This window comes from Scomber japonicus, chromosome 18 (assembly GCF_027409825.1).
Source record: "Scomber japonicus isolate fScoJap1 chromosome 18, fScoJap1.pri, whole genome shotgun sequence".
NCBI classification, from domain to species: domain Eukaryota; kingdom Metazoa; phylum Chordata; class Actinopteri; order Scombriformes; family Scombridae; genus Scomber; species Scomber japonicus.
Genome location: NC_070595.1, coordinates 22472264 through 22595383, shown reverse-complemented (window position 1 = coordinate 22595383; position 123120 = coordinate 22472264). Strand labels below are relative to the sequence as shown.

The 123120-nt window shown below is 40.8% G+C and overlaps 6 protein-coding genes and 1 long non-coding RNA gene across 11 annotated transcripts; 4 read left to right on the top strand and 3 right to left on the bottom strand.

Moving 5' to 3' along the window:
- Positions 1 to 2058: 2058 nt before the first annotated feature.
- LOC128379288 (potassium channel subfamily T member 2) lies at positions 2059 to 37179 on the bottom strand. Its single transcript, XM_053338911.1, has 28 exons — positions 37091 to 37179; positions 25151 to 25230; positions 24378 to 24480; positions 23097 to 23145; positions 22152 to 22211; positions 21349 to 21423; positions 21078 to 21161; positions 20550 to 20644; positions 19670 to 19850; positions 17247 to 17411; positions 15956 to 16092; positions 15312 to 15375; positions 14171 to 14279; positions 9494 to 9602; positions 8299 to 8451; positions 7885 to 8138; positions 7146 to 7449; positions 6938 to 7043; positions 6693 to 6865; positions 6116 to 6187; positions 5801 to 5935; positions 5576 to 5687; positions 4640 to 4741; positions 4446 to 4529; positions 4228 to 4356; positions 2691 to 3036; positions 2406 to 2490; positions 2059 to 2293 (listed from the first exon to the last, which is right to left on the bottom strand). The coding sequence occupies exons 1-28, from the start codon at positions 37177 to 37179 to the stop codon at positions 2176 to 2178; spliced, it is 3573 nt and encodes a 1190-aa protein (XP_053194886.1). The 3' UTR covers positions 2059 to 2175.
- A 1806-nt stretch (positions 37180 to 38985) lies between these two features.
- qtrt1 (queuine tRNA-ribosyltransferase 1) lies at positions 38986 to 43794 on the bottom strand. Its single transcript, XM_053339211.1, has 9 exons — positions 43535 to 43794; positions 43383 to 43451; positions 42675 to 42813; positions 42368 to 42562; positions 41909 to 42047; positions 41739 to 41814; positions 41540 to 41649; positions 40633 to 40717; positions 38986 to 39627 (listed from the first exon to the last, which is right to left on the bottom strand). The coding sequence occupies exons 1-9, from the start codon at positions 43769 to 43771 to the stop codon at positions 39475 to 39477; spliced, it is 1203 nt and encodes a 400-aa protein (XP_053195186.1). The 5' UTR covers positions 43772 to 43794; the 3' UTR covers positions 38986 to 39474.
- Positions 43795 to 44046: 252 nt separating this feature from the next.
- dnm2a (dynamin 2a) lies at positions 44047 to 72429 on the top strand. Of its 5 annotated transcripts, none has more exons than XM_053339171.1 (21): positions 44047 to 44469; positions 50845 to 50918; positions 51138 to 51287; positions 52900 to 53103; positions 53424 to 53522; positions 53658 to 53818; positions 53917 to 54059; positions 55308 to 55443; positions 55570 to 55637; positions 57083 to 57221; positions 58532 to 58618; positions 60724 to 60794; positions 62010 to 62061; positions 63153 to 63164; positions 65455 to 65565; positions 67336 to 67445; positions 67589 to 67700; positions 67848 to 68012; positions 68842 to 69065; positions 69374 to 69637; positions 69926 to 72429. In XM_053339171.1, the coding sequence occupies exons 1-21, from the start codon at positions 44309 to 44311 to the stop codon at positions 69996 to 69998; spliced, it is 2616 nt and encodes an 871-aa protein (XP_053195146.1). In that variant the 5' UTR covers positions 44047 to 44308; the 3' UTR covers positions 69999 to 72429. The 5 variants fall into 5 exon arrangements, with proteins under 5 accessions (XP_053195146.1, XP_053195143.1, XP_053195144.1 ...); XM_053339168.1 differs by lacking the exons at positions 57083 to 57221; positions 63153 to 63164 and adding exons at positions 56262 to 56400; positions 63380 to 63412; XM_053339169.1 differs by lacking the exon at positions 57083 to 57221 and adding an exon at positions 56262 to 56400.
- A 736-nt stretch (positions 72430 to 73165) lies between these two features.
- LOC128379558 (transmembrane emp24 domain-containing protein 1-like) lies at positions 73166 to 77384 on the bottom strand. Its single transcript, XM_053339233.1, has 4 exons — positions 76974 to 77384; positions 75163 to 75260; positions 74669 to 74855; positions 73166 to 74517 (listed from the first exon to the last, which is right to left on the bottom strand). Exons 1-4 carry the CDS (start codon positions 77166 to 77168, stop codon positions 74299 to 74301), a joined length of 699 nt encoding a protein of 232 aa, XP_053195208.1. The 5' UTR covers positions 77169 to 77384; the 3' UTR covers positions 73166 to 74298.
- A 3005-nt stretch (positions 77385 to 80389) lies between these two features.
- On the top strand, positions 80390 to 83180 carry tnfsf14 (TNF superfamily member 14). The gene is made up of 4 exons (XM_053339236.1): positions 80390 to 80648; positions 82009 to 82045; positions 82149 to 82220; positions 82403 to 83180. The coding sequence occupies exons 1-4, from the start codon at positions 80457 to 80459 to the stop codon at positions 82789 to 82791; spliced, it is 690 nt and encodes a 229-aa protein (XP_053195211.1). The 5' UTR covers positions 80390 to 80456; the 3' UTR covers positions 82792 to 83180.
- Positions 83181 to 95118: 11938 nt separating this feature from the next.
- Positions 95119 to 112083, top strand: ppap2d (phosphatidic acid phosphatase type 2D). The gene is made up of 6 exons (XM_053339226.1): positions 95119 to 96046; positions 107623 to 107780; positions 107948 to 108234; positions 108370 to 108427; positions 110124 to 110300; positions 110525 to 112083. Exons 1-6 carry the CDS (start codon positions 95839 to 95841, stop codon positions 110627 to 110629), a joined length of 993 nt encoding a protein of 330 aa, XP_053195201.1. The 5' UTR covers positions 95119 to 95838; the 3' UTR covers positions 110630 to 112083.
- Positions 112084 to 122013: 9930 nt separating this feature from the next.
- Positions 122014 to 122590, top strand: LOC128379571 (uncharacterized). Its single transcript, XR_008323403.1, has 3 exons — positions 122014 to 122119; positions 122303 to 122418; positions 122576 to 122590. It is a non-coding gene; the product is annotated as an uncharacterized LOC128379571 (long non-coding RNA).
- Positions 122591 to 123120: the final 530 nt, after the last annotated feature.

Sequence of the window (123120 nt, the reverse complement as noted above, 5' to 3'; positions counted from 1 at the left end):
TTAATGTGAGTCACTGTGACACAGTGTTAATGCGCCAAAGCTAAATCACCTCAGGAATGTAAGCTCAGTAAACCACACAAAGACATACTGTGTCAGACAATTAAAGGACCAGGCTGTAAGATTCCAGGGCTTTAGCGGTAGAAACAGAATATGATATTCATAAGTATGTTTTCATAAGTGTATAATCACCTGAAAATAAGAATTGTTGTGTTTTTGTTATCTTAGAAAGAGCCTTTAATATCTACAGAGGGAACATGTCCTTTTCTATAGAGCCTACCATGTTGCATTGTCATGTTTCAACAGTAGCCCAGAACAGACAAACCAAACACTGGCTCTAGAGAGGACCTTCCACACTTTTCTTGAGTTTTGTAGTCCCTGTAGGTTCTTCTACATGCTTGGAAGAGGGCAGGAAGGGGAGGGGTATTAATTTGGTTGAAATTATATACTGATGACTGCTTTGATGCCACATTGTTTCACATCTGTTCATCTAATGAGTGAAGTTGTCTGAGGATATTGTGCTTGAGGCTGCACATACTGACACCAAACCAGCAATAAAGCAATGACAAACTGTATTGACTGACTTTAATATGTACATATATTCATCTGTTATAATGGCAGCTACAGCAGTGGTGATGGCAGGGATGACAGTTAGCATTCCCACCACATGGCCACACCATTTCTGTGTGAAATGGCACAATCAGAATTTCTGACAAAAGATTTACAGAAGCTTGCAAATCCTTGGTTAACAGCATAAATGTCCACCCCAACAAGTAATTTACTATAATATATAAAGATTCAAATCACATGTTTCTTTAATCAACTGAAACATTATGAAATACAACACAGTATGCTGATAAACTACTGGCAGATTTTTTCACTTGTTTTCCGAAAAATAACATTTTCTTGTAACTGAAACCAAATTATATTGCAGATTTTAATTCTAGATGAGCAAACTAACTACTTGTTAAAGTGGATATTTATTGCAGTGCGCAATAAATACAGCAAATATGTACTTGTAAAGCTTATACTGTATGGCTTCAACACAGAGTTGAGCCTACACCTCTCTGACACTGTCTCAAAAATTATAAGCTTCACAAAGGTAGTATTTATTGCAGGGCTATTGTACTGGATGGCATTATATTACGGTGCATGTTCCTGTTATTCTGTCCATCCCCTGCATCTCTAACATGCATGTCAGCCAAAGCAAGCTGGTAGCGTAACAGCTCACACTGACAGAAGCCAAGTGAGTGGGATTTTAAGAAAAACAAAACAAGAACAGGCTTGTTTCCAGAGTACTCACACAGCTGAAGACAAGAACATACTTCATTGTGAACACTGACAACAGCAGTGCGACCGAATGCCCTGGACTGATGATGCGTGCTTGCTGTCTATCTATGTCCATTATTGAGACTGGTGCTCTTTGGATTCCTCCGCTGCTGGTGAACGTAAAATGAATGTGTGCATTTGAGAGTGTCAGCAACAGGTAAAAAGTTTCAAAAAGACTTCATGAAGAGGAAAAAAAAAATTCACAGGGTGTGTACACTGTAGTGTCAGTTTCAAATACGTTAAACAACATTAAGTGTGATGAAACACACCTACGACACAGAGAAGGACACAAAAATACATCCCTTGACTTTCATTTGGCAGCTGACTCCTTTGGCTGTCCAGATAAAATTGGCAGTGTCTTGCGCTCGATCCATAAGCATACATACACATTCATTCAAACACTTGCACACGCACACACACACACACACACACACACACACACACACACACACACACACACACACACACACACACACACACACACACACACACACACACACACACACATATACACCCCGCACATACATGATGCAGTACAGAACATGCACATACATGGATATAAATACATACAGTTTTTCATTAAATGCACTTCTGTGTCCCCAGCTCTCTGCTTTGAAAATAGGAAGGTGCATAAATAAAACATTCCCATCGTTATAGAAAAGGTCCATGCACGTCTGGTGCCGCTGAGTTCACCGAGATTGAGTGTGGAGAAAATAGGAGGGCCAATCTGGCTGCATCGCTCTCTATCTCACCATTTCTTAATGTCTTGAGTGTGTTGTTATTGTTTCTCTCCTTTCTGGCAGTGTTTTGACAGTATTTTTGTCTTTTCTTGTTTTGTTTGTTTGTCTCTCACAGGTGGGTGCTGTCTTGCGTGTCGAACCTGTGGCTCTCTGCGAGCCCAGCGCTGCACTTCCTGCCGCTCCCTTGATTGGGTACCAGAGAGAGGGGGTCTGGTCTGATCAGGTACCTACAGATGGGGAACAGACAGGACGTAAAAGAGCATCCTGTACTATGTGTAGCTTTCATGCTGTGTTCACATTTTGAGTGTGTTAACAGTTTTATTGACACCATGCACTCACACAACATCGTGCAGCTCCAGTCTGGTGTCTGGAGAAGGGTTGATGAGGATGTAAGAGAGTCTGTTCCCTTGGTCTGTCATCCCATCTGACACAGGAAGAAAGAAGTGAGTAAGGCAGGAAATAAAATAGGCACAGGATATACAGCAGGCTGTGCTACATCCGCACACACAGAGGCTATGTTACAGTGAGTCACAATACAGGAAGATACATCTAGATAAAAATGGACGCAAGTGGAATGCATAATAAACAACACATCTGCACTTGAAATCAGGAGCAGGCACTTACTGAATCCAGTGGGTGAAAGGCCCAAATGTTTCATCCTCGTTCGCACCAGGGCGTTGAGTTCCTGCCTCTCCGAGCGCCTGAACAGGGTCAGTCTCTGCTGGCTGATCCTCTCTGCCGCGCTGCCCGCAGCCCCCTTAGCCCCGCTGGAGCTCCGACCTCCTTTTCTGCTCAGCCGCCGTGCCCACTGCATGCTCTTCCTCCTGAGCAACGGGTGGTCAGAGGAGTGGGAGGAGGTTGAGATGGGCTCAGAGGAGGTGGAGTTGCGGTGAGTGCCACTCCTTGACAACAGGGGCTCTCTGGGTTCTCTGGTGTCCTCGTAGTCTTCCACTGTGATGGAAACCTGGGACTGACACACAAACATAACCACACATTCACCTATACAAAGCTCTGATTTCCTTATGCAGTGTAGTCACTCTTTTATCACACAGATTTCATTCAATCTTACCAGCACTGTCACTGATTTCATAGATTGAAAAGGAATTAATACTTTGTAGTAGAAACTTTATTGAGTAGTAGAAACTTTCTTTCTTACCATGGTAGACATGAATAATGAACAAGCTACACTACTTGCCTATAATAAATTGACAACATTCTCAAGTATCTTTTGTGTTCCCAATATAACCACCATGCCCACAGTTTTTCTTTAAAAATTTAGTATCAGCTCCATTTCAGTTTCTGCACAATGTTTAATAGATTTCTTTCAGACTATGCAGGTTTGTTTTTGTCTGGAGCTCTCCTATCTCATCTGAAGACCCCTTGGCTTTACTTTCCTTGTTACTGTGTTTTCTGTTTACAGGGACACACCTGAGCCCAGTGTGCCCCACGTGTAAAGCCAGAGAAGCTGCCAGTTTGGCCTCTCTCTTCTCTCCCACACACTCCTGCATTGCTTTTTGTTGTTTGTTCCACCATATCAACACCCACACACCACACACTCAGTCATCAACTCCCTAAATGACTGATGTTAAAGACTATTTTTGTTTGTTTTGAGTGCTTTGTTTTACATAAATTTACTTTTCTAATGTTAGATGGCCATGTGTTTTTGCCATAGTGTGTTCATAACTCAGCATCCATTCGCTGCCTCTATCCTAACAAACCTTGAGAAGAAATATTCACATTTTTGTATCTCAGAGAACTGGACAAAACACAAGGACTCTTTATATTTCTGAGAAACATTAACAGCAAGGTATAAGGAGTAAGGAAGTGAGAGTTTTTCCCAATAAAAAAAATCTAGAAAGAGTTTCTCTCTGCATTACATTTCATAGTCATTGAAATATGGTGAGCACATTGATGCTGGGGAATTTACTGACCTCCATGCCCTTTCCTATCTTTATATTTTCATCCCTAACACAGGTCAACAGATCAAAATGATTGGTGTGTTGTTTGTTCTTCCAACTCTTTTATAATGTCATGTAATGAACATTGTGGCCTCTAGGGGCCGCTAGTATGTCTTTAGAGTTGGAGCCTTGTTAACTCAAGTGACATTAACTGGTGATATTTAGTTCACATAACTCAAAACTACACAGCAGTAGCAGCAGACCTCAGAGACTGGAAGCTTGTGGGCTTCAGTTCGGTAGATGCCTATGGGAATGTCTCCTGTGGAGGAGCACAGTTTCTGGTAGAGCCTGCCGTAGGTTCGGATCCACAAGTCATCCTCTGTGATTCTCATCTAGGAAACAAACAATATGATAATCAGCCTCGGAGGCACTTCACAGAGCTGACAGGCTGAATTCAAGCTGTTTGTGTTCGGCAACTTACAGCACAGAGGAAACCTGAGCCGGGCATGGAGTCTAAACCCAGCAGCAGCCTGGTGATGGAGATCATGTAGTCCTTCACAAATGACTGGCAGGACAAGAAAGCAAACAAGTCAACAGATATAAATCATACTTGGCATTTTGCCCCATTGAGGAACAGAATTTTTGTTGTTCAGTGAGTGTGTCTGATTCAGCTACCTGGTAGAGGAGTGTGTCCAGCATGCTGACACTAAACACCTTCCCTGCAGCGAAGGGCAGGCGGAACATAAATACCAAGTTGGACCCCTTCTCCCTTTCCTTCTGCAGATAACACACATACGCACACACACAAACACAGAATTTTTCTGATTACACTGATCCTCAAAGAGATGAGATGTTTTAGAGAAAAATAATAGTGACGTAACTTTTCACATCCAGACAAGCATCATTATCTGACTTGCACTGATAAATAATACATATGATTTGCTTTATTTTTCCCCCCTAAAAGCTTATTTCTTTACAAAGTCCAGGGATCAAGCCTTTCCAAGCATGCACTTGACTGAAGGCAATGTAACACTCAAGGCTGAAAACATTGATACTCAAACTAACCAATTCTAGCCATTCTAGCAATTCCCACTGCACCTGACTCACATGTTTTTGTAATGTGGGATTAAACAAGAAAAACCCAAGGAAACACATAAAAACACAAAGCCAAAACAATGAAAAGATTATCAACATATTATCGACATTTTACTTCCTGCCATGAAGCAGCACTGTCATGATTGAAAATCATTTTATTGTGTTTGTCAAGCAGTGACTAATTTTCTGATTCACTGATAAATTGTATTTACGCACAGAGAACAATACTAACAGCAACAGATATTTGAACAAGACGAGTATTGATGAGGTGAATAAAAATACAAAAGAACAAAAACAACAAGGCTATATTCAGACACAATTGTCACTGTGACAAAAGACCTCTGCAGCTTATCATTTAAAAAAAGGCAACATGAGCAGTTTTTCAATGAGTGTATTTCTGAAACAACTGAAAAATTCTAACACTGCAAAGCAATCTTTCATCATGCCCTATAAAGTATGTTTTAAGGGAAATGAAAGAGAAACAAAAAAGGAGGTTTGAAGCTATGAAGCCTTTACCTTTTCCAATTTGGACAGGGCCAGAGAGTAGTGGTCTTTGACTTTGAACTGCATGAAGCGCATGTTGGCTGGGTGTGTGAGCTCAGTGATGATACTAAGAGCTGGGAACAGTCTGTGGAGAAGGAGCATATAGAGAGACAGTTAGAGAATAAGAGAGGTAGAAAACCCCCCCCCTAATTTTAAGGTAGAGTGTGAGATTATAGAGCAAATTTGGGCAAAGCAGACCTGAAGAGGGTCTGGACATTGACAATGGTCTTTGCATCAGCCATGTAGTCCTCCTCTGCAATCATGGAGCTCTCCTTGTCAACCACCACCATTGTGTCAGCAAAAGTCACTCCACATCGCAGCAAACTGTCCAGACTATAGAGAGAGAGTAAGAGAGAAAGATGGATGAGACGGATAAAATCATTGATGAAAGGCAGATTAAATTAAAGAGCAATCTAATTTATGCGAGAAGAGAATAAAGTTTAAAGAAATATGAAAAAAGGAAAAACAGGAAGACAAGTAATGAAGTCTGCGTGGAGCTTTGAACTGTCTTACTTGTCGATGGAGCCCACTGTGTAGAACACCATAGGGAACCAACAGATTGCCTCCAGGAAGTCTGCTTCAGGTCTGAACCAATAAAAATACAAATTATCCCCCCCCATTAGAAATTCATACATGACATGATAAAGAGCTAACATCCCCACAGAGACAGACCCACACCCCTCACTCAGTCTGACAAATATAACAGAGCCTGACTGCCTGCAGAGAAAGCTGAAAATAACAGCACTACACTGCAGTGACTCAGCATTTTATTGTCTTTTTTTATTGGATTCCACTCTCATTTGGCCGACTGCACTTGTGTACCAGCCACAAAACACGACAGGATTGTTGAGCGCATTGTCCTGAAAGCATTCAGCATTTCACAAATCATGTTTACTGTGACCTTAAATAGCTCGGTTTTCTCCTCCACTGGCTATTTAAAGAGGAACCCATTTTACCATCCTGCACAACCTTGATTTGTAGTGCAGCTGTCACACTTGCAGCAACAATTCTGGGGAACACTAACATGTAACCTTTTCAATTTGAAGCATAGCCACTGCATCACACCAAATAAAGAAGATGTTCTCCTCACATGCTCTCCAGCAGCAGAACAATGGGGTTGAGCTCTTTCCTGGGTCGGTAGTAGGCCCGTAGAGGCACAATGAAGTTGTATAGACCGTTCCCTGCGCTCTCCGCTGACACAATGATCAGTTTGTTTTTGAAGCCATAGGAGCGAGCATCCTCAAAAGGGATATGGTGACAAGCCTAAAAGAGGGGCAGAAAAGACATTGAGAATTTGGAAATAAAAAAGACAGCAAAGTAATTTCAATCCCATACCTTATCCATGCGCAGGCAGCAGAAAGGCATCTTTTCCTGAAGAAGGTGGCACAGCGCTGGAGAGCTGCCAATGTATGGAGAGTTCAGTGGGTACCCCTTCACCCACCTGCAGCATAAGCTCACAGTTATTCATGAACAAGTTTACATTTCAGCATTTGAATATAAATTCAACCTCATCTTCACTGCTTACTCGCAATGTCGCCCCCACCAGTGGGCGCTCTCATCTTTATCACTGTCCTCCTTGCCTTCCTCTCCTCCCTCATCCTCTGACTGGTCTCCCAGCAGGTCAAAGGTGGGGTTGACGCCATCTACCAACTCTAAGACAGGGGCGATGCTGTGCCGCCTCTCCTCAGTGGATTCTCCCATGGCAGGTAAGGCCAAAGTGTTAGCGCCTCCCATCTCTGCCCTGGAGCTGCTACGGCTTCCTCTTCCGCTGCCCAACCCCGCACTCCCCTGGTCCTGGCCTTCTGGGCTGCTGTCACTGGAGTCCTGCAGGTCAATGGCCACTGTGCCTGAAACACATACAGCTTCAGTCATGATGAAGAAAGAGATCAAGCTAAAGGTTCAACAATACATAATAATGTATTTACACAGATCTGTGAGAATATATTCTTTAGTGAGACCAGTGCAAAACAGTGAGCTGAACAGTTTCATTGTTGTCCACTAGGTGGTGCATTTGTAAAACTGCAGTATATGACATTTTTCTGTTCATTTGGCAGTTGCTCTTATCAAGAGTGACTTATAATCAGATACATGTTAATTCCTTTACAAAGCTATGAATATTTTTAAACATCCACATAGGTCTCACATATGAGAACTGCATAATTCTGTGCTGCTGTCTCAGGCGTTTAATGACAGGTTTGCATGTTTGACTAATATTGAAACTGAAAACAGAAGGTCAGTGTGTAAATGTTACAAAGTCTTTGTGTCGTGCCCATTTGACTGACCCATGCTGGCGATGATACTGTGCACTGGCAGGCGGGTGAGTCCATGGTAGATGGTTTGGTGGACTCCCCTGGTATTTCCTCCCATGCCGCCCCATGATGGCTCCCGCTGGCCCCTCACAAATGCTGAGTTCTCCTCTTTGGAGATATTGATGTAAAAGCATATGTCAGAGGCTCCCATGATGTGGCAGGGACCAGGGTTTAACAGGATGTTGGTGGTGTCCAGTCTGCGTACTCCAATCAAACACACTCCATACCTGTATCCGCAGAGACAAGGTCAGATGTGAATGGTAAATGGTCTGCATTTGTATGGTCCTTTCCAACCATTCAAAATACTTTTTACACTACACAATTACTCTGAACTGTGCAGATTGGTGTATGTTCTCGTTTCTTGGCTTTTCCTAAGGTATCACTTACTTTTTGTGAGCATGAAAGGAGGCAAAGGTGAAACTCTTGCCCTGGTATTCCCCAAAGAATTTACTTTCCTCCAGGCGGATGTGATGCACCTCATTGGCTGAGCAGCGACGGTAGGTTCGGTGCCATTGGTCCGCTGAGCAGGCACCGCCTTCCCTGAGACAGAAAAAGAGGATTGATTGGCTATGTGGGGAAAGACTGACCTTTAAAACATGTAACACAAAGCTTCCAGCTCAGCATCAGGGCCACATCAGACAATTTTCCATTCAAGATTGGATAGATAACATCATACATCTCTGTCAGAGGTACTGGTCAATACTTCAATCAGCACACTGATGTAAGCAAGGACAAGCAGCCTGTCTGAACAATAAGCCTCAGATGTACACATTCATACAGTTAAGTGGACACGTTTTCTCTGAGGGATATGGCTTTAGTCATGGTGGCTAAAGAGGTGATAACAGAAAGCAAGGGTGTGGATGCAGTGTGAATGTGGGTGGCCTGCGACAAAGGCTGCCTTATAAAATGTAAACAAGTGTTATTGTACAGCGAATTTGCAGTTTGCAGGAACTAAGTGCAAAGCAGGGGTAGAGCTGGACATATTCTAGTAATGTGTCATTGTTACAGCCAATAAACCAAATAATGTATACTTATAAATCATCCTGCTCTCTAATTCTCTCTAATAGCCTCAAGCTTGTCGAATTATTATTTTATTTACATATAAATAATACAATTCTCACATATAATCAAAAGTGTATTTTGTGTGTTTCTCTTGTTCATAATTGAGACAATAGGTAATTTTAACTTTTAGTAAAAGAGAATATTATCGACTTAGATTAGGTTGCTGTCATTATTTGTTTTGTGCAGTCAGCGACCTGAGGAAGCTGAATATTGAGCACAAATGTTCTACAGCATTCTTGGATGTGAATGTAGATAAGACGCATCCTACCTGTTAAGGGCCTGAAAGGCTCCTACACGCTGCTTGAAGGCCTCCTGGGGCGCAGTTCTGAAAAAACCCCAAAGATGACTGACAGTGAGGAGACAGGATGTAGCTTGCTTCTAGCATTCTCTGTCTGTATGTTTCGCCTCAGAGAAAGCATTTACTTTATCTGCTGTGTCTTTGACGGCCAATAATGTCGGACTGCACTGTGCAGAATTAAACAGGAAGACGGACAGAGGGAAATAAATGGAGTGAACTTACTGTCCTCTGGAGGAGTGGATCAATAGAGTGATGAGTGTTGAGGTACCAGGGCACACACAGTTTAAAGCCAGCATGGCATACTTAAACTCTTCCTCACATACCACATGATCTGCAGACAAAAGAAACGAGAGAGACAAGGTGACAAAAGTTTCAACCATGAACAAAACTATAGAGCCATGAATACACAGTGGTTTGGGGAAAGACTCTCCTGTCCTTGGTCAGTGTAGGCAAAGTGAGTGAATAAATAAAGGGTCAATTAAACCAGACATAAAGAAGACTGCAGACTCTCAAGAGTCTACAGCATGTCCACAATGACAATGCAAACAATGTTCATGTTTATGTTCAGCAGGTATACAGGTTTACCATGTTCACCCTGTTGTCTTAGTTCGTTAGCATGCAAACATTTGCTTATTTGCACTAAACACAAACTATTTTGTATAGCGCCTTTCACAAAACCCAAGGTTGCTTCATAATAACAAGAAAGACAGACAGCAACAGTACAGTACAGACAAAAACACACATTTAGCCGACAAAAGCCTGCAGGAACAAGTGCCTTTTCAACTTTGATTTAAAGGAGTCCAGAGTTGGTGCTTGGTGAATGTCCTGAGGGAGCGAGTTCCAAAGGGTAGGAGCTGCCTCACTAAAAGCCTGGCTACCAAAGGTTCGCCTCCTGGTGCGGGGAATGGACAGGAGGCCCAAGTGGGCAGAACGCAGGTCCAGTGAAGGGTGGTGAACATGGAGGAGGTCCGTTAAGTACTGGGGTGCAATGGTATGTTATGGTATTATTAGGTCATTTTAGGTAAAGTGGGTAAACAATAGAATGGTTTGTGCAAAGTCATTTTTGGTGAGGCACTACGAAACAGAAAGCCATCCTGACTCTTGGCAGGTTGGAGATAAGCCTCTGTAGATCGAGAAGAGAAAGGTGGATGTGTGAAAGATAGACCATTGTGTGCAAAAGCCCTACAATGTCATAAAAACAGGAAATGTTTGTGTTTTGGCTGATGATGTCTGATATGCGTATAAATATGAGATGTATGGATGGATTTCATGGGTTTTTTGTCAGGGCCAAACTGGTGACAGACAGGCCGACATTGCCATCCAGCTAATATCACAAATTATCTCTCTTACCCACATTGATATTTAGCCATTAGCCATGCAGATTCTTATCCACAGAGGTTTACAGAACTAAACATCTGAAGTGCATACTATTACACTTCACAACATAATTTTAATTGTAGTACTCAGTGAGATTACTCTATGGATTACAGTTTGATCAAACAAACACTTTAGAAAATGTCAAGAAATTGTGAAGAATTTCAATCACATAGTCCCAGTTCCCAAATTATGTTTTCAAATTACTCTTTTGGTTCAACCGACAATCCAAAACTGAAAGAATTTCCTATTATACTTATACAAAAAAGGGAAAGTATCAGATTTCAGAAGCATGTGTTTGGCATTTCCACTTAGTATATGACAGTAATGATCCAAATTGTTGTAGTTCAATTATGATGATGATGATGATGATGATGATGATGACCAACTATGGCAACAATATGCCAATTACTCTGTAATGTAGAACTACTTTCTTACAAAGAAACATTTGCAATGAAAACAGTTTAACAGTGTACCCTGCAGCTCTTGTAAAACACATAATGTATTATGCATTTCAATTATCAAACTATGTTAAAACGACTCAATACTTCCCACTGAAAAACACAAGCACACATGCAATCAAATCTGTTATTACTTCATGTTGGAAAACGTCTAAAAGTCAGTTGATGATGGTCTAACAAAGCTGACAACTATGTCAAGAATCTTCCATTTTCCTCTTGTCCCCTTTTTGCTCCGATGGGAGCAATTTTATGTGTTAAGTTTTTGGTCCTGATGGGAAGACGTAGCCTTTGACTTTCACCTTGACTCACATCATTGAACATTTAACAAAGCCCTGCCTGTGAGTCAACCAAACCAACAACTGAACAAACACAGAAGGCAGCACTCCCATTTACCTGTTACCACACAACCTTCCCTTTGAAAAGAAATAACCAGTAGAGCGATTAATGTTTGTATTAAGCCCCATCAGTGAATAAGACCAAGGGAACATTAATTTCCCCTGCTGTGTAATTCTTGATTGCATTGTCTTCCATGATGAATACCCAGGTGTATTAGGGCTGCCTTGTTTACCAACAATGCTGAGCTAGATCAGCTGCCAGTCTACATAATAGGAGACCAGCTGAGATGTAAATGCAGTTTTTTAATTTTACAAGTGTGTGCCTGAAGCTGAGGAGTAGACGTGACAATTAAAATTGCGGATTGTGGATCTTCTTTTGAAGTACCAATGTTCCTTTTGGCTGAGAACAGTATATCATAATGCAGCACATACACACACACACACACACACACACACACACACACACACACACACACACATACACACACACACACAAGCCTCTTCTGATTCGGTCTGTGAATTTCTTTCAAAGTGGATGCCTGTATAGAGGAATGAGCAACAGAAGCCTGCAGTGGAAAAGACAAAAACATTGATGTTGTATCTATGGAGCAAGAGCGTTCATTATACACACACATTCCTCCTCTGTATGTGTGTCTGTTTCACTCTCCAACACACTAACACACCAACCAAACTGACTCTTTTTCCCCCCAATATCCAATTTCCAATGTCCTACTAACACCTTTCTTCACTATTGTGATCCCTTCACTTTCCATTTTCTTCCCTGCTTACAATACACTGCTGCCCTCTGTCCAACTATCTATCCTTCAGGTGCCTGGACTCAGACCAACAGAGAAACCAATTACTAAACTTGACACATTGTCCACACTCTCTCTCTCTCTCTCTCTCTCTCTCTCTCTCTCTCTCTCTCTCTGTCTGTCTCTCTCTCTCTCTCGCTTGCCTCTTGCTTAGTAGATCTGGGTTTTTCCCCTCTCTCTCCAGGCTGGCTGTTTTTTCCCATCACAGACTAGTATTAAAGGTGCAATCCTATGTGTGTGCAGATGGAGCTATTTGCACCCTTGGCAAGAATATGTTTGCATCGTGCCCACAGGTCCACCAGTTGAGATAATTAAAACAGTAGGCTGTCATTGTTTGTATGAGTGAGCTGCTCAGGAGGGCGACTGGTTATTGTTGTTCAAAACATAAACTCGGGAGATAATCAATCGACCCTCTGTACCCAATTCAGTTTGGTTACTCAAAGGCTTCAGGTTATCCTGCCCTGCTGGTGCATCATACCGACAGATCTCTCTTAATGAACATTGAGCTGTTATTAAGCTTTTCCTGTGGATCAAATTGAATCTTGTATCTTGCTCATTAATGCCTCCCACACCAGCACTTAGTGAGTATATTCCAAGTGGTGTCAAAACATGGCATCTGCACTTACAATAAGGCTCATGTGTCGTGTGCTAATTGTTCCCTGAGTCTCCCTGTGATGATTCCAGGATTAGAGAGACATTGAACTCAGGTGATTATGTCGTTAATGCTACGTCATAAAATTACTTTGTCCAAACTTTTGCATGTTTAATGGGTATACTTTCCTTTTCATTAGTACTACAGTGTATTCCTGATTTAGAACTTAAAGGCATGGCTACAGGATAATTCAAAAACAATATAAATATTTCAAAATTGATAAGAAAAATATTTAAACACACAATGTCAATGTAAGATGACACATCAAAGCATTTTACATACTTGTCTCAGCTGCTTAAATCCCAGCACAAGAGCAGGAGATTCAGGCCAAAACTATGCTTCAGAGTGTGTGATTGTGGGTGTAGAGGAGTATAATATATCTTTGTGTCTGACAATTTCTTTCCCATTAATAACAAAGGCTTCAGTCTGGCTGTGGGGGTGAGTTGTTTAAACAGCACCTCAGGGCCAAAGGAGGATTGCCTTTGGGGAAAACTCATCTGCCAGGTTAACACTGCAGCAGAACTCATCAAAAAGAAGGGGAATTTTCTTTTGCAAACGTTGAAAAGTAAAACGTTAATCATTTATAGAGACAGCTGGGATGAAGGCGGCAAGCTAGAACCGAGTTTGATGTTCTCCAGGGCTGTAGGCAGAGAGACGTGTGAGAGAGAGGACAGGGTGAGAGAGAGAGAGTTTGCCTCCTATTCTTTCGCTCTGCCTCACTCAGAGATGATTGACTGCCATCTTCTGTTGAACAGAAGAAGAGACACTCTCTAAAAGGCAATACAAAAAATCACAGCCAAGCTGAGACAATCTGTCCAGCACTATTTCATAGCTGGGACGATGGAGGGCTCTGCTCCTGCACAGGCATGCTGATAGAAAAGGCTCCCAAATCAGGCAGATGAACTGAGGCAGAAAATGAACACGACAGCTGATTACATACAACAGAAATCAAGTGCAGGCAGGACATCTCAATTACCCATGCCATCCCATATCAGTTACCATGTCACCACAATGGAAACCTTGCAAATGCACAATAAAATGCTTACAGTACATTACAGCTGCAAACTGATGTAAAGTCACGTCCAAGTTGGGCCAGGAAGATGATGTGATCAAATAACAGTAATTGCATCCAAACAAGACAAACACACCACCCCCGCCCACCCCCTACCCACACCCACACCCACACACACATACACACGCATACACACACACACACAAAGCTTTATTTGACACCTCAGTTGGATTTCACACACCCTGCCCACCTGCAAATTTGACGTGGAACTTGTTCTCTGGCTTGAGAATCTGGACATACAGGGGGCAATTTGGAGCGAAGTCTTTCACTGCCCAGGCTCGGAGGATGGTCTGATGATCCTGAGAAAATTGGACACGGAGACAGGGAATGAAATAGATGAAGCAAAAACAAAGTAGGGGAGAGAGGATAAGTATGACAAGGAGGGAAAGAGAGGTGGAAACCTATTATTAGCAGTGTCAGATTGGAGCTCCTCTCTAATAATCCTCATAAACCACTCAGTGTGCAGAGCAACTGAATAGTCCCCACAACAACTCACAGTAATGGGATTCTGACATCTTTCAGCGGAGAAGTCCAAACGAAAAACAAAAACAAAACAAAAACACAAGTGAGGCCTTGGACAGGAAGCTGAGTAAAACTGACCCTAATATAGCCAAAGATAAACAAGCTGGCTCATGTTTAGTCTAAAAATCTCAGTTTTAGTAGCTCCAACACACCTGCAGTACAGGTGATTCGGTGGAGTGAATGCATTTTCCTTGAAGTCAGCTCCATATTTTAACATGTAAAGTTGGTTTGGTGTTTCCAGCACATACAACTACACAAAGAAAGCAATTTTAATTAGATTCGCATCAATTTTGACTGACATGGGTTCAGGTTAGTTCTGGTTTACTGACATGACAAGTCAAAGAAGTTGTCAGTAATTATCAAATCATCATGGCATGCACTGCTACTCCCAACCCATTAATTTCAGTGGTTTGCTTTGTTTTTCACATATGCTTGCACCTGTTTCCATTAGTGTCACTTTCAGCAGTTTTTTTTCCTATGCAATAATATTGAATTGTAAAAAATATAAAAAAATGACTATATCTAAAAACAACGAGCACAAAAACTGAGCTTTACACATCTTTATGAGGCAGTTTTCTGAAAAAATAAGCTGTTTGCTCCATATCTAAAAGGGCTGAGTCAAGAGCAGCTGGACTTGTTGACTCGCTCTTGACTCAGCCCTGTTAGATATACCAATTACTGTACTTTTTTGTGTATCCATTTTTAGAAAAAACTCAAATTGAAGACTTATTATAAAGCAAGAGGGCTTAACATGGATATTTTGCAGTGTGAGGAGCCATGGTGATACGGGGAAGCAGCGGGGAACGTACGGCGGCAATGCGGTCCACTTCAAACCGGTTACTGAGGATAAAGCAGGCCTCAGCATCGTCCATCCTGCAGGCAGTTAGTAGAGCGTGTGATCACGGGAGTGAGAGACAGGGAGAACCAGGGAAGCGATTAAGAGAAAAGACATGGGAAAGAGCGTGTTGTCATGTTATTGAGGGAGAGGACAAAAGAGAAAAAAGCAGGACAATAGAACAACAAACGAATCAATGTGTCTTTCAAGCCCACGCCATTTATGGATGAGATAGTAGGAGGCCAGGAGACAGGGAGATTAAACATACAGGCTTTCTCTCTTCTTTTTTTCCATTGTGACAAAGCCAGCCTAAGGTGCTGCAGCTGTATTATTAGAAGCCAGGGGGTAAACAATAAGCAATATGACTCAAACTACAATTACAGCTAGTATTTCCAGGCATTAGGTGCCTTAGGTATTAATTATGAACTCCAGCTTCTACGTGTGAGGGCCTCTCATTTCAAGGTGTCTGAACTCAGGTCTGATCTGGGCTCTTTTAGTGATTCTACCGGATTAGTAGAGATAGACACAAAGATCTATAAAACAGAATAATGCATTTATAAAAAAATATTTCAAAGCTAGACTTGTGCGTTGTTATGATTGTTGGTCACAGCGACTCACTTTGCCCTCATCAGGTCTTGGTCTTTGAGGGCAGACCCCTGCAGGTAGATGACTCTCTGGGCCCACAAAGGGACATGAAGGACTCTCCTAACCTGGACATCCATTTCTGCTGGGCACAAGATCACCACGTAGTAGTCCTACACACACACACATACACACATACACACACACACACACACACACACAATTTGTATAAAACAGAAAAGAAATTAGTGACAAATCTGCTGGAACAGTTTAATCAGACAGCATGCTTTGATTGCAGAGAGACCTTATATGGAGTCCACATGGTCATCTCCATGACCACTGAGCAAACTGATGATGATGACAGATGAAGCAAGCAAATGCATTTTATTGTAAGATTTGTATCATAATTATTATCATTACTAGTATTATTAATTATTATTATTATTATTAGTAGTAGTAGTAGTAATAGTAGTATTAGAAATACAGGCCCTAGGAAAATTTAGTTTCATAATGCTGGCAGGGACCATTATCTTGTGAGGCAGCTGCACCTGTGAGATCACAACATCATAAGATCACGCGTAAATCCATCTTATCAGACTTTAAGTTATGCACAGTGTCCTACAAGGACGCATGATCTCACAAATCCAGCTGCCAGCTGCCTTGCAAGGTAAGATGCTGATAAATAGACGGTTCATCCAATCACCTGTTAAGTATTTCTTGAAAGTGCCTGTCCTTTTCCAGAAGGGTTTCCAAAGACAACTTCTCAGATGGGGACTAAGCAATGTTGTAAAATGTAGATATGTGTTTATTTTAATGAATGAATACCACATTTCCAAGTAAATTGAGAGAGAATCTTTCACTGTTGTCATTTAGACTAGGACTACACGTAATTGAGTAGTAATAATCTAAATTTATAAAATATTAAAAGGGAAACAGTAAATCAAAGGGAATTAGACTCATAGCATGTTTCACTGCTCATCTAAAAGTTTCATCATTGGGTTGTTTAACTTCAAATATTACCTGGTCCTAGTTCTCCCTAAAACCCTACTCACTGACCTTGTACACTACCGCTTAGAACTAGTGAGGCCCAATCACAATGATTTCCACACACAGTATTAATGAGACATGCACACATGGATGGGCCCTCACACAAACATACACATCTGCTTCCATGTGAATGAGACAGCAGTTTGATCCATGCTATTGCTGAATTAATCCTCTGCCTTAACCTCAGCTGCTCAGGCTCCTGGAGAGGATTACAGACAACAGTCAGACACACAGAGACCACCAAAAGTCTCTTGTCCTACTTAAAGCCATTTGGAGAGACCTGTAGTCGGGGATGAGCGAAGAACTCATTGAGGAAGTCCATGAGGAGGTCGATCTTGAGACAGCTGACACATAGCACCACGTGTTTCTCCGTCTGCGCCCTGTAGCGGCTGTAGTTCCCCCCGGACTTCTGACGCTCCATCCACAGAAAGGCCAGCTGCTCAAACTGCATTCAGGATGACATCAATCACATTCAACAGATGGAAACTGGATTAAGTTAGCTAAATTACAGGGAGGAGCCAGGTGGTATAAGAAAAGAAAAAGGATGCCTTATACCACATAATGTTTCCGTTTGATTAGGGAAAGTGTTTTCTGGGAATTAAGACAAGTGGAAATTTGGTTGAGGACGTTGGCTGAATGGAACATGATAGCAGAGATTAATGGAAATAACAGTAAGCTTGGGCAAATTGATTTATTAATGTGTTTGAGAGGAACAAGTGCATAGATGGATGGTGGGAAGTCTCATAATTGTACTGGTGAGGAGATGCAATAAAGAGTCCCAGAATTCAATAAACACTTTGTATTTGTTTACTGATTTTTAGCACAATTTACTGTTGCAAAGAGTTGCTTGTTGAAAGAGGAAAAGTTTCCCTAAACTCTGCATGAATAAAAAAATATCCCTAGTTACAGTTATAACTTTAGTTTTTGGCAGAGGAGACTCACACATTTGACCCTGAATGCCCTTTGTACACCTGCCACCTCATTCACCCCAAAGGTACACATTTATCTTCATTGAATCTTTTTCTGCTTTCTTTTAGGGGTTTTGGCTGGTCCAGCAAGAACCATCATGATGCAACTTTGTTTCACCTCGTGTTCTTTGGAAGAATAGCTCCTCCAAAATCCAAACTATCCTTATTAATACAAAGTGGTGCGACACACACATTTATCTCATTTCCATTTAATTTGTTTCCAAGATTCTTCTTGATTTAAGGGACCTGAAGTCGATACTAAACTGGTGACGAGTTGATGTATTGAACCCCTCTGCCAGACGTAATGGAGTTCCTCAGCTCTAGAGTAGCAACGATCGCAACAAAGGTTTGACAGTGTTTCTAAATGTGCTCCTCAGCCATGTCAACACAATTCAATAGACATAGTTCATTGTGCGCAGTTTTACTCTGGGAAGTAATCATTTTGTCGCAGATAAATCTGATTGATTTTTTGCTGAGATAATGTCAGCGCCTTAAAGATGGAAAACATCATCAGGCCATGTGTATCCGTGTGACAACAGTGTTTTATTCAGCCATCATTTTTGTGCAGCCAGCCTGACTGGTGAAACTGATTTATAAATGTAAGAATACTATCAATTATATAAAAGGTACATATCCTGTAGTGCGTTGTGCATAGATAAAGGAAAACAGGAAAGTAGAGCAGTACAAAAAAGACAGCAGCTGAATCCTGATGTGCTCTGTGGCTCCCCTGTGCAGCCTGGAGACCATGGTCATGGCAGGACTCAGGTTATGGTAGGGCTCAGAGTCAGACAGACACACGGGGTGGGGGGTTAGGGCTAGGAGGGGGCAGTTTCTAAATGTCAAGGGGTATTTATGGATGAAAGATGGTGAGAGGGAGTAGGGAGGATGACATGGCATCCATGCTATCAAACATGTATCATGAAAAAAGAAATCCAGTTTACAACAAAACAAGAATGTGAGTAAACCAAATCATCTGTGAAGTGTTCATGATTGTTAATGATTGTTATGTGTGTGATTTCCTGCCCAGAGAGGCCCTCTCATACAGGTATAGTATATTCCTCCTATTAGCACTTTTACATCTTTAAGGAGACACAAAGGTACCTCAGGGATACACAAATGGGCCAAACCATTACAAAGTGCTGCTGATACATTTGTCAAGGTGTTTTTATCATTCCCAGTGCATACAACACAAACAGTGCTGTATGTGTGTGCAGATGCTTCCTCTAGTTTTCTGTCATGACGTCCCTCTGTGGAGCAGCTTAATAACAGAAGAGAGATTTGGGGATTTGAGTAAAGATAGTGTTATAAATCTACGTAGGACGCAATGAGTCATCACATTCTTGAGTGAGGGGGAATATATAAGAGAAAACTTCATTGTAATGAGCTTACCAAGGAAAACAAACTGTCTTCTGCGTGCTGAAAATCCATTCTATTTTTTAATTTTAGGTGAGATTTAAAATTTTTATCTATGGCATCTGTGCCTGGTGTTAATGAGAAAGTCCCAGCTGCAGCCTGGCTGCTCCCAAAGAAAAAATAAAATATAAGATGAGTGAAATGGGTTTTTTAACCTTCAAAAGCTTGTTGGATTACTTTTTAAAAACTCACTTTTAAAGCTTTCCGTTGGTATGGTGATGTGTTTGTTACACTGCATTACATTCACTATTGTTCACATTCTTTTTGTTATCTACTTTGAAATGTGCAGCACAATTAAAAGGTTATCACCATTAGTTCTCACCTGGATGGGAAGCACGATGAGTGCCACAAAGATCATGATGACCACCAGGAGCTGTGAAGGCCAGATCTGGGGCGTTACATCTCCAAAGCCCACCGTGGAGAAGGTGACCACACAGAAGTAGAGCGAGTCGAACAAGGTCAGGTTGTTGCCCGCTCGTTCAAGGTGTTGGATACCACAGATGCTGGCAAAGTAGCAAAGATACAGTACAAAAAAGGAGTGAGCGTCACTGCGACTACATATGCTGGGTGAAGGATAGGTGCCTGTGGGGGCCATTACATGTTGAGAGCTGTCTTTCATGCCTATCAGGGACTGTGTGACTCTATGCAGTGATGGGGGTGGATGCATGCTGGAGCACCTATTTGGAACATTGTGCATTTCTGTAAGTAAGTGTGTGAGTGCAAGCTATGCGTATTATCGTGATCTTTAAGGAACAGATGAGTCAACAGGGAAAATGTCAACACTGAAATGGCCAGAGAGCTTAATTCATGCTCTGTGTAGGATCTTCTGAATTAGCTGAGGCTTTCACACCAAACATGCAGCGAGTTGACACATCCTCTGTTGCACTGAAGCAATTGCCAGTTGTCATTTCAGAGCACTATCTCACTCTCACAGTTACCAATTCAATTCCTGCTTACAGTCTTTCTCTATCTTAAATGAAAGAGCACCATTTTAATGTTTCTTTTTTTCTGGAGTTGTCACATTATTACTTTGTGTCTCTTGGCTATTTCACCTCTTTCCGCTCCTTTCCTCACCCTATACAAAGCTGTGAAACCCTTCACTTCCTGCTACAGCTTGATCTGATACCTCTCATTTCTCTCTCCCCTTCCCTTGTTTCCCCCATCCCCCCTCTCAGTTTAGTTTCAGCAGAGTGGGTACCCACCACGTAAACATGAGACAGACCAGTGTGCTGATGAGTATCACCACCTGGTTAAACATGGCTGAGTGAGTTCGCTGGATCGCCCTGTGGAGATCATTCTGTAGACAGAGTGAAAGATGCCGGTAAATGCATGAAAGCGACAACAACCCTGCTGTTGTTATTAAAGTATAAAATTTGGATCAAAAGTAGTGATGGATAGACAAAAAGACAACAAAAACACTAGATTAAATATAAAAATGTAGTGAAAAAGAAGATGAATAGTGTAATGGAATGACCATATGGAGCAGAAGGGGAGACAGGTATAGGTAGGGGTATTATAAATGTGAGACAAACTTCAATGGGTGGGTATCATAAGACATCTGAAGTTAAAATATTCTGACTGATTTACCTTCATGACACAATGTTTAAGATAAAGCTGGTGAGGTGAAACAGCAGAGACAAAGATGAGCAATTGCATGCCAACAGGATAACATAAAAGAGGTGTTGAAATGAAAGTAATGGAAAAATTGGATGGGGAGATGCTTCGCTCACTATCATGTTCTCCAAAGCGTGCTTGGCCAGCCAGCAGTTCAGAAATACAGGGATGAAGAGATTTCTGAAGGAGGGCAGAATCACCTGTCAAACAGAGAAAGCAGCTGTGTGAGCATATGCCTGCCAGCCTTTCTGCATTAGTAACAGGTATCAAACATGTGATGTGTGCTCCACGGTGGGGGATGGGACACACATCATGGCCAAAACAAACGGCTGCCTGACAGAGTCCCACTGCTGTCAGTACTCAGTAACGCAATATCCTTCCACTCACAGTGATCATGAAGGGAACGGCGCTGATCATCTCCAGAATGAAGGGGACACGTAATACTTGCTCCCAAACGTTGCCCTGGAAACACAAACCACACACAGGGGTCAGGAAATTCCATTGTCATGGCGACCTCGGGGGATTACCGCATAACAGGCCCAATTGTAGAGAGTGGAAGGGGACAAATTGACCAGCTTTTGCACCATAGAATAGATTGGGATGTATAAGGGTTATACAACTCCCTTGTGCCCTTTGAGAGACAAGCAGCATCACTCATTTTCCACTAAGCTCTGCCATTCAGTTAAGGTGTCAACCATGGCTGTTTTTATGTGTCGGCCGCCTGCATATGGCTGACCTGAATCTGACTAGTGTAGGTGGAAAGGCACAGAGTATGTCCACAGGAATCAGTCAGCTTTAAATGCTAAGGCCTCTAGCCTCCAGAGTAATCTGCAGATCGAGCCCTTCATAGGCTTATAGTGTCAAATACATCAAAGGCAGGGCCACCAGTTGATGGATCGGCACCCCATTGCAGCAGCACAGGGGCCTCCCCTAAAGTCTTTCTGATGTGTCAGGACAGTGCTGAGGAAGCCTCAAGGCCTGCTGGCATGCTTTCCAAATGCAATAGCAAAGGAGTAGCATCAGGGGAGAAAGGAAAACTTCAGTTTAATGAAGAGAACATACAAAGGCGGACAAGGTGGTAAAAAAACATAGCCCTCAGGCATGTCACACATGGCACACATGTCAACATCATAGTGACAGACATTACAACAGAACTCAAGACTGACTGTTGGGGGCTTTTAGTAATTCACCTTGTAGCTGAGATACACGAGCAACATAGTTTCAGAAAAGCTGATGAAAGCCACAAGGACCTGCAACGAGAGAGGGAGAGAGAGAGAGAGAGAGAGAGAGAGAGAGAGAGAGAGAGAGAGAGAGAGAGAGAGAGAGACGGAGAGAGAGAGATTAGCAATTGAAAAAGGACAACACATAAAATCATAGCAACAAAACCAGTATGCTAGTATGTGGTCACTATTCAAGAGTGGAGGTTGGATAGAAATGCACTTTCTTTAAGAATTTAAGATTTCAAAGAGAGATTTATATATTAATGTTGTGTGTTGAGTATTCATATTACTGTACTAGTATTCATATTACTGTCCAAATATAGTATTATTATATAGTATTATAGTATTAAAAATAGTATTCATATTACAGTCCAAATATTTGAACAAATTGTACTTTAATGTTTTTGCAACATTGTTCTTGAAACTTTGATGCTAATAAAGCTACTTTGAAGTGCAATGAATATAAGAGAGAAATAGAGATACAGACTTAGAGGGAGGGCAGACACACAGAGATAGTGGGAGCGAGACCAGAGCATAGAGAAATTAGGAGTCGCAGAGATGGAAGAGGAGAGCGTGGGTGGATTCAGTAGGCGTGCTGATGATTGAGCGTCAGAGAGAACAGGTTTAAGTGAAGCAAGACACTGTCTGCTGTGTCTGATTGTGAGCATGTATAAGTGCTGTGTGTGTGTGTGTGTAATAATACCTTGTGTAACGTGTAAATATGTGATGAGTAGAATGAGCTGATTATAATTTATTCAAGTCCTGAAATGATGATGACTTAAATAAATCACCAATAAAGCATAGGGAAGGCAGATAGTATGATGTGCACCTGTATGTGTGTGTGCATTCATGTATGCAGATGTATGTGTAAATAGACAAGGGTCGTGTTTACACAAGAATGCTGATCTATCTGACCTGCAGTGCCCACAGCGGTAGAGGTCTATCCACCCAGATGATCAGTTTCCTGCAGAGCGAAAGAAAAGGAAAGAATACACAGCAGAGGAAAGAGATGTAGCCAAATACAAAAAACAACAACAAAAATGAGACAAAGCCTGCTACCTGCTAAAATGGACAAGCTATTAAAATGATTCTTCTGCCAAATGCAATGACTTTCAACAAGAACCATAAACACAACTCATGTCATGACATTAAACTTAATTGTGCTGTTTACAACAGTGGAGTGCACAGCTGCCGATGTGCTCATATTGTAGGAGAAAAGTAATATTCACACAGTCAAATGGAAATTTACAGCCCTATTGTGTGAGAAAGGCCTTTTTTTCTCTCCGCAAAGACACCCTGGGGCTTATCATGGCTTCTTGCCTGCCTGTGCTATGATTTGCTCCTACGAGTCTGCTGCCTGGAGCAGGAGGTGGCCCATCCCTTTCCTGAGCTCACGCTGTCAGGCTCCTTATTCATTTGGAGCCAGAGCTTAGCCAGTGTCACCAGCCACCAATTAGATCAATAGGTCCCAGAGCAGGAGACATGGCATAGCCTCAGGTCCATGTACACTTCCTGGTTTTCTATCTCTGCTGTTGTATATTACATGCTTTATATCCACTAGATCGCTGTTGATTAGGCTGCACAGGCACTACACACATATTATGTTGACAGGTAACTCATACGGTTGGATTGTGATAAATGAATGTGGATCTGTGATGCTCAATATAAGGATTGTGAATTGTATCAGTTAAGTGAAGTTTCATTGATTGTGTTACACAACGTTTCCGACCATTGGGCCGCTGTTGGGAATGCTAGTCCTCAAGGGTGTGCGGTTTCATGATCCTGGTCTATAGGCTGAAGTCATCACTCCTAATTAGAGACTCATATGCTTACCAGTCAAACTCACTCAAGGGACGGGATGATACGTTTTGTTTGGTGCAGTTCACTCCACTCATGCTGCAGGGGGGGAAACCACAAAAATGTCAACGAAAGGAACTTCTCTTTAAGCTCCTCTCACCAAACCAACCTGGACCGAGCCACTACTCAGACCAAAATTATCAGTTTACTTTCCTGATTGCATCTCTGCTCCCTGTCTTCTCCCCCGCATAATCTCACATCCAATCCTTTTAAGGGATACACTATACACAACGTTATCTCATCTATTGACCTAGTGTACTTGCTCCTGTTAGCAGGCCTCAACACTCACTGAGACTTTGTTTCGCCTCATTAAGCTCTTCTTATCACTGTTTCGCTCACCAGTCATGTCTTTTGTCTTGCGGATTGTCCAACAGGACTCTGACAATGTAGAGGAGGCAGCTCAGCACTTTGAGTGCAAAGTTGAACATTCGCACCCGCAGACCTGCAATGCAAAAAGAGGACAGCCATTAAAAATAACTATCAGCAGCCACATTTATTTTAAAAAATGATGAAAAATGTTGTAATTGTGTTTGTGTTATTTTAAAAAAGTGACACAGGAAAAAAAAGAGTAGCTCTGGGAAAGCAATAGCAGCTCATAAGCAATTTACTTTCATCAACAAAAAAGTTTGCCTATTCTTCAAAACACAATTCATCACGTCGTTTTAATTAAGCAAGTGCAGCCACAGTTGACTGACAGTGCAGAAAATTACATTTAAAATGATACTGCTGAATGTTAATCCTTACAGCTCAGTTATTTAACCAGTAATTAACCCTTTGTTAAAAAGGATCACATAAATTAATGAATTTAAATACTAAACAAACTGAGTACAATAGCATAAAGCTGACATATACACCTGTTAAGGGTCCATTTTTAAAAATTCTTTGAAGCATATGAGAAGAGTGCTCTTTAAACGTAAAGAAGGACAATGAAAAAGAAGCTAACAAAATAGTGATGAAATGCAGAGCAAGAATGACGTCACTTCACACGTTAAAATAAATCACATCGCCGCCATCAAAACTAAGGGCAACTTCATGTGGAGAAAAACAGACAACAGGCAGGAAATGTACGCAACTAGTAACGGACAAAGACCCCAAACAACTGAACAACTCACTGGATCTTTGGTTTTTGATGAAGAACAGCTTGAGGCGCTCCTTGAAAGTGTTCTCATTCACATAGAACTCTACCTGCACCCTAAGAGAGGGATAGAGAGATGAGCAGAGACAGAGATGAGGAGGGTGCAGAGGAAGTAAGGAGAAAGGTACACTGCAAGGTGCTGCAGATGACAAAAAAATAAGATACTTATTTTATAGAGTCAAATCAAAAAACTGAAGAGAGGGAGCAAGTAGAGGGCTAGGAAATTGAAGGGAATAGCATAAAGGTGAGGAAGAAAAAGTGTTCAATTGGGCCAATTGGAGATAGAAACGGTGATAATGATTATTTGAACAATGAAAAGTATGGAAATAAGACACTGTGGCTTGCTACATTAAAGACTAATGGGTTTTGGAGGAAATGGTGTTCCTGCTTGTCCGCCTGCCCATAGGCCCAGACAGCTGCAGTCAGTCTCGTTATCTCCACTGATTAAATATAGAGCAACAAATTACTTCCCTCTGATGTTTCTGCTGAACATGGGAGGCCATAATTACTGCTCTTTTTCCCTTTCCATTCTGGCACCCTCCTGTTAGAGGGACACGCACACATACTGTACACACAGGCTATAACACACACCTGCAACAGAGTTATTAGGATTATTAGACCATTCATACGCCCATCTGACATGGACGCTCATGGAGAGACGTGATGAAAATGGCACAGAGACACTCTTGAGACAGCCCTTACATGTGTACAGACACATAACCAGCCAGACTGACGGTGACTGTATTTCCTGTCTGACCACCTCAGGGGAGACTTCTCAGTAGCTCTCCTTTCATCCTGTGGAGGCAAGAGTGGATGACTCAGGTCGAGGATGAAAAACACCAGACTCGGCTCACTGGTGGTCTCCTCACAACGCACAGACAGATGAAAGAGAAGAACAACGTTGGCAATCTATTCTCCTGTCCACAGGAAGAGGAAGGTGGTTGTGGGGAGAAAGAGGGGGGTTGGGGTGGGGTTGGGGGGTTGGGGGGTTGGGGGGGGTCTTCCAAGGGTTCCAGAGTGATGCTACCATCAACCCACATGGTCAGACACACAGATCAAAACAGCGCCACACATTCCCAGCAACATTTGGGGGCTGAGGGGGTTACTTTCCTCTTTGTTGCCATAGCAACGCAGGATTCGTTGTCTTTTCCCTCCCTCTCACATGAGCAGATGTGAGCAAACATATACTTGTGAAGTGTTTTCAGCCATCGGAGCTGATATCCCCGCTGTAACTTGTTGATGACTCCCTCTTCACTCAGCAGCATGCTGACAATAATTCTTTTGCACTCATGGAAAACAGAAAAACATGTCGATATGCAGAGCTCGCCAGGCTCATGAAAGCCCAAGGATGTGTAATTGCACCTTTTGATTAGAAAACAGCTTCACATTCATTAAAGTGATGATGCTATCAAGACGATTGAAGTTATTATTACAATGTAAAGAGGGTAATCTGTAACACATTGAAACATCAAATGTACCCTTCCCAACCTTTCCACTTAGGAAGAACCAAAGCCAACCTGTATTCAAGTACACATCCAAATGCATTATATAAAAACGTGTTGCTTCTTCTCTGCTTCTGAAGAGTTCTGCTGTGTCAAGTTTTGGGTTATCATCCTCATAATGAACCAAAAATGGGAAAATGTTTGCTATAAATTTCATATTTTACAATCAAATCCATGTCTTACCATGACAGTATTTCTTTTCTTTGCTAAATCTGTTTCTTGTTTCTTTGTAATTGTCGTAAGACTTTTAGATGGCGTTCTTAAATCCAACCATCCACGCCTTCCTCTATTCATCAGAGTCCTCTTAAAGCCTCTTAAAATGCTAGAAGAACCTGTGATAGCTTCCCCAGTGGAAGAGGATAATTGTAGAGGTCATTTTGCCCTTCGTGTGCTTCTCTAAGCGAGAGCTTTTCCACTTGAGTGTACAACAGAAGAAGAAAAGTAAAACTGAAATATAGCCCAATAAATAGTTGAGCTGTTGGATTGAGATTGAGAGTCGGGATTAAAAACTCGTAAAGAGTGTTATTTCAAAACAAAAGACACACAAGCACATAATAGTGGCACCTCTGGGCGAGCCACATATCAGCTTTATATCGTTCAAAAAACACAAGGAAAGTGAATTATTATATAATTGTTGAGGAAAAACTACTCTGGGACACTGCTGTGCAGAGAAAATAATGTTGTCATATTGCTTTATGAAGAAAACAACCATTTCAGTGATATGATGGAATAACCCCAAAACCGGCCCCTCTCTGAAACTAAGAGAATATAGCTTTAAAGCAAAAACAGCAGCTTTAACAGCTGGAAACGAGAGAAAATGAAGAAAGGGGCACAGCGTAACATTTCAAACCTGAGACTGAGGAAGACTTGCATTTCTGCATTTGCAATTACAGTCTGAGAGGTGGAGTGTGAAAGATAGACACAGAGAGGGGGGGGGGGGGGGAGAGGAGAGAGAGAGAGAGAGAGAGAGAGAGAGAGGGAGAGAGAGAGAGAGAGAGAGAGAGAGGGAGAGAGAGCGAGAGAGAGAGAGAGAGAGAGAGAGAGAGAGAGAGAGAGAGAGAGAGAGAGAGAGAGCAGACAAAAATACAGACAGATAAACAGACACAGATAGATGTACAGACAGACAGAGGAGGACATGCGGAGGAGGCTCTTAGGGAGAGAGAGTTAGAGAGAGAGAGAGAGAGAGAGAGAGAGAGAGAGAGAGAGAGAGAGAGAGAGAGAGAGAGAGAGAGAGAGAGAGAGAGAGAGAGAGAGAGAAAGATAAACCTTGTTCTCCTGCTGCTTCCACCCATGCCTGTGCTGTATAATGACACAGCACTGGCCATCTAATGACACAGTGGAAGAGACTAAAGAAATCCAAATCTATGCATGCACAGCAGCACAGCATCAGCTCATCACAACCTCCACACACAACTCAGAAATAGTATTCACACCAGTGAAGTGGGAAAAAAAAGAAATAAGGTAATCAAGTGAAATATTCTACCCATTAAATCTCACAGGAAAAATCAGTAGTCACATTAAGGTTTATTCTCTATATAAAAATATAAAAATAAAAATAAAAATAATCCAGAATCAACATTTAAACAAAGGGAGGTATTCAAATGATCATAATTTCAAAATAAAAATAATTTCTAAATGTAGTTACAAGCTCAGGTACAGTGTGTTTGCTGCCCACCACATCCACACTGCCTTATTGAGACAGCCTTGATATGGAAATGAGGACAAATGAATGTGTTGGCATTTATATCACACATCTTTCCAAGTTGTACAGATTAGGGAATAGAGCTGCAACAATTAGTCAATTAATTGAATAGTAATTGGGCAGATAATGAATCATAATATATATGTGCAGTTAATTGAAAATCTTTAACATTTGAGAGTGTTATTCATAGAGATGTACAGACGCAAATAGATGAATCGGCTATCTGTGACGTTCTGGGCCAACCTGGAATTTGATACCATTATTTTAATAAAAAGCATTTCAGTAAATTTATATATTTGTCTTTCTTTGTTACATTTTGTTTTAGATAGTTATAAAATCATTGTTTAAATGAAGCCAGATGTTGCCTTACACATAGAAGAATGATACCAGTGTTTTGCACATAGTGACGCATACAGCTTATTAAACATCAGATCAGTATCAGATACCCAAAGCCCAGGTGACGTATTGGGACTTAAATGGTTAGGTTGGTGCATCTCTTGTTATTCAGACAAAACAAGAAAACTGAAGACATCATGCTTCTAGAAAAGTGTGTCACTTTTTTAGCATTTCATTGACTAAACTATTAACTAACTAATTGAAAAAACAATTGCAAAATGAATCAATAATGAAAGTTATCCTTAGTTGCAGTCCTAGTAATGATTGATAGCAATGGTAGTAAACTGACACATTTTTGGATTGTGGATTGTTGGTTGGACAAAACAACACATTTAAAGATTTCACCAGTTTCTGAAATTTTATAGACAAAACAAAATTTCAGATTAATCGAAAATAATTGCAGCTCTGTTTTAAACGTTTAAAATCAGAGTGCACAAATGGAAACATTAAGAAGCTATTGACACATCTGAAATAGGAAAGACAGTATAAGAAGCACGCAAACAACTGCAATAATAATATACACAGACTACCAATGAGGGTAGGAGAAATTCAAAGGGATGACAAGAGGCAAATAAATTGCACCTCACCACAGGGCCACTCTAACAGCTTAAGAGAAGGTGTTTTCTGCTACATCCAACCAATGGTTGAAAAGACAGCGTGTCCCTGACCCAGATACACAACCATCACATATTTGACTGGGTTGATGGCAGATGGAGAAGAAGAAATGAAAAAGAAGAAAAGAAAAAGGAGCATATGTATACGTTCACATCCCCCCTAAAGAAAAAGACCCTTTCCTTGTGGTAAAAGGCACATTTTTCTTTTAGAACTGACAATGTCAGATGAAAAGAACATCAAATGTTATTAATACCACTCATTGCTGCCATGACATGGATTTTTACTTTCCATGACAAAAGTAAATATTTTCATAATACCTTAATGATGACAGAGACATTTCAATATTCTCTGTTGGTCTCTTTAAGGGAGAAAATCAACCAGTCTGTGACTTTCTATCATTTTATCTGCTATGTATACTTTCATACATGCATACATAGCCTCCAACAATGACCTCTATCAAACCAGCCTGGGAGAAGCACAGAAAGCAAATGATGGGCATCATTACCCTGAAACGTGTAATGTATCCTACATTATCGACAGTAAGTAAGCGTGCTCTGTAGCCTTTACGCAGAGCCATTTCCTGACCAACCTCTGGGTTCCCAGGGATTAAAACTTTCCATACATCATCAGTGGAAGTGCCCCAACCCTTTCTGAAACCACTGCCTGACGTAACCGAACTTGCCTCATTCTCTGCTGAAATGATCATTCACTACATAGTGTGAATCAGAGGACCAATTGACACAATGTCTCCATTGTTTAACTGAAGGAAAAAACTGCAGAGAGCAGTTGTTTCAGTGGAAGAAAGATTTCAAGAGATTTGAAGAAAAGCACTGCATGATTCCCTTAAGAGATGATTTTCTCACAAAAAACATCTCTTTCATGAAACAAAATAGGTCTTAATTGGTGCACAACTCTATTAAAAGCCATCAAATGACATTCTATCTCCCCGTCCCCGTCGATTAGCTTCAGATATGCGCAGACATTTAGTGTGAGATCAAATCAACGTGAAATATCAACCTTCTTTAAAGTCATCTTTGAACAGCCGCTTTGAGAATGACAAGTTCAACGCGAGAGGAATGAAACATGAGAAGCCGTCTCTATTGCCTATCCCTTGTATCTCTATAACCGCCTGGATTTGAAAGACAACTCCTGTGGCGTATTAAGCTAACACAATTTGGGAATAAGGGAGCTGCGATCAGTGGACAACAGTCTTTGTGATCCCCTCACAACAGCGTGGCACAGCAGCTCCCTGCCCCCACTCTGATACCACAGGGCCTTCCAGCAACATTGAACACCGCCGGAGCCCAGAAGTGCTCGGACACATGCTAGTCAGCCCCATGGCTGTGTCAGTATCCACAGCAGGAAGGCTCTTAAGTGTTGACAGTGTTTGTCTAACCGTAAGGAAGGTTGGGTAATTCAATATCTAGCTTATTAAAGCCCAGTGGTTGCTAAAAAAAAGCTCTAAAAATGAAAGAACCATGAAGAAGGAAAGCTGACCCTGAGGGACACACCCTTCAGTGACTCTGTGAAGGCTGTTCTCTATACAGCCTCAGGCTATTGCTTATCAGTGCTAACAATGAGAAAGGCTATAGCTTTAATATCTATCCACTATCTTTAGCTCTAATATGTTTTAGTTTATATATTAAATTATATACATGTAGCCAGAGGATGCAGAGGTTGCTGGAGTACGAAGAACAAAAAAACTCTAATTTAATAAACTCTGGTTGTGTGCGACAAACTGTAGTGTCTCTCACTCTGCCTTCAGGTAATGCCTTCCTTGTACTGTATACAGCCTTCTCACAGGCGTCAGCAGTGCACATTAAGACCATACATGAGCCCTCCATCCTCCCACTATGACCTTTCATTTGTTCCCAAACAGACCTGTCTTTAAAGTGCGGCCCTACTTGCAACCTTTCCTATTCGCCAATATTAATTAGGATGTTGTTTTTAGAGGCTTTCTTTTAATTAATAGGATGGACGATTCATCAGGCCAGATGCATTGGTTTTATTACCCTACCCCACTCTAAGACCCAGCTTGTCATGCAGGGCCCCCAAATTAATTTCAATTAGCAAATGAGTGTTTTTAGTTTTACTTCCCTCAAGATCTAAATTGGCAGTATTATGTGCACCGCAGTGAGGATGTGTGCAAGTAATGAAAGAAGTTACGAGGTCTGCCTATTCAAAACTATCCGTGTAGGAGTTATCTTAAAGAATAAGCATAATGACTTCTAAGTTAATAATATCATCATCATAATAAAATAATATTGCCTCTTTGCAAATCCCCCCTTGTGTGGAATGCAGTTAAAAATGAATCTTCTATATTAAAGAAATAATATAATTTATAAAGTCCATTGCTCACTCATTTTAATGGCTCACTTTTCTCTATTTTTTGTCTTATCAGCAATAACTTTTGTGTTATTACTCAATTTAAGCAATGCGGCCAATGTATTAAATGAAAACATCCTTTTATAGGAGCAGTGATTGTGTTTTTGACAGGAATTAGAATGAATGAATTAGTCATGTGAACCATTTGAATCCATCACACGTGAGTTATTTTGCTTTGTGGACCTGAAGAAGCTACAGACAGAATGCGTTGTTTGTTCCTAATAAAGTCACAGTGTGCCGTGGTTCATTTTGGTCTTCACAAGATGTTCCTGCGACCGATCAGCACCAGATTGAGAATACTGGCTGTGCATCGGAGGTTCTGTTCACTGTTATAAACAATGTATGCTTTCATAGTGACTGTTTCAATGTGATTGTAGGAAATCATAAATGTAAAGAGAAATGACAGGCCTGTACTGTTTGCATCATCTTGAGCCAAGAAGACTCCTTAGCGCCTAGCAACCTAGCAAGAAAAACTGCTGAGCCATGTTACTAAAGCTATGAATACTGTGAATACTAATGCAATGCTAACGAATGAAAATGATTATTATCATTAGTCATACTTCCATTATTTTGATCATTTTTACTGTTATTACTGTTGTTATTGTGCTTCTCTCTCTCCCTCCCTCGCTCACTCACTCTCTCTTCCTCGCTCACTCACTCTCTCTCCCTCGCTCACTCACTCTCTCCTCTTCCGCTATATAAATAAAATCAAATTGAAAACTGAACTGAATTGAAAATGTCTCAATCAGTAAATGACACACATATACAGTCTGATATATAAGCTTTTTCTTTTCATGTTAGAACTTTTGATGCGTAGTTATCTAGCACGTCGAGTGAAATTGGGCTCCCTCTGAGCCAGCTAAGCGGCCCTGAGAGAAACCGAGAGAGAGAGACTGAAATGACAGCTGACAGTGAAAGTACAGTTGTGAAAAAGTGTTCAAATGTTCAGACACCAGCTGAGTTAACTGCGGATACCTTTTTTTCTATGATTGCCTATTTTCATTTCCTAGTTCAATTTCATGCAATTTATTTTTTAGATACATGATATAATATAGTATAAATACATGTATAAAAAAGATCTTCATTCATGGTCTCTCATTCCAGTAGCCTATATGATTTGTGTAATGACTTTATCAAGGTTTCATGATTGATAAAAGCATGTGTAACATAGGCTATACCTCTGTGATATTAACCATGTTTGTTGTCACAATAATAAGGAACATCTAAATCTTGCTTCCTTGTTTTCCTAATAACTGTATCATTGTCAGATTATTTGAAATTAAAACCTTTGGCTGACTAATAGCTCAGTCTAATCAGCACTGCTGTGTTGTCTAGGGTGGGACACCATGAAGGAAGTGATAACTGTGCGAGGAGTGAAGTAGTCTATGTGCAACAGGTGTAGTAGTTCATGCTGAATTTTTATAGCACCCCTTCCCAGGAAAATAGTCGAAGCATCCCTGCCTCTTTCTCTCTCACCCAGCTTCAAGTCTGATAAAATCACCTTTTCAGTCACATTCTGATAACACATGCCATCTGTATTTTTAATAAGCTCCCTTTATGCCAGCTGACTGGGCAGACATGATGAATAATAGGTCCACGATGCTACAATTCTTGACAGAGATTGCTATCAGTGTTCTGAACTATTTTATAAATGATGTGACTGAGATCCAAACTGCATGAGATCTGAAAGGCCCACTGAAGGTATTCAGCGTTCACCTTGTACTGAAGTCACAGCATTTTAAAACTGGCATGAATATTGACAATACTGATAGATCATGCTGTACATTGGCCTTACTGGATTAAGTCTTGACTGGAGGAATTAAGGAGGAGAAGGGAATTAAGGGATGAGGGAGAGTAGACAGAGATTGAGTGAGAGAAGATGTGGAGGCGACAGCCAATAAGAGATTGTTTTGAGGACAAAAGGCTGTCATTAGTATGGTAATATTGGACTCTGAGGATAGCTCCTGCTGAGACCAGCTAGTGTGGAGCAATAGAGACTCTGATATAATTCGTTTTACTTCTAACAAATTAGACATACAACAGAGGTGTGCTGCAAGTCATGTGTGTTGATTGACTCTTACGAGCAAGCTATCAAGTCTGTGAATAATGGTATATTGCTTTGCACTGCTGGAGTAATTGCTGTGCATTACACCAGGACATTTACTCTTCTGAGAATTCTAAAAATAAAACAGGTGAATTTGTGAATGAAAAGCACTCACTAAATCCTAGAAGAAAGCTATCTTAGTTAACCATTTTATGGGCTGTGATTTATGGAATCAAAGACCTATCTTAACAGAAACAAGCAGGTTGGATAAATTCATCCATGTCAGGATTCAATATCAGTTTATTTTGGGGGAAAACCATAAAGCTACTTTGACTGGCAAAATTCTTATCATCAGCCTGCAAAAGATCTGTATTTAATTGTTTAGTCATCTGGCATTTCCTCAAAACAGAAGCTTCTGACTCACTGCCAGAGAATATAAATAGTGTCCATGTAATCAGAACGGTGACATTAAAGAGATCCTACATTTTGTCCTTGACATGTTTCTCTAACATCAGGACACACGGTCACATACTGATTGATTATCAGACACATTCTTGATTAAGTCATGGATTGTGGGAGCTACATCGATAACAATAATTGGCAGTAGTCTCCCATTCAAATTCAATCTATCTGGGGAAGAAGGCTTGTTTTAGTCTGTACAAAATAAAACAAGCCAAATTTTACAAAAATGTGTTCCAATTTTTAAAAAGAATTGGTACAGCCAATGCTGGGTTCTAATATGTTTGTAGTTTTGCATGTTTTATAACCAAATCCTGTTTCAAAACCAAAGGCAATGTAAACCTAAGGAATAAAATATTCATGAATATACATTTGAGGGCCAGGATACCCCCTCCACGACACATACTACATCAGCCCAGGATTCAAGCTGACTTAAAAATTTATATAAAAAAACATCTGGAAAGGTTTTTAAAAAAGCCATTATAGATACAATCAGTGGCATATGGAAGATCCTTCTTTGTGAAATAAATTATGAAATCAATTCCCTTCTTTAAAAAGTCTGTGCTGAAAATTGCCTCACCTGAGAGCCCTCATCACAATGTATTCCAACGAGTTACAGGAGAGCTCTTGAAAGGGGGTTAAAGCATGGTATTGGAGGCACTTCAATCAGAACTAAGATTTGAAGGAGTGGGATGGGGTGAGGCGGGGATGTATGGACATATAAACACACACTCCCCCAAAGGGATGCCAGCTGAGAGGAGGGAGGACAGAAGAGGGATTATAGGGATTGATAATGTATGTTTTCCCCAGAGTAGAGTGCAACCCTAAGTGTCAAGGAGATAAGTTATGCATACACATGTTGACATTTTGGATGTGCTGGGATGTGGTCATACTGTATGGAGCTACATCTGTGTACCTACACCCACTGTCTGTTAGTTAAAGGCTTATCTTATAGATCAATGGAGCATGGCACATAAATGCTGTGTGATTCAGCTGTAATTAAGCTTTCTGTCACTATCAATCACAGTTCTTGTTTTTTTCCAATCAGTCCATTTTATGGCACCTAATACTCCCTGGCCACTGAGATCAACATCTTAACCAATGAGTGTTCTGTAAATCACTGTTTCTCCTTCACAAGTGTCTAAATGTATGTATATAAAAAATGTTCTAATCAAACACATATAGAATAGCTATAGAGAGCGGCAAGCACGCACACAGTTACACACATTAGAAATACAATGGACTAATTTTCTACTTTGCTAAATACAAAAGCCCATAATTAGGATCTACCTAGTGGATGAAGCAGACAGGGTGCGTGGACTGTACACTACAGCTCTGCCATACGACAAAATAAATGTACATACACAGCCTACGCAGGGGCTTTAATTGAGCCTCAGTGCTTTCTAGAGCCCCGAAAGTGATCGACACCAGGATATCCCTGGAAACACTCATCCACATCATCCTGATGGTACTGTGTTTACAGGGTATTGCAGCACATCTGCGGCACCAGCTAGCACACTCCTTTCCAACTATCTCTGTAACCTCCCAACCAATAAAAGCAATCTCAACTGAACAGCCTTTCTTTTTATCTTTTTTAAAATCAATTGGTGAAATCATCCATGCTGTTGTCAACTCTTTTTGTTATTAACAGTACCATGACTATCAACTACCCTTTTGTGTCTTGTGGACTTCCAAGAAACACGCAGCAACCCCCCTGTCAATTAGCCTGTAATCAGGTGACTGAGGTCACAATGCACTCTGGTTTGGAAACATTTGTCCTTGGGCAATAGAGCTGACAAAATACAGAAGGCCAGAAGATCATCAGAGAAGGGGGAGTGCAGGCCTGTTCACACCTTTTGGAGACCAGAGATACAGTACAATCACAGAATAAAAACAATACTGGTTGTTTTAGCATAGACACATATTCCAATAATATGCATTCTTGACAGATGAGGCCTCAGTCTAGGTAACATGTTATGCACAGTATAGCACTAGTGTCTCTGTAATGTCTGGCAATGTCTGGACCTGGAGTGGTCATCTCTTTCATGCTTGCAGTAGCAAGGTTCTCCAATTACCCGATTCCAGACACCCACTCAACTCCAGGAGCAAGTGTTTTGGTCCGCATTATTTCCACCTAGCAACGAGTGAGACCACGTGTGAAATGAAGGTTAAGGTTTTCCATTAGACAGCATAATGAAATAGCCAAATTAAGCCATGCATATATCATATGGCACGCCAAATCTACTGCTCTGCAAATGGAGTGTAAGCAAAGGTTAATTGCCAGTTACTGAGAGCATCCACTTGAAATTGCCTTTCCAGGTAGCAATGGTTCACTGTAAATCTCAGGAATTATGGCATGAGGAGTAACATGGACAGGGTGACATACTGATGCTCATTAGGGATTTTCATCCTGGTGGGTGCCACCAAAGGAATGTTTTGTTGTTTGAAAGATGCGCCAAATGCATGAAATGAAAATAAATTAAATTCAAAATATGAATCAATAAATATTTAGTCTGTTTTTTTCCCCTTGGTGTTAAACGGATATGTTGATTTTGGTGTGCTAGTACTGTATTAGCACTACTAGCAACAGTTGCCTCTGCGCACACACGGTAAACCTGTTGCAGCACCCACTACAATACCGTAGAATAGGTCCAACACATTAAAACACCTGATTCCGTGAGATCAAAGAGAGAAAATGCAAACACAAAACAAATTCATACTTTTTAGATAAGGTGATATGATGCTCTCATGGCGCACTCATATGTAATGGACTCAGTGCGCCGTGCGTAAACTGTGCAGGAGCGACATCCCTACCTGTCGTCGGTCTGCCAGTCCCCGAGCAACAGGTCTCGGAACCGGTACCGAGGGGGCAGCGGGAGCACCTCCTTCTCCAGTTCGACCATGGCTCTCCTCCTTAGAGCCCAGAAACAGAGACAAAGATCACCGCAAACCGCACTTCCACACCTAGGAGGTGGACCACCCCAAAACCAACTCCGTTCCTCTTCCTCTTGCTATTCAAAACGCTGATTAGAAACAAAAACATTGATGATGACACTTCATGGCATCGTCCTCGACCTCCCTCCTAAACAGAAAATCAACTTCTTTCTTTTTGTTTTTGGCACCCGTCAGAATGCAGCTCTACTTTTACTCCCGCCGAGGCAACAGGTAGAGGATGCTCATCCGTCGGTGCGTAGGGGAGGCTCCACTTTAACTGTGACAGCTGGAGAGCAACTGGTTGCCTTTCTCAACACCAGCATCCTCCCTGCCTGAGCTCCGCATGGACGCGCTGACTGCAAATATGGAACCAGCCGTTGGGGAATACTGTTGCGACGGCTTTGCATGTCAGGAATAATAAAAAAAAAAATCTACAACAAAAACAGTACACATAAAATCTACAATAAACGTTCTCCATTAATATCCGCGTCGCATTATTAGCATTCTACTGTACAGTCTAATCCTGAATACTAAAATTGTCGTACACACGTGATCCTTAGAAATGTCCATCATACTTCTGTGGGGACCTGTCCGCCTCTGTTGTGAGTCTACACATTTCTTTTATTTTTTGCATAAAGATCTACAGTTTTTCTCATGTTAACACGGCTTCTGAACCTGTAGGCTTATAGTTCTTTTTTAGAGGCATTTTTTCCATGTTGGACATTTTAGTGCAGAAATAGCCTATACACATAAGAATGTATCTAATGTATTTAGTACAACCCTTTGGCTGTGCGTGTTCATTTCCAGACACTTAACATAATTCTGCAGCGCTTGCCAACTAAGCTCTGCATTATGTTGCTTTCTCACCAAGCATCCACATGCTATATATAATCAAAACACACAGTAGAAGCAAAGGGGCACCCTAAAAAGGTCACTCTCCTCATGAGAAAGAATCATAATCCTGTAATTAATTTGACATGTATGTATAAAATCAAGACACATACAGAGCTGGAAGTTCCTATAAATGTGGGCTATGATCATATAAAAACACAAAAGGTCTCTGTGAACTCATTATCATATGAATAGTTCCCCCTATGAATATTAGATTTCTCTTGTAAAACTCACTCACTTGTAAAAGACTCTCATTATATACAAAATACTATTCATTTTACACCAATTTTCTAGATATTAGTTTTGCTTAGTACGCTACATGTCAGGGGTTGAATGTTTTACACCCTATGGTTACAACGGAAGCTATAATGAAATTCTGCTAGAGAGAACTGTTGACTCAAAGCCACAAGACAACAGGTGTTATTCAAATTAACTTGCATTAATTAATATTAATTACCTTTGGTAAAGCATTGATGAACCAGCACCTCTGTGCACTCCAAACAAAACCTTCACTCACAGGGTCAAGCAGGATTATTCCTAAATCAATTAATGATTAGAAGAACAATGGATAACACAGATAATGATCTGTCATTATTATTTTTATTATTATTATAACAACAACAGATGCCGACCCAGGGTTGTGAATAATTTTGATGTTTTAGTTTCCTGCATAAAAATCTAATGCTATTTTTTCTTAGAGACAGCTGGACTGCTGTTTCCACTGTAGGCTACACAGCATATCATTCAGTTTTACTGTCACACTTTGTTCTGGTTTTGTCTATTTTGCCCTCTGGTGGGAAGATGTGAAATTACACAAGCACATAATCTGTAGTGAGCCAGGTTCATCTCTCTGTTGGAACAGTCAGCTGATATCTATTACTCTGTTAGGATGAAAAGTAAATCATGAGAAAATGCATGTTCATTTATTCATATTATGCCTTGCCAAGAATGAAATACCTTGTAATGAGTTCATCCCCACAAAACTAGGTTGACAGGAAGGCAAAATATTTCATTTTAAGTGGGTGGGCCTAACTGCGTAGCCATGGTAACAACAAAAAGTGTCTGAGCATATCAGGAGATAGTTCATGTGTTCAAACCTCATTTAAACCCCATTCAGTCACACATTATCATAATGTGTACTCTGAGGACAATTTGTAGAGGCTGAGTAAAGCAGGTTGTTACAAAAGACAATCAGGCTTTATTCTTTCAGATTTAAAGCCATTTTCTTCGCCACCAACAAATGTGGCAACATAAATATAAACAAAGAGTAGAAAACAATCATCCATAAAAGAGTCACTTAAAAAGATATCAAAGCTTTCAGTCATTGTTTGACGTTAATCCCCACACTGAATAAAACCGTCGCCTTCCAAGCTTTATTCCAATGTGATGTTGACGGAGGCTAAAGCATCCACAGCCCAGCTGGGGTACTGGTCGTGAGAGGGAAACAGTCGCTTCATAAACGTCTGGATAAACTCAGGGAAACGGCCCTCCACAATGCTCTGCCTCACGGAGCGCATCAGAGTGAGCTGCAAAGAGAAATCTTTCATGAACTGAGGAAAAATAATGTGATTATTGATCTCTAGCTGGAAATCATCTTCTGTTCTGCACCTTTATAGAATATAAAGTCGGCATCCCGAGAGTATATCGTAACATTTTGCACATGTTACAATTTACAATGGCAGCACGTAACATCTTAGCGTGTAATATCTGGTGGGACTTTGCTCATAAGCTGTAGAGGTATCCTGCTATGAACTGAAGCGCTGGACAGGAGCTACTAACTAACTTTTGACCTGCTGGCAATGCTGAATGACAAGTCAGGAAACTCATTAGCTTTCATCCACTTGAAGACCATAAAGGTCTATAAAATGTCATAGTAATTCATCAAATACTTATACTGATAAAACCAGCATGCCTGTCCCTAGAGCCACTCTGCTACTGTGGCTTTAATGGGGACAAAAATAATAAAAGACTTTTGAAAAAATAAATAATGAATATGTTGCATAATCAGGCAGTATGTGTTATGCACTTTCAACTTGAACATTATTTCCTGGGACACAGCTGTCACAAGAGGAGACTCATTATCTTTTTGATAATGCCAGAGCTGCAGAGCAAGTTTCAAGAAAGTGCTTAAAGATGATAATTTGAATCACATCAAATTTGTTTGTAAAGTTCAACACGTTCTGTCAGATTTCTGTCAGAGCAATTAGACTTTTAGAAACTGTGTCCACTGTGTGGACTTGTGGCTTGGGTTAATATCTCTAACTTGCAGGATTGCAAATACTGAATACAGAACGACTGAAGTGATGTAACACAAATAATACATGCACTAAGGGTATTTTGTGCATGTATTACAAGACATGTTGTATTTTATTACAACTGTTTCCAATGTGGTCATAAATGTTCTATTTATATATGTAAAATGTTGCTGTGTTATGTGCTAAATTGTTTTTTTTGTTGATGTTAAATCTGGCTTTAATTGTGAGTAGTGATATTATGTTATGCTTATGCTATGAGACATTTCTAATACTGACCTGGTAGGCAATGTTGTGGATTGTGACGTGATGCATGGCAGCAGTGTCACTCTTAAAAAGCGCATGCAGGTAAGCCCGACTATGTCTGAAACAGAAGACAAGAACATCAGTCACACCTTTCTTCCAGTTTAAAAACATTTATACTGTATAAAATGTATGAAAACCAAACACTGGCACCAAGCTGGATCACTGACAATATGTATGTGGAGCAACTGACATAAGAGTAACCATCTAAATAGCTTTAAAATAGCTATATGTCTATTCAGATTTCATTGTGTGATATACAGTGAAAATACATACAATAAATTAAATGAAATGCTGATAAAATATTGAGGCAGTTTCCTATCTGCCAAATATTCTACTTTTAGAACAAAATGAAGTAATTTGCTCCAAGGCAATCAAATCTAAATTGGCTGCATTTATATTGCGCTTCCCTAATCTCAAACCACTCAAAGCACTTTCCAGCACATGCCACTAGTCACCCATTGACACACACATTACACTGATGGCAGAGGCTGCCATGCAAAGTGCCAACATGCTCATCTGGAGCGAAACAGTGCTTTGCAATGTTTCTTAAGCTCACTCACCCACTCACACACACATACATACACACATACAGTACAGCTATCAGGAGTAATTTGGGGTTCGGTATCTTGATCAAGGATCAAATCACCAACTGTTTGATTAGTGGATGATCTGCTCTACCTCCTGAGCTACAGCTGCTGTATGAACGCTTCCTGGGCCCTTTAGTTCTTTATATGCTTTAATTTCTGTTCCAATGAAAGTTTCAAAGAAATGCTTTGAAAAACTAAAGAGGAACAAACTAAAGAGGAACAACATAAAAGATTTCTGTTGTAAGCCAAACCACCAGGCTTACATAACAACCTGTTGTTTGTTCTCAACTTACCTCTTGCAGGTGGGACAATTGCAGTCTGGGTCTATGGGCTGAAAGTCTTTGGCATACTGCTTACTTCTTAACTGGATAGCTCCCCAAGGTACCAAGGCAGAGCCAAACCTCTGCAGGAAAAGAAACATTACCGTCAGAAACACACATGGAATTAGGTGATTAAAAATGATTCATCAGTGTGTGACGTTGTATAGCTTACTGCAGTTCGGGTGGGGAACACGCAGTCAAACATATCACATCCCAGAGCGACACACACCACCAAATCCACAGCATACCTGCAGCAAACATTTTATGCCAATTAATAACACCACAGCAGTAAGCACTACAGCTGTTCTCATGAGGAATCTTACAGTATACAAACAAACGTACCCCACACCCATGAGGTAGCGAGGCTTCTCTCGAGGCAGGTGGTCTGTACTCAGTGTAACCATCCGCCAGAAATCATCCTTCTCTTCTCCTCCACTCAGGCCTCCAATTGCAAAACCAGGAACATCACGTTTAGTCATTTCTACAAGAAAGGAACAAGTTTGACCCCTTATCATCAGTGTCTCACACTCAAAAACTGGGTAATTTACAAGACTTGACAATAAAACATATGTGACTTGCTGATTGATGCCTGCTGTCAATATCACAGTACAATATTTATGCCCTTTAAAACTGACAGAAAATATCAGTCTTGACAGTTTGAAGATTTCCAAGCTGCCAGCCAACTGTAAAAGTAGGTCTACATAAATGGGTTTCCATGGCATTTTAAAATATTGTATACAGGGAGAGCAGTAAGTGATCAAAAGTGGAAAACGTATTGTACAACAGAACAAGATTTTTTACCATCTAGACAGGTTTTGCGAAGCTCTGCATTCAGCCCTCCCTGGATGATGGCAAAAAGATTCTGTTTGTCTGGTTTTTTATTGGCTGTTATGCAGCGATCCAACCAGCGAATGGATCTGTGCATGGCCTCCTCTACCCGTGGTCCTGTAACAGTGCTGCTGACCACATCGTCCAGCTGCATCATGATGTCTGACCCTGAAAGAACGTAGAGAAACATGGAGATGCTGCCTGTTAGTTACTGGCAAAGTGAGGACATGGTCCAAATCTTTACTTTACATTCATCAAAGGAATTTAAATCATTGCAGACCCAGACTGTTCTGTATCTCGATGGACTTCTCAGGAGTTAGGAGGATCTCTTTGCCATCATAGGGTGACTTGAACTTGACCCCTTCTTCAGTGACCTCTGAGAGTTCAACAAGTGATACCATCTGAAACCCTCCGCTGTCCTGTAAGGAAAATAAGGTCAAACAATGCTTTCAACTCTTCTGTTATCTATGCTTCATTAAAACATAGGTTCACAATTTTTCAAGTCTCTCTTAAAAGAACAGTCAGGTGACTATATGAAGACTGAAAGAGGTTTTACTTACTGTTCATAATAACATCCCCTTCAAATGCACTTTCAATGTAAGAGATGGGGACCAGCAAATTCCCTCTATGTATTTCCTCCCTGTTAAGCTGCGGTGAAAGTGAGGTAACAAAAAGAGGAACTTTGGGACTAAAAAGACTGTAACATTGAGAGATATCTACTTGTTGTGACTCATTTGGACAACTGAAGCATATTTTAGCTCCACATAAGATTTTTAATAAATGTTTGCACAGAGGGAGCTTGTGGATTTTGGCCCCCATCATTTACATTGTAAGTGCATTATGAGGGAATCTTATGATGGTCAGTATGAATAGGAGGAATTATTACAGCAAGAAAAACCTATTTCACTGTTCATTTGGGCGCCTGACATATGTTTTAAGAAAGACTTGAAAATCTGTGAACCTGTCCTTTAAGAAAAGTTGTACTTACTGTTAAAAGATTTCTCTTCCAATTCATGAACCCGTGTAAACCATTGGCTTTGTCGATCAAATCAGGCCCCTGTAAACAATAGTGTAGAAAGGAAAACGCACACTTACAAAAAGTTGCTTTTATTTATTATAGCCACTAATTGTTTTACCTACCGGTCTCATGCCCAGGTGATATGTGTTCCCAAGACATATTTGACATCCAAGACCCTCCAGCTGATCCACAGTGATTCCTTTCATGGTCCCCTGAGTACCGACAGGCATGAAAACCGGGGTGCTGACTGCACAGTGTGGCAGAATTAGATCACAAGCTCTTGCTTTAGTCACTGGGCACTCAGCAATAATTCGCAGAGTGAGAGGAGAAACCGCAGAAATAGCTTTTTGTGCAGACATGTTTATGCTAGGAGAGTTTTCAGCAGCCATGTTACAGTCACCATGTGATTTTTAAGGGGCTACAATTGACACTCAGGTCGACCAATAAAAATACAAAGATTTGTACTGAGAAAAGAACACGCCTTTTATATGTCCAATCAAAATGCTCAATAGGTGGAGAGGCAGCAATATTAGCCAATAGAATGTGTCTCTTTCCAGACAAGAGGCGGGGCCATAATCACCGGTTTCGATCGGATGTCCGTCTCTTCTAACCGGATAAGGTTTGTGTAGAGGAAGTTTTGTTTTGCGAGTTTTCCGTCCGTTTCGACTGACTGGCTATTTAGTTAATGTGCTCAAAACAACACGCAATGGTATTGGTTTGAATTGCATTAACGGCAACCGCTCAACTGTTCAACGAGAGAGTGAAAAACGGCCGAGCTGCTTTTGAAGCGGCAACATTTCAGAGTAACCCGAGAGCACCTTGCTGCTAAGCTAACGTTACCGAGCTAGTTAGCCTTTTGCTCTGAGTTGTGTTGGGCTCTCCGAGCTAACCGAGCCATGGGGAACCGGGGCATGGAAGACCTGATTCCCCTGATCAACAAGCTTCAAGACGCCTTCAGCTCGATTGGCCAGAGTTGCAATTTGGACCTTCCTCAAATCGCTGTGGTCGGAGGACAGAGCGCTGGGAAAAGCTCTGTTTTGGAAAATTTCGTTGGCAGGTAAGTTGATTGAGGTTAATTTAAGTTCATCTCATACTTGACATCGTTTCTTGTGTGATGTAACATCTTTTCAAACTGTCATTTCCACCATAATACTACGCTATTTACCGAGAGTTACTCTGTCAGTACACATAACGTCAATATAAAGTTACGTACTTGTCGTAAACCTGCCTTAGACACAACCCCTTGACGTTGACACATACGTCCTTTACGTGACAAACCAGTGAGCCGACCTAAAAGCATAACAAAAGCTCAAAGTATATCCATGAACCTTTGTGTACCCAGAGCTTAGGTGTAAACTGTCTTAATCATAACAATACAACATGTAAACACTTCTGGGTATAGAATATGGATTTAAAGCCTGTTAGTAAAGCTGGTTCCCTTTCTACTCCCTGATATTTGTAACATAATAAAAAAAACCCTTCTTGAAATGTCATCAGTTAAAGGCTGGCAGTGTATTTTCAATGCAGTCGCAGTGCATATGTTTTTATTTGCCTACTTGGCGTCAAGTCTTGAATGGGAACTTTTTCCTGTGGTTCTGTTTATAATTACTGTACATGCCACACCCAGAAAGTTCAATGGGGTTTTCAATTTGCCAGTTATTTGCTTTGTAGCTGTAGACTTTTTTTTTTTTTTTAGAAGGTCACTCAGCAGTTTGTTGTTACATTAGCATGTTTGGGTTTTTTTACAGATAGGCAAGGACAAATACGTTAATGGGACACAGAGTAAAAACAGTGGAGATAGAGTGAGCTACCTGCTTTGTTGATTATTACAGCATTAATTAATCCAGCGCTTTTTATATAGTGACACTTTTTTGACCTCAAAGCAAAAATTCTCTGGTCAAGATGCTGATGTTTTGTCAAACAGTGCAAGCTCATGTCTGAAGTAGACACAATTTCCCTTACCATCTTCCTCTTTCATTACCGTTTTTGGCAACACTTTAGAAATCAAGGAAGTGGTCTTGACACTTCATTTATTTAGTGCGATATAAGGTGTGAGCCACGGTGCTCTTCAACAGGCTGGTCCTGTTGTCCCCTCCCACGTCAGCAGTGGGTGAGATCACCCTGCAGATATAGAAACAAAAACCTGCTTGCTCTAAAGCAGCTTGTTTAGCAGGTTTCCACCCCATTCAGAGACATTAGTGTGTAACCCAACCCACACAGAGAATGCACAATCTCACACACGTAAGCGCAGGCCAGCGGGTTCAGGGAGAGGAAGTACATTGGATATTAAGATGGCATGCAGACAGGCCTTTGGTTGTAAACACAGTGACAATAGCATGTCCTAACCGCTCAGAGGCAAGAACACGCCGACAGATTAGACTGCCACTGAGCGTGTACATTAATTGAGATGAGTAGGACTTTGCACTGTGAGAGCACTTCACATATATCAGCAGTAATTAATATGGCGCGTTTCCTGGTGGACTCAATTTCACTGCCTGTTGCTTGCCGTCTACCTATATGCACCCATGTGCTCATAAGTCACACATATAAGCACCTACTTTTGCACATTTTCATGTGAAGTGTGTGAGTGGTACATTTTAATTGTGTCGATTAAACACCTGTTGCTGCCATGCAGGTGAACTTGACAGCTGCCAAAGGTGGAGCAGTAGAAGTCAAACTCAAAGCTACAAGGTCAAATCTAACTTCAACCTGGAAGCAGTTGGGAGGTGCTGCACATCACTATAGCAACAGCACGCTCATGTCTCATGTCGCAGTGACTCATTGTTGATCTAAGGTCTTGTTTGAGCTCAGTAGAGGCCAGCACCTAAATGTTTTCCAGTCATCTGTTCCATAAAACTATAAGCATTTTGCGTCATAAGATAATTGACTTGCACTTTTCCTGTAGCGACTGCAGGCTCTTTATCTGTGAGCCGTGAGCCGCTGTTACAGTTTACCTCAGTGGCTGAAGGTCTCTTTCTTTTTGAAGAGGTGCATGTCATGTGTGAAAGGCTGGTTTCATCCTTGCGTCCCCAGGCAAGAAAAACAATCCATTGCTCCCTTTTTGCGGCACCAGCAACAATAGAGAGAGAGAGAGAGAGAGAGAGTCACTTAGTGTTTGAGAGGAGACACATTTCAGACCAGACTGTATGATTCAGACACAGATTCGTATCATGCTCTCCCGCCTGAATTCCTCACTGATGTCATGATCTGATACAGGTGGCCAGGCGACTTGCCTCCATCGCTTTTACTCTCTTTAACTTGGCAAATGTTCGGCCATCATAATCTGCCATCGCTCATCAGCATGCGGCACGTTGAGTTTCTGCTTTTTCAGTGCCAATCTGGTGAGGGAAACTAGGACTAGACTATATGTTGTGTGTACTTGGTGCCTCTCAATAGATGGCAGTCCTAATTTTTCAGCGTAGCCAGGTCAGGTGGGGATGAGTTTGCTCACTGTGTCCTGTATGACCCATCTTGTTGATGTTGATGTCATTTTGGGCCTCTGTTGCCTCCAAGTTTGTCACAGGAGAGCAGAACAAATCAGATGGTTTGCTGGACAGACGCTAATCAAATCACCCTAGCTCGACCGCCTCTTGTATTTGTGAATGTTTCAGTCTGTTGGTCGGGGCTTGTGTGTGTGTCTGTGTGTCTGTGTGTCTGTGTGTATTTTTTATTTCCTTATTTACATTTTATCATCAAGGGACCTGAAGCTTTTCCTGACACTTTGAACATGCACTTTCTACACTAAAATCTATTGTACATTATGGTAACAAACATTTAAGCCTTAGTGTTTACACTAATAGATGTTTCTGATTACACAATCAGGTGTAACTTATTAATAGGAAAGACCACATTCCACTCAGGTGCGTCAGTGCCAGGGTCCTTATAGTGTGTGTGTGTGTGTGTGTGCTGCTTTGCTGGCATGTTTTACTGACTTACAGCTAAATTATCCAGAACCATCATCAATGTTATAATTTATATGTGTGGATTTTCTATGACAAGTCAAAATGTCGACTGGAAAAAGGTAAAGGGTACCAAAAATGTGAGCACTTACTTATTTCTACCTATAGTTGCATTAAAGGGCTCAGGAGACTCTTCAGATTAGCCTTTATCTTGATTAGCTAGTTAAATGAGACCAAAAGCTTTTTGGGAACAAACAGCATGGCCGACAAAAGACAGTAAACAAGATTCAGATTACAAATTGTCTGAAGTTAATTGTTACTAGAGGCAACAGTTTTATTTTTTTTTACACTGGATAACATTTAGCTGAAGTTGTCAGTGTGATTTTCCCGGCTTTGTCCACAGTTTAATTTAATTAAAGTCGGACTGTAATTAATTCAGTTTAGTGATGATGATCAGGCCTGTCTCTCCGTTTTTGGCTGTGCGAATACTGTGATGACATTGTGTTCCTTTTGGGGGGTGGGAGGACATCATATCTAGAGTTGCAGGCTGTCCTGGGTGGAGGGTTGTTATCATATCTGCTGCCATGAGACCTCAGAGAAACCCGTAGTTTTAAAAAGTGTATGAACAGATAGATGTTCAAAGCTGTGTACCAGATAAAAAGAACAGTAAATACAAGCAGCCTCGCTCTAATTCTGTACCACTGTTAACAAAATATGACTGTGTCAGTATCATTAAGACATGTTTGAGTGTTTCAACATAATTATCCAGCAGTCTGGATGCTTGTTTGCATCATAGTTGACATCACTCGATGGGGGGAAGTACGGACAGCCGAGTGGCAGAGAGGGAAGGGATTTTCCACTAAGCAGTCGGATTTTGGTAGTGCTTGAAGAGGCTTTGCTGCTAAGTGATGCCTCTTGGTACTCCCAGTGGCAGACTGCGGTGCAGGAATGCGGGTAGCCATAATTATATGTACATTGCACCAGAGACCAGAGAGATAAGTCCTTCCAAACCACACATACATTTTTTTGTCTTTCGCCCTCCCGTGAGATCAATGCCATGACCTCAAGAGTTTCACACACCGGTCTCCATGTTTTAAAGCGAGACCTGTCAGACTTATAGAATCAAGTAAAAGGAGGATCAACTATGGATGAGGGCTCCTCCCCTCAGAGTTGCTCTCCCTGTTTTAAAAGAGGCAGAGGCTGTTGGGGCAGGCAGGGGGAGGGGAGTTGGCTCCCTCATTCTCTCCCTGCCCTACTCTCTTTTGCTTTCTCTTGTGATAGAGAGAGGGAGGCTCTCAAAGACTGATGCTCTTTTGCTTGGTCATCCATAATGCATGAAATGATACACAATCTGCTCGGCCTCGTCTATCATTTACAGCACATCAATAATGAAATCCTGGCCTCTTGCTTCTTTTCAATATGCCACTGCTGTTTATCCAATTCTGTCCGTAAAGTGCGACTGGTTCAACTCTGATCCGCTCGAGTTACGTCTCATCAGTAGAGCATTTTTAAAACGTAATGTATGGGTTTAATTTTACAGATTCTACTTGATTTAGTGTGATGATGTCAATCTTTTTAGCAGTGTCTTTTGAGCCAGTGAGGCAGTGTCTGGCTGCTGAAACTCCAGCGCAGAAACATCAATGCATAAAGCAGTCGTTTGAAGACGCGATCCCCGCTGTGACCTCTCAGCAGCGTCTTGTCGTCTTCCTTCACGTCCAGTCTGTTATGTCTATCCTTTCCCCGGGCCTATAGCTTTTATTCTTTATCTCTAACTCCCTCCTATCTCTTGCTCCCATTCCTCATCCAGGCCTTTCTATACTGTCCAGCGCTTGGACAAATGCCTGCATTCTCCACATTATGTGCGTGACACAGCAGCACCAGTGCTGAACCACAGACCTGTGGATTTTTGCTGATGTAAGGAACACCCAGAATGTTCCCCACTGTTTCAACATGGGACTACAGTCTGGGAATTGCAGGCAGTCCTCTCTTTTCTTTCCCATCCTGTAGCTGACACATTGCTTCCAGTCTGAGCACCACCACCACCACACAGACCCTGCAGGCATGTACATCTGGCAGGAGCGAGGAGAAGGAAAGTGTGGGCTGGTGACATCCTCAGCTCTGCTAGGATTGTTCCAGGACAGGAGTCAGTGATTACCACCAGATGTAGTATTGTTTGCAGAGCAGTAGAGTGGGCCTTCAGAATTGGGAGGGGAGTGCAGAAGCTTCAGTGTTAAGGGCTGACTAAGCAACTTTGGCCCCATGTGGTTAAAAACTCCTCAGGTGGCCTGTCACTTTAAGAGGAGCAAACAAGTCAACTGTGAGAAAGCTGTCATTGTTTCCTCTGGGCTGCATCTGCTTGTGTTTGTTTACTGTCATCTCATGCTTGGTGCAGAGCGTTGCAATCTGCCATCAAGTAGCATGATGCAAATTTTCAGTGGAGAATCTGCATAAAGCAATGAAAGTATCAGGCCCGACGCTCATGCGGTTAGCGTGTCACTGTGGCTGATCTCCTCTGTATTGACACAAGCTGGGCTCATATAAAAATCTCACAGTTGCCAGCTGTCTCACCAACCTATTAAACAGACATATTGACACGTTTGATTCAACAAGGAACACGTTCATCCATTGCGAAAAAGCTAAATTACAAAATCATTGCAACCATAAAAGAAAATTCATATTTTCAAATTAATTTTCAATAATTTTGATAAGTAAAAACTTTCTCTGAGACTCTGAAAATGAGTTTCAGTCCATTGATACCAAGTCTGTGTCCTATAGGTGTTGTAAGAGATTTAAATTAAAATGAGTTTATAATTTAAATGTAGGTCATCCAGCTGTGAATGTCAAATCAACCCATACATCATGATGTAACACAAAGTGCTTTACATAATTCAGAACAAACAAAGAAACAAAAAGGAATCATTAAACATAGGAACTCAGGAAATGCTGTCATAACTCTCTAGAATCAGGGTTATTGCATTATTCAGTGTCTGTGGAGAAGCTCTAGGATTACATTATCATTACACTGTGTCTCAGTTCAGTTCAGCGTGAGGAGAGACATGTTCATAAATTAAAAGTGATTTGAAGTGTTGAACATAACGTGTATACATAATTATGATATAATTCTATTTCTGGATGGATTTTCCTCAGAACAGCCAAAGTGGGTGTGCATAAATTGATCTCTGAAGCTCTAATGATGAGAGAAAATGACTGTCGCATTTGATTTGTTGTGAGGCAAGTAGGAGGCGTGAAATTCCTCAGTAACCATCAAGTTACCAGAGGCCATGCTGCGAGGAAATGGACATTGAGCGTAATGAATAATTGATCCTTCGCCCAGTCTCCTTATTTATTTTTTACTTGCTTCTTTTCTTGCTTTCATTGTCTCTGTTGTTTGTCTTTCTTTGTTCTGAACGTCCCCCATTTCACCCAACACGTCCCGCCATGTTTTTATTCCCGTCCTTTTCATCCTTTTTTTGCTCCCTACAATTCTGGTGTTTATTTTAAATCCTCTTCCTCTGTCTGTCTCTCTCACTCAGGGACTTTCTTCCTCGAGGATCAGGCATTGTTACCCGCAGACCTCTCATTTTGCAGCTGGTGAACAATAAAGCAGGTGAGTGTGCCGGTCCTGTGCATCCACTAGGCCTTTCATCGCTGCCCTCCATGTGGCCTCTCTACCACAGTGCCTCAAGCAAGGCTCACTGTCTGCTACCTGCTACCCTCATATCTTTAATTGAATATTCTCTCGTTCTCTCTCTGTTCCTTCCTCTCCGTCCTTTTCTCCCCACACCCTCCTCCCTTTTCCTGTATGTCACTCCGCCCCTGGTTGTAGAATATGCCGAATTCCTGCACTGCAAAGGAAAGAAGTTTGTGGATTTTGATGAAGTGCGGGGGGAAATTGAGGCGGAGACTGACAGGATAACAGGCTCCAACAAAGGCATCTCTCCCATCCCGATTAACCTGAGGGTCTACTCCCCACACGGTAAATGGACACAAGTCTTACTGTGAAACACATACACACACACTGTAAACACTTGTATTTAACCCTAAAACAGGCAATGATTGGTTAAGGTGGTTGTTCAATTGTATGCGCCTTGAATTGAGAGGACTAGATTTGTAGAATTGAAGCTTGTGGAAGGTCTATACTTTGATATAAATGATAAAACACAGTTTAGAAACTAATATGTGTGATATTAATGGTATAAAAGTATATTTATGGAAATGTTTTACTTAAAGAGATGGTTTGGCGTAATTTTGACTAATTTTGAGCGTCATATGCACCATTACGTCTATCTAAACACCACATCAGACCTTTAATTTGGTCGCAAATAGGTGGAGTTAGAGCATCACCGAATTGCTAGTACAGGCGCTATATATCTATATCTATAATCTATATAGATATAGATATATAGATATAGATAGATGTGCTCTGTGCGGGATCTCAGTGGTTACGCTGAACCATTGCTTTAAGTGAACATGAGCCACATCTCATTTTCCACTCCTGCCTGTTTGAGGGTTCATTCACTTGGTCTGCTATACAATTAACCATTTCTCAATTTAAGTTTGAGAACATGCAGTTCATTAAAATATATATATCATAACATTACTTACACCATGACAGGAGTAGTAGATGTTATTTGTATTTTATATTCATATGCCACCTCTTATGCAAAACAGCATGAAGAAGTTATCTGCATCATGTACAAGTTATTCAAATCTCTATCAATGCTGTCTGTGTTTTGCTAAATTAGTTTTCCAGAGAGTCTTGTATTATATCAGACAAAAAATGAATAGTTGTGTTTTGGTCTAGTCTGGCTTTTGATGGAACATTAAATAGCTAATAGTGACTTTTTTTAATGTTCTAATGTGTCTTTTACTCCGTCGCTGAATGGCTGTCACAAACATCTATTAATCTCCTGGGAGCGGTGGGAATTCACTGTCAAATTTTCATTCAACATTTTCACGTTTGTTATTCAGTAAATTCAACACTTAAAAGTGATAAAACATCAGAGGGTGTTTATATTTTTTATGGAGTAAAATGATTGAGCAGCAGGAGCCCATTCAAGTCTCTCATACATAAACTGAAAGCTTCCCCCTCCTACAACAGATTAACATTACAGTGACATGTTCAAGTGAGGCGGATAGTGTAGATGTCTGTTGATGTTTTCATGAAAATGAACTTGACATACGCATAAAAAACATGTTATCTTCAGCTTGTCATGTAAAGTAACATATTAACAAAACTATTAGTGGGCTGTGTGTTTCTCCCACACAGTGATTGCCCTTTCATTTTGAATGCTCTAGATTAATCATTTACAGCATGTATTTGTCTCACATCTATTACGACCGGGGTTTTCCTTCAAGTGCTCCATCAAGTTATTGATGTGTCAAATTAGAATGGCTAAATGAAAATAAATTGGCTTTGTTAGAGAGAAAAAATAATGGTTATGGAAATGCATTACTTGAATGAATATGATATACATTATTAAGATATGTGCGGGTTTGTTTTGTACATTCGCTTCAACTCAGCTGATAGAAAAACATCTCATTTGCATTTTCCATTTTTTATGACTTGCGTCCATATGACTGAGCAGTGCTGAACCTGACCCTGATCGACCTTCCGGGAATGACGAAGGTTGCCGTTGGAGACCAGCCCCAAGACATCGAGCACCAGATCAGGGACATGCTCATGCAGTTCATCACAAAGGAGAGCTGCCTGATCTTGGCCGTCACGCCTGCCAACAGTGACCTGGCCAACTCAGATGCTCTGAAGATCGCCAAGGAGGTGGACCCACAGGGTGAGCATGTAGCTCTGTAGTAGTTAACAAATTGAACATTAACATTACAAACACAATGAAACACACTGTTTTTCCTTTTGCTATGCCGTGAAATAGAAAAATTGTATTAAACAGTGCTAATGATAACCTAACCTCTCATTTAATTTGATATTCTATCCCGAATCTGCCGTTTCCATTCTGACCTCTGCTAGGAAAAGGTCAAAGACATTCACCTAATTACTGAGTGTTAGTCATTTTCCCCTCTGTATTATTCTATAAAATATGAAGCAAGGCGTTGAGAGCCAATAAATCAGTTTGAACTGATTTATTACTTTGTGCAGGTGTGCGTACCATTGGTGTTTTAACAAAACTGGACTTGATGGATGAAGGGACAGATGCGAAGGACATTCTCGAAAACAAACTTCTACCACTGCGTAGAGGTAAGGACCTCTCTCTCTCTCTCTCTCTCCTCTCTCTCGCTCTCTCGCTCTCTCGCTCTCTCACAAACATATGCACTTAAGAGGCTTTTTGACACTACATTGTGTGTGTGTGTGTGTGTGTGTGCGCGTGTGTAGGCTACATTGGAGTGGTGAACCGCAGTCAGAAAGACATTGATGGGAAGAAGGACATTCGTGCTGCTTTGGCCGCAGAGAGGAAGTTCTTCCTTTCCCACCCTGCTTACAGACACATAGCAGAGCGAATGGGCACACCTCATCTACAAAAGACACTCAACCAGGTCTGCTTTTTGTTTTGTTTTTCAGTTGTAAATATAACTTTTATCCTAACATGTCATTGATTTTCTTAAATAATAACACTACCTCTGTCTGATTTTAGCAATTGACCAACCACATCAGGGACACCCTGCCTGGTCTGCGCAGCAAGCTGCAGAGTCAGCTCCTCTCTCTGGAGAAGGAGGTGGAGGAGTACAAGAACTTCCGTCCAGATGACCCAACACGGAAGACCAAGGCTCTGTTGCAGTGAGTAGTGCAAGTGGCACCTCCATAAAAATGCAGCATACACAGTAGTATTTACAGTAGATACAGCTACACTCATTACAGAATTTGCTTGATTGTTTGAATTCAGTACGGATGTTCCAAATACGTTTCTCTGCTGCATTTTGTCATAAGCTTCAAGGCAACTACAGTCTTCCACTGATAGAAGATTACTTTCTTTTGCTGTCATTAATTCAGTGTGCATGCAGCACTAGATTCAGGTACCCAGCCTGAAGCAGATGGGTTACTGCAAGGCAATAATGTACATGTCATAGGTATCAATGATCCAATATCATCAATGAAAACTAAAAACATCAATCCACATTATAATTTAAGATACGCTTTCAATTTAAATTCTCATGGCACTGTCACTCTCCATTTCTGTCCAAGTGCACCTCCTTAAACATTCAGACAGCGCTAGCACTAGACACATACTGGCAAGCAGCCAAGAAAAAGACAGTGAGGATATTTACTCCCCTCTCTGGAATAAATCAGCAGTGTCGAAGTACTTTGGATTTCGGAGAAAAGACGGGTAAACATACAAAGCACATATGCAAACAATGGCATTACGAGATAAAATGCTCAGACAACAAGGAACAAGGCATTGACCCCACGCTAACGTTAACGTGTCAGATGCCTTTCAGCCACAAAAACTGAACTACAACTCTAAAAGAGCAATGAACTGTATCTGCAGATTTTCAGTGTCTTATATATGAGGCTGCAGAGCTGTGAGTCCAGAAAGCAACATCATATGTTTTGTCTATTTGTAGTAATGTTTTAAAAATGCAAACACTATTCATAAGTGCTTTCCATTTGTCCGTTTGTTTATATGAAAATGAGAAATGTGGCACTTTATAGTGAACAGGAGTTTTTTTTTTTTTTTTTTAATGAAGAAAATGTATTGTTTTTCATTTAAATGTGTGGAAGAGCCTAGTAATACATTTATCAATTCATCTTTTAGCTTTTTGTCAGTTTATATGAAAGTAATGGATTGCGGTAAATGGGCATATCATATCTCGCAGGCCAATGAATTTGAATCCAATCGAAATTGTATTATGGCAGGTGAAATAAGATCATGATGAAACTTGTGATTTTATACCTCTAGTATTAAGTATAGCATTGCTGTATAGATGAAATAGCATTTTTGTACATTTTTGCAGAGGGTCTCCAAGAAGGCTCCAGCTGTAGTTTCACACCAGTCATTTGTCTTTTGTCTCTCCTGTACCTCCGCAGGATGGTGCAGCAATTTGGTGTGGACTTTGAGAAGTGTATCGAGGGCTCTGGGGACCAGGTGGACACCAACGAGCTATCGGGAGGAGCCAAAATCAACCGCATCTTTCATGAGCGCTTCCCCTTCGAACTGGTCAAGGTTAGTGTTGCATTAACAAGGAGAACTGTAGTGAGTAGTGAGACGCTGGGTTTATGTTTATTTATCACTCTACTCAAGAGGGTTTCAGCTGAAGTATTATTTGCATCTTCTCCTCCTATCCTTCAGATTGTGTTCGACGAGAAGGAGCTAAGGCGGGAAATCAGTCATGCAATCAAGAACGTTCATGGTGTCAGGCAAGTGGAGCAGAGACTAAAAACCTTTCTGACTTCTAAAAAAGTCTCCCACAGAGCTCAGTAGACACCTGTGTTCTGTCTTTACACGAAATACTGCTGTACCCACATGCTATGCTTTTCTCTCTTCATTATAGATTTCATGCTGCTATCGTTCAGGTTTTGATAATCAGGCGTAGCTGACACAGACTTACAGTCCAATTCAAAGTGGTGTATTCAGAAAGTGTTCTCTCTTGTTTCCTCCCAATCCTCTTATCTCTTGAAACAACACCCACTCCTTTTTATGCTTCTGTGTGCTGAAGCATACAGTTATTGTGTTACATGTACCTCAGTCCACTGTGTTTATGTTGTTATGGGTTGCTGACAGATACGCTGATGTCTATCGCATCTCATTTGTTTTTATGCGCTTGGTTACATTCACACATGGCCTTCTTTGGAGCTCCTCCCCCTGTTGTGGCTCTGAGTTAGTTTTTGTTTGTCAGTAACCTCACAGTCATCTGTATAATCGTTTTGTCTGTGTTGACCATCTGTCTATTCATGTGTACCTTTTTGTCTTTTTTGGCCCACACGTCTGTTAATCGTCCCATCTGTCTGCCGCTGTGCCTCTGTCTCTCTGTGCATCCTCAGAACGGGGCTGTTCACTCCAGACCTGGCGTTTGAGGCCATCGTGAAAAAGCAGATCGTTAAGCTGAAAACGCCCTGTCTCAAATGTATCGATCTGGTCATTCAGGAGCTCATCAACACAGTCAGGCAGTGCACCAACAAGGTACTGCAGGTGTCCAGCATCTCCCGACCCAGCCGAGACATAGGGCTTGGGGCGACTGCGGGTGTGGCAGAGGGTACACTGAAGCAGAACATCAGCCTACAGCTTCGATAAACATCTAGAAGTTTCTACTGATAAGTTTAGGGCCTAAAAGTTCTGCTCAGTACGCCCTCAGTTTAACCCCGCCCAGTGAGCCCTGTGTGTAGGCAGCGCTGTCGTGTTGTGGAGTGTTGTGACGGGTGACGTGTCGTTGTGGATATGAGATGTTTCAGGGACTCAACTTGTCTGAGCATCTCTGGTTTCTCCTGGACAAGCTGCAGGTCTCACAGCTCAGTACTTTACAGCCAGCAAAGCAAGGGGATGGTCTTGAGCTTTAATTTGGCCTTGAGTTGGAGTTTACATCTCAATCTATACCATATTGACTTAGTTTTAGAGGAACTGGCTGGTCAGAGAAGAGGATGTGAAAACCTTTGGCTTGTCCGTCTCCACTGCTTGATTATCTGTCAACAACTAGAAATGACTAACTGAACAAAGACTTTTTCTCTTTCCATTTCTTCTTTCTCTTCTCTGTCTTTCTATCTTTTTTCCTCTTTTCTTAATTTTTGCCTATTCCCCTTTCTCTCTCTCTCTCTTTCTCTCTTTCTACCACCACAACACAATGCGATCTGACCCCATGACCTTTCAGAACGGGGCTCTTCACCCCTGACCTGGCTTTCGAGGCGATAGTCAAAAAGCAGATCCTCAAACTCAAAGAGCCCAGCCTCAAATGTGTGGACCTTGTGGTGTCCGAGCTCACCGCGCTCGTCATGAAGTGTGCCGTTAAGGTAATCATGGACAGTCATGGGAGGATGGCATGAAAAGAGAAGGGATTCCTTTTCTCTGTAAATGTCTATCGCTGTAATCCCAGTAAAATAGTCACCCCAGTGAAATCAACCACACCCTCGCCTGTATGCCATCCATGCCCACCACTTCAAATGTGTATATTACCCTTCCCATTTCTGGAAGTCTTCATTCAAATCAGACATTGATTTACAGATCAAACGTCTGAAATTTTAAGCACAACTTAAAATTTCCTCCACCCTGCACCCACATACTATATTTGACCTCAGCATCGACTCATTAAAGCATTTGTGTTTGTTATTTCTCCCTCCTCCACATTGTCTTACTCCCACCCTACCTGCCTAAGAGCCCGGCCTGGTCTGTCAGTCTGGGCAGAGCAGAGCTTGGCTTACGCTCCCTTGCTGACCCACATGGCAGACTGACATTCTGCTATCTGCTGAACCGGATGGAAAGGGAATGATGTGAGGGGTGGGAGGGATGATACATTCGGCCCAAGGGCTCTGTGGGTTCAGCTGCAGCTTGAATAGTGTTTCCATAGTAACGGTGCTCCACTGCCATCTTGTGGACAGAGGGAGGCACCACGATCCATGAAATGATCTACATAAACGCAACCAGCCGCCTCCCCCCTCTTGTCTCTTCCCCCATTCTGTCACTCTCCTGCCTCATCCACTCTTCACTAATCTTAAAAAACTGTCAAAAAATCAGCGAGAGATGACACTTCCGAATATTTTTAATTCACTTTACGGCCTCAAATCTGTACATTGCTCTGTTTGTTTGATATTATAAAAAGTAGAGTGATTTAGGAAATGGAATATTTACAAAATTTAAAAAAGAAAATCAAAGAATCCAGCACACCATACTAATAAAAATATATGTCATTTTTCAGACTTTCATCAGGAAAATTTAATACAATTTATCATGGTTTTTGCGGGATTGTTTGGTTTTGTTTTCTAGTGAAGAATTTTGATCTGACGAACCTGTCACAGCGCAGGAAAGAATTACTACACAGATGTTTAAATGAATGAAGTCATCTCTGGCTGATAGTGAATGACCTTGTAGAGCAGACATTCGCGTGTTTGCGTGTGTGCATTGGTTTGTGGTTTTTTGGATACTTGTGGCACTGAAATGTCACTTGAATCTCTCTTTCCCCTTTTCTTTGTTTTCAACTTATTCTCACTTCTCACTCCTGTTTCTCTATGATACACATTGGTAAGTCTTACTAGGCTCAAGCTCACATGTCAGCATGCGTGTTTCTCTGTTCAGTGCTGCAGTTGTGCGTTGTTTTGCCTTTCAGCTCAATTCCTACCCCAGACTGAGAGAGGAGACCGAGAGGATTGTCACCACCCACGTCAGAGAAAGAGAAGGAAAGAGCAAGGACCAGGTCAGTTGATTACAGAGATCAGTGGCTCTCCAGCACGCTGACTGTACTCCCAGCAGTCTTTGATGTTTATTCTTTTTATAGGCTGAAAAATACAGTAAAGGCTACAATCAACAATTCATATGTTGTCCCACACTTTGACACACTAATCGCACACCTCCCCTGTTATCTTATAAATGCGGAAAAGAAATGTAATAAGATGGGTCATGAGGTGAGATTGGTATCTAACACATGAAGATCCCACGTTGGCTGTAATAGTACATAACCTGCATCTGGACCCCCTGCAATTCTTTATCAGTGACTTAGTGTAACCGCGCTGTAGTTGGTGTCAGCATGATAGCTTGCCAGCAGAGCACATCCAAATTATTAAAGGTCTATGCACGTTTGTAGCCCAGCTGTAGGTGGGCACCCATGATCTTAAATCAATTATCAGTTGCACATTAAAAGCTACAAAATAGATAATTAGTGTAAATAAGGTTGGAAATTACTACTTGGGCTCAGAATCAGTGATTTCACTTACAGCTATGTAAGCTCTTTTCTTTTTAACACTGTATGCAACATCCCTACACGGCTCAAACCTTAATAAAAGCTTGCAAACGTGAGAAAATGTATTAATGTGCTAAAAGATTTACTGTAAACTTCGATCGATCGACTGAGTTTACCGGTAACATGGAATTACAAGTCTATTTAGTCAGATTATTATCTGCTTATTCTAGAGAAAAATAAATGCCAGTACACCGCAGTTCCCACAAACATTTTTTCTACTCTGTTTTTTAGTCATTGTTCCATTTGTATCAGGGTAGATAAGCAGTTATTATATATTTTAATTCACTTTTTCTTCTCAGGCTCAGGTTACTACTTTCAGTGACTAGTTTCACTGTTACATTAACACAACAGGATCTTATGATAAATACATACAACAGCAGAAATGACTCAGTGATTTCAAGACATGACACAAAGAGGAAATAATGAGATCTCTGCAAACTCAGCTCTATGTAAATTTGACCCGTGGAATTTCTTTCCTGAAACATAAACATAATGAAAGTAGTTTTCCAAAAACAATCGTTCAGAATTTTACTCTTGCGGGGTTGAAAAAGCCTGGGAAACAGACTTAAAGGATAGATTATTTCAAGTGTGTCTTCAAACAACAGTCAGATGCCCAAATAAACACTGTAAGTGTTTTTCCTCACTGTAATCACTCCTCCTATTCATACTGTCCTTTAAAAGATCAGTCTTCAAATGTGCTTTCAATTTAAGTTTTGTCTCTGTTTGTATTACTGCTGTAAATCTTGTTGTTTGTTACTTTAAATTTGTATACCATAAATATTGTCTTTATTTTCTGTATGTTCTGTATTCAGGGCTGTCTGCAGAAAAATAAAAGTTAATAAGTGATGGAGTCATTTTATGCAAACGTGTATTTAAAAGTGTATTTGAAGCTTATATGAGGCTTCAGCAGTCTGAGTTAGGCATATGAAGTGGATATCTGCCACATTTACTGTCTTTTTATCATCATATTACCTCTTTTTGTTTCCCTGTTGAGCTGCGGTGAAAGTATAGTAACAAAAAGAACTTTGGTACTAAAAAGACTGTAATGTTGACAGATCTACTTGATTGGCCTCATTTGGATGGCTAGGGCTTCATATTAGCTTCAGATAAAATATTAAATTCATTTTTGCACAGAAGTGTGTGTGTTATGAAGAAATCCTCTAATGGCCAATATGAATAGAAGGAATGATTGTGGCGAGAAAAACCTATTCCAATATTCATTTGGGCATCTAACTATTGTTTTAGGACAGACTTGGAAATTTGTGAACCTGTCCTTAAACACCATTTAAACCCCCAAGCTAGAGTGAGTTTACGCTTTTACAAACTGAAACTTTTGAGTAAAAGTCATATTCTCTGCTCTACCACATTTGCAATTTGCAGACCACATATAGATTTAACTCACATGAAATCTAGCAACAGATGTTATCTCTGTGCCGGCTCTTTTTTTCAGTTGACAAGAGTGAAAAATTAGAAGTGAAACTTGTCACTTTCTAGCATGTGCCTCCTGAATGTCATGTTTGAGATCTCAGCATCCTAATCACGATTTTCTGCTTCTAATTAAGGTTCTGCTGCTGATTGACATTGAGCTGTCCTACATCAACACCAACCATGAGGACTTCATCGGCTTTGCTAAGTATGTACCCCTCGTTTCCCCCCTCCCTTCCTAGACCAACCCTATTGCTTGTTGCCAGTGACCTCAGTCTCAGCACGGGCATGGTGATCCCAATTAACTCCATCTTGCCTGTTCTCTGAGGTGAACCTGTGAATCCACAAATTTAAAACGGAAAAAGCCCCATAATTGTGTAACTTCCAGCCATCAATAGGAAACCAGCTGCCCTTTCAATACCTTCTTCACTGCGACTGTATTATTGTGTTGCTTATACTGTAATAAGGCACATGTTCTAAGCTCAGATGCATCAGTGTGGTTCAGCATGCCAATTAGTGATCCAGCCACATCAGAGCATGTGTCTCCCTTTTGACGGAGGTAGATTCCTCAGTGGTCAAGGTCGCATTAGTTGCCCTCGTCTTCCCCCGCGCTGCATGCAGCAATACCACATCCCTGCCAAACTAAGTCAATCAAGCATGCATGCAAGATCGCTTGACAGATAAACTTCCTGTCTGCTGTAGGCTGTTTGACTGTACCTGAAAAGAATGCTTACTGTACCAATAGGCAAAGCAGTTCTAAATATACTTTACTGCACTGACTTGTAGCTGCTGTTGTGCACTGGAAACTCATCTGCACATTGCAAAGTGCTGACTTGTTTTTGTGGGATATCTTTCAGCGGTTTGAAGTTCATGGTTGACTTCACATAGTTCCTAGTGTAGCAATTACAGTAGCATGTACAGGAGTGGAGCTCCCCTTTTCTGTTTGCGTCATGCCAACGAGTAACAACGCAAGTTTCTGTGTGTGCGTTTGTATGACGGTTTATGCCTTGCATATGCATGGCGAGTGGATTGCCGTAATGAGTTGGAGGTCAGCTAGGGCTGTTTAACCGTTCTCATGACGTCACTTTCAGTCTTGACTACAGAAGGCTGGATGATGGTAGCCCCCCAGGGTACAGCAACAACAGGTGGGCTGACAGAAAGGATGTAGGGGATGTGTGTATGTGTGTGAGCGACAGTTAGACCTTCCATGTCCAACATTTCCTGACAACTCACTTTCACCTTCATGTGTGCGTGTACATGATAATGATGAAACTTTGGATTTGCGAATAATTGACATAAAAGACTAAACACTACAAGGTATGACAGAACGTTATTGAAACAGAAATGACACATGAATATTTTCTATTGGTTGTATCTGGTGTGGTGTTCATTGTCTTCTTTGTCCATCTTTGTCAAATGACAGCGCCCAGCAGAGAAACACAGCTGCAAACAAGAAGAGGGCCATACCCAACCAGGTACGTTTTTAAACACTCAGATAGGCCTTTCCCCCCCAATGCCAGATTTAATCTCCCTTTACTGATGCCTCCCATTACCAGTGTATTAATCAACCATGTGAAGATACATGACTCCAGCAATGATTTAGGCCCCAGCCATTAATCCATCTAGTTTTTATCTAACTGTTAATGTTAATGCTCCTGTATGCCATTTTAACTACTGACTGTACCCAGTCCCAGTCTTGTCTAATCCTCATATTGAACTGGCTGGTCTTTGTGCTCAGTGTTGTAAAGCTGGTACCTCTCCTTTCCTGTTTTATATTCAGACTGATATTTTGTTGTTGAATTTCCACATGTGTAGTGAGATCCTGAAATGTGGTTTTAAATACTGCAAAGCTCTGAAGATTGCAGTCTCATTGAGGGGAGAGTTGCCTTAGTGAATGTAAAAAGACCCCTGCTTCCCCGCTTTTCTGAAACAATATTATTAATTGCTGTTTGCATGTGACACGGGCATGTTATTCTACAGCAAAGCAAAGCAACAATTAATTTCTCAATTGTTTTGGTTGTTTTGTTGCCTTCTCATTAACTCACAAGCACCTTCATTATATTGAAAAGCAGTATGTGCATGGACCCCGCGACTATCAACTGAGCAACAAATATGACGTAACCAAATTGTGGTATATCTGAAGTAATTCTAATTGCATGTAACTCTCTTGCTCTCTCTCTCTCTCTCTCTCTCTCTCTCTCTCTCTCTCTCTCTCTCTCTCTTTCCCCTCTCTCTCTCTCTCCCCCTCGCTCTCTCTCTCTCTCTCCCTCTCTTTCTCGGTTTCGTTCTCTCTCTCACTTCTCTTCTTGTCTTTTTTTGGTTGTGTCATGGATTCTTACCTCCCTTTTCCTCCTCTTTTTGTTCCCTTCCAACCTGTCATTCTTACCATGTCACACTCTGATTTTCAACCTTTTCCTTCTACTTTCAAACCTTTACCTGCCACCCTTTTCTCTTCACTCATCCTCCTTCTCCTCATCTTTGCTTGCTTGCTTTCTCATTTCCTCTGGCTATGATTTTATACTACCCTCCTTTGCTTTAATTTCCCCTCCCCTTCCTATTACTGCAGGGTGAGATTCTGGTAAGTACCCCACAGATATAAACCACACCCTGCCAGGGGGCAGCAGGGGTAGGCCATGCAGAAGAAATGAGGCCATCACAGACAGGTCAGCCTGCTAGCAATATGGTTAGAATGGGAAAGAGAGACTGCCGCATGATAAAAGGATATACAGTTAACTCCTGCAAATACAGAAGTGGATTTCTGTCACCATAATGAGTTGTTCTACCCCTCTGCAGCTTGGCGCAATGGGAGAGATCCAGGAGGAGGAGGTAGAGTCTCCAGACTGATCAGATATCAATTACAATTGTAGCTTCAATATACAGTTACCAGTAATTTGGAACTGTCTTTACAGTAACATTCTGCGTTTCATTTTAATAAGACAGTAATTGTCTTTAATTGTGGACATCTGGATTGTTACTAACATTTTATCTTCTCTCAACCAAACATTTTAAACAAGATATAACAATATTTTGCATCCAGAAGATTCTTTTGTTGTTGTGTGTTCTCCATGAAAGACCACATAGAGAGAACAGGGGAAATGTTCCACCACTGACCGTGGACGGCGTCAGTTCTCATGTACCTGGGTTTATACCCCTGCTGCTGCCTCGTACAGGGTGACTGAAAAGTTTGCCTTGTGAGAATCATCCTAAATGTCATCAGGGACAAAGCAGGGAGGGTGTGGGGACAATCCAATCAACAACACTTAACACACAGTTTTGATTTGTTAACATTGCATGTTAATATACATTCTTATTGAAAGTGTGTTCGTTCCGTCCAATTTCACTTTGATGTGAAAAAAACAACAAAAACCACTTCTCTCGTCTCTAAATGTCTTACGGCACACACATTTCTGTGTTTAGAGCTGTTCATAATTGTTTAATAAGGTGGGTGGTCATGATTTTGGGATATATTTTAATGATTTAATCAAAATTGCTTGTTGACATCTCTTTATCTTCATAACTCACTGACTATCAAGACAAATTTAAATTGGCATGCTTCATTCTAATTAAATTCTCTGTTATAATCTTAGATTTAATCTAACATTTTAAATGAATCTCTTGCATCACTTACATTTAGAGAAATTAATTGTTTCCTCCTTTTAACTCAGTTGCTTCCAACTGACTTTAATACAGGGGATTTCAACTTTTCCTTGTTTCTGAGAAGTTTAAGTTATTTCTTCGCCAAGGCAAACTACCAGTTTAGCTCCTGTGTTCTTGCCTCCTCTCCCATGTTTATGTTGGCGTCTTTCAAACTAATGAACCTTTTTTCCCCCCATAACTCACTCCAGTCCTCCGTTGGGTGGAGGGAGTGCAGGAGAGAGGTCTAAAGCAGGCTTTGAACTGGACATTTCCATGTAGTAGAAGAGCACACTTTGAACAGACAATTAACCTAATTGTACTTGAAATTCATTAGAGTCTATGTGGGGAAAAAAGGAGCGACAAAATAGTATGCATGGGATATTTATCTCAGAGTGCGGTCATCTCTCAGTCTGTGTTTCCTCCACATTTAAATTTAGCTTTTTAGATTTGTGTCCCTTTCTGTGAGCTCTACTAACAATCAGTGTGCCAGCCTCTGCATTAAATCTCTCTCACTGCTTTTCTTTTCTCCTCTTACCCCCTTCGTTTGCACTCCTCTCCTCGTCTTACTTAACAAAGTATTTAACCCCCTTCCCCTATATATCACAGCCCAGTTAACCCTGCTAACCATTTTAAATGCCAGTATACAAGCTAGCTTCTACTGACCCGCTGACACTAACATACCACCGCCGACCCTTGATCTTTGCCTCAGCGTTGGGGCTAGCATGGTCTGGACACCATCTGGTCATGTTTGTTGGTTTAAGGATTTCATTTCTGTTGAGTGAAGTCGAACATGGACGACATCCCTCTTCAGTATTTTCAACTAAACCATTTGATGCTTTTGTATACATATAGCCATGTTACATTTGGTTTGTATTAATGTGCATGTATTACTATCTCATGGTCTCTCCATGCTGTTAACACAATAGTCTCACATTTAATCCATGACTCTGTGTCGTACAACATATATAAATCATATTAGATTCACAGATGCAAACATGTTTAATAATTAAGATAGACGACAACCAAAATCACAGTCATCTAGCAGGTAAGCAGGTAAGATTTTATTAGTGTCAGTCACATCCCAGTATTATTAGCCGCAACTCTTACTTGGGCCCTCATGTCACCTTTGTTTAAGTTGGATTGATAAAACTGTTTTTTCCCCATCCTCCTGGTACCCCATCTCTCCCTGCTACCCTTCTCTCTCCCTCCCACGTCTTCTATTCGGTGCGCAGGTGATCAGGAAAGGCTGGCTAACCATCAACATCAGCATCATGAAGGGAGGCTCCAAGGAGTACTGGTTTGTCCTGACTGCTGAGTCCCTGTCCTGGTACAAAGATGAGGAGGTGAGGGGATTTCTGTTCCATTGCTTCATTTTTATTGGACACACAGGAATAGGTCTGGTTAAGATTAGATGACACAGCGCTACAGGAGTGCATTAAGATAAAGATAAAGACATCCCAAAATGTAGATCATGCGTCTGGCTGGAGGTGTGTGTGTCCCAGCCCAGCCTAACCAATGTGCAGACTACTGTTCAGCTGTAGCCGGATGAACAGGTAGTCTGAACACTGGGCAGGCGGGGGGGTGAGGAGGACTCTGATGGGAGGAAGGACCCCGAGGTCATTGCGGCTGCAGGTCACTACCCTAGGACGGTAGGACAGAGGGCAGAGAGAGCAAACATTACCTCAGTGAAACAATTGCACATATGAAAAAACAAAAGCCACGTACATGGAAACGGCTAATAGGTCTGAACCAATACTGCTGACACACCACAACGCTTTTATCCTTTCTTTATCTTATTAAACATATTAAGATTATTTAAATTAAAGTTATAGCCTCTATAATGTTGCTTACAATAGATTCAGACAAATAAATATAGAAATGGTTACTCTGTATTCCCATTTGGCTAAATAATTACAGTATGTGCACATGCAGCAAAAACTCAGCTCTACAGTTTATTTATATTATAGATTTTTTTCAAAGGCTGTAGTCTAGGACTTTGAAAGTAACATTCAGTACAAGTTGCTTTGTTTTTTGTAAAGTCATTTGTGGACAAAGCTAGTTTTCATTGATCATTTAATTTTAAACTGAACTTAAAGGACTGATTGAACTAAATTGACCATATCTCCTTAAGTGCATAGATAGCATTGTAATTGCCTTACTCACCGCTTAATCCGCGTCCCAAGGCCTCCGCGGTATCCGTTTTTCCAGCACAATAAAAAGACCCTAAAAGATACCACTACAAAACACTACTAAAGATGAACTCCAGACGAGTGGCCTCAGTGTGCCCAAACACCAACTGAAAATGGTGCATTTTAACGTCGGTCGCTTTTTGCGAAAAAGCAAAGAGAACGAGAGCGGGAGGATGGTGGAGGCAAACTGACGTGGCAGGCGGGCTGAAATGTTCCAGCCGGGATCTGACTTTGGAATTTGCAGGAAATCGTACTGGGTTACGGGGGCCGGAGGGGGGTGTGATTGTGTGTGTACAAGTGTGCATGTGTGTAGACGCTTGTCCACATGAATCCTCCTGTGTCTATTAGGGTTTCAGAAGTTGGTCATATCATTGTGTGTGTGTTTATGCGCACTCCCGAATATCATATGTGTTTGTTGAGTCCCATGTATGTTTGTTTGTCTTTGCACGTGCAGTTAAAGTATTTGGTCTTTGTGTGTGTGTCTCTCTGTGTGTGTGTGTGTGTGTGTTTGTGGTGGGGGCTGGGGATTGTGTGGAACTGAGTGATGTAACTGTTGGGCCTGCGCCACTCTCTGTGTTAGTGCAGACATAAATGCTTCCAGATGTCTCTGCTCAGCAGTGAAAGCTGGCACCCCATCCCCCAGAACTCCTTCACGCTCCTCCTTTTCTTTCCTCCTCCTCCTCTCCTCTAATCATACATTTCTTTACTCACCAGCCTGGCAGTCGTTCACACAGAGGAAATGCATACTATCATGTTATCATCTCCATTACCAAAATATACAGATATCCTTACTTTGTGCAGATGTGACTTAATTCTGGTCCTGGTTTCAGGGTTGTCTGTTTTGAAAATTGAAAGATTTATTTGTTTCGATTATTTTTGTATGTTTATGGTGTTCTTTCTACACAACTCTCTGTCTCATGCTAGGAAAAAGAAAAGAAGTATATGCTGCCCCTGGATAACCTGAAGTTAAGAGATGTGGAGAAAGGCTTTATGTCCACAAAGCACATCTTCGCAATCTTCAACACTGAATCGAGGTCAGGGTCATGCTTGTAGGACCTTCATCTGTGTTTTTATGTGTGCATACTTGTCTTTGTTTGTTTGTTGTTAGGCCTACACACACACACACACACACACACACACACACAAGCACTTGTTTATTTATTGTTTATCTGTACAGGAACGTGTACAAGGATCTTCGCCAAATAGAACTGGCATGTGACTCTCAAGAGGATGTGGACAGCTGGAAAGCATCCTTCCTCAGGGCAGGAGTTTACCCAGAGAAGGACCAGGTATGTGGCTGGGACTTTCTGTTTTTGATTAGGGCTGGGTATTGTTTAAAAAATTACAATACCATCACCAAGTACCTTTTAAAGTACTTGGTACTTATATCACACACACTTATATATCTGTGTGTGTGTGTGTGTGTTCTTTCACAGACGGATAATGAAGAGGCTGCCCCTGCAGACACATTCTCTATGGACCCTCAGTTAGAGCGACAGGTGGAAACTATCCGCAATCTGGTGGATTCGTACATTGGAATCATCAACAAATCCATCAGAGACCTCGTACCCAAGACCATCATGCATCTCATGATCAACAGCGTGAGTACAACAGTCCTCAGCAGCAGACAGGAACCATTAACAGACAGAGGGCCAGATTTACATTATAGACCAACACACTGTGCACTACTTTTCATTGATGGATAATTTACAGAAAAGAAGGCTACTAAGCTTTTAGTACTAGTTTGTACACTCAAGAACGTTTGGTGGGTTAGTTAAATCCTGTCCTCTCACACTGTATGCCATGGTAAATTCTAGCAGTAGCTGGATCTCTGTAGGAACACTGTAAAAGTGAACATTCAGCTTTGCAGTGCTCATAGCCTAAAGAGTGCATATTATAATTTTGCACTATCATCACCATCATGCAAACCTGTGTATATGTAGTATGCATTACACATATACACATATATGCATTATATATATATGTGTGTGTGTATGTGTATGTGTGTGTGTGTGTATATATATATTATATATTTATATATATTCTGACAGTTATATATTATCCAGCAGATGAGGCACCCTGCTACCTCCCACATGACTATATTCTATATTCTGTATGAAAGTAATCAAGGCATCTAATGAATCAGTGATCTGAGCTAATGATCAAAAAAACTGACTATGAATTAATTATTCGCAGCGTTTGTCATGTCATGTAATTCACATTAAATCATGGTCTTTAACTAAGATCCTCATGAATAGAATTTTGATGCATGCTGCTGTTCACTGAGCTGCTCCTTGTGTCATTTTATTTACAGATAAAATATTTTCCATCTATAACTGAACCTTTTGGCTATAGCTACCCCACATCTAAAAATCTCTATCGATATAAGTCACCACTATCTGAGTTCAATATTTTTTTTCTTCCATCCAGGCAAAGGACTTCATTCACTCAGAGCTGCTGGCCTACCTCTACTCGTCTGGGGACCAGAACAGTCTAATGGAGGAGTCGGCTGATCAGGCCCAGCGGAGAGACGAAATGTTGCGCATGTATCACGCGCTCAAGGAGGCACTTCTGATTATTGGCGACATCAGCGCCAACACCATCACCACCCCAGTACCCCCACCTGTAAATGACAACTGGATGCAGGAAGCCAGGTGAGATATAATCAGCATTTAGTTGAAATTTGAGTGTAACAACTGGACCATTCAGTATCTAATGACACACCAATGACATTAAATATATGCAATAAGAAACATTGAGGAGAAGACAAATCTTTCAGTCTAATATATACTTTATATATATTAAAAAAAAACAAAAAAAACAAAACAGCATTAAACTTTTTTTTTCCTGGAATGATGTCGGATAAAACTGCCTGGCCATTACCGCCTCAGGAAACTTTATGTGATCCTTGAGGTCATTATTATGAATGTGAGTTTCATTTTCTCCTGTGTCCTTGTCCCAGCCCAACCCCTCAGCGCCGGCCGCCCCCTTCATCAGCCCCGCCCCCCAGCCGCCCCCCTGCTGTTCGGGGCCCAACACCAGGACCACCCATGAACCCTTCCCCTGGCTTTGGAGCTCCACTCAACCCGTCTCCAGCCTTTGGCGCACCCCCAATCCCCTCTCGCCCAGGTCCACCGATCAATGCCTTCAACAGCCACCAGGATCCCTTCAGTGCACCTCCACAGATCCCCTCCCGGCCAGCCCGCATCCCACCTGGTGTCCCTAAGTATGACTTCCTTTTATAATTTGATCAATAATGCCTCATTTTCTCATTTTTGTTGGGCTGTATTTTTAAGGTTTTGTCGCTAACGTCTCATCATTACACAGGTATTTATCACTTTCACCAGTTATCCCATCTCTGTGTTTGAGATTTTCTCTGCATTCATTCTTTTCTTACTTGTAGTTTTCTCTCTCTCTCACTCTCTTCCTGCTTTTCTCTCTGTCGGGTTATTTTGGTTTTTCTCCTTGTGAGCACGTCTCACTCCTTGTTCTGTATCTTCTCTCCTCGTTGCAGCCGAAGACCCCCTGGCGCTCCTTCTCATCGGCCTACCATTATCCGCCCTGCTGAGCCTTCCCTGCTAGACTAGACCTGTGGCCAAGCCCACTTAAGTGTGTGTGTTTGTGTGTGGGTTCAATATGTGTATCTGCACACTATAGGTCGTGGGCAGGGGCTAAGAGGGGAGAGGCTGACTGATAGCGGTGCGTAATGCGCATCGCCCAGCCATAGTAATGTCTCTTCAAGCAATGTTAATAAGCTGCTAATACCGTCTTTATCAGTGCACATGAATGAAAGAAAGCCCTTAACCACTTGAACATTACATTTGACTGCTGTGGATATTGTGTAATACAAAATAAAACCCTGCTAATCTGCGGGATGCATTTAGCTTCTACCAATAGGAGACCATGTCTCAAATTCAGTTAAAGAGCTTTTTTTTATTGTAATAACTTGTTTATGTCCTATGACAAGGTGCCCAGCAGAAGCTCATTAAATAACTTATTAACTGTTAAAGGCTGGCTTTCCTCTCCCCTCCCTCCACCTTGTTAGATTGGCCCAGACGCCCAAGTCTAGATCTCTGTGTAACATACACACTTAACCTGTTGTTAATGTGTTACTGGGTTTTCATTTCCTAACTGATTTCATACTGAGAAAACAATAGCTTATTCTCACTGTTATTATTCTGGTGATGTCGATTACATTTTTTTTCCTTGTGTTATTTTATTTGAGTGACTTTGTCCTTTTTAATGACCGTCATAAATGTAGCTTTAAAAGTGAAATCCTAATCAAAGCAAAAACAAAGCATGAGAAGACACAGGGCAGGGTTGCAGCCCCTCTCTGTGAATTATCCTTCCATAATTAACAGATGTCATACAGATTGATCAGTATAATCCGAGCACTTCTAACCATTTAGCCTTACAAAAAGCCACTCATAACTGGGATGTTGTAGTCCGTTACCAGAACACTATGCACGAAAACCCGGGAGACGGAGAGAGACAAACAAAGAGGCTGTCTGCACTTTGCCGGTCACTCTCTCTCCACTGATTCTGAGTTGTTTAAGCCTTGAATATTAATCCCTTTAATCTCAGTTGAACCCCAATGAGGCCTTCGGATAGACTTTGTTCATTCCTGGATTAGCTGATTCACGTAGAACAGAACACACAGTACCGTTTCCTCTCAATGAGGGTAAAACTCAGTGAAGCAGCGGGGTGTGTAGATGAGGGTAGAACTGTGAGTATAAAGATGGTGTTTAGAACGGAGGAGTTGGCACATCTCTTTCTGGACAGGGTTTCCATGGACATTTATTATTGCTATTGCTATCTGCTTCCATGCATTTAAAATATCATGTATATAGCTGGCCCATGCCGGGGAGGTAGCACTTGTATCTTATTTTATAGGAGGGTTGATGCCAGCAATCTTCTACTGATAATAATCAAAGCCCAAGATGTTAAAATGCAACTGCAGTCATCATATTTAAGAATGCACTAACATTATCATTTCATAGATTAGCCTCGGATGTAGAGAAAAAACCATTGGTCCTCTCCTGATGCATTATTTATAACCTGGGCATTTGTCATTTCTTTCGATGTTTTGGTTGCAATTGTATCAGCTCTGTGCATCTATACGCTACTCAGCCCCCCTCAGCTTGTCCTGGACTGTTATTTGGGGTTCTGCTACAGGGATTAGGTGTCTAAACGCGTTATATGTTGGGAGGGCACATCTACACAGCTGTGATTATTTGCTAATGGATATATTTTGATTGCTTTGTGAGGGTATTTGACCATTTATATTAAATCTTTCCTTCAAAATTTTTTGATGTCATGGGGACGGGGAAGTTACATTGGGCTATTTTGGGATGTTTTCTATTTTTGGTTTAATCAGTAGTGGCGGTGAGCGGGTGGTGGAAGTTGTGGTGTATGAAGGCACATCCTGTCTAGAGAATCTGTCTTAATGATTCAACCTGACAAGACAAAGCAACTGTTAATAATTTGATACTGTCTTAAACCACAGGGCCTTGGGACAGAATGTGCTTTTTCCCCTCTACATTTCTCTAAAGGTCTGGCTTTCAGTGACAGCGTCAGAAAGAGTGAAGTATTCTTATAAAACAGATTCCTCAGACTGAAGCCCCGTCACACTTGATCATTCACAAACCCTTGATACACAAATGATAATTCATGTGATGAAACATCTGATTGGCCAAAGTTGATTAAATCCCCTTATTTTAAGGCTCCTGTCACTCAAACCAGCCCTTGAGAAGCCTACACTGTAAATGTCCTGTAATATATTAGGTTGTGGCAATAATGCCTTTCCTTCCTAATGGATGTACCCTGTCTCCCTTCCTCTTTCCCTCCCCTGGTTTGATCTAGTGGAAGGTATTGGAAACCAACCTGCAAAAATTTCTTTTCTTTTGTTTTTCAAACCCTTGTCAAGTGCCTCTGTAGCAATTAATTGATTTGAATAAACAAGATGAACTGATTTTAGAAAGGAAAGTAAATAAAGAGGTGTTGTGTACAATAAAGGGACTGGCTCTGGTGGTTGGTGTCTCTTTGTGTCCTGTGTGATCTACTCTCTCCTCTCTCACAACGTAGTACTCCTCCTGGTTTTCCTCTCCTCAATGCCCTCACTATCTACAAAGCAATGCAAATGTTCCTATGGCAACCCTCTGCTGGCAGTCTGCGGGTTTCAGAGAGGAAAACAATAGTCACTGTTCTTTACACTCAACACATGCATTTTCACCAATGTGTAAGACATTTAAAAATAAATCAATACATCAGTACATTGTCATTGTAATTATAGTAGTCTGTTGTCTAAAAAAAAAAGCCCCTGGTGGTTTGTGTGTCTAAACATATCCTCTGCCGGATGGCCACTTCATGACAGATGTTTTGTTGCCCTCTCACTAACGGAGATTACCTCATCACAAACGCCCTTGCTGTTCCTATTACTGGACAGTTTTGCATGTCATAATGCACGTCACACCGTTGAGAGATTAACGTTGGTTGATTGTTCCTGAACAGGCGGCCGGCTCCCCGTCGAAACCAGTGGTGACGTTGACCAGCCAGCAGTGGACGAGAAATGACTTCAACCCATGGTAACAGCGGTACCACAGAAGAATTGCACATCTCATTTTCAATTCACTTGAAATGAGATTTATGCTGTTACAGGCCTCCACTTGTAGTCTGATGCTGCCAGTAAAACCTAAAAAAAGATTTTATTTAAACTAAAGTAATTTTCCAACAGTGAATGTTATAAAAAATAGTTCTAAATACTAAAATTTGTAATAGTTTTAATTTAAACAAAAATTGTAATTGAACATATGATGTAACTTTTGGGGATCCAGTGCCAATTTACAAAGACTGTTCAAAATAAGGATGTTTGCTTTATTGTTGCGGTGTGTTTCCGTTCTGTGACGACAGAAAATACCTTTTAGGTGGTGGAGTGTTACCACTGAGGATGCTTTACCACACAATAGGTTAATGCCAGCTCAGGAAGTTCAGTGTGAGTACGTAAACATAGTAGCAGTGATTGAAATACAACGGCTTCTGCCAACTATGGAAGCTTTGAACTGCCTAAATAACAAATCAAGTGAATTTCAATACACATCATATGTATTAGCTTTTGTATTTCACTTCATCTTTCTTGATTTGTTATTCTGTAGGCATTTTAAATCATCCATAGCCTACTTTGTTATTTATGGTTTTACTGCTAAGTGCAATTGTATGAAACCCATGACTGCAGCACATTCACATAAAGGTGACGAGATGAATGATTCAACCAAAACCAACTTCCCATCTGTGTGACTTTACCTTTTCAACTTCCAGATGAAGAAATCAATAAGCGAGACTGCTGTAATGACTGTGGGAAAACGTCTTTTTTTTTCCTTTTCTTTTTTTAATCACGGTTCAGCATTAAAGTCTGATTTAGATTTTGGGTTGTTTGGGCAATTGGTTTAATAAAACATAGTTGTGTAATGAATGTAAATGTTAAATTTAGTATCTGTAAAGCAACAGTAAATAAAGCAACATTCCAGTTTGAACAGCTGTGGTTTTCTACATTCCCCAATGAATTATTATCAGCAGATTCATGTACATGTGTGTGTGTGTGTGTGTGTGTGTATGTGTACCTTTTACAGTACTGTAGCCTAAATGCTACTTTCAGGTGTTAACATGACTGGAAGTTCTATTACTCACGTATTCACAAAACATCAAAGCAAGCACATTTTAGCAGCAATGAATAACTTCACACTGCATGTTAAATCAGTTTCTAAATGAGAACTATCAACTGTACAACTCACTATCACACGTTTTAGTTAAAGGTTTAGTGTCAAACATGAAAGTGTTATTGCACGTAGGTTCTGCTCTTCCTTCTGGGAGGTCATGAAAGTTCTGAGATGACTATGTGCAGACCCGCTTGGTGTCATGGAAGAGGTTTTGCAGGGTGTAAATCTGAGCGGCTGCGACGGCGAGCATGACAAGTAGGTTGACGCACGACCAGAAGGATACCCGCCACAGGTTATCCTCCAAAAGGTAGCGATCCCTCGCCTCAAAGGCCTTCAGCATGGTCTGTACCTGACGAGTCCTCTCCAGGCGCTCGTACACAAAGTCCATCATGGCCTTGGAGAGGAAGCAAAGAATGGCAGATAGAAAGAGATGAAAGAGGGAATGTTGAGAGATCAGATAGTATGACATGAGATGACTAAAGTGTGATCTGGAGGGGGAATCATATCTGAAGCAGATGTAATAGCAGTTTATTTTCCCTTCTCACCCTGACATCCTCCAGTCTGTACTCCACCATGTTCTCTGTCACCGCTGCATCTGCCCACTCGTCTCGGGCTCCTCCTGTGCCACTCCGTCTATTAATAATCACTTTAAAGAACACCATCTTCTCTGACATTTTACTGAAGCTGTTGTCAAAACACAACCGGTAGTCTCCGTCCTCTGTGGGATCCACCCTGCAGGAAGGTATCAGATTTTGAGGAGAGGTTTCAACTACTCTTGACAAAAATAGTTTTATGAATCTCCTGCTGAAAATGGAACATGCAAGTAAAATATAGCGCTGTTTTTTTTGGAAAGGGGAAAGAAGTGCTGATCTGAAATGAGGTCACTTGTTTTCCAGCATGCACTGTAATTGACTGCTGCCTTAACGCTTGTTTATGATTCAGTTTGACTTAATTGGTTTTGATCCTAGTAAAGAGTACTGCAGGGATTGAGCATTACATCAAAGGGAGATGGTTGTTGGAAAGCAATTAGGTGACCCACATGTGGATACCGTCAGATCTCCTGAAGTCAGAGGTCAGCCGGTGTCCGCTGGGTGAAATAATGGCAAAACCGACATCTAGACCCGAGCCAGCTATCACCTGTAGGAGAAACACAAGGATAGAGTTCAGTAAGGGAGGATGTACAGACTTACTCAGCACTCACTCACATTTCCAAAGTTATCTTTACATTTTTATTCTAGGCTTGCATCTCACAATTCAAGATTTCATTAGATTATCTTGGCAAAGTCTCTTGGACATTCAAATTTAAATCCTGATAGTACACTGAGCTCACATATCACCACACAGCGATAATAATGGGACAATCTCCATATCTGTATCTGAAATTCTCTTTTCCATAAGATGGGGTCAGACATAGTTCAGAAGCCCTGTTAGGGATGTAGTACATTTTCTCAAGGTTTGTTGTTTTTCTTAAATCATATAATTGGTTCATGTGTAATTAGTTCAATACAAGAAGAATTTCAACCCTCTGGACCAGGGTTAACCATTAGGGCCAACCCTTCCTTCAGCATTGACTATAGGGGGGTGGGGGTGGGGGTGGTACAGGCATTATTAAAAACACAACCAAATGTTTTAAATATGTTTTTGTCTGTTCAAAACTGTTTTGGGTTGCATCTGAAGGCAAATGCCATAATTTCCATTAATAAATAAGGGCTAATAGAGTGACAGCAGCTTTTGTTAATACTCATGGAGAAAATGAGACTCGTAAACATGAAGAAATATTCTGTTAAACCACACACACACACACAATAAACAGTGGCCTGCTGCTTTATGGGTAAAAAATCTGATATTTTTTGATCAAATTATGTTATGTACCTGTCCTGTGTGTGGTAAATTCCTAATATGTTACAAGGTCATTTAAGGCTATTTATTGGGATTCACATGAGCCTTGTGTTTACATTCTTTATCTACTTTCAATTTATGAAAAGTCAAGTAAAGTGTGGAGTGCTGAAATCAAAAGCGTAACCTCAGCTTCCGTTATGGGGCATAATATTTATGTTGGAGAGTCAGATTTGGCCCGCAGGCCAATATTTTTGCATACCCACATAGACAACCCTGTCATTCTTAGATGAACACAAATGTTTCATACTGTCTTCATTTATACATGATCTTCTACCTGTTTTATGGGATGCAGTATTCTCGAAATGTGTCAGAACGTGCAGCCAAGCATATCGTTACACATAATGAAGCAGCCTTCAGCCTAAGGGTTAACTGTAGTGCATTTATGACTGTCTCTCGAATAAAGGTTTGACACAAGTTTGGTGAATGAGACCCCTGTGCAGCAACTTTGGAGCATTATGTGTCAACTGTTCCATGTGACATAGCAGGGCAGCCAGGAGTGTGACTTTACAGCCCTATGTAGCCTTGATGAGTGTGGTGTGATGATAGAAAGTGAAATAATGCAAAGGTCATGGCCATAAAATGACTCAATAACACATTAGACTTGAGACTTGAGTACTGGTGTGATTGGAAATTCAGGCCAGCTGTTTGGAATAGTGGGCTATAATAGTTTTCTTTATAGCGCAACACTTAAAGTTCAGTATTTTTAAAATGTATTTTTGCAGTTTCTATAATTTGTGGGGTTTTTTTTAACCTCTTACACAGGACAGGTGTGTTCTACAACAACAGATAGTGGATTTCTTATCTCTCTGCATGCAAGACAAAGTCCAAAGCCTAGTCAATTGTTTTTCAGTTAGACATTATTCACAAACTTTAATGAAGCTGTCCAAAACTCAACACGACATTCACACTGTCACAGCAGCAGAGAGACAAGAGAGAGCAAAGTGTATTTACCTGGTACTCCACCTCCATGCTGTCGTCCCTCACTGTGGTTTGGTAAAAACACTCTGTGCTGCCAGCAGGTAATAGAAATGTAAATTCCGTGTCCTGCTTTGGCCCCAAAGCCAAAGTGAAGCCTACAGTCAGAGTATAACATGCCAGCAAAAACAGCTGAGTAGAAACATTCATCTTCCTCCGGGCGCAGTGCATAGTTCATTTATTTCACTTTCACCAACTTCGAGCGACGTTTTTCTATGTTACACATGCACAATAAAGCAATTTTACTGTATATCTATAATTGCTTACTCTCATACTCCGACGGTTGGAGAATCGCCTCAGAGTAATTGGTTCCTTGATCAAAGCTTGAATGAGTGGATCCACTTTTCTGTGTCAGCCAATAGCGCTGCGTAGTCTGGACTGCAGCCTCATGCAAATCAGAGGAGTGGTGACAAGGTACAATCCACCCATGTCATGTCGTGTGTGAGCGCACCTGAAGTATACATCTGTAACATTACTGTGCATGTAGCCTATGTATTTTTTTTAAATTTGTATTACTTCTCATACTATTATTAGACTTATACTTGCATAGATTTAATCATTTTTGGATAATTACTACTTTTTCTTTCTTTTTTTTGTCTTGTGTTTTATACACTGTTAATTATCACATGCTGTACTTTTCATGTCAGGTTATATCCTATAGGTGGAGCTATGGTTAAAGACAGACAAGAAAAGGGACCATGATCTTTTAAACAAACACCTCAGTAATACTTTACAATAAGGGTACAATGCTTAACTTACAGCTACTGCACGAGTTATGATATTATACTACATAAATGAATGCAGAATGTGCCATAAGTTCCTGTAGTTCAATTTTAAGAAATGATGAAGTCACTATGACTATGCGTTTATGTGATCACACAGATGGGTGACACATTAAAGGAAAACCAAACATGTGTCAGTGTCAGTCCAAAATATCCCATAGGTGTTAAATCAGGCTGAGATTTGGTAACTATGAAAGACATAGTTTATGATTCACATCATTTTCACACTCATCAAACCATTCAGTGACCTTTTGTGCCCTATGTGTCGTCCTGGAAGACACCGCTCCTATCAGGATAGAAATGTTTCATCATAGAATAAAGGTGATCACTTAGAACTACGTTGTGTTGATTTGGAGGACCCAAACCATGCCAGCAAAATGCTCCCCACAGCACAAAAGAGCCACCGGATGACTGTAGGGATCGAGCATTAAGTCCTGTACCATGTTTTCCTGTAATCTGTCACCAGCCTGTACATGGATCATCAACTAATGACTCTCAATGAAGTCATACCTAAATAATATACCACCAAATTACTCATCTACATGTTGCAGCTTGACCAAATAAATAATTGAAAGCTAAATGTCACATTTGCAAGCTAGCGGGTAGATCATGAGTTTTATAGCACAGCAGATGAGTGTGTGTACTAAAAACAAAACGTACAGGGAAGTTGACAAATCAGAAAAGAACATACTTACATGTTTAGTCATATGTCAACAGTTTACAATGAACTGAAGTGAGAAAGAAATACAGCTGTGTCAGGAATCTGATGTCTTACTAGCATTACTGTTTCTGTAGGCAGCAATATGCAGCTGTTGGCCTCAAATTTCATAAAAAATAACTTAATATTTCTGAGGAAAGAGGCTTTTCAAATGCCCTTTCGTATATAAATAGATTCCACCTCATTTGATGGCATTGGAATTCAACAACCATTCAATCTTCATAGTGAACTAATAGTGACATGATCATCAAGCATTAAATCATCATGAAACATGCATTGCATTAAGCATGTGTTTTGTACTTGTTTTGAATAACAGGAAACTGCTATCACTTATAATCTCATATGTGTGTTTTTTAGATAGTGGTTATCAGGATGTCCCAGCAAATTAAATAATTTCTTTGATGCCATAATATATTCATTTCCTGATGTGAAATCCCCCACTATCTGATCATATTTGTGAAACTTGTTGTATCACTGGCACATTTTAACAGTTATGTAACTCTTAGTTTATCTTTGCAGGAAAAAAATCTGCTTAGAAGTCAGAAGTCAACAACAGAGCAGTAGTATGTAGTTCATTAGTATGCCACCCTCTATTCATGGAGGTCTAACCTTCTACCATCACATCATGCTCTTCAGGTTTTCAGTTCAGTGTATTCAGCCTTGGGCCTTTTTAACACTGATCTGGTCCCACCTTACAGTCATGCTGTCACAACTCAATCATTCATCATCCAAATTGAGAAACTCCTCGTTCTAGGGTCAACAAAAAGGATGCAAATAGCTTATCCATTAAATGTCAGAGGAAATCAATGTGAGAAATAGTATTTAGTATAGTATTTATGCAGGTGACAATACCATGCAGCGTTACCGCTAGCTGCGCGGTATTGTTATCTGTTGTCTGTATCTTATCCTTTACTGTAACTTATTGTATAATTGCTCCTAACATTGTGTCTTCTTTTATATTTTTTTATATTTTAAGTTGTTGTTTGTTTTTATGGTATGTCTGTCTGTCTTTTAATGTGAGGACTACGGGTGGAAATTAGCCTTGAGCTAAACCCGGTATATTTACAAGACGTCATTGCACCAAATTGTCCATTAATATGCTTTGTCCTCGGCAAATAAACAATATAATAATAATAATAATATTGAAAAAGAATTCATTACTTTGTATTTCACTACTTGTATTTTGACATGTAAGCTGTTGTCTTTTTCCAAAGAGTCCTCGCCTGCTAAGACAACAGCACCAACTTCTAACCCAGGTCTGTAGCTACCATTTTTTCCCCCACGTTCACATTCATCTATTATACAACACACTATTCATTTCAGAGGTGATGTATTTTCTTGAATATTTTTTTAGAATATGTATTCGCACCCACAATTAATATAACAAACTGAAGGTGCAAACAGTACTCTTAACTTACTACTTAGCCTCACTGTATCATGTCTCAAACTTAATTTTGAGGTACTTGTTCTTGTCAGACAATGAGACAAACCACTGAGCAAGAATAAGACGGAGAGGAAGTGTGAATGGGGGTATTTCAACATTGCTTTTACAGTGAAGTAGGAGGGTGTGAAGGGGAGGTTAAATGCATTGTGCTCTTCACTTGCTTTGTCTTTTACCTTGAGGCTTCTTAACTGATTGTCAGGTTCTGCAGTTGCATTGAAAAAAGTAGAGTATCATTTTGATGTTTATCTGTTTTGTGAATCTCTGAAGCCTCCAAAGGGGCTTTGCTGATACATCTCATGATTTTCTATGTCTGAGTCTGATCTTTTTCTCAGACATTACCACTTGAATCAACCACAAGAGAGCCCACCCATTTTGCTACGTTTTCACACTGTCACCGTCACCATCCCTCAATACTCATCTATCTCTCCAAACCTATTGAAGCAACGCTCTTTGACAACTTCTGAAGGGCATTTCAACACTGATTTGTTTTCAGTTGCAGTAAGGGCACCATTGATATGGCTGAGAGTGGGTATCCCTCTGTGTATGTGGTGGACACCCATGCCACCCGCCCTCCAGTGCCACCCAGACTAGGCAAGGTGCGACGGCGTGGTGGTATGGCACAGACCCTCCTGTTCATCCTGGTGAGCATGGCGTTGTGCGGCATCATCATAGAGGCCTGTTTCATCTACCGACTCTACCCTAAATCTGTGAGTATCAACCTCATCTCAGAGTCTGTAACAGCCTATGATACCTTTTACAGTATCATCCCATGATTTCTTATCAACTGAGTGGCAAAGTGCTTCTTTTTCGTTTCATTAGATTCTGCTTTGAAACCCCCTTTTTACTCTCATTTTCCTCCTAAGAGCCTCATCTGCTTTAATAGCGTATTCTCACTTTCACTTTTCTTCTTTTTTTTCTTTTAAACAGTTTTCTCTTAGTCATGTCCTGTCACTATATATATATATATATATATAGATATGTGTGTGTATACAAAACTGATAAAACCTTTAACATTCTCCTGCATTTTTACGTAACATCTTTGATTGCCTTTAAACATCCGAGTCTTATATCCGTAATGTGATATTTGTTTAAATATTATTATTGTATTTATTAATGTCAAATATTTACTTGATGTAAAATGTCAAAATCAAAACCTCATTACATAAAAAAGCTTCGTGAAATATTATATAGGCAGGACATTTCATGTAAAGGTGATTAGAAAGTTACTTTAGAGCTGTAAAATTTCAAGATTGTGAGGTTTATCAATGAAATACAAAATACAAGGTATTATGCAAGTGAAACTACCATAGTTAGGACTAGAGTTACAGATCTCAGTGTCACATGCTACTCGTGGAAAACCTACTGTCATAGTTGTAACCAAAGTGGAAAGTGAGGACTCAATGTGTGATTTTCTCATCGTGTCATGATGGAGTTATGGTGTGACTTAAAAAAAACGATTTCATTTGAATAATGGGAGACAAAATCAGGTCCATACGCCCCCTTCTTTACACTCAAGCTGATATGTGAGAACTTGTTCAGGTTTAGTGAAGTAGATTCATTAGTGAACAAAAGTAATCTCTTGACAGAATCATGAATGATTTTTTTTACTTCCAAAAACTGCTGACAGGGAAAGAATTTCATTATTATGGGGAAGAGAGCGGAGTACAGATTGTGAAGTACATTTTCTCGGAATTCCACTGACGTCCCTAGGGGGCATGGGCTAGACTGGATATTCTATGATGATAGATGGCCAAAAGCTCTCACTATAGATCCTGTGACTCAGTTTCCTGTCCTCATGCGGTCTACTGTGAGATGGCAACAGTCACGGGGCTTGATGATGGGGGTGGGGGTGGGGGGGGATTGTACAAACAGGGGACAGTGCAGAAAAGGAAGTGGTCTATGATATGTAGCATGATTGTGATCTACCTTTTGCAGATTACCAAAAGCACAGACCTGTCCTAGTTTGCAAACTAGGACAGGTCTGTGAAATTCTCTGCATGTGCATGCTCACAAACCAAAAGCAAACAAGCACGACTGCAAGGTGAACTGTTTTTATTTCCATTACAGGGCACTGGGTCAGCAACATCCTCTAAGAGCATTGCAGGTATATGTCAGCACTTTTGTACTTTTTAATTGAATTGAATCCAATATTTTCAGTTACTGTATCCACATTAAAGACTTGTTGCATATGTCTGGTCATCACACAGAACAAGATGTTACCCCCACCAAATCAAGCAATCCTGTCATGCTTCCTTCCAAACCAGTTGCACATCTGACAGGTGAGAGTAACACCAATGTCCCATCTAATACCATAGTGTTACATTTATTATCAAGGCAGAAAATAAATCAAAATACACTGTTGTAGCTTTTGTTCTCAAAGTGCAGGATGGGTAATTGTGGTTTATTTATAAGATCAGACTTAATATTGTTGGTGTTGTCTTCTCTCTTTCTTTCTTTTCAGATGGACAAGATGCAGTATCTACACAAGAAATTGTGGCATGGAGCACAGTTGCAGACCCCATTCTCTATGAAATAGACTACGAAGACAGAAGTCTTGTCATTCAGAAGGAGGGGTATTACTATGTCTACTCCAAGATTTTCTTCTTAGACAGTGGCGCATTTCACCATTACGTTAATCAGAAAACTGAAAAGTATGCTGGGCGAAGTATTAACCTCCTGCAGTCCAGGGTATACACAGAATCTCACAAGTTTTCCATAAAATCCAACAGTTACCTGGGGGGAGTGTTCTATCTTGACAAGGGTGACGCCATTTTTGTAGAAGTGAGCAACACCTCAAAAATTATGCGACACAAACCCACTGAGAATTTCTTTGGTGCATATATGATATGAACATCATATTAAGACTTCAGCAGGAATCTTGAAAAAAAATTGGAGTAAGAGCATCTTTTTTGAGGACTAATGGTTCTCTTCGTAATGAAAGTGCAGATTCGCAACCAGAAAGTAGAAGTTCAGGATTGACTCAGTTTCTGTGTTTGAGAGTGTAACACAATTCATTTTCACATCAGGGACTTTTTAATATGCTACTTTATGTACTTATTTTACACTTAATCTTCTGTATGTTACAAAATGACACATCATGGATGGATATTTTGGAGATAACTTTGACACAGTGCTTAGTTAGATTTGTATATTTAGTTTAATCATACGCATTATATTCATGATCAAATTTAAAACACGAGCTGTCTTCTTACACATTTCATCTTTCTGTAACACATATTGAAAACTATTTATTCATGTCTGAATTATACTATTGCTTTAATTCTGCTGTCTATGTGCAATAATAAATACAAAAGGATCAAATAAAAATGATATAGATGTTTTCTCAAGTGAAATTATCTAATATGTACTGTATGTGTGGCCACATTGGAGTCTGCGGAGGGGCTTAGTAACAGTAGCAGTACATGTTTCAGTTACTCAGTGCAACCACACGACACACGTATAGCAGAGAAAGGTTCTTTTTTTTAAAAAGCAAATACCACAGTGACACATAACACTACAGTGTCATCATGTCGACAAGATGTGTTCATGCGTCAGTCTGGGATTCTGGTTTTAGAGTATATCACTATTACTTTTATGACGACTGAACTTCTCTTGAGGGTTTGGAAAGACAGTGTATGTGTATTTCACACGTTCACATCAGAATTCATATTTGCTGTCATGCTACATTCTATCCGTAGATGGGCATTATCAACCCATCACCATGGCGACAAGCATGCTAACATGACCTATACAAGCAAAGACACTTTTTTTTTCTCTGCAGCAAATTGTGACGCTTTCCTTTCATCTGTGTCTGTTCGAAGAAGCAGCTCTTGAAAACACCCACAGAGTTGTATATTTGTAAACTGAGGAGGAAGTGGTAGTTGGGGCCGATGGGGAGAGAGGGGAGGAGTGTGGGGGGTGGTGGTTGTCAGCAACAGGTTGCCTGACTCACTTTCCAACCCCAGACCCGGAGAGTAGCGGCTGATAAAAAATGCACTTTTACAGGACTGTGCAGGTGGAAGTGTAGGTTAAAAGTCAACCTCAAATTCCTTTTCCTTCAGGAATGTACTATGAGTTTTGTTCCAGTTGGTAAAACACTCAAAACTGAGAATGTAATTACAGTCTAGGGTATGGTCTAAATGCAAAAAGTAATGCATTATCAGTGAACTCACAGGTGTCCTTGGCTCAGACATTTTATACCATCTCGTTGTAATTTCATGACAGCTTCTCGATGCATGTGTGAGTCATTATCTTCCAGCGCTGGTTGACCTGTAAGGTGTGAGAGACTGTGACAAAGGAAGGGAAGCTGTATCAGCTGTGTGGTTGGGTTTCACGCTGTTCATTTTTTCTCTCATCATTAAACCTAGGTCTAGACATGACTTTTACAAAGAAATTGTGTGGGACGAGCGTACTCAATAATTGCCTATGATCTCAAACACATTTTTCACACTTCCATACACGAAACTAGTATTTTCCATTGATAAAGCCTGGCTGCATTTTCAGATACCAATCTACGGAGCTGCAGTCACCTTTTTTTTTTTTTTTTTTTTTTTAAATAGCACACAACTTGAGAAATAAGCCACTCTCTTTTTGTTACACTCTCTTTGAAGCAACATATGAGGCCTACAGCAACTTTTTTCCCCTTCTTTTTTCTTGTTTCCTTTCAAAGCAAAACTGAAAGAGGGGGTCATGGTACAAAGCACACAGTCCTCAGCTAAATACTGTCCCCTTGTGTCAGCCTCAAGAGCAGGTAGAGAATACACTGCTGACATTTAACTTATCAAGCACTTTACTATAGAGTTCACTGAAAATACAGTGGCTCTAAATATATTCATAACCTTTGTGTCCACACATGCGATAGAAATATTATTTTTTACTCAAGGTAGTGACTTCTAGTAAATCTTTTATTGTGATGTGTTGAAGTTATTTACTGGCAGGAACTAGCAGTCACTGAAAAAATAACAGCAAGGCTTGAATGATTTTGCCCTTTCCATTAAACTGACATTTAAGTGGAAATGATGCAAAGAGGCGTTTTTGCATTTTTAAAAATATATTCCTGTTTCTATCACACAAGTCATGCACGCCTGCCTTGACATCGGGCAGTGGAAAGCCAATGTAGGAACAAACCAACCCATGCTGGTGCCTCTAATAAAAGAGACAGAGTGGGTGGTAACTGGTATCTGCATTTCAATTCATACCTCTTGGACCTCTACTCAGTGCAATCGAAAGCTGTAGCTAATACAGAGAGTGGTAACAGATATGGGGCTCTGTGGCTGAGGTTTGCAAAAGACTTTTCAGATGAAACCTCAGTAACGTGGAAAAACTGTGTCTTGACTGTGATGACTAATGTTTGTTCCAATGACATTTTGTGTACTGTACCTCCGTTGTTGTGATGTAGGTCGGCTAATATGATGTTGGATGACTGTGTAAGATGCAGGTAAAAAAAAGAGATTTGGCTTTGTTGGAGTCTGGAGGGCATATTCTTCGACAGCATAGAGTAGGGAGGGTCCCGCTTTGTCTTTCTATTACTAATACATTAGCTGTGGGGACCCACTGTTAACTTTTAACCTCTCACTTTCATTTTATATTTAGGGTCTCGTCAATCAATCAATCAATCTTTATTTGTATAGCGCCAAATCACAACAAAGTCATCTAAAGGCACTTTACACATAGAGCAGGTTCTTTACTCTTCATGAATGACTCATAATCAAAGGCACAAATTCCTCACTCCACTCATTTACTCTGTTATTGTCTATATTCAGGCTTTTAAACACATCAGAGACAAAGAACAGTGTGAAGAAAATATACTTTTTAATGATAACAGTGTTGCTTCTTTTATGACAACAGGTTTACAGGTTACAGAACAAGTACAACGACTTTGTTGATTGTACGATCACACAAATGTGCCAACATCAGGAGTGTGAGCAGTTCCTTTGTTAATTGAAACAACTGAAGATCAGTGAGGAAACCAAGTATTTCCTTACATGAAACTTTCCGCATAAACCACCAGGACTCGTGATTTTGTGTGTCATCATGTGTGATACTGTAAGTAAGTAGTGAAGGCGATAACTTATGTCACATCATTTCACTTTTCATTTTAAATTCAGATTATGAAAACAAATATATGGGATTGTGGTTATTGTTCTTACTTGACTAGCGAGTGTAGTCAATTTCTTAAAATCATTGCAGTTTGTTAAAATAAACGAGAGTTCTGAAAACAAATAAATATAACCAATGTGTCCAATTTGTAGCCTACAATATTAGCCACAGATTGTTATAATAGTAAATAAAAAATACTGTACATACATTCCAGTGACTCACTTGACAATATGTGTCACACAGTGACACATACTGTCACACAGTGACATACATTCATTGGTTATTAGCTGAGCTGACAGTTGTTTTTTTTGTTAAAAACAGTGTACTGTATACCTGAGTACTGTGTATTTTTGCATTTAAAGAATAAATAAATATAACATAAATATCATTCATACAGAATTAATATTCAAAGAATTAAACCAGCAAATAGCGTAAGTGGAAAATAGCAGTGTGGCTGAAAAAATTAGGTTTTTTGCAAAGATATGAGGCAGTTCAGAGGAACACATTCTTGCAAAGTAACACATTCTTGCAGCTACCTATATTACACATTTAAAATATAAGAGACCCAAACAAGGAAATATAATTGAAACAGTCAAGTAATATCAGTTTGAATAGCTTCACTGACTAAAAATGACCTCCTTGATTGCAGAATTTTTCCTAATCCATACATACAAATGGTAAATACACTGAACGTATCACTCATAACATGTCTCATTCACCCATTCATACACATTCATACACTGATGGCAGGGGCTACCATGCTGGGTGCCAACCTGGGAGACTAACCATTTATACAAGGCATACAAGGGGAAATCCGCCTGGGTTTAATATACTTCACATTGTTTCTATAGCATTACACAGCTGTGTTTCATTTTTGAAAATTTGAAAAAGTTTTCCCTCAAGCAAAACCGTAAAGAAACAGATTTGTAGTGATGACATTAATTTTAGACCAATCCGGAAGTTGCTATATTAAAACCGATTATACGATGCATCGCGATACGGACGTGGTCGACTGTGCATCGATTAACAAAAGTTTATAACTTGACGTTTATGGACGACAAAGGCGGAACCAAACAGTGAGGGCAGCGCAGCAACCGAACAGTCTATTCGGACGCACACGCGACAGTTCATCTGTAGTTCATCTGAAAAAAGAAGCGACTGCAGCATTTTTTGATTGAATAATTAAATAATTACCTTTGTGAGACGATTGTGAACTTTACTGTGAACTTTAAACGCTGTCACTCAGCTAACATTAGAGGTGCAGCTAACAGAGCAGCTGACCAACACGCATTGCACCATGAAACAACTTAAACTCTGTGGTGAAGAAATGAACTCAGTGCTCAGTCTGTCTCACCTCTACAGTCCTGCAGCTGCACTGTATGTTGGACGATGATGTCTTTGGAGTTTATACTGCAGCAGAGAGGCTGCTCTGCACTGCTAGAGACAACAAAGCTGCATTCCGCCCTCAGTCAGCCTAGACTATACTGTTGACTTATTTTGGTCTACTTATTTTAATGTGAATTTATTTAGATTACTTTCTAAATAAAAAAGGGGAGTTCATTTATCTGACTTATTGTATCAATTGATGAAAAATTAGCCATGCAGTACTAAATTAAAACGAGGATATGATACATTGAGGTACATCAATAATGGTTTTACAATTGAATCGTAGCCCTCTGAATTGGAATTTAATCAAATTGTGAGGTGCCAAGAGTTTATCACTCCTACACTATATTGACTTGACTGGACCAAATCATTGGACGTCAAATCAATGTAATTTCTGTTTAAGGGTGTCAGGGATCTTTTTAGTAGTCCATAATTTAAAGGGATAAGGATTTTTACCCAGTCTGTGGGTAAACGATCATTTATGCCCTGTGACACCCTGCCTGACACATCTCTAACTGCAGGAAGACATATAAATAAATTGATAATGTGGCAAAGTCCACTCAACCATCTTTGCATCTATGCAGTCCACTGGAACATGCCATGGATTTAGAATATATATTCATTCTAATAGGGTTGCAACTAATATTTGAACATGTAGATGACATTTAGGTGAGTAAGATATTCAGAAGTATTAATTTTTGTGAATGGGTTGATGATGACCTCCAGCTCGTCTCCAGCAGACAGTACCTCTACCTTGCCAAGGAGGCCTGTGCTGCATGATGTGTTTCTGTTAAGTGTACCCTGCAGGAGAACTTTGTCGTCCCACCTCAGTTTTACTGTGTGCTCTGTACATGAATTCAGAGTCACCTGAAAAGTCAGGAAGTAATATCCATCCTTCAATATTTCCAGAATAGTTCCTTTTGTTGAGAGTAAGCCTAACCCCTCACTTATTTCTATCCATGTAACCCCGGGGCTGGCTGTGGGAGACAAAAAAAAGCTGCTATTAGTTGTGTGATCTGATCAGAAGATTTTCTGTATATCATGTGTATCAGCAGCATTGCTTACAAATGATTGCATTCACGCTGAATGAAAATACTATAAAACAGCTTACGTTTAGTACTGTCTGAGGCCCTTAAGGAAAGCATTTTGCCTTGCTGGTATTCAGAAGGGAGCTGTTGAGAAGGGAAGAGATATATTAATGAAAATATTGACATTAAATATGTTGTAAACATGGCTTCAAACACTGACACGCAGGCCAACTACTTAAAATTATTTTTTAAAAATTGTGCTGATGAGACTAACACTGAAAAGTGAGAGCAGAATAAATTGTTCACATCTTCAGAAGGAAAATGAAGAAACAACAGCTTAGTTTAGTGGCATTTCCCCGAATGTGGCAATGACGTCACTGTGCTTCCTCCAAGAACTTATGAGGGCGGTTAGACTTTCTGACATAGTAGCTCAGAAGAAATGGAAGCAACTTGAGATAGATTTGCCTGCTAAAGGATAATCTGGAATATTGGGATTGAAATTTCATAGAGCAGAAACATAAACATCTACTATACAATAGCATGACATCCTGATCACCAAGAACAAGTGTATGCACATTGTGAAAATATATAATACAGCACAACACACTGAGGTGAACAGGAGAAAAACAAACTCTGTAACTGAGATTTTCTTACTGGGTTGTTTGCTTGAAATTGCTTTGTCCCCTCTGAGACTCCATTGGTCTTGTTCTGAAACTGGGGATGGAGTCAGAAATGTAAAATATGTTAAAAAATGTTTTGGCATTGCTAAATCAAAAAGTATGAAAAATATTTTCCAATAAAAGCTTTCTCTTATCAGCTCTAAAACATAATGCTAGACTTATATTTCCTATATGAATTACAGGATTATGCAATCTGAACATTGTGCAAGAGCTTTCAATATCTGGAGTCATGACAGGGGTCTCTGTCACCAGCTGCAGACCACAGGTGGGGGTATCATTCTCACCAGCTGTGCTACCGAAACCACAAAAAAGAACAGATGCACCGAGCAGGTGTTCCAGCGCACAAGTACTGACATTCATTTTCTGTACTCTGTTGATTCTTTCAAATGTGACAAAATTGTTGTACAATTTGACAATGTAAAGCTTGCATCTCACCATGTAACACTATAACACTATATACATTTTACATCCTGTAAGTCTGATGATATCTTACAATGTCTCACCAGCATATGATTTCCATGATGTCCACCTGTGAAGTAGAGGACGATGAACACAGCTTGGATAATGGAAAGGATGGTGGTCCACAGCAGCAGGACATGGATCAGGGAATGCTGAGTAGGCTGTGGCATTGTCAGTCCAATGGCAGATTTCGGGGTGTCTTGAGACTTGAAAACGCACGAAGACGTTAAGATGTTAAGAGCTAACAAGTGTACACGTCCCGAGTTTCCTCTGTTGTGCACTAAAGCTGTGTGTCTTTGAGTGTGCTTCCTGAGCTCAGTGTGTGCATGCGATGAGGACGTTATGATGTCTGACAGTTTTCTACCGTCTAACGAGTATCTATAGAACAAAGAGGAATTCAGATGGTACTTTCCCCTGTGTATGTTACAAGGCACATACAGCAGGCCCCGATTACATCTTGGGGCTGGCCCTATTCTATGTCTTACCACAACTTACTCGAAAAAGGAGGAACGAGACTCAATAGCAAGGAGAGGAGGAAGAAATTTGAGATTACTTTAAGTTTACTTTAAGATTAATCACTCAGTTCCTTATTCATGATGACAGTTTATGGAGAGTGTTTGGGTGCTGATTCAGTTGTACTTTTTCTTTTTTTTTTTACACAAGTTCCTTATAAACAGTCAAAGTCATTGCCTTGCTGTTTTGGCTCTCTATTTCCTCTTTTTTCCCCCGTTTATGCCTTTTTATTTCTTCGGGCATTCAGATACAGCATTTTAAGTAATTAAAAAATATTAATGTAATGTACAGTGTGTGAGTGAAAGTTGATTAAATTATTATTTCAGCCATCAATTATCAAGGGTTTCAAAGTGTCTGCACCATTTCTTATTTAAAAATCTTTTAATAATGACCAATAACACCAAAAAACGGAAGAGATCAATTGAATTTATCTCTGTCCTATGAAATTAGCCACGACATATCTTCAAATGTGAGTGAAAATAAAATGGATTAGATCTGTAGGAGTTTGTTAAAGTACGTTCCAATGTCTTAAAATGATTCTGAATGAATTTGAAGGTCGGGTTAAATCTCTAGGAGGAGGAGTTCAAGTGCAAAGCGTGGAAATTGCGAAAATGGCAGCAAGGGGCTCAATTTTTTTACATTTTCTAGGGGGCGCTATTGAGCTATTTTGCCACACCCATTTCCATGAACCATAACATATCACATTTTTCACTGTGTCTGGCATGTGTGCAAATCTTCATGAGTTTTCAGGCACTTTTAGGCTGTCAGAATAATAATAATTTGTACAGATTTAATAGAGCCTTCACACATACAAAAATAAACATGGGTAGTAATGTTAGAGAAATATTTGCATCACATGAGGAACTGAAATTTAATCCCATTCAAATACTGTTCATATATACATATATTATATAACAAAGATATATGTTGTATTTCTTTATTCAAGATGCACTGAGTACAACAAAACACTTCTTTATCTGTTCAATCTACAGTATTCTGTTTAGATTAAAGCAAACAATCAACAGTTAATTAAACATTATAATCATTATCTCATCTCTCATCTGACTTAGCACAAAAGATAAAAGCCTTTAAGAAAAGGTCACAGATATCAAGATAAATTGTTTAGCCCACTGTTTGCACTACTTAAAACCCACCTGCATCTAAATTCTCACTGTGGTCAATGGTCGTGGTTTTGTTTTCTTTGTAATGAACTTCTCCCGGGGAAAGTTTCATGGCTGCAAAACAGGATGGACTTTAGTACGGGTATGTGTCATCAAAACAGTACAAAGATACAAAGTGATACCTGTAGGCTACCTTTATGGTCAACATGTAAAGATCTTTTACTGATTTTCCACTGACGAGTCGTAGGATTGTAAATTGTCAGAGGCTGTAATGCATGTACTAAACAAAATATAGCAACGGTGGTGATATCATTGTGAGTCCAGCCATCTTAGATACTCTCCTCATACTGTTTGTATACAGGACAGTTCATTCACTTCCTCCGATTTTCTAGCAACTAAATGATGACTTACAGCCATCTAGTGGATCAATAATGCACAACCCAGTGTGGTTTAAAGAGGAATCTAATATCTTTTTTGTGTGATATTGACATGCAGTAAATGTATAAAACAGTATATCCCATCAATGGGAGAAGACAAGCCACAGCTAAAAACAGCCATTGTGAAAATATGTTTACAAAGATCGTAATGATATATAAAAATGGTGTGTATTTCTGATTCATATGTGGACCACTATGTCAGTCGAGGCCGGCTCTACGCAGGGGCAAGAGGGGGCAGAGCCCCCTTAAATAAATGTCTTGCCCCCTCAAATCAAAATTTTGAAGTTGAGAAAGCACATTTTAATATACTCACACAATTAATATACATTACAAGTTGACAAAATATCAAAATCTGCAGTAGTGGAAAAACCAGCTGAAAAAGGGACACACACGATAGCCTACCTACAGTGTCGGCTTCCCACTCATCTCTCTGTCCCTCCGCTGTGCGTGTATTCACAGGCTGCGCAGCGCAGACACACACCCGCACACACACCCGCACACACCCCTCAGCCCTCAGTAAACATCCAATCACTGTTGCATTATGCAAATGAGTCAAGACGTACTCTGACAGTTGGTGTCAGGTTTCAGCACTGCCACGGGGTGGGTTAGACATTGAAGGAGCAGCAGCGTTACAAGCATAGAGATGAGTGTCCACGTCCACTGCATGTGACAAACTGAAGACAAGTGACCTGTGTCTGACAGACCCTTTATACAGTCTATGGACGGGCCCCTACGTAAAGCCCCGCCCCAGGCTGTAGTTCTCTACTGTTTTTTTAAATAATCACAGCAGCTAGCAATACTGCACCTTTAGCATCAGCAAGCACTGATTCTCCTGCACCAGCTCCCTCCATCCCCTCAACAAGTGCTCCCCCAAAGCAGCCTGTTAAGCTGCCAACAAAAAACAAAAAACAAAAACAATGTTCTTCTGTATATCTGTTGTGTTTTACAAAATAGTTTGAGAAGATTTTTTATTATTATTCATAAGACTACCTTTCAGTTTTGTAAATATTGACTATATTGTGTGAAGTCCTACTTTAGGTTAAAATGTATTTGAGAATTAGGTCATTCAGTTAAGATAAATGTTATGTTGTTGGTTGATAAAATCTGGATGAAGGATGTTTTATTTCATTTTATTTTATGTTTATATTTCAGTTTCCCCCCCCCTGAGGGATTGCCACCTTATTGTGGTCAGGGGGTTTGCATGCCTCAGTTAGTCTTCAGGTGGGACACCCAAGTTGGACAGGTCTGAAGGTAGAGGCCTGACAAAGTGCAATCCACTTCTCCAGGTTGGGGTTGGACACATAGACCCCTTTCAATGAAGAAAGCATCGTTACTATAAGCACAGAAAAAAAGTGCTGGAGCATGATGTGTACACATGATGCCCCCTTCACATTTCTGATTGCCCCCTCATATATGCCTGTCTAGAACCGGCCCTGATGTCAGTTGTTGTAATATGTAGTATAGCGTGTCTAAAAGCTGCAAATGAGGATGAGAAAATGAAAAAATTACTTCATTCTTTTTCATCTGTCATTTTCATTTAGTCTGAAAAAACAGCACTGCTAAAAAGACATTACTGTGACTTAGCTGCATGCATGTAATGTATAGAAAGCATTTTTGCACAAGGGCTTACCAGCTTTTCTAAAAGTTTCTTTAAAACCAGACTTGGACTTTTTTACTGGAAGATTAGTGTGAGACATTACAGTATACACTCTGCAAGAAAAAAAAATGGACTTGTGGAGTTTTAGAGAACGAGAAAGTGAGACTTCCGGTTAGAAACTCATTATCTAACAACATCAATGACTTTGAGGTTTTGCCTTATGGGAGCCACACAACCTCTCATTTCTTTACAGCTCATTAAATTCAAATGAAAAATGGAGAAGGAAATTAGAGAGAGAAGAAAACAATGAGAAAAAAGATATTTATATTTTAAAGACGGCCATATACTGTGCAGAAAGGCAAATTTGTGATTTGTAATATGAGGTTTCAATATATAAATAACATTTATTTAAAAAAGGGTCATGTTCAATTTTCAATTTTCTTATAAACAATGTTTTCTTTTTCCATTTCCATTTTCAAACTACCCTTATATTTCCAGAGTATAAATAGTCTAATTTCCTTTTTTCACCCTATTCATTTTGGGTGAAATCCAGAACAACTATTGAAGTGGTTTATACAAAAAGCATTATTGAATGTAACTCAGTGAGAATACATTTACAGCTGAAATGGTAAGTCGATTAAAGCAAATTCACTTGTTCCAGCTCCTCAAATGTGAATTATTTGACAGTCTTCATTATCTTTTATGGTTTGATTATTTGAGTTTTGGGCTGTTACCGTGACAAAACAAGCAATTTAATGTAAATTGCTTTAAATTGTAACTAACGGACCAAAAAAGTAATTAAGAAAATAATCTTCATTGTCATAATTGATAATGAAAATAATTGTTTATTGCATTAATATGAAATGACAAAAGCAAAACTCTTGAACAGTCTCAAATGGGAGAGAAATGTTTGAGAAGAGATGAAGCAGCTGTGCCTTGGTCTTTACACCAGATGGCAGGAAACCTCCAACTCACAATTCACACTCAGTGAGCAAAGCATGACTAACCAAGAGGTGATCACTGAGGGATCAAATGACCAAGTTAATTGACTGACTGGAGTAATGAGATTTGTGTATTTCATAAGCTGTTATCAAATGATCATAAGGTAAAGACTTTTCCTACAGAAGTTTGAATGATGGATGTGTTCTGATTGTGTATTGAGTCTACTTACTACTGTATGTATATATGTATGTATGTATGTATGTATGTATGTATGTATGTATGTATGTATGTATGTATGTATGTGTATTGTATATACTGTACTATAGGCCTATGTATGTATACTGTATGTATGTATACTGTATGTTTACAATGTACTGTATGTATATATGTATGTACTGTATGCATGTATGTATGTATGTATGTATGTATGTATGCATGTATGTATGTTTGTATGTATGTATGTATGTACATTGTGTGTATGTATGTGTGCTGTATATACCATAGGTCAATATGTATGTATACTATATACTTCATGCATGTAATGTATATAATATACTGTATGCATTTATGAATGTATACTGTATGTATGTATACTATAGGCCTGTGTGTATGTATGCATATGTATGAATGTATGTATGAATGTATGTATATAATATACTGTATGTTTGTCTATCTATCTATCTTGGTAGTCAGCCAAAAAGCAGTTGAGATTGTGGGAAAAATGATTATATAATATTATATTATATATATTTTAACTTCATCAACAATAAAACTATTTTTCTCTCGAGTTTAGAGCAGGCCTCTGACACAATTAAATGAAATGAGTTTGTGCAAACGAAAGCAGATTTCCTTACGAAAAGAATAAGTAAAAGTGATTACTACTCTGTGAGTGAGTGCAGAGGAGAACAGGATGTGTGTACCCGGGACTCTGGGCAGGACAGTTAATGGCACAGGAGACATGTGAGCCAGGAGGACCAGTCATTATACAGCTGGCAGGTCAGGTGGATCCAACATGTTGTGAGCTCCAGTCTGATCGGGAGACATCGATTTTGTTGCTCTTTTTTTTTTTCTTTTTTTTTTAACCGCGGAGGGTTTTTTCCCCCCTCAGAGCTGCGTCAATCGCCACAGAATACCACCGGAAACAAGCTGATTTTTCAACCAAAGTAAATGTTTCACAGCTACCTGAGCAGCCGTGGATAGGGGAACATTCCTCAAGGACGGCTTTACTTCGAAAGCTTGAACCCAAAATTTGCGTTTTCCATTCATGCGTGTTTGACACAGATGTGAAGGCTGGTCTGTTCAAAAAGTAGACTACAACAATTTCCCAGTGAGAAGTTAAAGGATTAAGTGGAGTTTACTCGGATGTTTATATTTTCTCCTTTTCTTCCTCCTGATAGCTTCCACTCTTTTTTTGTCCTCTGCACTCTCTCTTTTTGATGACAACGTGTGGCGTTACCTCGGGTCTGTTGACCAGGGTCTGCTGTCAAACTTTGGCTGACATGGATTTGTTGCACCGACGACGGACGGACTGAACATTTTAGGGCATTTTCATCCTTCACCTTACAGCTGCGACGAAACATACATATTGCAACTATTATTTGAAACAAGTTGCCAGTAACATATTAAGTTAAAGCCATGCAGAAGTTCAATTCCAGCGGTAGCCACAGCAGCACGCTGCCCCGGGACGCGGAGCTCCAGCTGCGGTTAGCTGACAGTGGAGGAGCCGGGGAAGGGAAGGAGAACGGCGCCGGGAAGCATTTCCTCACCCAGCCTGAGGAGGAAAGCTCGGTTTGCACCAAGAGGAGGATGCTCGTCGGTTTGGATGTAATATGTCTATGTGTCGGTAAGAATAAGAGTATTTTAAATGAAAGGTTTTCAGTGTTATTATTTGAGAGGAGTTAAATTACACTTAAATCTCCCTTAAATCCAATTTAAATACACTCGAGACCACCACTTTTTCATAACTTCTACATAGTAATTACATTTGTTTTTAAAAGGACCCACCACCTCTATTAGATTCTGTCTTTTCATGCATGTCAACATCAGCTTGAGAGAGAGAGAGAGAGAGCAAGAGAGAGAGAAAGAGAGAGAGAAAGAGAGAGAGAAAGAGAAAGGCACACTGGATTGGGATTTGTAAAAGTTAACGAAGCTGCAAAGCATTTTTCCAGAAGTCAAATGGAAACTGTTCAAAAGAAAACTTAAGCTCGGTCCCCTCGGTGCACGTGGGGGCAGGAGGGAGGGGTGGGAGGTGGGGGCTCAGCTGGCAGGAGCAGCTGGAGTTGTCCCGGGAATTCATCTGTTCCTATGGTAACCCCCCCAAAAGTTCCCGGGAGAAGAACGTGGGAATTGGGATAAAAACATTCTCGTGCTTGCTTGTGTGTTCTTGTGCCGAAAAATGAGCTCTGTTTACAGTCAGCCTCTCTCACTGCAGGATTACTTAATGTCACCATGCTCAGCTCAGATGTGCATGGTTGTAGTACAATGCAATTTACCAGCAGCTCTCCTAAGCACAATTAGAAACACATGGACAACAACTCTCTCTCTCTTTGGCCACTAGCCAGGTCAAAATGACTTTCTGTGTAATTACATAAAAAGTACTGATTCTGCTCGATAGGAAGATTTAAAAAGCTTATCCTGATTTGTAACAATTGCTTTTATTATTAATCCCATCAGTGTTTATTATGTTTTTACATTTTAGTGTTTAGTTTAAAATGCTGAAACCAAAGATCACTGTCTGTCCCAAACTTTTTTCACTTACAATCAAGAAAAGGACGCTTGCAAATGCTTTTCATTTGTACAATGACAAACAATGTATAGATAATACAGTCTGTTGGATGAACCATAACCATTGTTATCCACAGTATTAGATCAGACACCTCCACGTGATAAGTTTCAATCAAACAAAGCTGCATAACTATATAGCTATCTCAGGTTTGATAACCAGAGTAGGATAAGTTCAGATCAGTAAAACTGAAGTTTTTGTTGGCAGGAATTCATAAGTGTTGCAAGACAAAAATAAACAATGTTAGAATCTCAAATGAAAAAGACTTTCAAACTAAAAATGAAGAATTATTTAGGTACTATAACATCTTCTTGGCAGCATCTTTATTTATTTATGCATCAACATGTAGGTCGTATTTTAATGATACAGTTTGTCCACCTTGGAAGGAAGAAGAGCTGATTAGTTTGTTTTTGGGTTGTTCAAACTACAAAAATGCAGCATATTTTAGAAGATTAAATTGCCAAGATTTAAGTGTTTACAGCTGTCAAAGAAATGTAGGAAACAAAAAGTTCCTCTTCTAAATGGGATTGCTGACAACAATTGTACTTGGACTAGAGAGTACACTCAGTTACTCTCCACCTCTGTTCAGTCTTGTGAGTGTGCTGGAGGTACCAAGTTTTACTCTTGGGCCTGCTGTACCGAACTGATGTATTTGCATTTTGTTGAGTGATACAAAATGTTATTTCATGTTCAATTTGAAGTTTTGTGTCGTCATCTCTCACATGACTACCGCAGGGAAGGGAACATCAGTGTTTATGAGTGCGTGGTTATCCGGACCGGCTGCAAACACAAGAGAGGCGGAACCCGTCTAGGCAGACTGACAGGTCGGTTGGCAGTTAAAGCCTATGAAGCGGCCCGGCAGACAAAATGACATTGTTAGGCAGTTAGTCTCAATGCTGTGTTATTCTTCACCCCTGCAGGTATGCTATTAGCTGTTTATTCCAAACACTTATCAGCAGCTTTGTTCTGTGTTTAGAATGTGGCTCTTGACCAAACATTGTCAGCATGGTGGAGGAAATGGTCTTGTACACTGAACAAACCACTTGATTTCTATGAAAACTGGAAACCCTGACCTCTCTGATCTCCCCTCTGACTTGATTACAACACTGAGGCTGAGTCACTGAGCCTCAAGCTGGATACAGCTAAGAGGATAAAGAGAGTCATTTATTATAATGCCTGAGACCAGTGTGTGAAATACATGGTGCCAGGGGTGGAGCAATACACAAAACATGTGGTGTGATTTGATTCATTAACATTTTTGTGATACCAGTACAGCAAAAAGTGTCAAAGAACCTTTTTTTTGCTTTAATTAATTACAACCTTCAAGATTATGAAAGTATAGGCTGTGGTTTTAGAGTTTGGGATGAAGCAATGGCCCACTTAGTCCAGTTTTTCAGTAGGAAATGATTTACAGTGTTATCAAAAACAACCAGATGTGCCGCCAAAAAAATCATCTCACATCAACAACTTCAACACTGTCTACTGAAGAGTCCATGTTGTGGATTGCGTATTGAAATGAGAGCATGTTATTGAATGATACAGTACAATATAACATATTGTTATACCTACACTTGCTAATATAGAGCCCATTAGCTGTAGTCTGACTGACTACATCCTGTCTCTTCTCTGTCCAGCTAATCACTGTGTCAGATATCAGCCTAACCTTGGCTCATCTGCAGGCATTGAGCCATGAATGTCATGACTAATTAGAAATGAATTGGGTCCTTTATCTTGCAAAATGCTCTTATCTTGACTAACGCAATTTTCCCTTAAAAATGCCATCGTCATATTCCCTCAGACGGTTGACCCGCCAGCATAATTCATCCTGTGAAGGGGCTCATTGATTACTGTAACTGTGGAATTTTGCCCTGAAGCATCTCATCCTCATTATGTTATCAGCTCAAGAGGGAGTCTACAATGCTCTGAGGTTTTCACAGGCTCAGTACTTACCTCACTTTTAAAATTTTGACATATAATATATGCTATGTCATTATGAGTTGACTTTAATCTGTCTGTGGTATGCTGGGATATTGAGAAAGTTAAGTGAGGAGCTGATGATACTCTTTTCAGCACCAGGCTTGTCTAAAATCGTTTCACTTCGGTAATACGGCAGTGTTGTTTGTGGGGCTGTTCTGACATGCACATGATAAGTGCTTCACAGAGATGGATTGTTCTGGTTCAGCTCAGTGTCAGTAAGTTCCTTGTAAACAATAGAATGCAAATGCCTGAATCTGTTCAAGTGTTTGCTTGTGTGTTGGAGTGTGTGCATGCATTCCTGGTGAGGCTGTAGGAGTTTGACCAAGAAAGGGCTGACAGGATCTTCGCCCCATGGCTCCATCTAAGATCTAGAGTCCAGCCACCCATGGGTCAGGAGGTGTCGGGTGTTTTGTCATATCTGCTGAGCGTGCAGGGACAGGCCTCCCCCAGCCTGCACTTCTGTTTCCCCTTTCGTACAGGTGGTCCTTACTCTGTCATCACCCCAATAAAAGCCAGTTATTGACTCCCTTAAGAGTAATTGGGAAATGATTGAAAGTGGCTCTTGAAACCCCACTATTACCTTATACAGCTTAGAGGGCCATTATCATTGCCACTAGGCTTGACCTTCTTCTAGATGCAAGTTATAAAATAGCCTCATTTTCACAAGATCATTTACAGAAGGTTTTAGCTTGGGTTTAAATAATATAAAAGTGAGAAATGATTGACCATGTTGATAAATTATAGAGGGAAAGTAAGGTCATTAAGTGGTAATGTAGTAACAGAACTGGTTTTTTGGATAGTAAAAAGAGAAAGCTGAAATCAGTTAATCACCCTTGTGTGTAAGTGTGCGTTTTTGTTCTAGACGTGAAGCAGCATGCCAGGACAAGAGCACTGTTATCTTCCTGAGGGATCGGAGCTCCCTTTTCTCCAGTTTATCACTGCCTTTCTTCCCTCTTATTTTTCTCCTCTTTTCTGCAGACAAACTCTATTTTTGGACTCCATTAGTGTAGTCAGGTGTGTGATTGCGTGTGCTTTATATGTACATTTGTTTTTTTTGGGCGGGTTTTATGCTCGAGGATTCCTGTTTTGGCAGAGAAAGCTGCCTAGTGAGTGGAGACGGTACGAAGTCAACACGTCACAGCATGTCAGTGTGTGTAGGGCCAGGAATATTAAATTGTGAGCTGTTTGTATTTATGTGTGTGTGCATGCTTCAGAGTAAATGTGTGGGTGTGGGTGTTTATGTGTGTGCGCGTCATTGTGGCCGCGGGCAAAGACACCGTACTACAGCTGCTATGCGCGTGTTGTTTGTTGACAAATTAGCCGGTCCTGTTTTGCTTGTATGTCTTCCAGTCTGATCAAACACACTCTGAAGTTATGGAACACATTGCCGTCACTCTGTGGCTGACAGATGGAGAGCCATTAAAAGTGGCTCAGTCAAATCATTAGCCAGTGGAAGAAGTGATTTCGCTGACTCTCCCTCGTTAGTGTATTAATGCATCAACTTCTCATTTGACAGCACCGCAGAGGTTCAGGAATCCATTAGCTGAGCTGCGCCCTCCTTCAGACAGTTAGCTTGGGCGCATTCACTGTACTTCTCTGTCAATACGTCTTCCCCCATCCATTAACACACCAGAGCCAGCTCAGGCCTCAGAAATGTCTCAGTTTCCTGGGGGCTGAGGGGCAAGTGATAGCCTGAATGAGGGAACAGTCCCTGGGGGGGAGAGTATAGTGGGGCGTGGAAAGAGATGAGCCTTAAGAAGGGGTTGAGGATCTACAGTAGGGGGCAAAGGTCAGACCCAGGGGCGCCTGAGGGATCTTTTCCTCAGCTGTCTGTTTATGTCCTGCTCAGGAAGTAGTATTCAGAGAAGGATCGGAAAGAATCGGACAGCAAATAGCTTTAAATGTACTTTTAATGAGGCAGCTACAATCTTCTCCTCGATGAAGGTTCCATAAGTACCAGGGTGGTCCATAGGTATTAGCCGTAATGAGTGAATAAAGATGTGTGCAGCACTGTAATCCCCAGTGCTCATTAGCTAGAATGGATTTGGAGAGTCTTACCATCAAAGGATCTACCTGAGTCAGAATGCAGCCTCTAGTTCCGCCTATGCGTCTGTCAGAACTAATGGCTCATCCTCATCTGTCTCCTCCCGCATCCGCATATGGAGACAGATAGCCTTCCATGGCACCATGGTGTGGTTACCCGTCATCCAGTATCACTTTATCATTGTGTCACATCTCACCTGCTGGAGCCTTTTCTTCCTTCGCCCTCTCAAGCTCCACTCAGAAGTTGTTCCAACTGCACATTTCCCTGCAAACCAAAACACACTGACAAAACAACCATCAAATCTTTCCATGCATGCTACCACAATCAGGGCGCGTTATGCCAAATGTCTCCCCTGCAGTCTCAACCACAGCCCTGTGTCCTTCTTACATTACAGAGAGTCAGACCTCACCTCACTGTGCACACCCTTACCTTCATACTTTGAAACTGACCAGAGAGCTCCTTTAAAGTTTCCAAGGTACATACCACAGTGGCAGGTCCTTTATGTTTTTGCTGAATCAGACAGGCAGACAGACAGCCCACTTCAGACCTCACCACTCATGCCCTGAACTCCAGAGCCGGGCTCCAGGAAGCAGGTCAGTGAAGTGTGGAGAGAACAGAAGCAGCTGCGGGAAGCATGTCTGCACCAGCCAGCGGTAACAGTAACAGTGGTAAGGGTAAGCAAGACCTCTCCTATTGTGCTGGTAGAAGGTGAGGCAACATTAAGAGAGATGGAACTACTGCCTCTCTCTCAAAAAAGATTATATGTGTTTACAGGCACATAAATATTAGCATTTTTCCCAAGCTAAGTGTTTCAGTAGGCCTTTTTGAAAGTCACAATATATATGAGATAAATGAGCCACATGCCTTAAAAAATAGGATCATTGTTATGGGTTGTGGCTAATGACGCATCCGTGGAAAGATAAATAAAGCAGTGGGTATCTTCTATCTAAAAGATATTGCGTGGAGTCCAGCTGCAGCAAATACTGATGATAACAGAAAGTTAGCACAGATCCAGGAGGGCTGTGGCTCCTCAGTCCCTCTTTGTTCTTCACTGATTGTTCTCTTTGTGCTTCCATCAGGGCAGACAAAACAGATCGGTCTCTAGGAACAAGGCAGCCAATTATAAAAAGAAAAAGGCATGTGTCAGCATTGGGGGCTGCCACACACATCCAAACTCTCCACTACCTGGCTCAGCCCACCAAGGAAGAACAGGAGAAACCACCTGATAAGACAGTGACACAGGATACATGCAGCCCTATAATTGAGTTTGTGAAAGTTTGTGATTTAGTAATCATTGTACAGCCTTGGTGTGAATTACCTAATCTCTTGTTAAAGTGTCACCTGCCCTGCAGTACTGTGTACTTTCAGTCTGTGTGCCTCTTTTGTGTGCTTGCACTGGTGTTGTGATGCATACAGGCTCTTCTCTGACTGCCTCTTTAACAAAGACCTTTTTTTTAATATCAGGTGAAGCATAAAAGACTTGGCTTTGCCCTTAAAGTACCTGACTCAAATTGAATAGTGATAAGATGAAAGAACAGATCATGGCTAGCTTTGAGACAGCTTTGTGCAGTTCAAGTCATTGTTGTACAAATAATTGTACAAGCCCACCCAGCCCAAATGCATAACTGCTGTTTATGAGCATGTTAGACAGGTCGTTACACTGCTTCTTGTAATGTCATTACCAGGGATTATCACGCTTACAAACATTTAAATTATGACACTTCACATTTCAGTTCAGTTCAGCTTCTTCTTTTTTTTTGCAAGGTTGACTTCAAGGCAAACAAGCAACTTAAAATTTAGTTGGGAAACGTTGGCACATGCAAGCTGGTGAGGGGCCCAGAGAGGGTGGACCACCCCTGAAGGGTGCAGCAGCAAGCTGGGCTACAGCCCAGGCTCAGCCTAGTCCTAAACTGCAGGCCAGATGGACCTGTGTTGACAGGTCACTAATTGTCTTTCCTCCAGCTCTATCAAAGGGCAAATGTAGAACAAAGCCTGTACAGTCAAATATTATTGGGTCCAATGAAACAGATGGCCATTACTGTGGCTCTGACATAGCTTTAGGCTGAGTGTCATGCTAATCTATGAGGATGCATGGTTTGTCCAACAGCAGCAGAATTCATGGGAGTTCATTTGGGTCTGTGATAACGACTGTTTGCCTGAATGCATGTCTTTAGGACAGTTTGATTTTATGTGGTTTGTTGGGTCTAGCGTGGTTTATTTGGTTATTATAGGTTGGTTTAGTGTTTTTTTTCAGGCACTGGTAGGGTTTTTGTGGTTTGTTTGGTTGTCTGTTAGTCTATGTGGCCATGGATTTGGTTTGTTTGCATCCAAGTGTGGTTTTTATGTGTATGTGAATGTGTGGTGGGGGTATTCTGCTGGATGAGGCGGGGTCGTGTTTACAGAGCGGGTCCCAGCAGAGCCCAGATCTCTGACCCTCACATTCCAGAACCACCGCTAATCGCCTCCGTCTGCTGTTCTCCATGGAGAAACCCTTGCCGCATCTCTCTTGGCTCCATCTCTCCACTTTTCTCTCACCCCAGTATTACTGCCCTCACCCCCATTTGTCAATTTCCTATCCTCATGGCCGTGCATTTTAGCCTAGTTTGTAGTTTGAAGCTGTATTGATCGACAGATGTTTAGCAATATGACCTTAACTGCTACGACTACCACCGGCCCTCTTTTCTTTGTGCTCTGCCTTTAATCACTTTCTCCATCGTTGCTTTTTTATTTCTTGCTTTGAGTCGTTGTTGTTGTTCTCTTCTCACAGTGAGCTCATTCTGGGCTGTGGTCATAGATGTGTAAATTAGAACCAGAACAGTTTTTCAGAGTGAGGCACGTATCCCCTCTACTCTCATTCCTCCTCTTTCTCCTCTTCTCCTTCCTCCCTCCCTCTCTTTTTTCCCCCTTCTTTCTTTCTGTCCCTTTTGAGTGTTTGAAAGCATTCCTGCTTTGAGTGTCAGGCCCAGTATGCAGCACATTTTGCTCTGGCTGTGTAAGCCGACCCACTCCTCCGCCTCCTTTTGGGTCCCCTCGCAGGCCTTCCTGGCTTGGCTCTCTTTTGAACATGTCTTGGCCAGGTGCGGAGGTTTGCTCACAGCTGCCTGACAGATGATGTGAGGGTCTCTGGAGTGTTTTTGTATCTTGTTGTGAAAACTGTTTTAATGTAGTTGTAAAGCATAGAGGTTTACTGTGACACAGCGGCTTTTCATTTGTATAGGACTGTGCAGATGCTGAATAACCTCACATGTGGTTTCTAGTATGATCACTTTGCCTCTTATTTGTTGGTCAGTACTGAGAATTTGACAGAACGCAGGTTGAGGTCGATTTGATGGATTTGTTTTATCTGTTTAATTTAGAGGCTTTGCAGCTTTGCCACAGTGGAATGACCTTTGGTTCATGGCCATCAGTGCTGGGTCTGTTCATGGACTTCATGCAAAAAAGGGAAAACACAAACTGTCAGTGTTGGCAGACCTGTTGTTGCTATCTGGCTCAGCACTTCATGGTTCCCATTAGACCTCCATGTGCATTTTAATGATCCCTTAAGAAGTCCATGTTCCTCCTGAGTGTTTGTGCCTTAATGGAGAATCTGTCCATTACATCCTTGTCAATGTCGAAAAATATTGATTCATGAGAGAGGACTGTCCATATTGTGGAATCAGATGAGAACACAGAGAGAGGCTGGTAATGGATGGTATGAAAAGCAAAGATCAATACGGTATGTGCCACAAAACTGACCTGATTTAAATCAAATCAAAACAGCTTATTTTAGTAAATATTAAATGCTGTAATTTATGATGCAGCAGTTGAGGACTCTATAATTTAAACATCATCCCCCTATCAATGGTCAATATGTCACTTTTAAGTATTACTTTGAATCTTTGAAAATTACAATGGTGCATACTGTACTACACACAAACTCTGTCTCTCACACGTGTTCACCAGGAGTTATGTTAAACCAGCAGGCTGAGACCACCGGACGTCGGATAGATACAAATGGATACAAAGCATATTTAAAATGCAGTGTTATAACCCAATGAAAAAAAAATTCACACCCACTGAATTTGAACCAGAGATGAACCAGACCATATCTCCTCAGTCTACTTGCAGGTCTCCACCAAGGTATAATACACACAGATAAGGGGATTACGAATGGGAGATTAAAAGATGAGTGTTCATTTTATGCAGGTAGCAGGAAGGAACCAGGAAACCCTTTTTACAGGATATTTCTTTTAAAAATAACAATGAAAAAAAGACTCTGTCCTGTACATGTCCAAAGTCTGAATTCATTGCCAGCAAGTGAGCTATTGTAAGTTGAAGTATTGAATCTATTATAGGGAGTGGTAAATGAGTGAATGAGGGGGAGATTTTTACTTTCCTCAGTATAGTTATCTGAAAGTGTAGACTAATATAAAGAAATCAGGTTTATTTCAATTAATCAGTTTTCTATGATATTTCTGTCCCTTTTAGACATTAAGACCATGTTTAGATATAATGCAGACCAACACAATAACACCACTAACTGTGGCCGGAACATACTGTCCACAAAATTATACAACATAAGATTTACAAGATTTGGCTACAGGAATAATATCAGCGCTGTTTCATTGGATTGCATCAGATAAAACAGGTGTACCCAATAAACTGGTAACACATATGACTCAGTGGTATGATTAGATTCATGTGTTATTTGTTGTTACACAAAAACCATGACCAGCAGAACATCCAAATGAAAGCATCTATGATCATAAATTCTTGCATAATAGATAGTAGCTGAATCTGTGTGGTACATCAGTGCGTGACAGTGTGTACACGCAGGTTGAAAATAGCTGCATTTTCACAGGTGCATGTGAGGGGATGCCTGTTGACGTGGCGACTGAATGCCATGAGTTAGAGATCCGGGTCAGATTAGAGGTGTTTCCTATCTCTCACCCTCTTCTTCGTAGACGTCACAGCCTCTGCTATCTGCCTGCAACGTGTTTCCCCATCTCTTCCCCCCCTCGTTTCCTCCCTCCAGCCCTTCTCCAAGTATATGGACGTGGGCCGACTTTTATCTGTGTTTTGTCTTTCTGTTAGGGCAGCATGACTTTGACTAACAGAGGTCACTAACACGCACTTCTAATCCAGTGCGGTTGACCATAACCATGGTTATATCTCAACTAAAGTCACACAAGAGTTGTCTCGTCACATGCTTTCTGTGCTGATAGCCTCGAACCTATAGATTATTACCCTGGTTTATCAGTTCAGTGATGCTGAACGAGCAGTACGGGTGTGATAATATTAGACAGAATGGCTGTGCTAGCAAACACCCTGCATAATGGCTAAATCTGAAACAAAAGCCAGTGTGGAAAATCTTAAAGATCACACATTTAGATACTGCAGGTCAGGTATTCACGTCCTGCCCTTTGTCAGTCAAAAATTGATTTAGTGTGATTAAATACTTGTTTGCGTGTGAGCATTTGTGGGTTTGAATGTATCTTTGGGCGGATTTTGAGAATGTAGCCTGTGTACTACTCAGTCACGTAGTCTGAGAGATTCCCTGGCAGGAATAGTGTTTTGGCCTGGGTGCGTGCCAGCTAACCAGCAGGCCTGGGATGACAGAGAGAGGCACAGAGGTTAATGATTAGTCCCATGTTCTTGCTGCATTCCATGGGGTGACAAGAGGACATGGGATAGGGGACAGGGAGCTGAAGCAGTTTGGGCAGGCTTTCACAAGGCAATTGGCTATTAGTTTCAAGTACAACATAATATAAAACAGTGCAGCTCAGCCCCCGTTTCTGGGAATAAAAATCCTCCAACTCCCCTTTTTTATCTTTGTTGAAATGCTGTGGAACTTTTCAACAATGAACTTTGACCATCAGGCTGTGAGGTTTGTTTGCTCTATTGGGCTAGACCTTGAGCCCCTTTAGCCTGATGCAGAATTAGTGACCAACCAGGAAATGTTGTCAACACATATTATTAACTTACTGTAAGATTAGATGGATTCAAGTAAAAGTCCCCGCTTTTGACTGGAACAAGCTGTCATTGTTAAACAATACCTTGCTTTTCCTACATTAGGTTTATTGTCTTCTTTTGGCACATGAACAATTTCTTTGTAACATGCTGTTTAATATCCTCTTCCTCCTTCCTCATTTTAATTATTTATTGGCCCTGTCTGGTCTGTCTGTCTGTCTGTCTGTCTGTCTGTCTGTCTGTCTGTCTGTCTGTCTGTCTCTCTGTCTGTCTGTCTGTCTGTCTGTCTGTCTGTCTGTCTGTCTGTCTGGTCTGTCTCTTGCTCTCTCTCCTTGTCTCTCATCTCTTCTTCTCCCCAATCCTCCCGTGGAAGGAGCTATGAGTGGAATGCTTGATCCTCGGGAATTGGAAATCATGTCACCAGATGACTGACACTCTTTAAACTGGCCCCCCTTCTCATGTTGCCTCTTATTCCAGTCTCCTGTGAGATAGAAGGCAATCTTTAGATGAGTCGAATGTAACAATGACCTCTATATGTTGCTCTCTGTCCGTCTCTCTCTATCTCTGTGATCCTTGTTGCATAGACCACATGCTCACAGACATTCATCAAGCTATCTTTTGTTTTTTTTCTGCCTCCCCTCCCTCTCTTTCCCCCCCATCTCATCAGCCTCCATCCCATTCTTTGCGTGTGAGTTGAAGGCAGTGACGCCGTACAGGCGAGGATTCTTCTGTGGAGACTCCAGCATTACCTATCCCTACATTGAGAGAGAAGCCATCCCAGACAGCCTGCTAATTGCTGGTGGCATAGCCATCACTGGCCTAACAGTAAGACAATGATACCTGTTAAACATTGGCTTGTTGTTATCACTTATAACATTATGTAATGGAGGATGTGTTTGTTTGAAGACTAAACACATATAGTTTCACTGCATGTGTTTGTGCAGCTGTAGTGAATGACACATCTTGTTTCTCTTGTCTTATTTCCTTCTCAGATTGCACTGGGTGAATGTTACCGGGTGCGTTTCCGAAGTGTACACTCACGAGCGTTTGTTCGCAATCGCTATGTGTCCTGCCTGTACAAGGAGCTGGGAAGCTTCCTGTTTGGTTGCTGCGTGGGTCAGTCTCTCACCAATATGGCCAAGCTAAGCGTGGGACGCCTGAGACCCAACTTCCTTTCTGTGTGTAACATCACCTACGAGTCCATCAACTGCACACCGGGCAGCTACGTGTCCCAGGTCAACTGCAGGCAGCCTAATCAGAAGATGGTGGAGGAAGGAAGGTGTGTGTTGTGTGTACATTCATGCTCGTGTTAATAAATGATTTATCTTGTTTACTAAGGCACCTTAAGCATACAGTAACTTGACTAATATAACCTAATATGTAACCTTCGGCATCTTTCATTGGTATCTTTCAGGAAGTCTTTTTTTTCTGGCCATGCTTCCTTTGCCATGTACACCATGCTCTATCTGGCAGTAAGTCACCTTTGCACGCACGCACACGCACACACACACACACACACACACACACCTGGAATATGGCCTTCACTTTCACCTTGACTTGTGTAATTTATGTATTTGATACTGTGTTTACCATGTTGGGGGAATATTACAGCTCTCACTTTCGTTTCAGTTATTAGAGACAACACATTTTTCCCTAGAGACCCCCCCCCAAAAAAACATGTGCAACTATTAACTAGATAAGCTAATTAAACATGCCAAACACACACACACCGAGATGTGCTGTTAAATATATTCACACATTCTGATCGTGAGGGAGGAGAGCTTTGAGAGCAGTAATTCTCCAAAGGCATCCTGCTTCAAACTGAAAGGACTGGTGAGACAGAAAGAGGAGGAGGAGGAGGGGATGAGGAGGAGGGGATGAGGGGGGGCAGTAAGAGAATGAGGGGGAATGTTTTCCACGGGGGACCATGAATAGATGAAGAGACAACACGGACAGAGGAGGCCTTGTTGCGGGTCTCATTTAGGGGAGGGGGTAGAGGGCTAAATATGCCTGCTGAGAGATGGACAGGCTTCTTTCAGCAAGAGACACCCTCTCAACCCTCCCAGCACTCCCCCATCTCTTCATCTTTCTCTCACACTGCACTGCCCAGTGGTCATGGGCACATTATGAGAGAGAAACAACCGTTAGAGCGAGACAAAAGCACGTTATTATCTTTTAAAATGTCCACATTCCTCAAGTATTCCTCCGGATTAACCCTTTAAATGATAGTTTTAGGTGACATAAATATTTCAAGTGTGCACAGCTAAAATGAATGAAACGTGAGAAATGAGAGAGGGGAGAAAAGAAAATCACTCCCTCTCCTAGTTGCACTTTTGCACTATAGAAGTCCCAATGAAAAGCAGCTCTTCTTTGAGCAGAAAGACAAGGATGAGTAGGGGGTGAATGAATAAGAGGGAAGTACTGAAGAGGAGAAGTGGTCTGAGAAAAACAAGGGCCTTAGTGTTTGTCACTCCTGAGTTCTCTCCTCACTCCTTTGTTTCTTCAAACACAGACTGCAGGCACAAACACAGCCTTGCACGCAAGTTTGCTGCTAGCTAGTTTTTCAGCAGACTGTAGAAAGCTTGGAGAGAATTTGTCAAACCTGTAGCTACATGCCACCCGAACTGTGGCCAGCTGCTAATATTTAAGGCAGGAAGAGTGACACCTGCTCTCTGCTGGTATAGGAGTGGGAGAGAGGGACCGAATGAGGGTTGGCCTCACCACAGGAATGTAGGCCACACGCTCCCCAGTGGTCGATGGATCCAGGCGGAGGTCCTGCCACCTCATAAAAGCTAGCCCTACATCTGCATCATGCTTGCCCTGTGACCCATTTTTTAACAGGCGTAAACATGAATTGCAGTGTTGTGCTGAAGCAGGAGACGAGGATGAACAAAAGCAGGAAATGGGGCTTAGATGGTGTTAATGGACTCATGCCAAGCTTCTCTTTCGCCTCTGGGTAGCAGACTGAGTGGATGCCCATATATTTTGCATAATGGACTACGCCTGTATTCATAGCATTTGAGTTATAGATCATCATTTTCGGTTTAAGTTTGTGGTACACACATTAACACAAAAACACACACACGCATACATTCACTATATATTCTCTGCAGTGATTATAAAGCCAGTAAAAATCTATTAATAAAACTTTTTTTTTTTTTTTTACAGTTCTACCTGCAGGCACGGTTGTCGTGGCGAGGAGCTCGACTGTTGCGCCCGCTCATACAGTTCCTCTTAGTGATGATCGCCATCTACACTGGCCTGAGCCGAATCTCTGACTACCGTCACCATCCCACTGACGTCCTCACAGGCTTCATCCAAGGAGGGCTCACCGCTTACTGGGTGGTATGTTGAAAATGGTTGTTGTCTAAATAGTTCTTGACTAAAAGTTATCTCTGCGTTCACAGAATTTGTCCCTCTCTGCTCTCTGTTGATTGGGTTAGCTTAAACAATAGGCTCTCTCACCACTTTCCTGGCTCTGATCTCTCATGGTGTTTTAAACAGTGTATGATTGACAGCGTGTGTGGTCTGTGTATAGTACTTGACATGTTTTGCATCTGTGTCTGCAGGCCTTCTACATCTCCTCCATGTTTAAGCCGTGCGCCCGTCCAGACCTGTCTCCCACTAGCATGTCCCTGGAGAGTCCGCTGTCCAGCCAACAAACTGTCTGTTAGCAGGCACATGCAATCAGAAGAGAAGAGAGGACGGACCGCAGAAAGACAGGGAGAATGTCAGATAGTAAAAGGTGGGGAGCAGACAGAAGAGAGAAAGAGAAAGAGAATCATACAAGAGAAGGATATGATTAATTCAAGCTTGATGGAGTACAATCTAACACATGCTTTCTCTTTTGGGCATACTGACACACATACATACAAGCACGCATTCACACACAGTAATCTAACATCATCACACTCTCACACATGTGAAATACAAGAAGCACATTTGACTATGAGTCAAACCCGTCCAGTGAAAAGAACTACATAGTATATTACAGATATTTTTTTATATATGAAAAAAATAAAAAATCTCTATTTTTCAAGAGGACTTTTAGAAGCTGCTAATGTTGATAGTTGCCAGTCGTTTCTTCTGTGATGGAGGCTTTTAGTCAGTGCATTCAGAACTGGTCACTCTTTGATGCTTTTGTGAGAGAGGAGAAAATGCCACCCTCCTCTTCATTTTTTTTTGATCTCCTGCTCAGCTTGGAAACATCACTCAGCAGCTGTGAACTGATGCCATCTGACCTCAGATGTAAACACAGCTCTGTACCGAGTGACAGACCTAGTAGCGATAAGGAACAAGCACTGGCTTTAACTTCTAACCATCTTTACCTTCAATGGCCTGATGTGCCGTTGCTCTAATCAAACTACCCAGCCTACAACACTATGATTTAACATTAATCTGTATGTAAGCAAAGCAAAAAAAAACAGTGTTTGTGCTGTAATACAATGCTGTCTTTTTTTTTTTTTTTTTTTTTGAGAAACCAAGGCAGTGTCGGGGAGAAATCTGACCAGGTAACTGTCTTTCCCCTTCACTGCCGCTTTTCTGTACTAACCACTTTGACTGTGTCTCAGAGGTTGAGGTTTGACTGAATTTTATAACCTTTGACTTTTGTCTCTGAGCTGCACCTTGATTTATGCCACTCTGACAGGAGCGCCCTCCTGTGCATCTTTATTAATAGCACTTGAACGTACATAATGGAACCTTCTAATTATAATCAATATTATATATTTTATCACAAGTTTGAATAATCAGTGTTTATTTTTGGTAACGTCAGACTCATACACTATATTTGTTTTGTTCTTCTTGAAATGATAATTATTCAAATTGAATGTAAATAGCAATGTCATTTTATAAACCACACAGAATTTCAAAAGTATTAGTTCCTATTTTGGACAGTTTTTACATGTTTTATGTAATTGTTTATATTTACATTTGTATTGATCAGGTACGGAAAGTTACTATTGTATCTGTTGTAACTACTAGACTGAGCCACAGATATTATCAAAAAGCTATATTTTTTGTGTTCCCAGTTATTGTTGTTTGTTTATTTTGTCTGTGAATGCCAGAAAGGCAGAAATAACCACTGTACTCAAAAAAACCAAACCAATAAAATGAATGTTGAATGTTTTTAATTTCTTCTGTCCTTTATCATTTTCTACCTTGTGTCAGTAAACTGAAAAAAAGCAATCTACCACAGTCACTTTCATGCTTACCACACACACACAAACATACTTAATCTCTATGTCACAATATTTATGTCAGCCATTTGTAAGTCAGTCAGCATGCAGTCATTAATTTTTTACAAACAGGATGCCAGATGCTGCAACGAGGTAAGGAAATCTTAGCTGAAATATAAACATTAAAATGATAAGTGATTTAACCTCCTGTTGTGTTTAGAAGCTTCCGCTCCAGTGCTCTACTACTTTCTTTCATTACTGCAGATCTCTCTCTCCCCTTCACACCCGTCCTTGCTTTGCCCCTTCCCTGCTCTCAGTTCTTTTGGAGTGCAGTGGAGCATGATGGGCTGTTTTAGGGGGTCATGCTACCATGGAGATGCTTAGCCAGATACAGATTGGGGCGTCTGAGGCATTTTCTTTCATTTCTTTTTTTTTCTCTCCGATCCACTTCCAGGCAGAGGAGGGAGAATAAAAGGCCGCCCAGATCAGACAGAGAGGGAAAAAAGAGAGGGAGAAGGAGGGAGAAGGAGGGAGAGCGTCAGTAATGGGTGTGTACAGTACATAATGCTGAGGTAAGGGGGACAGACGAGCAGGAAAAGTGGTCCAGTAATGAAGGGAAGGAGTAATGGAGCAGTTGGCAGAACAGATGGGGCGGTTGATCGGGGAGAGTGAGGGTGATGGGCGTGGGGCTTCGATGTGGGAAGGAATGTGATCGTGGTTTTTGGGCCTGTGTTGTTTCATAATACTGTAACTAAGGAGACACATTTCATTCCTGAGCAACGTATATGCCTGTGCTTGTGTGACAGGTTCTTGTCTATCTGTGTCAGCCTCACTGTTCGTTATTGTCTTATGTTTAGGTGTGTGTGACTGAGCTGAGCGAGACTTAGGCTGCTCCAGTGAGCTGAGCTTACACACCCTGTCAAACATGACATCTCGTTTACACTGTGACTGGCGTCCTCCTCACTAACCCCTTGGCCCTAATGGAAGTGAATGGGGGTCGACAAGCAGAGGCAGATTCTGTATGTTCAGATTACTGAGGTTCAGGCAGAAGGGCCTCACTATTTACACTGCTGTGACTGTACACACAGTAGGAACAGTAGCCGAGCACTGTGGTCATTTAAAATGAGGGTTAATCAATCTCTTATCTTAACAGGTGAAGGGCATTACTGTCCACATGCTTCATGGTGAAAGATAACTAAACCTATATTCACCCTCTTCCCCATACTTTGGGGATTTCCTTGATAAGATTTTGATTTTTGTGAAATTAGACAGGTGTAAAAATAGCACGGCGCACACCGGGGATTTTTTGATTCAAATCAACATACAGATAAGTGCGTTGCAGCAGGCACGTAGCTCACCTGCGTATCTCGTCATGTCTGAGGACACCTGTATCATTTTGTTTTTCTCTGTCAGACATTGATAAAATCATCAAGACATTTGCAGCCCAACCAAATTCCATTTGACAAACTTTGCCCCCATTTGTAGTGAGGAAATAGCCCTTTTGATGGAGATGTATAATGAACCTCCTCCCATGGTCCTCACGTAATTCAACCTGTCTTTGTTTACCACCAACTAAAAGCTGCTTAAGGCTGTAAAACGATTCACCTGTGAAGAGGAAAAGAAATTTCCTTGCATATGAATTTTTAAGTAAGAGCTTTTCGCCGTGGGTCACCGAGGCTTTACAGACGTAGTCTCTGGAACTCTGCTGGCCTCTTATCCAGCTGTAGTCCAATTCTTAATAGAATTAAAAAGGATTAATGGGCTCTTTAGTATGCTCAAGTTCAGGCCTGCTCCCCCGGCCTCACTGCTATGCATATTTTTAAATCTCCCATAGTAATGACAGTCAGTGAATGCACTAGCTGCAGCCTTTAGCACAGCAAGCGGACACTGTCTCCTGATATGAGTCTGTGAAAGGCATTAGTAGTGTGTTTCTGGTTAGATAAATCTTGCCTCCCCTGTCTTCTCTCTCTGCTCTTCAGGGATTAGGATGTGCCAAGCCACGTTGGCTCATCGAGGAAGTTAAGAACATCCTAAAAGAGATCTACAAAGAACTACAGGTGGATAGCAGGATTACAATCACTGCCAAGTATGGAAACTCTGCTCCATGTTTGTACAGGTGTGTGATTGTGTTCGTGCATTTTCTCACACACACAACTTTAAATAACTCGCATACCATATTTATCATTCGAGGACATACGTATGCAAACATAGATAGTGCACATACTATCTGATGAGGACAGTGTCATTGTGCTATCTGATGTTTATAATATCACTTGAACTGAGGCATTATTATATAGTGCACCACACATGACGTGCAGGTAGCTGAGGGTGCATTTGGAGGGCTCTAGAAGCTTATATTAACTGCTTATTGGAGAGAGATCAGTCATTAAATGCACATGTATGTGAGGATGATTTAATAAAACTCCCTGGAAGAGTAATTCTCAGAAATGTCTGTTCAGATTAGAATCAATTGATGGAAACAAAATGCATGCAATTTTCTAAGAAACTAGTTTCCTGTCAGCTTTTTAAGTGAACAATTTGACTGCTCAGGGCTGAACATTTCCTTGGTGGACAAATTATTTAAATTACATGTTTTAAGCTTGCTGAAAAACAACAAAATCTGCTGAAGATCTTTTCTCGCTAGCTTGGCTGCTCATGACAAACAGCACAAGGAGCAGTAAAGCATAAGCCACTATTTACCATCTTGGAGGTCATATTATTGTCTTTGCAAGGGTGAAGAGGTGTTACGAAAGTACAATACAATAGAAAAGGTTACCTGATAAGACCTGGCGCCATAATGTGTGGTGTGTTTATTCTAGTGTCAAGCTGAATGTTTTAGGGTAGGGTGACCTTCCCTACCTGCAGCTTCTCTTTGTTGGAGACAAAGTGTTTTGGGGTTATTGTTTTTTTTGCCTCCCCCTCTCCTGTAAAATAATCCAGAAGTAAACACAAGCTTTTCCAGACACAATAATAAAAAGGTAAGGATTTCACTCACAATCATAACAACTGAATTAGACTTTTGACTAAACATTCTTCTAAAAACAAGGTTATCAACTACGACGTAGACAAGACATAATGGCGATAGAGATACCAAACCACTTTGTTTATACTGTGCGGTCTGAGAGATGTCTTGTGTGTGTGTGTGTGTGTGTGTGTGTCTGTGTCTGTGTCTGTGTGTGTGTCCCATAACTTGCAGGCTGTTGAAGGCAGACTGGAATGCAAAAACAAGAACATGGGAATAAGACCAATAGTCAGGATCTGTGAGGTGTCAGTGATGACTGCGGTGGAGAGGTGGGAGGACAGTGCTGGGTTCCAAGGTCAGCAAGCTGAGCCTCCCTCAACACACACATTCACATGTAGTGAAAATATAAGTCTGACGTGACACTTGTGTTAATACAAGCAGGGGAATCATAAAAACAGTCCATTCATCACCTAAGCAAACGACAATATGTTCATTCCAGTGAGCGTCATAAAACTGGATATATACAACTGACCTCAGTGCACTGTAAAGCTGCAATACAAGAGGATGACCTCATAAGAGATATATCATGACAAAACAGTTCTGACCTTAGCAGTGTGTATGAAACAGTTTAGACTATGTGCCTACATGTGATATGTGTGTTTTTTACCCAGTAGATTTGATATTTAATCTTGCACATGTATGCAAACAGAGCACATGCAGGCCCAGTATTGTGTTTACACCTATGTGTGCGCATATGAGAGGTTGTTAACACCATTAATCACACTTTTCCTTACACATACCATCATAATCTCACATGTAAAGCACTGAACTCTCCCCCACATACTAGCATACTCTACTACCATTTTACCCCATATTAGAATATACTGTACTGAGAAAGAATAGTGTGTGTGAGAATGAGAGTATGTGATCTAAAAATGGTGTGTATGTGAAATACAATATCTGTGTGTGTGTGTGTGTGTGTGTGTGTGTGTGTGGTGAGAGAGAGTGGGATATTCTGCATGACAAAAAGAAACCGAGTGTGTGAAAGGTGAAAATGCTGTGCATGTAAGACAGAATAGCAGCAGGGGTGAGAGTGCTTTATTGTTTGTGTATGTGGGTGTGTACAACATCCTGTGAAGGAAAGAGTGATTGTGTGTGTGTGTGTGTGTGTGTGTGAGAGAGAAACTGAATGCCTGTGGCGCAAAACTGCTGTGAGTGTTTAATTAAAAACGAAGGCAGTTTGATTGAAAGAGTGGGTAAATTCGTAGCTCCTGAGAGGCTAAAGTCTCATAGGCAACAAGGTGCATATAAATCAAGTTACTGTGTGTTTAAGGACAGCTTAAAATTCACCTTGTGTTGTATTGCTAAAATGATAGCAAGTTTACCATGATTTTTTAGAATATTTACCTTCTTCTTGATGTACAAGACTCTTGGCTAATCAGGAAATGAAGTTATATTATTTCCATTCACTATGAAACTTTCACATACTTTCATTTGCATATACTATTACGGCGTACATGCGAGACCATGATGCAATGTGCGTCTGTGATAGTGAGGATGGTGCTATCAGTGCAGTGGTACTCCTAATTACAGTCCTCCACACTTCCTCCCAGCTGAAATAACAGGGAGAATTAAAAAACCTGAGGTGCTGAGGTCACACTTACAACACCGCAGTACATCAGAGAGCCAATGAGACGTGCTTGTTGGAGCTTCGGATAGTGTTAAACATAGTACAGGCCTCTCTCTCAATGCTCCTGTGTGTCTGTCTGTGTGCATGTGTGTTATATGTGTGTATGCACCCTTTCATCTACCCCTCTGAGCATGCAAGTGTGATGATAGCTTAGTAGCAAGAGTTTAATGAGCATGCACAGAGTAGACACCCGGCAATATTCCTGTAATTCTAAGTTATTATTGAGGTGAGCTTGTGAGTAATTTATATGTGTAATACAGATACACTAACATCTCTTGCAAAGGAGAATTTGTGTAATTGGCAAATAGAGGGCAGTAAGTACAGTAGAGTAAGTAGCAGATGTTATGTTAAATAACAGTAATAACTTTTTAAACCAGCTGAGCACACTTATTTTTTCCACCATTTTTTTTTGTCTTTTAGTATCTGTAAATAAAATGCCTTTTCCCTGATGCTTTTGGGCATTTAGTGGACTACAACAGATTTTTATGATGGATTGTTTACATTTATTTGGTGTAATTGTGTTGGCTCCCATTGTTATTAGTGTTAACCTTTGGGAAGGGGGGGTTACTTACAGTTGCCTCTGTCCTGTAATTATGTTTCTTCTTCCCCCCTTGGTTGTGGTGATAGATGATGACGACAGTGTAAAAGCCTGTGAAAGAAACCTCCTGTTGGACGATGAGGAATGATGTCAGTGACAGGGAGACAATCGCAGAGCCGGAACCACAGAGGCACCTACCTGTCTAGACACTGAACAGCTGGGTTGCGCTCAAGCTAACACACTGCAAAAAGATTCACAAGTTAATAATCTAGTCTCAATGATTAGAAAAGTGATGTGGTTGAAAAGTTCAACTTGTTGCCTTAAATCAGAGTAAATAAAACTGGTGACACAATAGATAGGCCTTTTGAAAGCAGATCTTTTTGAATCATTTTACTTTGAAAAGCACAGGTGCTACTGATAACATTAAGGATGGCTCCATACCATTCAAGTTTCTGAGTGAGCAATGAAAGCCTGACAGTGAGCCAGCAATACCAGGACAATGAAATTGAGAGACGCTAAATGGAAATCAGCCATTATTCATTTTATGGCTTACACCTGTGTGTCATATCAAAAAATCTTCTGTGGAAAAGGTGTTGGGGCCTTCTCCACATCAGATATTTTGACTCGTCATAGTAGGAAAGTCACTGGATCAAAAACACCCTAAAGACGGCATCGCTCAACACATTTGCTCATTATTTTTTAAAGAAACCAAATTTTTCAATGTGTTCAGATGTATTTCTTTTGCAGTGTGCTGTGCGGCTTCTCTTTTTTCCACTCACCACTACCACGATTTTTCAGGTGAGTGCCCGATCGCCCCACTGATCCGCAGCACAACCAAACACAAGGCTTTGTTTGTTTAACAATAGGGCTCAGCCAAGTGTGAACTGCTACAGAAGGGCTGTCTTACCCAAACATGACAGTGATAGACATACTGACTTAAACTGACATTTCATGGAGCTGCAGCAACTTCCCTTAACAAATCCATGTCCCCTACAACTCCTGTCACACCAGTCATAGCTTCAGCAGCCTTGTTTTCTGCTGTGATTGAAAGGAAACATCATGTAAACCAAATTAACCAAATGGGTAATTTGATGTGAATTTCTTGCATACTTTCTCATGGGTATGCCAGGTGTGCAGTGCATGCTAGTGCTTGTACACGTACTTGTCTGTGTGTCAGAGAAAACGGTGGCGTGTGTGAGTGGAGGTGTATTGTAGAGTGGGTGTATGCTGTGTGTAAATTTATGTGTGAGGCAACAGAAATAACACAAGGGCACGGTATTAAAAAAATCCTGATTGTTTCTGAGGGATTATCCTTAACAATGCAGGGCTTTATCAGAAGGCCTGGACTGCTGTAATAAGACACGCTCGCCCTTGGTTCACCCAGCCAAATACTGAAACTTGCGCCAGCAACGAATCACAGGGGGGGAAAGAAATGAGGAGAGTAAAGAAAAGAAACACGGAGAGAAAACGATGGCAGAGGAGAGCAAAGAACAGAGAGAAGGAGCAAGAGATGACAGGGAAAGAAAAGTGGAGCGAAGGGGTAAAGTGGGAGAGAAAACAGAGGAAGAAGAATGAAATATACAGAGAAAGGCAGAGGTTGAACAAGTTTAACTGGAGGCCATGCTTCAAAGACAGAAGTTTGTTTTCTGACAGGGATACCTCTCAGGAGATTGAGCTGGAAAACAGATTAATAGAGCCTGTCCAAGTTGCTCTCTGATATTGTGCAACATGTGCCTCAGCACCATGTGAGCAAGAGCTGCTTTGCATCTTACTATGCAGTAATACAACATGGATGTTTGCTTGTTACAGCCTAATGTAGTTGATGCAGCCTCACCAAGCCTTTATATTCAAACACTGACAGGCCCTCAGGCAGGGGTTGGTCTGTTAGCAGACTTCGTTTTGATCATTTATGTTTGGCTCAGTGGAGGAGAGGTGTTCCTGATTGGATTGTTTTATTTGCTTCTTTTTATAAGACTTTCTCAGCAGGATCGAGTTGCCATACCCAGGCTAACCGAGCTCTGTAAAGGAGAGATGTGGTTTTGGAAACGAGAGAAACAGTTGGCTGACTATGGAAGGGGCTTTAATGTGTGTATGGGAGGTGTAGATGGTGGGGTGGGGGTGTTCATGGTATTGTGTAAGGCCCCGTGATTTCATATATTTGTAAATTCCCATCACGTCTCCGTTCCAAGCACTAATGAAAAATATTCTTTCGGGCCTGCTAATTTACTTTTATTAGCTGTTCATTTTTTTGCTATGTACGTTTAATAATGTAACCACATAGCATGATTGAATGTGTATGTATTACTGAATGTGGTTATTTTGTTCATATTTCTCTGTATGCGTGTACGTTTGCAGCGTGATTTGATGTTGGTATGCTTCCTGTGCTGGCAGTGTATAGATGTCCCTTTGTGATATCCAACCTGTGCCAGTGGGGGTTTCAGACTTCATATTGAGCGGACAGACCAAAGACTCTGTAACAGTCCCAGCACGATTTGGTGTTCTCTCAGCTCACCTCTTCTTTGGCGTTGCACTCAGAATGAGGGATTATGCTTATTACCATTTTACTTGAAAGCACCCCCGGTGACTCAATGCTTTTCCAAGCCACGGATTCAATCACTGCTACGGTTTGGGTTCAGGGAAATGCCATTTAAAGGCCCATGCTGTTGCTTTCTGCTTGTATAATGAAACTGGGAAATGTATCTATTCTATAGAGAAATTACTCGCCGTCAGGGTGCGAACATGATACTGTTTTCTTAAAACTATTCACTCTTGGTATATATACTGTTTTGGTATGGTTGTGGTCCGCTTTATGTCGGGTGTATTTTGAAACTGTTGTGGAGCTATGTGAACTCAAGCCAAGCAGGGTACTAAGCAGCCAGCACTATTGTTTCAGAGCTACTCAGGATTCTTAGGGTGTTACTTTGCCTCTGCTTTGACTCACACGGCCTGAATGGTGCACCCTTTTTTTTTTTAAACTTGGGTTCATAACAGTAATCTGCTTTATGGAGGGTTCATAAAAAGATCCTTTCAAATACCAGACTGTGCAAAACTATAGATCTATCTTTGAAACCTTCATAGTACCCCCATTCAGATGGACAGAGAATGAGGAATTGGATTGAGATTGAGAATTGAGATTTGAGAAAAGCAGTTTATCTCTCACCGCCACCCTTATGAAGGAAAGAGGACTCAAAAGCAGCAGAGTTGTAATTATTTACCCTAAACGTCCTGTTTAGACTGTTATCTGAGTGTGCTCCTTCATTCAGATTACAAAATGAGACACAGTGATTGTGGAAGTGTAAGCTGTGAGACATTCATGTTCTTAGCTTTGTGTGTGTGTGTTTTCAGCTTGTCCTGCGTCACTGCTGCTCTCCTCTGTTTATGTAGGGGCTCTGTGAATATTGAGAGGGATGGCAGGCTATCCAAACCTCCCACTGTCACTTGATATGTATGGAAAATGGATCAGATGATTGGAAGAGTCTACTTCCACATTTCATCCCCCGCATGAGAACTGAATCAAGTCCATTTACTCTTTCATTCATGCCTGTTGTGATATTGTCATCATTTTTTTTACTAGCCAAGGAGTGATGAAGTGTTCAAAATGATCACAATGTCACAACCAATTGACTAATAAGTGAATCTGCTCGGCGGACGTGTCAGGTTATCCATTCTTACATCTCAGTCAATGTAATAATCATGTTTACGGTGCAAACTTTAGGATATGTTTTGGAAGAACATATTTGGACTAAAGGCCAAGTGAGAGACACAGGGAAGGGCAAAGGATAAGCAGAGATATAGAGGAAGAGAAGTAGATGGAGTTGAAGAGATAGAGAGGGGCCCATATTAAGTGACAGACTATAGTCTGTTTTTTCTCAGTGGACCAGAGAAGATGCAGTGTAAATGAAGCGTACTGCACCATGGCGGCTCCTGCTTTATCTTTGGGAAAGGGAATGACAGAGGCCTCTCTGTTCACACTTTTTTCTCTCATGTTAGAATATGCTTGGAGGACTGCCATTTTTTGTCTACAACCCATCTCAAAAGATAACAGGAAGATATATTCAAAACAAATGTAAACAGGGATAAATACATATCAAGCAGAATCGCACTGTAAAATGTGCTAATAACACATCTACATATTTTTCAGGTAGCTTTTTAGTATTGTTCATATGATTGTTGTCATCTCACTTTTTGGTTTGATCCAGAATGAAATCTAAAGCCCTGTGGTGATTTTGTGTCTCCTCCCAATAGCCAGGGCTTTCTTTTCAGTGTGTGTCTCTGACCTGTAGGACAAGGGCCTCCCCTTGTGTTGGTTAAAGAAAACTACATTTACCATGTAGACAATCAATGGGTTAAATACTTTAAAAAGTAATTAATCCCTCAGGATAATGTGGCGCAACACCCTAGATAACTTGCTTTTAAGAATGGAGTGATGCAGGAGGATTTAGGTGAGAGTAGGAAAGTAGATAATTACAGGCTACAGCACACTGTATATACTATATATGTGTTTTAATATACCATACTTATAATATATAAATAAGAAAAAACTTCAAACTACTATGAACAACATCTTTATAACTCAGTTGAAGATAAATATCAAGGCATTAGTATTCACTTGTGTGTGTTTTTTTTTCTCTCTGACTCTGACGTATACTTCCTGTTCACTTTTTTGTTCTGACAAACTCTTCCTGTTTGTTTAGCTCAGAGGCTAAGGTTGTTTTTTCACTATGGTGTCTGACAAAATGAGTCCAGAAATATGGATAATTGCTGCCTTGTTGTCAACCTCTTACAGCCAAACACTAGGTAAGGAGTGGAGAATTGTGAATATGTATTTCTGTCCAGTTTTTCCTGATTTTTAATCGTTACTTCTGACTTACTTCTTGATATACCTGAAGTCTACTATGTATGTTGGTTGTGTTCCTGATGTTACGTTAGGATGTTTTTGGAGAGCCTGAAAAAGTTTACACTTTAAAAATGTTCTCACAGAGTGTCTCCAGAGAAACGTTTCCTGCTGTGATATAAAGACAGCCGATGGCTTCAAGTTCGAGTTTGGGCGTACTGGGGGAATGAACGTTACTCACACTTACGTGAATGATAAAGAGGTATTTTGATTTGCTTTCAAGTTATTAAGTATTCCACCATTCTGTTGGCAAAGCCATTATTTTTGTCTTTCAACATGTGTGTGACAAAATAAGGGTTTTAAGAAGAGAAAGTGAAAGTAAGCAGGAATGTGCAGTAATCTGTCTGATTATTTTACAGACAACGATTGCTTACATGGGGCGAGGCCATCAAGGACACTCTCCTGACGTTGTGAGCATGGACAACAGTTCAGTTGTTAGAAGAGACTGTAACGACACAATAGTAAAGCACATACTACGTGAAGTGAGTTCTCTCCTTTAATATGTACTTGCATATTTTCACTCATTTTGTCTAAAATGTGAAATATACAAACGTACTCTAGGACATCAGTGTTTAGACTTTGCTTTTTGCTTTTCAAGGGGAAACATGTGACTGAACACTGCGTTGTTTACGGAACTACGGGTGAGGCAGTGAGATGATAACTGATTTACTTTTGATTTAATATCTTACATTGCAGATCATATGTACATAATATGAACAATTATCTCACCTCTTTACCTTAACAGACAAAATGGAGAGTTGTGGTGTCAATGATTCACCTAAACCACTGGGCCTCATCAGTGAGTGACATTATCTGTAGTTATTCCAGTGTCTTACAACTCTTTTGTTGGGATTACTTTAAATGATATTGCTGTAAAGAAAATCAAATGGAACTTTGATAACAT

Excerpts from the sequence above, each read along its gene's own strand:
- dnm2a (XM_053339168.1), top strand. The coding sequence starts at position 44,309 with ATGGGGAACCGGGGCATGGAAGACCTGATTCCCCTGATCAACAAGCTT. Across the intron at positions 53,104-53,423 it reads CAAGGAGGTGGACCCACAGG|GTGTGCGTACCATTGGTGTT; the intron begins GTGAGCATGTAG and ends TACTTTGTGCAG. Across the intron at positions 58,619-60,723 it reads AAGGAAAGAGCAAGGACCAG|GTTCTGCTGCTGATTGACAT; the intron begins GTCAGTTGATTA and ends CTTCTAATTAAG.
- tnfsf14 (XM_053339236.1), top strand. The coding sequence starts at position 80,457 with ATGGCTGAGAGTGGGTATCCCTCTGTGTATGTGGTGGACACCCATGCC. Across the intron at positions 82,046-82,148 it reads ATCCTCTAAGAGCATTGCAG|AACAAGATGTTACCCCCACC; the intron begins GTATATGTCAGC and ends GTCATCACACAG. Across the intron at positions 82,221-82,402 it reads ACCAGTTGCACATCTGACAG|ATGGACAAGATGCAGTATCT; the intron begins GTGAGAGTAACA and ends CTTTCTTTTCAG.
- ppap2d (XM_053339226.1), top strand. The coding sequence starts at position 95,839 with ATGCAGAAGTTCAATTCCAGCGGTAGCCACAGCAGCACGCTGCCCCGG. Across the intron at positions 108,428-110,123 it reads ACACCATGCTCTATCTGGCA|TTCTACCTGCAGGCACGGTT; the intron begins GTAAGTCACCTT and ends TTTTTTTTACAG. Across the intron at positions 110,301-110,524 it reads GGCTCACCGCTTACTGGGTG|GCCTTCTACATCTCCTCCAT; the intron begins GTATGTTGAAAA and ends CTGTGTCTGCAG.
- LOC128379558 (XM_053339233.1), bottom strand. The coding sequence starts at position 77,168 with ATGCACTGCGCCCGGAGGAAGATGAATGTTTCTACTCAGCTGTTTTTG. Across the intron at positions 75,261-76,973 it reads GCATGGAGGTGGAGTACCAG|GTGATAGCTGGCTCGGGTCT; the intron begins GTAAATACACTT and ends TTTCTCCTACAG. Across the intron at positions 74,856-75,162 it reads AGATCTGACGGTATCCACAT|GGTGGATCCCACAGAGGACG; the intron begins GTGGGTCACCTA and ends ACCTTCCTGCAG.
- qtrt1 (XM_053339211.1), bottom strand. The coding sequence starts at position 43,771 with ATGTCTGCACAAAAAGCTATTTCTGCGGTTTCTCCTCTCACTCTGCGA. Across the intron at positions 43,452-43,534 it reads ATCACCTGGGCATGAGACCG|GGGCCTGATTTGATCGACAA; the intron begins GTAGGTAAAACA and ends TATTGTTTACAG. Across the intron at positions 39,628-40,632 it reads TCCACAACATTGCCTACCAG|CTCACTCTGATGCGCTCCGT; the intron begins GTCAGTATTAGA and ends TTCTCTTTGCAG.
- LOC128379288 (XM_053338911.1), bottom strand. The coding sequence starts at position 37,179 with ATGGTCGAACTGGAGAAGGAGGTGCTCCCGCTGCCCCCTCGGTACCGG. Across the intron at positions 7,450-7,884 it reads CAGTATCATCGCCAGCATGG|GCACAGTGGCCATTGACCTG; the intron begins GTCAGTCAAATG and ends TATGTGTTTCAG. Across the intron at positions 2,491-2,690 it reads CCTTTCACCCACTGGATTCA|ATGGGATGACAGACCAAGGG; the intron begins GTAAGTGCCTGC and ends TTCCTGTGTCAG.